Consider the following 142824-nt stretch of genomic DNA (forward strand, 5'->3'; position numbering starts at 1 on the left):
TATGGTGGCACGCACTTACGATCCCAGTACTTAGAAGGCTGAGACAGGAGGATTTCAGGTTCAAGGTCAGCCTCAGCAATTTAATGAGACCCTGCTTCAAAAGTAAATTTTAAAGGGCTGGAGGGTGTAGCTGGAGGTAGAACGCTCCTGGGTTCAATCCCCAGTGTTTAAAAAAAAAAAAAAAAAAAGGAGGAAGCCTAAGTTCCTACAAAGGCAGAAACTTTATATTTACAAGAACTCCTCTGGGAGACTATAAGTTTGTAATCATGGGCTAAAACAAATTTCATGTGCTTATGAAGGAGAGATTTAAGCAGTTTTGATATGGCAAGGCGTGCAGAACTTGGGAAGGGGGAGAAGTGTGCACGGGAGGGGCCGCAGTGTTACTAATAAATGTGGCCACCTTCCAGTATCGGCAATTTCTACCCATAACTTGCCAACCAGGCTGACGTCACCGAGAGTCAGAACGGTGTTAGAGCATCACTTTATTTTCTAAGTGGTGATGTTTAGAGTGAAAGTTAATGTCTGCAATAAGTCCTGTGTTCCCGGCTCCTCCATCTGTGTTGCTCTAGGCTACAACCCTGTTATCTTTCCTAAGTAAACAACCCACAGGATTGTTGTGAGGGTCCAGTGAATTAGTGAGTGCACAATGGCTTAAACTTTCTCTTACACGGGGGCCTGAGTCAGTTTAGAGACAGGGCAGCTGGCAGTAAAGTGGTGGATTGGAGGGAGCTGGCAGAAACCACAGTAAACTGAATGTTTAGGAAAGGAGGTATCCGTACTGCCTAGAGGGGAGAAATGGAGGATAAAGGGCTGCTGAGCTCTACAGCTTTGTAACAAACATGCAGGGAAGGCCCTGTTCATTGGACTGATGTGTGCAGTGTCTATACTGCAAACAAGCTCAGAAGTTAATCTGCCCAAGATCGCCAGGCATCAGGCATCCAGGCCGGGACTATCAGACCTGCCCATGTTCCCTGGGAAGGAGGAGGGGAGGCTGATTAAAACAAACAAACAAACAAACAAACAAACAAACAAACAAAAAAGGGTTAATTTAAGGAGAGTCCTGCTAGATGAAGCTAGACATGACGTCTGAGAGTCAGGGATTTAAGTAACTTAGCAGGGACATTGGGGCCATAGGTTGTTGAGTCCTAGGTATATTTAAGACCTTAGCCAAGGAGCACTAAATACTGGTTGCCTGTGGGAGGATGTTTTCTGGTGCATTGCTGCTGCAGCCCTGGGTAGGCAGAACTGCTTGCCTGATGCGCTTTCATCAGGGTTCTCAGCCTAAGTTCTAACAGGGAAGTCATCTCAGGAACTATGGCAGTCTGCCAACTCTCTGAGCGCCAGGAGCACTGAATCTTTAGGACTGTGTCTTATACTGGACCCAGTTTGCCATAAACCTTGTTCTACACGTGAGAAATGGCAAGGCCAAGGTCACCACTGGGCTCTTAGAAATTAGAGTGAGGAGGGCTGTGTGCAGGCACCTGCATGCAATGCAACGGAAGATCAAGCATGCAATTTTTTGTGAAGATCTCAATCCTTGTACCATGGGCTCAGTTCCCTGAGCTGTTGGACGCTGTTCCCGAGGGAACATGCAATAAGAGACCGGGCACAGAGGTGCACCCAGCTCCTGGTGGGAGGCAAAGATGTTCTGGGTCTCCTTTCTAGCTCTCCCACTTTGGCTAACTGGTACGGGGAAAACCCCGTGGCAAGATAAGACCAGTGTCAACTCTCAGCCTTCAGCGGCGCAGCCTGGATCCTGGACCTGTCGCAAGAGCAGCCCCCTCACCAGCTGGATGGGCCAGAACACCACCCTGCGCTCCTGGGGCGGCCGCGAGCTGCAGGGGAAAGGCCAGTATGCTCCATCTCCCCCCATGGGTTGTCGGGCAGGGATTGTGCATGTCAAGAGAACTAAGGCATAGGGGCCTGCCTGCAGAGATTTATGTGCTCTTGTTTCTTGGCAAAACCATGCTAAGAAGGTTTCAGGAGGCCTTGGCATGGCCCATTTCTGGGACTTCAGGAAGTGGAGCCTCACGGAAGGGCAGGCAAGCGCTGCGTCAGGAAGGGCTTGGGGAAGCGCACATTCTGAACAGGGAGATCGCACTTCCTGGTTCGGAGCCCCCTTGGATGCACGTCTCCCAACAGAGATCAGGTGTAACCAGGCTGCCCCCAACAACCCTGTAGTCACCAGCCATAGCAAGACAGAATTCTGTGAGGAAATCTCACCCAGGCTACAACCACCAGGCAATCAAGATCCCTCACTCCTGGTTCACTGGCAAACCCACCATGCACGACTTGCTTCCTGAGTGAGGATGGCACTGAAAACCTAGAAGCTCCAGGACCACACAGGCTGAATCTTGAGGGGCTGCAGGAGATGGACAAGAGTATACGGGGGCGGGAGACAAGCGAGGGGGAAGGAAGAGAAGGAGGAGCCACCGAAAGCACATGCAGCCTCCACCCAGAGCTTCCAAGCAGGACTGAGCCCTCTCCTGCGCATGGTACAGCTCCCTCTGAAAGCTCCTAGCACATCAGGGCCCAGCAACATGGATGTTACTCCTTAGTTAGCAACTGATGTCAGCCGGACTCAGGTCGGGCTCACGCATGGCAGCGGAGCGGCGAGCCACCTAATAAACCAGGGAGAAAACTCAGAGTATTTTATGGTGGAGATCACAGAAGTCACATGAGTTCACTTCTTCCTTCATGAAAACCCACGGAACCAAGAGGGATGCGAGCCGCACATCATGAAGATAAAGGGGTGGAGAGGAGGCAGCCGCAGCAGGAGCAAAGCCAACGGAGAACTGAGCAGGGCAGGGCGACACTGTGGGACCTGCAGAGGGGAGGGCACCGAGACCCCCAGGCTGGGGCCTGGGAAAGATGGGGGGAGACACAGAGGCATCCATTGACTCTCAGTCCACCTGCTCCTCCCATGAAGCCCGATGGCCACTCTGCCCTGGCTCCGTGGAGAGATGCGAGAAGCTCCAACCCAGGGGTGCCACGCACAGCAGAGACAGGAGCAAGCCAGCAAGAGACTGGATGCTGGCGGGGATGAGACCCCGCCCCGCAGTCAGGACTCAGGCAGGCGCTAGGGTATGGGGTCGGGCCCATAGTTTGTGCTCTGCACAAAGGCACCCCGCCACAGGGACAGTGGGCGTGAAAGCCCAGCTTTGCTCTGTTCCTGAAGCTTTGCTCCACCTGTCCAGAGAAATGGCAGAAGGTATCCTCTGCTAGCAAAGCCAAGTGCTCAAGGGGGGGCTCTGCCCAGTGGGGACATAATTTTTGAAATGGCACTCGGGCACGACACAGGCTAATAGTAGCAGCTTCCTGGGCCAAGGGGTGACAGGAAGCTTTCTAAAGACACGGACTGGCTCCAGAGAACAGATGTGCAAATACTGATATGTAGTGTTCTCCAGAGGCAAGTCTCCTCACCTGGTGATCCTACAGAAACCCCCCCAGTTGACACATGGAACTTCCACAGCTTTCTTGTACATGGTTTTTAAACGTGGACAGATCCACAGCATCTCCAGATATTGGAGGAAAGCTTATTAACATGAAAGGTGGAGACCAACTAAGAGAAAGGAAGTGAGAGGAAACCAGAGTAATACGGGAGGCAGAAAAGAACCTCCCAGCAGACACTATCATTACATCTGTAGGGATGTAATGATTACATTGCCCTCAATATGGGAAAAAAAGAACAAAAAATTAGAAATGAAAAATGTAACAATACATTAATATTGGGATGATAAAATGGAATACATTTTCCTGAAAGTAGATAAAAATAGAGAAATTTTTTTAAAAGACAAAATTATTAGAGGATGAGCCAGGGAGGTCCAACATCGTAACTACAGGTGGTCCAAAAAAAAAAAAAAGAATATAAATAACTACAGGAAAATTTAAGAAATGTCCTGTGAGGACTCAGAACAAAGAAGAGTAACAAGGATACATCACCATGACGGTTTGGAACAAGAAGAAAGACCTTGTACGTGTTTCTAGGGAGGGGGAAACCTAAGTCACATATCAAATCATGGGACTCAGAATGTACCAGAAACGTCCACGGCTGCAGCTGGGAGGCAGTGGGGAAGGGGGCTAGTTTCCACCTGCAACACTATGCTCAGCCACATTTGGGTAAGGGCGAAATAAAGACATCTTAAGTCATGCAAAAATCTAAACATATTTGCAACAAAATTCATGGCCCTTGTTCCCTTTCTTTGGCTACAGGAGAGAGAATCAAATGAAAGGGGAAATTTGACAAGAAAGGCCACAGTACACCACTCAGCGCAGGAGTAAACAGTCCTGAGATGCTCCTGAGATGCTCGAGGCAGTGTCAACACTGAATAGTGTATCGTGTGGCTCAACTCTGCTGAAAACCCAAAGCAGGCTATGGGCCAGACTGAAACCTTTGTCTGCGGTATCAGCAAGTCAGTAGATGTTGCTAAAATGAATTAGAAAACAAAGGGTAAGTGTAGAAATGCAAACACAAATAGTAGAAGAAACAGCTAAAAGTGCTGAAAGTGGTTACTTCTAGGGAGAAAGACTCGGTACTTCTAGTTTTCATTAAAAAGTTTATAGCCTTTTATTAAAAAAAAAGACAAGTGTTAGGGTGATTTGTCCAGCAGCCTTCTATATCTAGCTTCTTCCACATAAGCCTATACTCAAATGAGATTTTTTTTCTTTTAAAAAATCAGTTTACTGCCAACTTGAACCAAGTGATTTTTAGGCATCTCGCCAGTAGATGTTTTAAAGAATATTACAAGTTGTAATAGGTGAGAGAAGAAGCCTGCAGAGATTTTTCTGAACAAGGTCTAGACCCGTAAAATGAAATGATTCACACTTGGGTCAGCTGTTCTTTGGCATCTAATTTGGGCGAGAGCTGCACAGTGCCCAGGGTTATAAAACCTCATACACATAATCTATATCATCTAGACATCTGAGCTTTGGGGGATGCCAGGGATCTCATTAATTAGCTCCTTTTCTATAGAGCTCCTGGCCTTCAAGATGGAATGGCTCCAAGCTCCCCCAATAGCTGTTGCCTTGAAAGACAGATCTTTGGGGGAGGGGAGGCAGACTCATTAGAATGGTTTAGAGGCCAGGTTTTGTCTGTCAATGACACAAATGTGCTATGTGAATTCTTCTGGCCATGCTGAAACTCTGGGAGCCGGAATCCCGCTGCTTGAAATAAGCAAGTCCTTAGCTTGCTAGGAAGGAATGTGATTCCTGGAAGAATGGTGCTAGGATGTCAAGTGTAGAGAATGAACAGGAAATTAAATAAAACTTCCTTGTGGAAAAGATTCAAGCACAACGGTTGACAGTTGGCCTAAAAATTGATTGTATTTGAATGAGAATGTTTTATCTGGGCACAGTAGAAGTTTCCTGCAAAAAAGGTACCATTCTAGGCTGGCCATCAGGCGGCCTGGGTGCTCCTGGCAAGTCTATCCCTGGTAGTCCACCTGCTCCACCTCTCAGTTTGGCTGGACAAGATGACCTAGAGGGCTCTCCTGACTACAGTTTGTGGTTTTATAATGGTTGCATGGCACTTGCCTTTTGAGGGGCAGACAGAGAAGAAGAAGCAATAGACAGTCTTAGCTAAGTCCCAGCAGGGAAAGGAGAGCAGAGGGAAGCCTGGGCTGTGGAGGATGAGTGAGCGGGAGAAATGGCCTTCTCTCCTTGCATGAGCTGTCTGCTCGGGTTGCCTCCCGTGTGCTTCCCAGAAAACCTTTTCAAGAATAGGGCTGAGGGCCAAGGATGCCAGAGCCCAGACATGCATTCTGGCGGGTTCGCCCAAAAGCTCTCCAGAGCACCAACTTGTGGGAACCTTCTAGCCCCAGCACCAGCAGGATCTCATTCTTAGCCTGGCCACTTCTGAGCTCCTCAGGGTCTTGTATCTGCTCTGCAGGCGCCTCGAGGGTCCCACAGAAGCTTAGCAAAGTGGGAGGAGGGCTAAGCTGAGCAGAGTTGGCTGGAGCTCTGCTTTTAATGTGTCATGTAGGCTGCTTCTCTTGGGTTTCATTAAGAATCATAGCTCTACTTTGGTCCAATTGATGAAAAAGTGAATTAAAAATACATCTCATTACCCCAGCATCCTCCATCCCCCCAAAAAACTAGGGGGGGGGAAAGACTGTACCATGGTTGACAATAAAACTGACAAAACTGTTGCCTTCTTCCCTGGATTCTGTCATTCCCTGAATATGTTTGCTGGGAGCCGGGAGCCTGTGACTGCAAACAGTTGCCAGACTGCAACAGGTGCACAGGCCCCCAGCATCTTTACCTAAACACCATGCTTATAGGAAAATGTAGTGCCCTGCTTCCTGGGGGCCTCGTCACTTGCTCATCAGTAGAACCTCCTCAGGGAGGCCAGTAAATCAAGTTCATCCAGGATCTTTAAAACCTGCCTGTGATGAGCAGAGAGATACAGGTTCGGGCTTCACACAGGTAGCGAAGCTTACCCTCGGTCCCAGCAAGGCACACAAGGTCCAAACTCACCTAAGGATGCAGCCGCAAGCCTGAGTTCTGAGAGCACAGCCACAGGGTGGAAGTGTGTCCTCAGGCCATACAGAAGAAAAACGAAACATGAATAAGCAAGCAGAAAACTACAGGGGAGTCAGGGCCCCAACTTTCCTCGGAGGCCTTTGACTGTCTGCAGAAGTGGCTGGACCCTGAACAAAAAATAAAATGAAGCAAAAAGACCCCACCCCTTGTCAGGGTCCTGTCTTTTTTATTCTCCAGACACACACATCAGAGCCTGTTGACATCCAGCTGCGGGAAGAGCAGGAGGCAGTACACCAGGAGCCAGAGGAAGAGGATAAAATACATCACATCCGGCTGCTGTACAAACTGTGTCAGGGAGTCGCTCTGTGGGCTCTGGCTGCCCAGGGACATGGCTTCTCCAGAACTGTTGGCCTTCCTGCAGAAGGAAAGACAGAGGACAGCAGTTACTAGCAGGCTGGTGGATCACACCGGTGCCGTAGAAAGACGCACCCCTCCTCCATCCTCACCACCGGCCTGGACAGCTGAGGTCCGGTGAGGCCCGGCATCGTGTGCAGACCCAAGGAAGGGGGTCTCTCCCACGTACCCCGTCCACCTCCACCACATCGAGCAGGGGGAGCGGTCAGCCCCACTTCACAGATGGGCAACCGAGACTCATAGGGTGCAGTAGTTTGCCCTAGGTCTCCCAGGACACCTCCTTTATACTACTACACTCACGGAGAGCTTGCTGTAAGGAGTCAGGTACTGACGGCCCTCAGCCATTTATTAGTCACAAAAGAGACTCTGTAAGTCATCCAAAAGCTTGGGGAGTGCCCCAATGGCAGATCATTTCAAAATGGCTGTCAGAAACCCATAAACAGGTCTGGCATGGTGGTGCACACCTGGAATCGCACTACTTGGGAACCTGACACAGGAGGATATCAGATTCAAAACCAGCCTCAGCAATTAAGTGAGACTGTTTCAAAACAGAAAGGGCTAGGGTAGAACTTGAGAGCTAGAATGTCCCTGAATTCAATCCCCAAACAAACACACAAAATATGATACCCCCCCTTCCAAGTTTGATTTTGGCCAGATGGACCTTCCTTTGACTTTCCAGGAGGCAGTGTTTTAAATGGCATTGAGTTTTGGCCTGGGAGCTAATAGGGTGCTGGCAGAGGGTTCAGGGTGGTGGTGGAAACCAACCTGAGACCCAAATGTTTGAGGACATTTTCCATAGAGGAAAGGCTGAGGGCTGAGCTGACTTCTGGGGCCAGGGGCGACCCTCAAGCCTGGAGCAGAAGAGCTTTAGGGCCACTTCTCAGCTGGGGATGGAGGTTATGAGGAGCTAAACCACATTATCCCCCAGGCCCAGCACTGGGGTGCACGCCTGTAATCCCAGCTCCTGGGGAGGCCGAGGCAGGAGGATCCTAACTTGGAGACCAGCCTGGACAATTTAGTAAGACCCTGTTTCAAAATAAACAAAAAGGGCTGGGGATGCGGCTTTGTGGTAGGGTGCTTGCCTAGCATGTAGGAGGCTCTGGGTTCAGTCCTCAGCACTACAAAATTTTTTAAAAATTAATTTACTGAGTGATTCATACTCAGTAACTGGCAACAGACAGAATCTCTCTTTCTTAAGTCATCTATAAAAATGTAAGCTATATTCGTGTTTTATTTCCAAGGTGATGAATGTTCTGTGTAGAAGACGTGGACCACACACCTCTATCTGTCAACTCTGCAGGTTCTGTTTTCAATGTCTCTGTCTCATGACAGCTAAAAGCTTTGTTTTCCTATAAGCATGTTCAGCCTCCTCGTTGAAAACTTGAATTAGCATTTCCATTTTAGGCTGGGGAGGGAAGCTGGTTTTGTTTCTTTTTTAGGAGGCGGAGGGGTGGAGTCCTACGGCCCACACTCTGGGGTGTTGGGTAATATTCAGACAGAAGCCCCCCATTCGAGTAATCTAAATCCTTCTGGGCCAGTTTCCAATCCGTGGCAAAAACAGAGAATAAAAAAAAGAGAATAAAATGAAGTGGTTCCGTGATGGTCACCAGGCTGGGCTCCTCTCAGCCTCTGAGGGAGTTTTCCAGTTTCCTATGTTCTAAGAGGGCTGCCTTACGGCACCATTAGACTAGACTGTCTAGTGCTCCGACAGGAAGAAATACTTTCATGGGCATCCTGGCATGTTTGCATTCCCTCTTCATGTCTGCTCTGATGCCATAAAACTGTAAAATCAGCTCAGTGAGCTTCTGGGTATTGTACCTGCAGTGGCGACAGAAGGCACACAGTTGTCAGGGCTATAGCTTTCCGGGACACCAGTGCTATCAAGGTGGCTGCCTGGCCTTCTGCCTGCTCTGACAACTCCCCCCGCCACTGGGTTAAAGGCAGCAGGAGGCTCATAGCCCAGGCCCCTCTTTACACAGACTCGCTTTCTGAACCACACTCTCTGCCCGTCTATGTTAATTAACATCCATTCTCTCTCTCTCTCTCTCTCTCTCTCTCTCTCTCTCTCTCTCTCTCTCTCCTCCCACTCCTATAGACTTCCTATTCCTTTTTCTCTGGAACAGGTATTTCCCTGCATTCTCTCGAATTATTAATACTGTGATCACAAAGCTCAGTGGAAAAAAATATATACCTCCCCTGCCCCGATATTTCTTCAACCCCATAAAGCTTGAAGTGCAACGGAGATGCCCACCTGGCTAACGTTCGGTTTCTTCTGTCGTCCAGATCTGCGGCATTTCTCAATTGAACATAGCTAAGATGATCCTACAGTGAAATTTATAAACAAAACCCCCGCAACCCAATTAGTAAAGATGAAATCTCTGAAATAGAAAACAAGATGATTTTAAACACACAAAGCCGAGCATGCCTTTCTCCACACTGCAGACCTCTAGTTCTAAAAGCAAACTGCCAAACAAGAGACGTTCCTCCTCCCCTCCCCTAACCCCCGGTGACCGGGAGCAGCCCTCCCTCCACCCCTAACCCAATGCGGGGCGCAGGGATGCTGTGGGTCTCGGCACATCTGGGGCTAAGCACTGCAGAGGTCAAGACTCCTCTACTTAGATGGAGCCCCTGTCTTTGAACGGGGTCTCTCAGGTGTGTGCGGGGCCGAGGGAGGAATCTTGGATGCGTTTTGATAACAAAGAGGCCTTTGGGCTTCAAAATATCACTTTATTTACACCGCTTATTGCCCAAACTGGACATCCGGTTGGACTGTGCTTAACAACAAGGTTTCACTGTTTGTCTTCTATCCAAAAGCATAGCTGTTGCACATCAAAGCTCTAGGCTGGGGAGGAGGAAGGAAGATGGAAAGGAACTGATTATCAGGGCCGTAGGAGAGAAGAAATTCACATACTAACCGACTCCAGAGACCTATTAGTATGTCGTCGAATGTAAATGCTCGAGTCACTGTGACTAGTCCTGAAAAACAAAGACACGTTTTGAATGGGTACCACCTGGCTCCCCTGTGGCCCAGCCCTAGGGTCACCCCCATCCTGAGTCTTCAGAGTGTGGAGTTATGTATGGTAAGACTTCAGACCCACGGACAAAAATGAGAACCTTCACCCAACATGTCCGCAGTAAGATGGATACGGAGACACACTGGGCCCTCGTCCACAAGGAGACACAGAGTTGGGATTTTTAATGGAAGAAGGCCACATATTCTTCAAAATTCTGGGATTTGCGGCAAGAAGGGACCTCTTTGTCCAAGCACCCTGAGGGCTTGGGACATGCCAGAGGTCTTCTGAAAGTTTAAGTGAGACCTGGATTCTGGACTCCCCCTCCAGTGCTCCTTCCTATTTGTGATGCGGCTTCTGCTCGTCCAGCCCTAGAGTATACCTTTCTCCCTTTCATATGTGAGTGGGCTAATTTTCCAACAAAATCTTTGAGGCCAACGTGGAAGGTGCCTCTGTTCTTAGAACACAGCTGGCTTTCCCAGGGCGGAGACCAGAGGCCTGGGCTGTCCTTGGCGATGCCGGCCAAGTACTTTTCCTCTCCTGGAAGATGGGTCATCATTCCCACCTCCCTACTTTGCTGTGTTAATGGTGCTGGTGGGGACCACAGTATACCAGATGTTTCACTATTCAACAGGAAAAGTAGGTGTCTGTTGGGTACTGTGCCCCCAGTGTAGTAGTCTCAGTTTCTTGGAGGTAAGCCCCCTCTGTGGTCCCTGAGGGTATGGGAAAAGGCATTTGACCCCAAGTTTATTCTTCAGACAGCGCATCATCTGACAGCCTTGTATCGCTGCCCACCGCTCTTCTGAAAAGCCTTGCCAACTCTTCCTGGGCATCAGGCCATTTCTAGCTAGTAGTTACTGAACACCTACTATGTCCCAGGGGCTGTGCGAGGCTCAGGGAAAGCTCCCTCCAAAAAAAAAAAAAAACCCCGCCCCAAAACTGCTAACTTTTTCTGGCTGGTGTCGCAGCACAGAAACCAAGCAAAATGGACCTAAGGAAGGTAAAAGAGACCCTAGTGCCTGGAACCCAGGAGAGCCTGAGGAGGCGCCCCGAGGCACAGAGGCAGCCTTCCTGCTCTGGGTTAAAGAGCACCCTTCCTGCTCTGGGTTAAAGAGCACCTCCCCGCTGTGGGGGAGCTCTGGCTCTCCTCCCCTTCTGCAGCAATCTTGGATTGAGGTGGCATTCATGTTACACTATAATCCACAGGAGATAGGCACTGAGTTTCAATCCGGATCTTCATTCTTTCAGCGAGCATTTGTCAAGAGCTTTTTGAGTGTCAGGGAACTGGCTAGGTGCTCAGGCCCAGTCTCCTGCCCTCTGGGAGCCAAACACCAAGAAGGAACATCCATTTCTTCATTGTCTATGCAAAGAACTTGTACTGAACGTCAGCTGCAGGCCAGGGGCTGTGCTAGCTGCTTCGGTCAGCGGCTCAGCTCTCCGTCTGGCCTCTGCCTTCAAGGATCGGCCGTACGGTCTGGGGAGTGGGGATAACAAATACATTCTTGCACAAACGATTCTAGAAATGACAGTTGCGATAGGTACTGTGAGAAAATGAGCAGAGTCTCAAAGACAGTATAGAGAAGGATCAAATATAGCCAGGGTGGGGAAACAGCAAGGCTAGCTAAGGCTGCCAGGCTGAGATGGTGTGTGCCAGGCCGGGCGGGGGCCAGGGCTGCAGAGAGGGAAAGGGTGCGATTTAAAGGGCCTGGAGCAGGGTGTGAGGCAGCCTCAGCCAGGAAACTCCACCATGACCAGGTGCCCGGTGCAGACGTGGGTGAAGCGAGGCCAGAGAGACCGCCTGGACGTGGCTTCCACCCGGACCGACGTGCTTTTGTAAGCACTGTGCTGAGCCACAGCGATGCCTGTGCTGGGCAGAAAACGCTGCTGCTGTCTGCAGGCGGAGCACAGCAAGCCTGCGCACAGCCTGGGCAACCACGCCTCACGCCCAGGGCCGTGGGCACAACGGCTCCCTCCTCCCTGTCCGTCCCTCCTGGGCGCATCGTCCCCGCGTGTGCTTTACTGGTACTCTCCATCCACAAATCCTGGATGTAGGTTCTCCCTGCGCCCCCTGGTTTCCCCTCCCACCTCTTGTTTTGTTCATCTGGATGCCTGCCCTCCTCCTCCCAACTCTCTCTCTCGGGCGACTGCCCTGGGCTACTGCCCGTAAGTGCCCATTGGCACTCATGGCAAGGACGGGCTGTGTGCTGAGAACAGGGTGGTCTGTACACAGTCCCATCCAGGGACAGGGATGGGGACTCTGGGAGTCGTGGGCAGAGTTGGCAGCAGACTTCTGCAGTGCCCTGCATTGCTCACCCCTGCCTCTGTCCCCACTGTCCAGACACAGAACCTAAGCAGAGCAGACAGGAAAACTGGCCAGCTCTTTCTCTGCCCTCTCTGCATCAGCTTCTCGCTCACTCCCCTAGCGCAGCAAGACCGAGCCCGAGACCCTGCTCGCTCTACCACTTCCAAGGCTGGGGGCCCTCGGCAGTTTATGCCGCCCCGACCTTCCTGGTCTGCACTGTGGTAGAACAGTGGCCTTCCTGCATATGTATCGCCTGCCTGCAGAACAAGTATTCACAAGATTTGACCATCTGAGGGCTAGTCATTTTGAAGATGTGACGGGACGCTCATCTAACCCGTTATGGGTGCCTGAGATCGCTTGCAGGGGTTAAGCATGCCACTTCTGTAAGCCGCCTGCCTATTTCCACCCTTTGTTCTATAAAATGAGAGCTCACGTGGCACTACGCTCGGGGCAGGAGGATTTCAGGAGCTAGCCTAACTTTGGCCAGCTGGTATAAAAAACTTCCTTTCTTTCACCCTGACTGGTGTTGGGTCAGTTATTCCAAGAATTTCTGCAACACCATCACGAGGCACAGTCCCACCTCCATGTCTCTGTGCGAAGCACCTGAACCCAGTGGGCTTGGTAAACGGTGACTACCGAGATGACAAGTGTACTGGGAAGGGACCCGGTCTCCCGACAGCCAGCAGTTGTGTATTTCCCGGCTACAAATCTGGCTCATCTGTGGCCTTGGGGTGACAGAGCAGGTGTGTGCGGAAAGCTTTCTGGAGACTGTTTAAAGCTTGTCTCTCTCCCTGTTCCCTCCTTATATTCTCCCCAAGAAAAGTCAAACGCCCCTATCTCCTTGGAACCAAATTTGGGAGAGAAGCCAGAATGGCCAAGTTCATGTCCCACTTTCTTGTGACAGGGACAGGTGCCGCAGGCTCAGCATCAGCAGGATGCTTATAAACCGCAGTTTGGCTCCACCTGGCCCAACCCAGAACTACCTGGGGCCACCCAGCACTGTGCCCACCAGCACACACCCGGCTTCAGCCCCTGAGGTGCTGAGTGCCAGCTCCAGCTCCCACCGCCGAGGCAGGCAGGGCAAGGAGGAAGGCAAGCGCCACATCCTTCCACCTCTGCTCCTTATGAGCAGCCCCGTGGCTGCCAGGTCAGGCTGGGGAAGCCCATGTGCAGAGAACAAGGATTTTGTATGAGTCTGCATTGTTCAATCCGCCCCTGCCCCTACCCCATCATTATCACAAAGTGGAAATGGACAGAGCCCAGAGTAACTCCCTGGCTCCATCTCTAGGGTGAAGAGCTATTAGTGAAATACCTGGAAGGGACTCTGTGGTCGCCAGTGTCTTCCTCTAGGTCATCTGAGGACCGAACGGCTCCCGGCGCTATAAATAATGAACTTTCTACATGGTCCACGTGCTTTCTCTTTTCCTTCTTTTTACTGCTGATTGATTCTTCTACCTTTTCTTCTACTGGGCTGGCTATGTTTTCTGGCTTTGGGGATTCCTGGGACTGAAAGACAAAAGAGCCGAATGCACATTGAATTTCCTGCAGGAGAGGGAGACATCTCTCAGCAGCGTTCCAGGGCAGCCTGCTCAAGGATTCCTTCCAGCACAGCCTGCTCAAGAAAGAAGCCTGCCCCAACTACCCCCTCCCTACCTGCACATTCAAAGGCTACAAATCCCTGGGGTGAAAACATAGCAGGTCTTCTGGCCCAGACGCTCTGGTTTCAAGTCCCGGCTGAGTCAGACATTTGACCTTGAGCGACCAACGTTTTCTCTTTGAGCCTTATTTCCCTTGGCTGCTAAATGGAGATGACAATTGTCTGCCTTTTCCCACAGTACCACGAGGTTTCCTAAAGATGTTTCTCACAGGCCCATCAGCCGCCTAAGCAAAGGAAGGGATCCCAGATGCCAGGCGAGCCGTGGTGCGCAGGGGGCCTGTGAACTTGGAAAGGGACACGCAGGCACACGTGTGTGGTTTCTGGGCTGACACCCCATGGTCCCTTTGGCTAAAGGGGATGGGAGTGTCACACCTCTAGCACTTGGTTGGCAAGGCTGGCTGTCACACCAGCTCCCTGAAACCCATCAGCCATGGTCCCCGTGAAATCCATACGCATGGGAAATGCAGAGCACCTCCCAAGAATCCCTTTGGGGCTGGAGAACCTGTTCTACAGGTGTCAGGAAACAAGGCCTAGAGCAGCCAGGCCAGGGACCCTGGGAGAACAAAGCCCTGTGCTGGATAAAAGTGCCTCAGCTATTCAAGACACAGCCCCCTTCCATCAGCGCCTGCCAAGTGCTGCCTTTGCCAAGGGGGAGATGAGGGCAGGACTTTTTAAAGACCAGAAGAAGAGCCAGGCATGGTGGCGCACACTTGTAATCCTAGTACTTGGGAGGCTGAGACAGGAGGATCTGGGTTTGAGGACAGCCTCAGCGACTTAGTGAAGCCCTCTGCAACTCAGTTAGACTTTGTTTCAAAATAAAGAATAAAAAATAGGGCTGGGGGTGTAGCTCAGAGGTAGAATGCCCCTGGGTTCCATTCCCAGTACCGCAAAAAATACCAGAAGAAGAAAAACTTGCCATGTCCTAGTCCCTTGGCTAGGAACACATCTTCTTCTCTTTTTAAAGGAGGGCCAGGTGTCCAAGAAATGACCCAGCCCATGTCTCCTTGGCTGTGAGGACTCAGGACTCGTGGATCCTACCTTTCCTGCCCAGCTCCCACCCGGTGAGCTCACCCCCAGGGACTGAGTCAGCGGCTGTGCAGGGAGCCAGGTGCAACGAGGGCCAGTGGGGCTGGGGCTTCCGCCTCAACAGGGCCGCAGTGGATTTCTTATGCACAGTGCATCTGCAGCAAACCCACCCCATCCCCAACTCTCTCCTCCCCTCTCCCTCCCCCAGGTGTCAGGCCAGAGCCTCAGGCCTGTCCCTGTGCCCGATGAAGTGGGGACACAAGAGGGGGACAAGTGTGTGTCCAGCTGCTCGGGCAGGGGGTGCGGTCCCTCCTTTCCCTTTACACAGCCCATTTCAATCAACAGGAACCAAAGATCAGGGCAGAGCATGCTAGAGGCCTTTAGAATCGAGACCGGAGTCCAGCGTGTGGTCCATCCTCGTCTGCCCCATCACCAGAAACGTGCTAGTGTTGGCTATGATCATGTCTTTAAAAGGATGTCTGCTCCTACCCAGCTGGGCCCTCACGTGTGGTCATGCATGTTCTTAGCAGGCCTGCAAGTACAACCAGGACCAGGGAAAGGCTACTAACGTGCCTTGAGCCCCCTCTCGGGGGCTAATCCAGCACTAGCCAAGACTCAGAAAAGTGCTGTCGCTTGGAATTTAGTGCCCTGGGGTACTCCAGAGGGAACCTCTCACCCATGTAATGGAGCTTCCGAGAAGGCCAGAATTTCCCAGGCAGCAGCCAGGGCTCCCCGACCCTACAACTTGATCAGTACCTGACGGCTCTCCACGGGGTCACTCTCTTTGGTCATGCTTAACTGGTGGTCCTCGTCAGGGGGTACAAGAGCAGGCTCTGGGGCTGGGGTGGCCTCCGTAGCACCCCTGCTGAGACAGGGCGCCTGGTTGCTGGCGCTGGCGGGGCCCTCGCCGGGCACCGAGAAGCCGCAGCTGCTGTGGGAGCTGTCGGCCTCGTCCTCCTCCCTGGCATCCAGCTGGTGCAGATGACCCTCGGGCTCTTCAAGATCCACCTCCTCGCTTTTCATATCCTCCGTGCCTTCCGCGTACGCCTCCAAAACTGCGGCCAGGGGCACCTCGTAATGCGGGTAGTAGAAGAGGTCGTGGGGAATGACGGAAATCTTCGACAGGGGTGGAGAGGGCTTGAAATCCAGCCCTTCCTCGCTGCGGCTTCTCAGGGTCTCCAGGCTGACGCTGCTGCTCGGGGGGTTGGAAGGGAATTCTCCGCCGAGCCCCACGAGGTAGTCAGCGTCTCCCTCTTCTTCCTCCCTGCGACACCGGGGGGACTTCCTCTTGGCCTTCTCATACACCTCTGGCTTTTCATCTGCAGGTGTCTCTTCCGGGATTGAAGAGTCGCTTTGGGCTTCTTGTCCAGAGTACCAGGGAGATTCCTGTGCATCAGACCTAACCGGGGGCTCGGGCGACTCTTTCTTGGTGTGGGCAGATTTAGCTTTCCTTTTACCTGGCTTTTCCTGGCTCCCAGGAACTACCTCCTGGGCAGGTGTCTTCTCCTGAGGCAAAGGGACCTCAGAGAAATCCTGGCTGGTAGAAGCGAAATCTACTAGGTCGCTGTTGAATTTCGAGGCTTTCAGCGGGATGGCTTCAAAGCAGTCCTCTTTGTCCATAGCTTCCATGGTGAGCAGCGGGACCCTGATCTCTAGGGAATCGGCCATGACTGTGTTTTCTCCAAGGGGTGACAGAGCACGGTCTTCCTCGCCGGGGCCAGCTGGGCTCTCCACCGCACCGTTGCAGGAGGATGTATCCTGGGTGGGCTGAGCCTGATAGATTGCACTACGTGCCCCAGAAATATCCCCGGGGACCTGATTGGAAGCTGCTTCCGGGCCCAGGGAGGCTTCTGGTTTGGGTTTCTTTTCCTCGGCAACCTCGACCAAGGAGACGTGTCCATCTTGCTTAAGCAGCTCCTTCGTGGCTCTTGGGCTCCCTTCAAAGCGAAAGTCTGGATTGTAGAAAGGGTCCTTGCTGCAGGAGGCATCCTTGTAGGTGTCGGCCTCAAAGTGGACAGTCTTCTTGACGGGCAAGGAGTTGGACCTCCGGCTGTCCTTTCTGGTGGACAAGATGGACGCCTCTGGAGTGGGCTCACTGGTGGCGCTGGTCTTCTCCTGGCTCCCCTGCAGGACCTGGTCGATGATCTGGTGCATGAACTCAGTGGAGCTGTCGGACAGGGTGCGGCTGGACACGCTACCCAGGCAGAATCCCTGCGGGCTCTCGGGCTGGTCACAGACGAAGACCTTGGCGGGCGGCGGGTGGCTGGTTTCGTGGTTGACGGTGTAGGTACGCTCCCCGTTTTCAGACAGGAGGAGGATTTTGCTCTCCTGCTCGGAAGGGGTTTCTTTGATGCGGACAAAGGTGGACTCGATAGGGACTTCTTTATCTGGATCCATGAAATCTTCCTGCAGGGAATCATAGGAAAATAAGGAAAAAGTTCAGCCTTTCGGTTTAAGCACAACCTATCTCTCCAAATGCCAACAAAACCAGAAAAAGGCGCTTTTAACACTGTGTTGCAATTAAGATGCAAATGGTTACAAAAGATTTCTGCTCTTGCCAAATGTGGAAATACAAGATAAATAAAAATACTAAGTAAATATAAAATACGGGTTAAAAAAAAAAAAGCTAAAGGTACAAAGACATCTCAATGCATTGAACTGTGGAGAAGGCCTAGCCCTTAGGTGTGTGTGTGTGGGGGGTCTCAGTTACTTCATGCCTGGACCACTGCCAGCCTGGCTATGGATTAGTGGGGCAGCTAACCCGGCTGCAGAAGGCAAGATGGGCCAGGTCTGTACTGACTGTGTGGGCTGGCAGGAGAGGCTGCATCTGGAAGGGTTGCAAATGCAAAATCAATTCTTGTCATATGTTAATGGGATTTTTGCTGTCTAGGAGCCAGCAAGGGCCAGAGCTGAATGGATCTTGATGATGCTGCGGGTGTGGCTTCAGTGCACTGGCAGAGAGAGTGCACTGACCTCATCCTCAGAATATGAAACCAGGGAGCTGAACCAAAATAAAACAGTAACACAGCTCCTATCGATTCTCAATACAGTCGAAACCATCGGCTTCCTGTCTTGGGTGTGTAAAGGGTTACATTCCCTCCTCTGGTCTGGATGTGATTCATACCCTAAAGAGTCATGGGTTAAAAGCACGGAACCCAGTGTGGTGGTGTGGTGGGACCTTGAAGAGGTATAAGGTGACCGAGTCACAGGAGTGCCATTCTCGGAAGGAATCGATACATTTTCCATGGGACCCCAGTTGGTGCCCAAGAGTTGCTTTAAAAGAGCGAGTCTGACCCCTGAATTACTCTCTGGCTTCTTGTCCCAGGATGTGGTCTCTTGCTTGCATATGCCCCCCACCCCGATGCCATCTGTCAAGTGGTCCTCACTAGAGCCAACATGGTGGCACACCCTTGAACCTCCAAAATGGTGAGTTAAACCAAACCTCTTTTCTTCATATATTTCCAAGCCTTGGGTATTTTATTATAGAGACAGAAAACCGGCTAGTACAAAAAAAAAGTCATCTACTTCAATCTCTACTGTTCTTTCATGTATTAGGTATGGCATAAAACTTAAAAAACAAAGTTGGTACATGGAGAAGCCTGAGAATAAACCCTATAATTAAAAGGAGAAATAGTCACTAGATATAGAATAGAAGAATAGTCACTAAAAACACCCCCACAATCCAGGTTAAAATTAACAAAAAAAAGACTTAAAGAAAAAAATTAAAACTAAAATAACTATTTAATCTATGCTCCAAGAAATATAAAGGGATTTCTTCAGGCTGAGGGGAAATGATCATAGATGGAGGCCTGGATCTGGAGCAGGGGACGAACAGTGTCTGAAATGGTAAACATACGGTCGCTAACCCTTTTTTTTTTGTTCTGAAATCCCACTTTAAAGTAAACAATAAAGCACTGAGCACTAAGACATGTGAAAAGGTAAAGAACAATAATAGTATAAAGTAATGGAGAGGGGGTGAGTGGAATTACATTGTTACATAAATAAAAACATAAACTACAAAGGCACAACCCTGAACATGGCCCATCTCGACTTCTTCTTCACCTTGTCCTGAAATGCAGGTAACCTCTCCACTCTCCTGATGGCATTTCATACAGATGTCAGAGAAGCTAAGCCACCAGACTGAGGTCACACAGGTCTGAGAGGCCAAACTGGCATTCCCCCCCAGGAATTCCTGCTTCCAAAGCACACTTGGAAATGTTCCATTTGCAGGGAGAGATGGGACATACAGCACAGCTCAAGGCAAGAGGGAAAGCCATAGACCGGAGGATCTCTGAGGATTTTTTGTAGAAAATAAGGTCCTGGCTTCAGCTGTATGAGTAAGGGGCCTAAGAGAGCTAAGAAGACTGGGGTCAAAACCCAGCTCTGTTCCTGGTAGCAGTGTGACCCTGGAGAGGTCTTTAAGCATCTTTGAGTGTCCACAGTCTGGTCTATAAGAAGAAAATGATATTGAGCCATGCTGGATTGCAGGAATGGCAGTCAGCCAGCAGATACAGGGCCGGCGTTACCTGGCCCACCGCAGCTGAAAGGACATCTGTGAGGGCTGACTGGGAAGTCACGCCAGAGGAGGACCGAGAGCAGAGGAACAAAGAGAGAGAGGTTCCGGACCACTGCCCTGTGCCGAGATAAGCTGGCCACTAGCACACCAACATGTGGCTTGTACAGCTGCTCCTGCAACCCACCCTCCCCCACTTTTTTGCCCCATAAAAAGCCCCCAGTCTGTAAGGAGGTGGGCTTCCTGATGTTGTGGGCTCTCTCCCGGGTCAGATGCCTCCTTCCAGGTTTTATTCCTAAATAAAGCCTATTCCCTGCCGTTGAGCTGTGTTTTCTTTGACCAACACCCCCCACCCCCACCTCAAACAAGCATACTTTAACTCCTTATGCCTCAGTTTCTCCTGTCTAGTTCTTATACCTGAATGCTGACCTGTCAACTCTTCTCCTTATTAAATAAGGCCAGGTCACGGGACTCATCTGCCCAATATGTTCAGTTATTTACCAGTGCTGGGGATTGAACCCAGGGTTCTGTGCACCTAGGCAAGCGCTCGACCAATGAGCTAAATTTGCAGCCTAAGTCTCCTGAGCCAGCGCTAGGTGTTCAGTAAGAGATGGATGATTTCTACAAATGCTGTCCGGTGGCTGCTGTCACGTTAGCATCTCAGGCGTATGTGTGGTGTAGGAAGGAGTTCAGTGAGGACGTGGCAACGTCCAAAAGGCCTCATTCTGCTCTTCCAATAAATAAATAAGTAGGTAAATAAGTAAAAAATAATCTATCCTGACTCAAAATTAAATAAAAAATCAGAAAGGCTCATTCAGCTCTAAAGCAAAAAATAAAATTAAAAGAATAAAAAGGTCTCATTCTGCTCCAAAAATCTACCCTGACTCAAGGTAAAAACGTAAATAAGATAATAAAATATCCTAACTTAAAATAAAAAGCATGTTTTTGAGCAGTGACTATATTTTGTCATTTTTAACAGTATAAAACCTGATAAGATTGCTGAGATGTCCCATGTACCATCTGAAGAATCCAGTAGCTAATCCATTTTATAAGTGAACACCTTTTGTGACCTTAATAAAGTGTGGTACGGGAAGAAGTTTGCAGGAGTCGTGATTGTTTAACTTTACGTTCCCGTTTTTGGCTTGAGACACGTTATGTGTAATTTATTTTTTATTTTTTATTTTATTATTATTATTATTTTTTTTTTTTGGTGGTACTAGAGGTGGAACCCAGAGGATTTCTACCTCCGGGCTATACTCCCAGACCCATTTTTTATTTTATTTGGAAACAGGGTCTCACTTAAGTTGCTGAGAGCCTCACTAAGTAGCCGAGGCTGGCTTCGAACCTGCGTGATCCTCCTGTCTCAGCCTCCCAAGCGCGGGGATTACAAACGTGCGCCACCACGCCCTGAGTACGTTATGTGTAATTTAGATGTCTTTACTTCTAAATTTAGAAGTCTTTACTTCTAAATTACACATAACGAGGGCGAGGGACCCGAGAGCCGCTTATGGTCATCACTACTCATCTCGGAGAATGACGGCCCAACCCCAGCCCCGTCTGACGGCCAGCCAGCGGAAATGTAGCTTCTGAATTAAAGGTAAAGAACACAAACATACGGCTTCCAACTCTGGAAAACGTTCTAGGAACTGTGCCACGTAGGTCACGATAGACTGCTCGTCCGGTGTGTCAACCATGATGTCTGTTGAGAGAGACACAGGAGTCAGCAGGACACACAGTTTTTCAGTAGGATCACGGAGTGCTTGATGGGGATGGAGCCCACGGACCCTGGGGGTCTTTTCTTTTCTTTTCTTTCTTCTTCTTCTTCTTTTTTTTTTTTTTGTCCACTTAAGAAAATTTAAGCTCAGAGAGGGTGAGTCATTTGGCTCAAGTCTCAGAGCCGAGGAACTAGGACGGAGAGCCCAGGCTCCCTACTCCCACAGTTCGGTCCATCCTCCCCTCCACTGTATCTTTTTCCTCCATTGGGAGCAGCAAGCCCAGGGAAGCAGGTGTCCCGCATGCTGGCTCAGGGTATCCTTAGTTAGCCAAACCCACATGGAGGGACAGCTGAGTCCCTTAAGAAGATGTGTTCTGAGCTGGATGTGGTGGCGCACGCTTGTAATCCCAGCATTCGGGAGGCTGAGACCGGAGGATCGTGGTTGGCGGACAGCCTAAGCTACTTAGTGAGGCCCTCTGCAACTCAGTGAGACCCTGTTTCAAAATAAAGAATAAAAAAATAGGGCAGGAGGTGTAGCTCAAAGGCCAAATGCCCCTGGGTTCCATCCCCAGACCCACAAAAAAAAAAAAAAAAAAAAGATATGTTCTCTCCCGTCCGTCATTCTGCAGATGGTGAGACCTGGTCCTAGAGGGTCTGGGCTGCCTGCTGAGGCTTTTGCAGTAAGATGTCCACTGCTGGGCCCTATGTAAAAGTGGTCATTTCTGAAACAACCCCATGGCCACCAGCACAGAAGAGCTAAGTAACGTTTAGTATGCCGACTGGATAGACTAGCAGGCACCAACAAAAACATACGAGAGCATCATAGCAATACGTAAAACACTTATTTTATATGTTAAGTTAAAAGAGTAAGAAACAAAACCACATAAACTGAGTGATACCTGCTATGTAAATATAACTACACACACACACACACACACACAAAAAAAACATTAGAATATCCTAGACAGAAAAATCTCTCGTTAGATTTTTTTTTTTTTTTGATGGTACTGGGGTTCCTGGAAGCCTTTCTACTTCTGGGCTACACTCCCAGACCTATTTTTATATTTTATTTGGCAACAGGGTCTCTTAAACCAGCTGGCTTCGAACCTGAGTGATCCTCCTGTCTCCACCCCCCAAGTGCGGGGATTACAAGTGTGCGCCACCACGCCCGGAATTAGATTTTTTTTTTCAAATTATCTCCCTGGCACGGCAGGTAGAATATTTGTAATAAAAGTCATTAGAAAGAGAGAGTGTGCTGCTACCTTCGGGCTCCAGGAGCCTGGGGATGTGCAGGGCATCCTGAGCGATGCTGAATGCCTTCTCTAGATTTTCCCGCGTGGAGTCTTCCAGCGCCTGCTTCATGTCCACCAGGCTGGGGTCGATGGCCTTGATGACAGCCAGGAAGGCCAGCCCACTCCTCCAGCTGCCTGCAAAGTCCTGCACCGCCACGCCATACCTGCAGGGAAACAGCAGCGGAGGGAGGTGTGTGCCGTGCAACAGAAACGCAGCCAGAGAGACCGGGTTCGCACCTCGGCAGCCCCTCGATGCCTCTGGTGCTGTGGCCGGCGCGAGCCACATGCTCTTTCTGGACCTCAAAGCCCTCAGCTGTCACGCGGGGCTTGTCACCTGGTGACCCCGTGGAGCTGCAGTGGAGAAGGGCGAGCTGGCCCTGCAGGAAGGCTCCTGTGTTAAGGCCAATCTCTGGGCAGCACACAGCAGCCACCTACCAAATGGCAGAAACTATCAACATTCTGGGGGGAGGGTCCTGGGGATTGAGCCCACCCAGGGCAGTCTCCTTCTGAGATACAGATACACCCCTAGCCCTATTTTTATTTTTTATTTTGAGGCAGGGTCTCACTCGGTTTCTGAGGGTCTTGCTAAGTGGCTGAGGCTGGCCTCAAACCTGCAATCACCCTTTTTAATTTCCCAAGTACTAGAATTACAGGCACACACCACCATGCGCAGCTGACTATCAGTACTGATATACATAAAATAATTTTAGAAGTGGGGGACAAAGAGAGAGAATCCTGCCAGGTACTAATTCCCTTCAGGATCCATCCTCTAGGGTAGGACCAACCACAGGCACTGAAGTCTTTAAAACAACAACAAACAGCCGGGCGTGGTGGCGCACGCTTGTAATCCCAGCATTCAGGAGGCTGAGACCGGAGGATCGCGGTTCGAGGCCAGCCTCAGCTACTTAGTGAGGCCCTCTGCAACTCAGTGAGACCCGGTTTCAAAATAAAGAATAAAAATAGGGCAGGGGGTGTAGCTCGGAGGTCGAATGCCCCTGGGTTCCATCTCCAAACCCACACAAAACCAAAAACAAAACAAAACGATAACAAACAAAAGCCGGGCGTGGTGGTGCACGCTTATAATCCCCGCATTTGGGAGGCGGAGACAGGAGGATCGCGCAGGTTCGAAGCCAGCCGCGCTGGCTTAAGAGACCCTGTTTCCAAATTTAAAAATTATATAAAATAGGTCTGGGAGTGTAGCTTGGAAGTAGAAGGGTTTCCAGGAACTCCAGTACCAACAAAAAATAAATATATAAATAACAACAACAACAACAACAAACAGAAAACTCCAACATCTTTTTCTTTGGAAATAATTTCAGCATCACAAGAAGTTTCTAATGCTATACACAGGGTCCCTGCCTACCCTTCCTGGTTCCTCCAGTGACAGCATCTTACTTTACCAGAGGACATTATCAAAACCAAGACACTGACTGTGGTGGACAACCATTATCCTCCTGAGGGTGGTGAGCAGTCCTGAGCCCTTTGGTCACAGATTCAGAGTCATGTGATCACCACAGGACGTAGAACTCTCCCATCCCCCCCAGGTACCTCTTGCCTTTACTGCAGGCACACCTGCCTTCACTAACTCTGGCTGTGAACTTTTATTTTATTTTATTTTATTTTGGTACTGGGGATGAAATCCAGGGCTATTCTAGCTCTGAACTATGCCTGTAGCCCTATTTTTTTTGTTTTTTTATTTTGAAACAGGGTCTCACTGAGTTGCAGAGGGCCTCACTAAGTAGCTGAGGCTGGCCATGAACAGTGATCTTCCTGTCTCAGCCTCCCAAACGCTGGGATTACAAGCGTGCGCCACCACACCCAGCTTTTTTTCCCCCTGTAGTACTGAGGATTGAACCCAGGTGCATTCTACCTCTGAGATACACCCCTAGTACTTTTTATTTGTTTGTCTGTTTGCTTTAAAACAGGTTTTTGATAGGTTGCTGAGAATCTCATTAAAAGTTGCTGGTGCTGGCTTTGATCCTGAGACCCTCCTGTCTAAGCCTCCCAAGTACCAGAATTACAGACAAGTACCACCAGGCCTGGCTGGATTGAGTGACTGATCAATCGATCTATTCATGTATGTATGTATGTATGTGTGTGTGTGTGTATGTATGTATGTATGTGTTTTGTGGTACTGAGGATTGAACCTAGGAGCATTCGACCTCTGAGCCACACCCCTAGCCCTATTTTATTTTTATTTTGAAACAGGGTCTTGCTAGGTTGATCAGAATCTCACTACTTAGCTGGGCGTGGTGGCGCATGCTTGTAATCCCACCATTAGGGAGGCTGAGACCTGGAGGATCATGGTTCGCGGACAGCCTCAGCTACTTAGTGAGGCCCTCTGCAACTCAGTGAGACCTGGTTTCAAAATAAAGAATAAAAAATAGGGCAGGGGTGTAGCTCGGAGGTCAAATGCCCCTGGGTTCCATCCCCAGACCCGCAAAAAAAAAAAAAAAAAAAAAAAAAAAAAAAAAAAAAAGAATCTCACTACTTGCTGAGGCTGTCCTCAAACCTACAATCCTCCTGTCTCAGCCTCCTGAGTACTGGAATCACAGGCCTGCACCACCGTGCCCAGCTGACTGATTTATTTTTAAGCAACATTTCGTCGTGGTTCACGTTAGTTAACTCTAATCTTTCACACTGGACCCCATAATCAAAACCCCAAAGGTCCAACCTCTCTTCTGTATTTTCTTTCTAGACCCTGGGGAGATGAGGGCCAGTCCTTGATAAGGGATTACTATGAGCTGGCATGGGTGCAAACGGCTTCCACGGATTTCATTTGCTTTTGCCGCAGCTGTCCTGCAAGGCGGAAAATGCTAAGCCCCCATCCTGCAGCGAGGGGCCAGCGGTTCTGCGGCCCTACCCCAGTCTGCGCACTGTGGCGCAGGGGTGGCCCCCACACCGGCCGGGCACCTTTGCTCCTGGCCCCAGGGGCTACTAGAACAAGACATCCTGAGGCTTAGTAATAAATACGCGTGTTACCAGAATCCGAGCCCGTGTGGGGAGTCAACATGACAGCTATCTGCAAACCAAACGTCCCGCAGAGCACATTTTTCACGTGTGCAAAAGTTGTCCGATGCCCGGTGTTCTCTGCTCTGCCCACCTGCGCATGCGTGACTGGCACCTCCATAGATGGAATTCCCTTCTCCTTCGCCCACCCCGGGTCCAAGCCACTCTCATCCAAGCTCGGCTCCCTCACGGGGTGCCCATGCCCAGGGCGGGCTGCAGGCTTACTTTCTCGTTTTCCTCTGCACCCACGCCAGCAGGGTCTTGATGGCCTTCCGCTGGTCTTTCACCGTGATGGCCACGCTCCTCTCTGTGGTGGGTGTGGGTGGGTAGGAGGAGTCGGAATCTGTGCCCCCGGAGCCAGGCGACAGGCTGGAGGATGGAGAGTTCCTGCTGAGGTTGCCGGTGAGCTCCTTAATCTACAAAGAGAGCAGCACTTCAGATCCCAGTGGCAGACGGAGGTGCCCAGCGGGCGATCCCTTGTCTGATGGTGGCCTTGGGGACCCTGGCTGGAGCAACCAGTTCCTGCAGAACCAGTTTTCTGAACAGGGAGAAAGCTGTCTGATGGCAAGTCCTTCCTCCGGAGTCTGCAGCTCTGGCCAGCTGGGCCCCAGAGGCCTACGTGGCCCAATCCACCCACCTCTTCTCTTCCTTGTCTCATTCCCAGAATGCATCGCACTCCTTCAGCCCTGCTGCTCCTATTTATCTGGGTTCTGCAGCCTGGATGTCCTTTTCTTTCAGCACTGGGCTCCTAGCGCTTGTGCCCGGGCCTACCTAGGAGAGCAGAGTCTGCGTGGCAACCTGTCTGGAGGTGATTCACACACCCAGGAGGTTTGGGAAGCACTGGGCTGGTGCACTTGTATTCATCCTTCAATACCTCCTCTCTTCTATCTGAGGTCGTCACCCCTGCCCGGAGCTCTTATGACCCCATGCTCATCCCGAGACCCTGGCCTGCTCCCCTACGTTCTATCACATGAGATGGACTTCTCTGTGGTCCCAGAGGGCAAGAGGCCAGGGCCTCATCCAGCGCCTGCCACACTGGAAAAACTCAATAGATATTTACCAGTTGTATGAATGAGGTTCTGGGGTGGATTTAAGGGCTTGAGTTTTTGTTTGGGTTTAGATAAAAAATGTCCCCCAGAGGGACCTGGAGGCGGGACCTGGTTGCTGGGGAGGAGTCCCTGGGGACACGGCCAGATACGGTGTGTTTGTCCCCAGCTCCTGCCCCGCTGCGGCCTGTCTCTCTGACCCCTTTGCTCTCTCCGTTTCCTGCCATGATGCCCAGCAGATGTGTGGTCACAGCTCCTGCTTGGAAGTGGCCCCAAAGTGGACTACGACCTCTGAAATCTCCAAGTCTGTGAGCAAATCACCAAACCTCCTTTCTGTAAGTTGTGTGTGGCAGGTGTTTGGGCCACAGCAGCGAAATGGCTTGTCCGAACTACTTTGAACATGTTTCTGCATCTTTCCAGCGCCTCTTGAGAAGTTCGATAACACATCGGTAACTATAATTAAACAGTATGTTGTGGACAAAGAGCCATTACACGTGTCTTTTCTTGCTGCTCACTACATCTTATGACCATAGCCCCCATTTCGCAGATGTGGGAGCTGAGGTCAGAGACAGCCTTCAAGGCTCACATAGAATGGGATCCGTGTCCCTAACCCTCGTCTGTGCTCTCGCCTCCCTAAAATGCAAACCTTGAGCCCAAAGTCCCAGTAAGTCATGTCTACTGTTTCAAAGGCAATTAAATCATGAACCACAATTTCCTATTTCCCAGTTCTTTTTCAGTGATTAGAAAAGTCAATATCTGCAGGAGCCAAGCCTGGCTGTCTCCCTGGGTCTGGACCCAAGTTCTTCTGTTGGTGCTAAGTGGACTCAAGACTGTTACTCTTATGGTACAGAAAGGAAATTCTTTTACCTGGAAGAAGAGGATTATGTTCCATATCAGCCCAAGAACCAAAGAGGGGTTGCCATCCGCTATTTCTGCTGCATCGATGCTAACCAGCTTTACCTGGGGAGAAGCCGTTTATGAGCTTTAGTAAAGCAGGGTTTCCAAGGAGCTTAGAGGTGTTATTTTCTGTTGTCCTCACCAACCTGTCTCTCTCGTTCACTCTGTGCCATCTGATCTGGCCAAGGCCACCTCTCAGGGACACCCATATGCAGAAGCACATTTAATAAACACATACTCGGAGCTTGCCTTGTGCAGATACTATCCTAGACTCTTATGAGGGTTAAGTCAACTTATCTTCACAAAAACCCTATAAAGGAGATCCTCCTATCATCCCTACAGTTCAGGAGGGCATTTCAGAGAAGTTAAATATAACATGCCCAGGGCAAAACAGTTCACAGTGTTCATCATTCTCTTTCAAGAGAGACTGTGAATGCCCAGGGGAGTTGTCTGTAGGCTGTGCTTAGGCCATCGCACCTCCAGACTGGAGAATCACGGCGCCAACACCAGCCATCGGGGACGATAGCTGGGCAAGTCCACTGCCGATTAGAAATGGTAAGCTGGTTGATCCCCAGAGATTCTGCACCATAGCAAAATGTTCCACTGACTGGTTAAAATGCATCTCCTGTAGAAACTCCTCTGGAATTATCTACATATTTAACTCTTCTGACCACATAATGATGCCCAGGGCTGAGTGTGACCCCTGGACCAGTAGCATCATCACCGAGAAACTTGATAGAAACGCAAATCATCCCGCACACCGACCACCTGTACTTTAACAAGCAGGGTGGTTCTGACCCAACTCAAGGCAGAGGATTGCTGCCCCAGCATCAGAAAACCCAAGCGCCTGGCCAGGGCTCTGCAGACCTCTCTGGGAAGGGCCAGGGAGTAAGTATGGCTTGGCAAGCCCAAGCCCTATGGGTCTGTTGTGTTTTCTTCTACTTGCAGAAGGGACCCATTCTGGGGGGGGGGGGCAGAGAGAAGAAACATAAGGTAAGTCAGATGAGACTCTGCAACCCACACTGCAAAGTTCTGCCTGGGACACGTGGGGGAGGAAAAATGAAGAGGGCCACGCATACAAACATTTCCTTTCTCCACGTGTCTCCTCTCTCCCTTTCCATCACGGATCTCTAAACCGTCTGACTCTGCTCTCTGATCCCATCGGGTTGTTGATGTTTCTGACGCCACCCATCAGTAAGGCCTGGGCTCCCCTAATCAGGGGAGGTTCTGAGTATCCTTGGCTGAAGTCTGTTCTGCGGGCTGATGCCAAGAATTTAATTCAGACAACACAGGCTCATCGCTGGCAGCCTGGAGGCCCGGAAGGAAGTTGTCAATATTGTGAGAAATGCAGCCAATCAAATTCAGGTCCAATACTTGGTCCACGTCCATCACAAATGCACGACCCACACAATCAAATCCGGGCCCGGAACCTGGTCCACATCCATCACGAGCGCGTCTCCTGTGACGAATCACTTGCGAGACCTGCCTGCCGGTCTCCAGCTCCCACCCCACCCCCGCCTCTGGCAGCTCCGTTTTTGTGGTTTGCAAAGCACCTTCCAGCCCAGGGAAATCAAAGTGGCGAGTCAGCCTGGTCATCCTCCTCCCCACTCCTGCTGGGAGGAAGCCCAAGTGACAAATGACAGCTGCGGCCCTGGGAGCTGAGGTTCCAGAGCGAGCAGGAGTCAGAACGTCCTGTAGAGATGCCATGGATTTAACAGGGATGGACGGGGCAGAGCTGGGAGCTGCTGGCCTCTGGGAAGGTCCTTCGGAGAATACAGCACAGTCCTGGGGTCCCGCAGGAAGGTGGTAACTTCAGGTGGTCCCAGGCCCCAAGGAACATATATACCCCCAGGATTTGGCCTGGGCTGCCTGACCAAGCTTTTTTGGTAAAGAAGCAATGTAACTGTAAGGCTTCAGTCAAGAGCTCCAGGGACATGTTTTCTTCCTCTTCCTCCTAACTCAGCTGGTTTTGCCCGTCTGAAAATGAAGGGTGGCCCACCTAGAGGGACGGCTCATGGCTTCCCTTATGAAGGATGGGCCACTTCCCGGTGGTGTCCACAGGTCAGCTCCTTTAGTGCTCAAGATGTACCCATTTCCTAGGTGAGGAACCAAGGCTCAAACTGCATGGCTTGCTGGAGACCGTGGGGCCGGCCCTGTGGGCTCGAGTCAACCTGGCACTCTGTGACATGCAGTTGCAGGGAGAGAAGGAAGCACCCCAGAGGCCCCCACCTAGCAGCATCTGCGCCCTGGATCAAGCTGTACCTGGCTGATAACCACACTCACCACTCAGTTCTGGTCACTGCTGTGGCTCAGCAGAGCCACTGACGCCTGTCCTTCCCAGAGCCAGGACAGCGGGACAGGAAGGAGCCACAAGGGCCCCTGAATATCCCTGGGAATGGGACAGAAATTGCATCCGGAAGGTCTCCTTTACCTGGCTGCACCTCCCGCTGGGCCATTCCCTTGCCCCGCCTGCCTAGGAATGGGGCCAAATGAGGCACAGTGCTGGTGTGCACCCACATTTTATACAGGAGAGGGGGAGCTAGAGCTTTAACATCCCATGGTACTGTAAAGTAGCTACTGCGGACAGCTTGGGGAAGATTTTAGCAGGGGCTCTAGAAGGCCAGGCCATCCGTCCCCGGCTTAGCTACGCTCTTGCAGCTCACTAGCACGTCACTAGCGCGTGCACAGTGGTTCCAGCCCGGCACACCCTCCGTGGGTGCCCCAGGCTCTGCTGCACGTCTCCGCCCCCACAGGCCACCGCGCCTCTTCCTGCCCCAGTGACAGGCAGCGTTTGTCCCAGAGGTCTCTTCCTCCCGGCTTGCAGCATCTCAGGCGCAGGTGCATTTCCAATGCTGTTGCGCACAGCCCCCGGGGACACCTGGTAATGTGACCCGGATGAGCGCTGGAAGCAAGCAAGCCCACACACGGCCCACCTGGGTAACGTGTCACACGCCGCGCAGCAGCGTTTGCCCACATGACAGCACACTCATCAGTGTGGGCAGTCAACAGGGTCAACAGAGTCCAGCGGAGGCAGGAGGAGCCGCGATGGGTACCCGAGCCAGTTTCAGGGAGGTCCCATGGTGTCCAGAAACAGCGGTCCTTTAGAATTCAGGGCAAAGCCAGAGATGGCGGCTCGTGCTTGTAATCTCAGCGTTTGGGAGGCTGAGACAGGAGGATGATGGTTCAAGGACAGCCTCAGCTACCTAATGAGGTCCTTTGCAAATCAATGAGACCCTGTTTCAAAATAAAGAATATAAAATAGGGCTGGGGGTGTTGCTCGGAGGTAGAATGTGCCTGGGTTCTATTCCCAGTATTGAAAAAAAAATCAAGGCAATCACTGCTCCGAAGATAAGGCTCACTCCGACCACTCCGAGACGGTGCTGACTTAAGTCCAGTCAAGGGGAAGGGGGTAGGAGCTCTGGGTCCTCACTTTGGATAGCACACAGCTCAGGCCGGCACACTGCATCTATGACGGCTCCCGGACGTGGGGTTTTTGCTATCGCCTCTGTTTACGTAAGTTTCTAATTCTCCTGCGGTATTTGGAATTGATCAGGGAAGCCAGGATTGGAAACTGAGGCTGCAAGTGCTGCAGGGCAGGCTGTTCCATGTCCCCACGGAGGCTGACGGCGTAACTAACCCTACAGGAAGGGAACCTTTAATGAATATGGGATGTGCTTTCCTTTAAATAGCTTCATTGAGATATAACTCGCATTCTGTTCCATTTGCTCATTTATACAATTCAGCAGGTTTTTTTTTTGTTGTGTTGTTTTGTTTTGTTTTGTCTTTGTAGTACTAGGGATTGAATCCAGGGATGCTCTCCATTAAGCTGCACCTCCAGCCCTTTTTATTTTTTGTTTTGGAACAGGGTGTTGCTAAGTTGCCAAGGCTGGCCTCCAATCTGCGATCTTCCTGTTTCAGCCTCTCAAATAGTAGGATTACGGTCATGTACCACCACCCATGATTAATTCAGTGGTTATTAGTGTATTCACAGATGTGTGCAAGTATCAATGCAGCCAATTTCAAAAAATTTTCATCAAGACGGGCGTGGTTAACACCAGCATTCGGGAGGCTGAGACAGAAGGATCGCGGTCCACGAACAGCCTCAGCTCCTTAGTGAGGCTCCTGACAACTCAGTAAGACCCTGTTTCAAAATCAAGAACAAAAAATAGAGCTGGAGGTATAGCTTGGAGGTAGAGTGTCCCTGGGTTCCATGTCCCGAAAAAAAAAAAAAAAAAAAAAAACCTAAAACACCTTCATCACTTCTAAAAGAAGCCTGTAACCCTCACCCTTTATCCCTGTGCCAGCACTAATCTACTTTCTGTCTCTAGAAACATCCTACGCTGGGCATTTTCACACGAATGGCATCTCAGAATCAGTGGGTCTTGGTGTGTGCCTGCTCTCACTCAGCTGAGTGTTTTTAAGGTTTTTCCCCATTATAACATGCCTCAGTGCCTCACTCTTTTTATGCTGAATAATATTCCACAGTGTGGAGGGACCACATTTTGTTGATACCTCTGTTGGTTGAGGGTCTTTGGGAATGTTTTTTCTTTGGGACTATGGTAAACAGTACTTCTGTGGACTTTGAGTTGCTTATAGTCCACGCCGCCTGAACCTCCGCGTGCCCAGGGCTTTCTGCTCTGTGTGGCCATTGGAAGGCAGAGTCCACTTCCTCTTCAGAAGGCCGAAGCGCTTTCCATCCTCCTTGCGGATGTGAGCAAAGGCCCAGGCTTGGCAGCCATACTTCCTGCCTGGGACCACCATGGCAAGGTCCTTTGCCAGGCTAGTGGCGGCTGCCCAGAGGCAGCAGGGCAGGGAAGCGGGATCCAGGAGGCTGCTGATGACCCTGGCACCTGGCGTCTCCGGGTACCATCCCCGATTCTCCAGGCTTTCAGGGGACGTAGCACCCTCTCAGCAAATCAGCGAAGGCCAGCTGCTTATTCACCACACGGAGCCCAGGCACGCCCAAGCTTTCGGCACTGCACGCGCTGGCGCCTGGGGAAAGCCAAAGACTCTCCTACCAGATTTATCACGGCAACCTCGTGCAAGGGGGATCTAGGGACTTCATCCCTCTTGGGCCACCCCTTCCCACATGAGAAGGACCTGAAGCCGAGTTCCAGACACAGAAAACACGTGCCAAAGTCCAGAAAGCCAAATCAAAGAAGGGAGAACGCTGTCCCACCCCACCCCACCCCCCCGGCACATTTAAGCCCCGCTTCCCCTTTCTTTCTCTTGGAAGTTCCAAGAGAACGTTTTACACTCTGGTGTGCTCTTTCCCCTCTTAGTCAATGGAAGGAAAAGAAAATGCCAACTAAATCTCAAAGATCTGAGAGCCAGCCAGCTGCCTGCCCTGTCCAGGATGGCCATCGCCCAGTGCTCGCTGACGGACGCAGGGTGGGGCGGGCAGGGAGGCAGGGCCCATGACCCCAGCGCACACCGTCAGTGTGACTGCCGTTTAAGCGGAGGCAAGTGTGACCGTTCTAGCCGGTGCCCTCGTCCTGTTTCCCTCACGATCCACACTGAACTCCAGGTTAGATCTTTTGGCCGCAGGGCGAGCTTGCGCGAACACAACGGGCTTCAAACACTTACGTTGCTATCTTCCAAAAACTTAAGTGCTTTCGCTATGTTGTTCAACCGAAAAATACGATGGGATGAGGACTTGTATTCATGCAGCTGTAAAGCATAACAGAGGGAAAGCAGCCGTCAGGCCACGCAGGCACTTGGGACAGCCCCAGGGCGGCGCGGGCTGTTACAGTCTTTTTTCTTTACTTTTTTCTAATTTTTTTTTTTTTTATGGAGATTTCTGCAGAAGGCTATGGGCTTGTGGCTAAAACCCACATGGCCTGCATCCAGGCGCAGGTCCGTGCATCTCGGGCTGTGCTGAAACCATAGCATGGGGCCCCGGGAGCCGGCCTTCTGTAGTACCTGGGACTTCACTCACCGTGGATGGCGGAGGGGGAACCTGAGCAGGTTAGCAAGGGACACATCTGCCCCATCTCTCTGTCCGCCCCAGCTCCTGGCTTGCTAGACTCTCCCTTCCCCAGAGACCCGCCGCGGCGCACTCCTTTCCCGCTCTGAGGCTTGTGTCAGGACACCGAGCCTCAGTGTCTGCGGCTCCACTCAGCTGCTAAATCATGCAGCCGGCCTCTCCCTGGCGGCAGCAGATGTTTCTGGGTTTGGGCCAAGAACTGCGTGGGCAGTTCTCAGGCTGAGAGGGAGAGAGAGAGAGAGGCCTGCGGGAGCTAATATTCAGACAAGGCTGTGTATACATCCTGGGAGCGCCCCAAAGTAAACTCCCCTTGCCTGGAACCTCGGCCGCGCTTCCCTGGGAAGGGGTGTAGGTGTCAGCGCCCCAAGAATGGCTGCCAGGCCATGTTCGGGGCGGGGGGTGTGGAGGCCTATCCTTGGCTGAGACTTCTGATGAAGCCCCCTCAAGGCCAGCGGGGCTCTTGCCTAGTGCTCTAGCAACAAAGAGGGGGGCCTGTATCGTCCTGGGAGCACAGAGAAGGGTGTATCAGAAGGCCTGCTGGGGCATATGCTCCTGGCGCATTCAACCTGCCAAGAAACCCAGTGCTAGCCGGGCGTGGCGGCGCACGCTTGTAATCCCAGCATTTGGGAATGAGACAGAAGGATCATGGTTCGCATACAGCCTCAGCTACTTAGTGAGATCCTGTTTCAACATAAAGAATAAAAAATAGGGGGCTGGGGGCATAGCTCGGAGGTAGAAAGCCCCTGGGTTCCATCCCCAGTACCACAAAATAAATAAACAAACAAACAAATAAATAAAATGCAATGAATGGCCCTATCAGCTGGTGTGATTCAACTTAGTGATACTTCGAAGAATGTTCCAGAAGCCAGCAGTTCCATGGCCAGCCTCAGGATGGTAGCAGAATGTGGCTGGTAAAAAAACCTTTCAATCTTTCAGATCCATAGCTATCATTCTAGTTAATATAATGACCTGCTAGCTAAATTTTAATTTTCTAGTTCCTATTTTTACCCATCAAGGGGGCATAGAAAACACTGGATGTTTATTGACTCACTGATATATACTTGCTTTTTAAAAAAGACATTGCTTAGTTACACTGTTTTTCCTTTCCTTTCTTTGTGGTACTAGAAATTCAAGCCAGTCCATTTTATTTTTTTATTTCGAAGCAGGTTCTCACTGGGTTGTTGAGTGGTTGCCGAGTCTAAGTTGCTTAGGCTGGCCTCAAACTCACGATCCTCCAGTCTCAGCCTCTCAAGTACTAGGATTATAGATGTGTGCCACTGTGCCTTGCCCAGTTACACATATTTTCTTATTGCTCTTAGTCACCGAAGAAGAAATGTCACCCTTCAGTGTGTCTTGTAAGATGTGTGCACGGACCTGTCGTTAGCGTTTGATCTAGACTGTTTCCCTAAGGCTCATACAGCAGAGGCCTGGTGCCAGGCTGCAGTCCCATTGGGAGGCAGTGGGGTCTTTAGGAGGTGGGGCCAGTTGGAAGGAAGCTAGGTCACTGGGGGCATGTCCTTGAAGGGGAGCTGGATGGGGACCCCTGGCCTCTTCCTGTCGCCCTCTCTCTGCTTCTTGGCTGCCCTGAGGTGAGCAGCGGTAATGTCCCAGCCTTCCCGGGTTCTGCCTCCCCGCAGGCCCCAAGCCACAGGGCCATGTGACCACGGCCTGAAACCATGCGCCCAAACAGAGCTTTCCTCCCGTAAGCCGCTCATCTCCCGTAGCTTGTGCCAGTGCTGGGAGGCTAACGCCCTGCTCTGAGAAGAGGCCATGCTTTCCTGCAAGCATTTCATTCCTTCCAGACCTTTCTGTAACATACGTACCAGATTCCGCCCAGACAGGACTTCTAACAAAGCCATCAGGATTTTGCCATCTTGTATATCGACGAATAGGTCTGTAACTTCTAGAGGTGGGTCGCACTGGGGAGGGAAGGAGAGAAAGTGGCTAATTAGTGACCTGTGTAATCCACAACACTGTTTCAGAGAGGCAGGCTTCAGCGCAAGAGAAAACTTCCAGACATCCAGGTGTGTGGAAAGCCCGTCCCCGGGAGCAGGAGGCTGGTCCCAGGAGAGGTGTCACCTGGGCAGCAGGTGCACAGCCACTTGGCAGGAGACCTGCACAGGAGATTCAGCAACAGGAGGCTGATCAAACAAGTGGCCCTGGGGCCCTCCTGCCCTGAGATCTCAGACTCCACGATTAGGTCACTTCCATGTTTCTGTTGAAGGGCAGAAAGAAACACCATGTCCTGATAGCCTTCTGCAGAGTAAAACAGTTCTATGGGGGTCGACAGGACATTTCCCAGTGCAAGCCCTTCGCTTTGGATTCGGGGACACTGAGCTCAAGGATGCTGGTGATGGTTCCATTATTTAATCAACCAGCTCTTTGGTATGGTCCTGTTTCCTGCATCCGGTCACAGTGCACCCAGCTCTGCACTGCCGGGGCATGAGCCTGCGCTGGCTGCACCCTGGACCTCTCTTGGGGTGTTGCCAGGGTTCCCCAAACTTCAACACTGCCCCAGTCTCCAAATGTGTATCACCTGGAGTTCTGTTGACTAAAATTGTGTGTGTGTGTGTGTGTGTGTGTGTGTGTGTGTGTGTGTGTATGTTTTACTGGGGATTGAATCCAGGGGCATTCTACCTCCAAGCCACACCCGCGGCCCTTTTTATTTTTGGTTTTGAAATGGGTTCTTGCTAGGTTGCTTAGTGCCTCGCTGCATTGCTGATGCTGTCTGCAAACCTGCCATCCCCTGTTTGAGCTTTCCAAGTACTAGGATTACAGGTGTATGCCCCCAGTGTGACTGCATTCTTGATGAGCCAGGCATGAATTCCCTCTTCAACTTTTGGGCCTGGGGCTTTGGCAGGTGAGAACTGTTAGTCTGGGTGTCCTCTCTATTCCCGGGGACAAAGGAAGCCTGGGCTCTCGCACAGGAGACTGATGGACAAGATACAGCGGCCCCAGGGAGGTGGTAGCTCTAACCTGTTAGCCATCCAGGGGTAAGGAAAATCTTGGAAACTTAGCCTTCCCAAGGCCAGCCGCCCTTCTCTTCTGGGAAAGTCTCCTTCCTTTCCACGGCAGCCTTGGAGGGCTGGATTTTTTTTTTTTTTTATTAAGGAAGGTGGCATTTCCTTACCCTTTATATGAGTCCCCGTGCCCCCAGTTAGTCAAAATACAGGGCGAGTCCACCCACAGGTGCACAGAAAAGGGCTGTGCTTCAAGGGCAACAGTGACTTTGAACCAAGAGGCAAATTATTTTTTTTTTGCAAACCCCCGCAGCTCCCAGGGTACATTCCACGCCAGGCGCGACAGCATCGGGTTACTGCGGCTCTTACGGAAATGTTATTCCTGTTAATGCGAGGCAGAAATCGAGAGACCCCGACAAAACATCCCCTGATAAATGGACTAACAAAATTCCCAGTTCCCTGCCCCTGCCGTGGCTGTGCCTGACGCTGGAACTCAAGGAATCATTTTTGCTGGCAGTTCCTGTAAGTGCCCCCACTGCAGCACCGAACGGGGCCTTGGCCGGGGCCCGTCCCCAGGGATGGCAGGGGGAGACATTGAACCGGCTCCAGCGAAAACACTGGTGGCCAGCGTTCCCCCGGCTTCAGGAGATTGGTATGGCCCCGTCCACAGCGCCTCAGGGCTTTCTGCATGATCTAACTCCTTGGGTAAATTGGGGAATTTTTCCAGAAGCCAGAGACTCTGTAAATATTCCTGACAGCCTTCAAATTGCAGCTAAGCCCAATTCACCAAGGAGTTCCTAGGTTTCCTTCCCATGAAAGGCCGCTCTTGAAAGTCTCGGGGTTGGAAACATGGCTGTTAATTTTCCCTCTTTATTACGCATCAGTTTCGGGTGCTATCTGATTTATCCTCAGCACTGGTGCTACCCACCTGCCCCCCAAAAGAGGGGCAGAGAGTTGGCAAAGGAGAGAGTCCTGGAAATGATACATGGAACAGGGTTCGCTCTGGGCGGTGAGGGAATGTGGGGGTATTTGCTATATGACCCTCTGTTCTTTTCTGTGTTTATTTTTTCAATTAAAAAAAAAAGCAAGAAAAAGACTCTATGGCTCTGCTCAGTCCCCCTGACACACATCAGGCATTAGTTCTGGAGTTTAGTGAACTCAGGTTTGGGGACCAGTTTATCTTTTTTTTTCCCCCCAAAAAATAATACTTCAATTAATGAACAATGCCAAAAGTACGTCAATGGTAAAAAATGGCAAAGGATTTATAATGCTCCATGCAGGGTGCATTCTTTAGCCTCAGGTATTCAGGGTCCTTGTGGGTTGACAGCCCTGGATCACCCATTCTGCAGGGGGGACAGAGGTGAGGTGCTCATGTGCCTGCCTGGGAAATATTCTAGCCTAAAGGTGAATTCATTGTGATCTAAATTTCGGTTAAGAGTCCACTTCCCAAAAATTCACATTTATTGCCTCTGTGTTCTAGTCTTTTCGAAAATTTCTCCTAAAGGCAAACAAGTTACTCTTGTGCCTTTCAAGAGAAGAGGAGAGAAGACAATAGATAACTTGAATCCCTTTAAAGTAAGGTACAACCAGCTTCCAAAAGAAAGGAGATGCTAGTTGGGTACTGAACCAGATGATTAAAATGGAAGAGGTAAAGTTGTTAGAGTAAATCCTGCCAGATCAGCTGTCTTAAAAGAGAAAATCCTGCAGCCCTAGACAACTCAGGACAGAGTCCTGTGGGGCAGCCTCCTCAGGGAGGGGCTGGGTTTCTGCTCGCTCGCCCCCTGTCTCCTCACTTAAACCAGGTTCTCCTCTCCGCCCATCTGGAGCTGGCTCGCCGCTCTGGTGTGGTGCACCCGTGAGCAGCTTGCAGACAAAATGTGCCTCAAAACGCCCTGGCCAGAGAACATAAAACAGAAACAAGTGGGGAAGAGAAAGGCCACGAGGTTGAATGCCCAGGAGAAGCCACAGAAGGAGCGCAGCAAAACCAGGCCAGGAAACGTCTGGACACCTCTGTCTCCCTGTCCTAACCTGCGGGAGGTAATTTGGGCTGTCGTGAGGAGCAGGAGGCCTGGTGCAGAGTGGAGCAGGTCAAAGTGGCAGGTACTATTACCCATCAATAGCAACGTTATGTGATTAGCATGGGGGTCTGGTTTTAATAAAAAAGTAACCTGACCGGAACTCTTGCATACAACAGTCCCGATGCCTAGAGATGATTCGTGTGTGTGCGTGTGTGTGTGTGTGTTTGTGTGTGTTACTGGGATTGAACCCAGGGGCATTCTACCTCTGAGATACATCCCCAGCCCTGTTTTTTATTCTTTATTTTGAAACAGGGTCTCAAAAGTTGCAGAGGTAGCCAGGCATGGTGGCGCACGCTTGTAATCCCCGCGCTTGGGAGGCAGAGACAGGAGGATCACGCAGGTTCAAAGCCAGCCGCGCATGCTGGCTTAGGAGACCCTGTTTCCAAAAAAAAAAAAAAGTAAAAATAGGTCTGAGAGTGTAGCCCAGAGGTAGAAGGGCTTTCAGGAACCCCAGTATCACCAAAAAAAAAAAAAAAAAAAAAAAAAGTTGCAGAGGGCCTCGCTAAGTAGCATAGGCTGGCCGTGAACCTATGATCCTCCTGTCTCAGCTTCTCAAGTACTAGGATTATAAGTATGCGCCACCACCAGCTCTAAAGATGACGCATAACAGAGCCCCACAGTGACATCAGGGTGCTCCTGAGCCTTGGAGGCACGGGGTGGCATCTCTCTTCAAAGGAAGCACGGGGGCTGTGCTGGCTCAGTCATCTTCCTGCATTTGATCTTGGATCCCCACTTAAAGATAAGCCTCCCTTTCCCCAACTAGACTGATAATCCCGGAAGGCCAGGCCGTGCCTTATCTCTGCATTCCCAACATTGAGTGTGGGACCAGAGGTTGAGAAGCCCCTCATACACGTTTAATGAGTGATCAGAGAACACATAGCCGCCAGCCTCCTCCTCCTCCTCCTCCTCCTCCTCCTCCTCCTCCTCCTCCTCCTCCTCCTCCTCCTCCTCCTCCTTCTCCTCCTCCTTCTCCTCCTCATTCTCCTCCTCCTTCTCCTCCTCCTCCTCATTCCCCCCCTCCTCCTCATTTCCTCCTCCTCCTCCTCATCCTCCTCCTCCTCCTCCTCATTCTCCTCCTCCTCTTCATTCTCCTCCTCCTCCTCATTCCCCCCCTCCTCCTCATTCTCCTCCTCCTCCTCCTCCTCCTCCTCATTCTCCTCCTCCTCCTCATTCTCCTCCTCCTCATTCTCCTCCTCATTCTTCTCCTCCTCCTCCTCATTCTCCCCCCCCCTCCTCCTCCTCGCCACTCTACCGGACTTAGGCTCAGTTATAGATGAATCTATCACTTCACCCATCCCCGTGGGCCCCACTGACCTTTTCCAGATGTAGATTTATCCATCGAGTAAAAGTCCTCTTCTGCACATTTTCCCTCTCAACTGAAAACAGAGAAACACCATTAGCAGGAGGGTAGGAAGTGTGTGGTGTGGTGTGTGTGCACACGTGTGTGCATGCATGTACGTGCACAGTCCTGCCCTGCCCTTCACAGGGGACATTCCATACCGATGGCAGACTGAGTCCTGAAGGGCTCCAGGCAAGAACAGAGCCTTTCCTAGGAAGATTGGCAAGGTCTTTTGGTGGCACCCCAAACTAATTTCCCCCAGCCCAAACCCTGAGTGTCTGTATAACCCATGAGGTGAGGCATAGAACAAAATCGTCTACACACCCTGCAGTGAGCATTTGGACATTTGCCTCTGCAGGTTAAGAGGCACTGGTGGCAAATAAAAAGAAAGCCCACAAGACATGGGTGCCGCCTTGCTGCCTAGTGGTAAGATGGGTCTGAGGAGCTGGGATAGAGGAGCCAGTGCTGCAGGATCCTTAACCAGGAGTTAGGATGGGGGCTTTGGAATGTGCCAGAAAGAATCTGACAGCGTGGGTCAGACTTAGCCCTGTCATCTCCCAGCTCTGGTGCATGGGACAGTCGCCTACCCGCAAGTCCCATACCCTGAAGGTGAGAAGTTCCCTCCCAAGGCTGCCAGAAGGATACTTGGGACCCTAGATACCACATGCAGCAGGGTCCTTGGCACAACTGCTGCTGATTTTTTCCTTGATAGCTATTATTTTTAGAACCAGAAAAGACTTTGCACCCTTCAGGAAGCAGAATGCTTGTTGGTCCGTGGTGACGCCTCTGTCTGCTTTGCTCAGGGGACAGTGCTTCCTAGATGGGCTTTGTAGCAAAGAGTTTTCTCTGCGAAGGACACTGCTGTCCATAGACTAGATTCTAGGCAGTTTGCTTCTATTAATCTGTAAACCTTATGATGCCCATGCTGAGTAGAAAATATTATTCTACAGATTCACAAAATGGGGTCCAGAGAGGGTGCGGTGGGGGGAGTGGCACAGAATACCAACAGGTCTGTCTCCCCATATCAGCAGGTGCCCAGGAAATGGAAGTCCTGGGTTTGAATTCCAGCTCTCCCAATCCAGCCAAGGTGCCTGCAGTAGTAATAAGAGTGATTTGAAAATAAAATCTACTGAGCATTTGCTATGTGGCAAGACAGCCAGTCCTGGCATGTGCATCAATTAATTTAATCTGTACTAAACCCTCAAGGCCGACGCCACCTTGACCTTCGGACAGGAAACCCGAGGGCAGGTAGATGTGGGGTTTGCCCCAGGTCGCACCTGTAAGGCTAACCCGTCTACACAGACACGGCAACTGAGAGGCCAATAGCTAATACGCAGCCGAGCTAGGACTCTGGATCCTGAGATCCTTCTTCCCCCTCCCCAAGTTCAGGGGCCTTGGCTATCTGAGGCCACCGAGGACCTGGACAGCCTTCCCACGGAGGATCGCCATGCCAACACCTGCATCTTGGCCCACGGTGGCCTGACGCAGCTGCCCCGGCACCTTCAGCTGCTACACCTCTCGGGAAGCTTCCCTGAAACGTCCCAGCCAGACGACTCTAAATTACCACACTCTGGATTTCAACATGCTAGAAGAACATATCACAGATGCCTAAAACCATTTCACACGTCTATAGCCATGAGAAAAGGAGAGCCAATTTATCTCCTGGAGGAGAAAAAAAGGCTCCAGTTTTCTGTAATGACTATGCTGTGTTCTTTTCTTTTTTCTTTCTTGGCGTTATTACTAGATAGATAGGGATGCCCGTAAATCAAATTTTAATATTGTGCCCTTCGTTCTTTTTAATTGAAGAGCCAGCAGACAGTAATTATGCACAGGACTGTTTTTCTCTTATTTTCTGCCTTTTCTGAGAGCAAAGGTCACCGGCAAGTAGACCTAGTGGTTAGCGATCTGATTCCAGTAAACTGCCCTGTGCATAGAAGGGAAAAGAAGTTCATAGGAATGGGAGGTCGGGACAGGGGCATTTGCTGAGACTCGTGAAGCAGCGTCGCACAGACTTCCGGAAGCGTGGAGCGTCTCCTGTCCCAAGCCCCAGCTGAGACCTTCCGGTCCCTGTGCAGGTCTACATTATTGTTTTGGATGGATGGCCACAGTGTTTCCCGCGGTCCGGGTGTCTCCCAGGTCACTGTCCACTTCCCATTCGATGGACGTGAAGGCTACCTCTGCTTTTTCACTGTTACAAGCAATACAGCAACAACCATTCTCGCACAAGCATCCCTGGCACATGGTACTTTGTGCACAAACGCCTGCGTGTATTAACAGCTGAAGTGGAGCTGCTGGGTCTCTGTGGCAGGCGCATTTAAAGTTTTAATAGCTACTTCCAAATTGCCCTCCCCAAAGGCTGCCCCAGTTTATACTCCCCCCTCCCACCTGCCTTTAAACAACTTTATGGGGACTGTAAAGTGTTTACACACACATTCGAACATGCAGGCTGGTTTCTCCATCTGGCCCGAAGGGGAGCGAAGTGTGTCCTCTGAAACAGAAGTACATTTAGTAGAAGCCTGTGAGAAGCTGGGTCAGATGGCTAGTTTAACTACACGGGAGGGTGTAAACGCGGAGGTGGGTGTCTGCTGGTCTACACACCCATCCATCCATCCATCCATCCATCCATTCATCACCCACCTGCCCATCATCCATCCATCCATCCGTCTGTCCATCTGTCCGTCTGTCCGCGCTTCCTTCCGTTCACCCACCTACCCTCCAGCTGGTATGTAGGCAGTGATTACTATATGCTTGGAGCCATGCCAGGCTCCGTGGGCAAAGTCAGCAACAAAGAATGAAGCATTCATGGAATCTGCACTCCAAGAATTCACAGCCGAGTAGGAGACAGAAAACACAGCGATGTTCCTTCCACAAGGCACATTTTGCAAGGAGAAGTGAATTGGAAATGCCGAGGGTGGCCGGGATGGGGGGGACTTCACAGCCCAGGAGAACCCCTCTGGGCCCTGAGAGGACCCACAGGAGAAGCGGGGTCCCGAGGGCCTCCTGCAGGCCAGGACCACGTGTTCTGGCGCTGCCCTGATTCAGCGCCAACCTCCCGGATGGCTGTGCTTCCATCCCAGCTCAGACCAGTGGGGAAATGGAGCACAGATGAGCCCGGGTAGAACAAGGGACACACAGGAGGGACAAGGTGACGATGACTGTAAGACCAAGACAGAAATAGCAGACAGGTCCCCAGCCGAAACAGGGTTTGCACACCATATTTTGAGGACCTAAAACTGGGACGCATCGCTCAGGACACAGGAGCGAGAGACTTGCGAGAACTTGAGCCTGTCCCAGAACATCCGTTGCAGGGTCACCCTCTGCGACCTTGGCTACCTCACAACTCTCAGGATACCTTCGCCTCGGTTTCCCTCCACAGAATGAGGGCAGCTCTGACCCCACCTCCAGGCACGCTGGGGACGGCACGAGATCACCCCAAAACACATTCCTGCAGCAGCTCCCTCCAGGCGAGCCTCCCAGCGCCCGGGAGACGCAGCACAGCGTGGACCTGGGGACTCTGTCTGGTGTCTCGACACCCAGGGCTGCTGCTCTCACGTGGCCTTCTGTTTCGAAACGCCCACCCCCATCCTGCAGTCTGGCCTGCCAAGACTCCATAAACTTTATTTAGTTTCCATAAATCCAACGGGCCCTTTTTCCTATCACATTGTAAAGGTGTAGGAAGCCATGGCTGGGGAAGGATCTGGCTTTGCACAGAGTGTTTGTGGGGCCTGGTGTGGGTTTACTGGGCAACAATAGAGTATTAACAGTGCTGTAAAATGCCATCCCACCCGGCCTCACTGGCTGGGGTGCCGGAGGAGAGCCAGGCAGGGGGTGGAGGGCGGCTCACCAGACCCAAGACCCCGGGGGCCGAGGCAGAAAGGCGGGCTCAGTGCCACCAGCCCAAACTCCCGGCCACGGCTTTAGAACTGGCTTCACCAAGAACAGACCGTGGGAGAAGGGGAGGGAGGACATTCCGGTGAGAGTGAAGAGCCACAGACTGGCTCTGGGAGATCATGCAAATTCTTTTACATTGTGGCATCTTGTCCCATGGTCCAGATTCCCCCAAACCTATTTTCTATGTAGTATTTCCTGCATCATGTTTCTGCTCTTCCTCATCCCAGACAAAGGTTGGAAGATGTTACTTGCTTATAACAAATTATATGTTCCCGCTGGGTGTGGTGGCACACACTTAATAAGCCCAGTACTTGGGAGGCTGAGACAAGAGGATTGCAAGTTTGTGGCCAGCCTCAGCTACTTAGTGAGGCCCTCTGCAACTTGTTGAGACCCTGTTTCTAAATAAGGACTAAAAATATCATGCTGAGGGTATAGCTTGGAGGTAGAATGCCCCTGGATTCAATCACACAGACGCACATACACACATAGCTAACACACAAAGGTGATCGTACACACACAATCTTAATATAGTCAGTGATGACTCATTTTCTCATTGTGGCCCAGGGGTCACTAACGTCAAGAGCCTCTGGCATGGTAATTAAATGCTAATTCCTGGGCTCCATCCAAGACCCACTGCTCCACTCTTCAGGGGCAGGAGCCTGGGAAACTGCATTGAACCAGCTTGGCTGTTGAAGCAGCTTGAGAACCCAGATCTTGCCAGGAGACAATTAGCACAATTTCCTGGTTATCTTTGGACAGAGCAGGGAATACCCACGGGCATGGCAGTTTGGCGTGGGAGAAAGACCGGGCTGTCTGGAGCTCCACCATAGCCCATAAGGTGGAGATAAGGTTCTCGGGCTTAATCGGTACTTGAAATGATTTGGTGAGATATCACTGGAGAAACGCGTTGGGGCAGCAGGCGCAGAAACGGTCACTTCCTGTCCTGCGGGGCTCTTCCTGCTAATGGGCACCTCCAGTGACTCGAGTCACTGAATTGCTATGACCAAGAGGAGTATGATTCTTCTAAGAGGGGTTTTAACCTAGAAGGCCCCAGACCTGGCTGATGGACCTGGGGGTGCTGAACTGGGTTGGTGCAGGCGCCAGGGTGAGATGCAGCATCCCTTAGGGGCAAAATGCCCACTTTCCCTCTGCCACTAACGCTACTATATAAGAGGAAAGCTGCAAATTAGCGAGCCTGTTCCATCAACTACTGCTGGGCAGGCTTAAAAGAGGCAGCTGGGGCCGCCTCAGAGGCCACCGCTTCTGTGAAAGCTCTCTTCTGTAGGCTTAAAACATCCCCATAAAGCCAGTCTGGTACCACCCCATTTCACAGACAAGTAGCCCAAGGCTTGGGAGTTTAAGAACAGGCCACTCGGTGGAACGCTAGGACGCGGCTGCTCCCCTGTGCCGCCCATGGAGGGAGTCCTCTGGTGTGTCCTCCGACTCCTGGGGACGTCTGCTCCTCAGGCAGCCTGGTGGTCTCATGCCCCAATCCCCCTCCAGGAAGCTCTCCATCCTGCTGGCTCCCCACCCATGCCCCATGCTGGGAACACTGGGGTCCCTCCAGCTCATCCTTTGGCTACTGCTAACAGGGGCCATGTGGCCATCTCTAGAGATGTTTTAAACCTCACAGCTGAGGGTGTGCGCCTGCATCTTGCAGGGAGGGGTGAGGGCTGCTGCCAAGGACAACTCCCCAGGACACAGGAGCATCTGGCCTGCGGGGAGACCCCTCCGGAGCTCATGTGGCTGACCAACTGGAGTGATCGCCCACCTGACTTCCTCCCGTGGGACAGAGAAGAGTTGCAGCAAATGGGAAAGTTCTGTCAACAATGCCCGTGAGTGGCCTCGGATGAGGTCAGTTCTGCTCTCGGGGCCTCGGTTTCCCCATCTGTGCAGTGGAGATCACCGTCGCTATTTCTTGGAGGTGGGAGGACCGACTGTTTAGCACTGTCCTTACCAGAGTACGTAATGGCTTCGTCATGGCGTAGGGAATGACGGCTGTGGTCCTTCAGGGCAACAGACGGTTAAAGAGTGTGGGCAGGTGACAGAGAGAAAGAGGGGAAGGGACAGGACTGCTGAGGTGTGCCTGGGAATGTGCCTGGGCATCCGAGGGCCTTAGCATGGAGCTGGGCGCGTCACAGATGCTCAGTAGACACAGCTGTTGCCATTACTGTTCATTTAGGATACATACAAGAACTTTCCAGAGGCTGGCTGTCGCTCCTATAAATTAGACAAAGCTCTCCTCTGGGGCTGCTGAGGGATGATGAGACCTGTGCGTGTTGGACACATAAAATTGCTCAATGGCCACTCTTGCAGCATCTCAGGACGCACTCACGGGCCCCGCTCAGAGTCGGCCATCCTTCGGCAATCTGTACAGAGCCTAACTTCTCTTTACAGGTTGACCTGGCAGCCGGGGAGGCTGGAAGCCAATCAGCTCCTCAGAGCCAGTCACAGCTTGGGAAAGCGGGGAAGGTAGGATCCACCTCTACCCCAGATGTGGGGGGGGGCACAAACCCTGGACTGAGCCAGTATGATCATCTGGCAGAGAGAGAGAGAGAGAGAGAGAGAGAGAGCCAGAGAGAGAGAGAGGCTTCCCTGTGAGGGCCAGTGGAGGGCGAGCCCCCGCCCCACCTGCTTTGTCTGGAATGGTGGCAGAGGCTCTGCCCTTTGCAACCTGCTCAGTGCTCAGACCAAGAATGGCAAAGCGCACGGAAGAGTTCTCCAGTGGTCACTAATACAGTTAGTGGAAGCCTCGGGGGTTTCTCAGACACTCCCAGGTCCAGAAACCTCTTGCCTGAGCTTATCCACAGCCAGCCCTCTGTATCTTTATTTTTTTTTTTCAACTGGGTAAAATATATTCAGAAAAAAATCGCATCTGCACTGGACATGCACAGACTTTTTTCTTATTTAAACAATATAGTAGAGCAGCTATTTACCTAGCATTTGCATTGCATTAGGTGTTAAAGTTGTCTAGAGATGACACGTATACAGGAGGCTGTGTAGGTTCTCTGAATATTATTTGCTATAAGGGGCTCAAGTGTCCACGAATTTCGGTGTCCACGGGGCTCCCAGAACCGACCCCATGGATCGCGAGCTGAACTGGCTTTTCCCACTGACTAGAGAACTCATTCTCCTCCCTGGTCAAATGCCTGCCTCGCTCAGCACCCCTCAGGGCTCCCTGCACCTACTCAGCCTCCTTCCCCCTGCCCCGCCTGGCTTCTCTCGTGGGTCACAGTGAGGAGGCCTGGCTTGCTGGACTGCCACCAGATGATATGATGGCACCTCCTGCCCCACACCCAAAGCAGGAGAAGCCATCCCTGGAGCAGCCGCCCGCCCTTCTCGGCACCCGGCGGGCGGGCACAGGGGCCAGCGTCCTGCTCCCCAACCGCCCGCTCCACGGTTTTACTTCTCTCTCCATCTTTCAACACCTCCCAGAAACACAGCCTCATTACATGGCCCCATGCTGCTTCACTTGAGAAATAAAACTCAGAAACAAATTAAATGGCAATTTCTTTTTAAACGGGCGAGGGGCCAGGCTGCAGGAATACCAGGCCAAGCTCCTTCGGTTCCGACTCCTGGGGGCCGCTTCCCCCATTGGCCCTGGTGGTATTAAAGCCAAGACCTCCGTGTGCGTGTCTCCAGCAGCGAGCGTGCATTTCATTTCCTTTGTTTTTCCTCCCAGAATGCTTGCTCTGACCCAAGTCCCTTTTATCGAGACTTTGGTAATAAAATGCAAACCCCTCCTTGGGACCACAGGCCGAGCAGCATGTGAGGACCACAGATCAGGGTGTGGGGCAGCAGGCCAGCCCAGCCGGGTGGCTTGCACCCTCTGCCCTCTGTCCCTCCTGCAGGCTGGGTCTGTGTCCACCGGCATCAAGGTGAGAGCGAGTAACCTGCTCCAGCCGATGAAAACCAGTGGTCTCCCCCACCCATGTCTGCAGAGACTCAAATAAAACTGCTGAGCTCCTTCTAACTGGGGACTTAGATCCAGCTCAGTCACAGGTCCCAGAGGCCACCAATTAACATACCACGTCCTGCCCCGCCGCGGCCCTGCCTCTCGGCTGCTCCAAAACACATAACCCAGGGCTCCCAAGACCTAGTCCCAATTACACACCAAATTAAGTTTTAAGCTATATATATGTAGGGCTGGTGCCTGTAACGAAAATAAAAAAATAAACCCGCTCTAGTTTTTCCGGAGAGTGATTCTGTCTAACCTCAGTGCTAAACCTCAGCCCACCTTGATTTACGACAGATGACGCCAGCCTGCCATAAAAACCCAAGCTGAGGAACAGAGACTTTAACATCCACCCAGACAGCTAGGCCGAAACGACAGGCCCAAGTCCAGGCAGGCTGCCCCAGCACGGCCAGCGCGGCGGAGATGGGGAGGTAGCGCTACCATTCCAATCATCCCCACTCCCGTCTAGTCAGCAGGCATCGATAAGCACACACAACCATACCTAGCAAGGCACGGACCTCATCCTCATGGGCTTCCTTTGCCAGTTTGAAAAGAAAGGATGGATGGATGGAGGAGAGAGGGAGATGGAAAAAAGGGAAGAAATAAAGGGAGGGAGGGAATTTCCTTTTCACATCCCCCAGGGCGCCCCTCTGAGCCTCTGAAGCCATGATCCTTGGAGGAATAAAACTCTCCATTGTGAACCCCAGGCTTTGGTGATTTTTTTTTTTTTTTCATGTCCATATTTTCTTGCAAGTCCTCTGGCATCTGAATACTAACTTGAGTAACTTCTAAAGCAATGTTTTCTGAACCATATTCTGCAGCGTACCAGTTCTAAAACTTCTGTCTATCAAGGGGGCTACGAATCAGTTTGAGATGTATGGAATACTCTGCCCCCTCTCATGTGTATTTACTCTCAGTATGTTTAAGGCCCTGATAAACACTGCAATAAAGATATTGCCTTAACTTCACTTGAACTAAACTCGCTTGAAGCCAGACTCCCTTTCTCCACAAAACAAACCGCAATGTCCTTATGGAGTCCTGGTATGGAAATTCATTGACTGAGCGGGAGAGGATATGAAATTGGATCCTCGTGGACGGTAAATTAGGCAGCTGCACTTCCTGTAGCAGAGTCTACCATGTGTCTGCCAGTTCCTATGACCTTTTACCCTTGGGCACAGGACTGAACTACATTTCCCAGCTTGCCCTGCAGGTGGGCGGGGCTGCATGGACTGCTGGTGCCCTGGGGTGTGACCTGTGCAGGTTAGTCTCCGTGCCTTGTGACCGCGATCCAGAAGCGACTGGGAGGATCTAGAGGACGGGAACATGGAAGGATCCCAAGTCTCTCCTGGACGAGGGTCGCCGTAGAGGAAGGCCATCGAGACGGTTGAGTGAGAAGCAGACAGTCATTGAGTTCAGCCCCTGTCACTTAGGGCTTGTGGGGGCAGAGGTGTCCACCTTGGTACCACACATCTGGAGTGGCAATTAGGCCCCAGTGCAAGGAGGAGAGCAGCAAAGGAGGGAGCCAGCATTTATTTATGAGGCCTGGTAATTGTCCCAATAGCCCCAGAGAGGCAGGTGATGGTGCCTCCTTGTATGGACGGAACCCCAGGTCTCAGAGCTGGGGCACGGATCCCGGCAGATGGCGGGACAGCCAGAGAGCATGGCCCCACCAGCCACGTAGAGCGGGGTCTCCCCAGGCCACCCCGTAGGGCTGCTGGACCCTTCAAAGCAAACTCAGTGCAGGCCCTCCTGCAGCCGCATGTTAGCTCAACTGCAGAACAAAGGCCGACCTGGTGGGCTGTCCCGGGAACAGCTTGACAGGCCCAGCCTGAAGGATTAGCCCGACCTCCTGCATTCAGCTATTTTTAAAACGGAGATTAAACACACACAACCTCTCACACATGACCTTGATTTGCATTTTCGGGCACATCTGTCTTTAATAAAACCCACACTCCCTTCAAACACCAGTGTTTCTAGGTGCACGCAAAAGCGAGTCAGCTGCCCGCTCACCAGCATGAGGGTGGCAGCTGTCCCTGCGCGCCCAGGACCAGGGGACTCCAGTAGGGCACGCAGTGCCAAGACTGGGGAAGACCGAGGCACAGGGGATGGAATGGAGGAGGGGAGGTGGGGGAACAGGAGGAATCCACGCCAGAGACAGAGACAAGAGAGGCAAGCGGTTCGACACACGAAAGGAGTGGAACAGACCCTGGAAGGAATGCCCACTTACAACCTCACCCTGCCAACAAAGAGTGACACTGGGTGTGAATTTAAATCCCTGCCCAGAGCTGGGCAGGTTAAGGCTGCGAACTGGGACAGGGAAAGCCAGACGGGTCACAGTCCCCCCTGGCTAAGTGTCACCCCCATCTCAAGTCTCAGATCCCAGATGCTAGTGGCAAATCCAGCTCTCATGTGAGTGACAGCCCCAAGCCAGACGCCCAGGGCTGAGGAGAGCCTGGGGTGGGGCCCAGTGGGGAAGGGTCCCTGGATGCACAATCATTAAACCATACCAGTGGGGTCTGACCTGGGATCAAAGCACCCCAGGGTGCTGCTCAGATGCTGGATCCTGGGAGGGGATTTTTTTCCAGCCAACATTCTCAGGGACCAAGAAGACAGGCCTGGCCGTGTTCCCCACCCCACCCCGCCCCAGGGCACACAGTAGGTGGAGCCAAGCGCTGCACCTGGGCCAGCCTCTGGCATCCTGGCACTGGGCTTAACTGAATGAGTGTCCCCAAAGAGGAGGGCTGCCATGTCCTCTGGCACCTGTGGGCCGAGTGGTCTCCCTGGCTCCAGAGGGGTTCTTGGGAGCGCGTTCTGTGCACGGTGCAGCCTTTCCTCCAACCCAGCCACCCCAGGAGACAGTTTTCATCACTGTGGTGTGAACCCCCTGGCTGCTGGCCCATGTGGGAAGTGCAGCCGTCCCAGAAACCCAGGGCAGGGGTCACGTGGTTGATCAAGGCCCAGCCTGAGGGCCCTCGGGAGTTGGAATGGGTGTGTGATTCCAGCGGCATCTACCTGGCCGGCCCCTTGGATGGAGGGGTGCTATGGATGGACTGACGGACAAAGGACCAGTGAAAGGGGGAGAGAGGACAGGACGATGCGAAGGGTGAAGATGCGAAGAGAGACCACGCCCTAGCCTGTTCCTGAGCAGACCCCGCCATTAGGTTTGTTAAGACCCCAGTACTCTAGGTGAACCCAACTTTTCAATTGAATCATGCTCTCAAAGCACTCTGGCTAATCCCATCAGCAAGCAAACTGCAGGCAAAAAGAGGGGAGCACTAGGCGTGTTGGCACACGCCTGGAACCCCAGTACTTGGAAGGCTGAGGCAGGAGGATCACAGGTTAGAGGGCAGCCTCAGCAACTTAGTGAGACCCTCAACAACCTAGCAAGACCCTGTTTCAAAAATTAAAGGACTAAAACAAAATAGGGCTGGAGGTGTAGCTCGGAGGTAGAGTGCCCCTAGGTTCCATCCCCAGTACTGCAAAATAAATACATAAATAAGCCAGGTGTGGTGGGGCACGCTTGTAATCCCCATGCTTGGGAGGCAGAGACAGGAGGATCACGTAGGTTCAAAGACAGCCTCTCTGGCTTAAGAGACCCTGTTTCCAAATAAAAATATAAATAGGTGTCTAGGAGTGGAGCCTGGAGGTAGAAGGGTTTCCAGGAACCCCAGTATCACCAATACATACATACATACATACATACCAGCTAGGGGTATAGCTCAGAGGTAATGCCCCTGAGTTCAATCCCCAGCAATAACACACACACACACACACACACACACACACACACACACACACACGACAGTGAAGCTGGATATGATGGCCCACACATATAATGTCAGTACTTGGGAGGCTGAGACAGGAGAATCATAGGTTGAGGCCAGCCTCAGCAACTCAGCTAGACCTTTAGCAACTTAGTAGAACCCAAATAAAATCAGGCTGCGGTTGTTGCTCAGAGGTAGAATGTCCCAAGTCCAGTCCCCAATACCACATATATACACAGGCTAAACAAAACAAAAGAAAACAAACAAACAAAAAACCCCAGCAAAGTGTCTTTGACCTGAACATTTCAGATCCCATTTGACAGATGTGTTAACCAAAGCAGAGAGAAATTTAGTCACTCAGCTAGCAAGCGACAGAAACTAGGTTTCAAGACCAGCTGGGCCCCAAAGCTCACGTCCCTAACCACTACACAGCACTGCCCACTGGCCTTACCCTTGCTCGGAACACCAGATGTTGGTCACTCACAGTTTCACTCGCAGACTTTCCCGCAAACCAGGGCTGAAACTGTGCACGGCCGGGCGTGGCGGCGCACGCTTGTGATCCTAGCATTCCGGAGGCTGAGACAGGAGGATCGCGGTTCGCGGCCAGCCTCAGCTACTTAGTGAGGCCCTTTGCAACTCAGTGAGACCCGGTTTCAAAATAAAGAATCAAAAATAGGGCTGGGGGTGCAGCTCGGAGGAAGAATCCCCCTGGGTTCCATCCCCAGTACCACAAACAAAAACAAAACAAAACTGCCGATCACTATTCTAAGTCTTTCCAAAGGAGATTCCGGCTCCGGGCAGTGCCATCTGCCGCCTTGGAGGTCCTCTTGAGATGGAAACACACTCCCAGGGGTTGTGTGTCTAGCAGTTTCAAACATCTCCGACAGTTCTTTCCCTCTGCCCACAAGGGAAGAAGCCTGTCTTCAAAGTCAAGACGCTGTGAAGGGGTTTCCCTGGGTGAGCAAGCAGCCGAGGGCCTCAGGACACCCAGCACGGGCAATGGCTTTATGACTAGCTCACCCGAGCATTTCATTTTAATCATGTGCACTTATTGAGCTTATTTTTTTTTCAGGGCGTCTTTTTTGGTCTTTTTGGAATTGGGAATCAAACCCAAACTGGGAGCTTTGCCACTGAGCTACATCCCAGCCCCCATGTGCACACATCTGACCGGAACCTAAAGTTGTATTAAAAAGTAATTACTTTGCATCCCACCCTGTGAGTGGTATAATTTCTTTTGTCCTCAATGCCATCTGAAAATACTTACATACATAATTTTTACATATTATATCGCATATTATTTACATAAATAATATTTATATACCTAATATCTGATAGAAGTTCCTTTTTCTGGGGGTTGGTACTGGAGATGGAACCCAGGGGTGTTCCCTCTCTGAGCTATACCCTCAGCCCTTTTTACTTTTTTATTTTGAAACTGGTCTTGCTAAGTTGCCGAGGCTGGCTTTGAACCTGTGGTCCTCCCGTCTCAGCCTCCCAAGTACTGGAACTACAGGCGCGTGCCACCATGTCTTGATAGGAATTATCTTTTTATAAAATTGTTAGATGGCTACAAGAGAAATAAGAAAGGAAAATACAAAGGAGAAAGTCACATGCACTAAATTATCTTCGAAGGACTTAATTCCTTCCACTTTTCCTTTTTTGTTTGTTTTTCGCGATGCTTGCTTTTGAGATGTAATTTTGTGTTTGCAGCGTGTTGTCCCGTGTGGCGGGTTCTGCTGCCTGCCTACCCGATCCCTCTTCTCTCCTGTCCTGAATGGTGGTGGTTGTGGGTTTAATCTCTCTCTCCTTCTTCATCGCTGTGTATTATTGGCTGGGCTGAAACTTGTCCTTGAGTTTGTAGAGCACAAGGAACTGCTTCTTGGTCTTTTGATTCAGCCCTAGTATATAAACACGAGGAACCAGCCGTACTCCGACCTGGTGGTGAACCTGGCTCGGTCTCTCATGAGATCCTGGACCCAGGCCTTTGCTGTGGTGGCAGAATGGAACTTCGTGGTCCCCTCCCTCAGGAAGAAGGTGATCAAGGCCGGTGCCTGGGATCAGGATTTGTAGGTGAAGGGATGATGGGGAGTGAAGGGGGAGGACTGTGGCACACACTGCTGGCTGCCTCCCAACATCGATCTCTCCTTTCTGACTAGCCCCGTTTTGAGTCAGCAACCTTCCTAGTTTACGAATAAGCATCTCCCAGCCTCCCTGGCCATTAGGAGTAGCCTTGTGATACAGTTTGGCCAATGAAGTATAAGCGGAAATCAGTGGATGAGGCTTCCAAGACATGTTGTTTAAAAGAAGAGAGAAGACTTCGGCCCTCTGCCTTCCTGGAATAGAGCTATGCACAGGGCTGGAAATCGCAGCAGCCACTGCTGACGTGAGCAGCGAGTCCGGGAGCTGTGTCCTCCGTGACCCCTCTGGGCTCCCGAGTTGGCCCAGGCTGCCTATCTCTGGGCTTCTATTGTGAACGCTAAACAAATCCTCTTTGAAGAAGTCACTTTAAGTAGGGTTTTTGTTACTCACAGTCAAACGCAACCCTAACTAATACAATAGATGTCCTCTTGTTCTTGCAAACCCATCGTTTGTGCTGGTGAACATTACCAGCCATACCCCGGTGCTGGATACTTAGACCAGTTCCATGTGTTTATTTTTGTTTATTTTTTTATTTTTGTGCTTTTATTTATTTTTAAAAATTTTTATTGGTGCATTATATTCATATATCATATTGGGGTAAAAAACTTGTGTGTACAGACATGTACACATCACTGATTTAACCCCTACCCGATTCCCACCCCATTCCCTCTCCGTCCCTCCCTCCCCTGCTCGGCTCAGTAGTTGACTTCAATATGTTTAAGTACATTGTGTGTTTTAGAGATTTTCCTCTTCCCCCTCCTTTCTCCTCCTTTAGGTTGTCTTGTTTGCTCCTTATTACTACAAATACTGCAGAAATAAGCATTTCCACACATAAACACCCATGGCCCTTGCATTTGTGTACCATCTTGCCATCTATACAGCTCTTTCACAAAGCCAGAAGAAAAGAACTCAAAACCGATGCTTTGGCAGCCCCGTTACAGACACCGGCTGCCGCTGATGTCGTCTCTTTCTTCTGTCCCCGGCATCCAAGTTCTGCTCCAAAAGCCAAGCAACTTCAGTAAATACGGGCGCAGAGTTGAAAGCCAGAAACAGAAACAGTGACTTATCCTGGGGAGCAAGGAGCGAGTCTTCCAGAACCAGCGGCTCGCAGATTAATGCCACTGGGGACCGCCCGTTAAGCCAGGGAGCCTGTCTCCAACCTCAGGGTGCAAAGAATGAATGAATGCCGGGGATTAGGGCGCAAGCAAGGTCTTGTAAATACTGAATATTGCCCAGAGCCTCGGAAACCCGGCGGGGATTGGACAGAAGTCTCCTATGATGGGCCAAATGTTTGTGCACAGGGGTGGGGGGAGTGGGATAGAAAAGTCAGGCACCAGGAAAGGTGGCGATGACCAAGGGATCTTGAAAAGGCATTAGGAGAGGGCTGGTCCTTAATGACAGACAGAACAGGAAATCTGTTCCAGGGACCGCAGGGAGCCAAGCGCCACGCCCTCTAGCCCCGAGATTTCCTGAGTGCGCTGGGTGTTCCCCACGGTGAGGTGCCTGCCTTTGGCATCTGCTCTCTCTGCTCCCGCGTGGGGTGGGGGGAGCGGTGGCGAAGGGCCAAGGACGAGGTCCATCTTCTTAGTACTTAGATGTGGGTGGAGAACTGCCGCCGCCATGCTGCGTTCTGAAAAGCTGTGTGCCGCTGCGTTTGACCTTTGTGTTGTGGATGGAGTCCAATCATCCTGGCTGCGGCAGGAATCCATCCCGTAGTCTCACCATCGGCCCCATAAAATCAGAGCTGTAGTAAAAGCGACTCATCTCCTAGTCAAGTGGTCTTTGCACTCTTTAAAACACATTCCTCACGACCTGCTCCCTTCTGGATGTCTCCAATGGCATAAACAGAATCCACGCGTTACAGAGCAAAGAGCACCCAAAACCAAAGGTCGTCTAAGCCCCCTGCGCATGGAAACCAGGAGCTTATATTAAGTTTGTGCTCTGCGCTAGGCCCTTGTGAGTTGGATATTATCATCTCTATTTTCTTTTCCTTTCATTTTTTTCTTTGTTTTATGGTACTGGGGATTAAATTCAGGGGCATTCTACCTCTGAGCTATACCTCCAGTCCTTTTTATCTTTTTGTTTCGAAACAGGGTCTTACTAGGTTGTTGAAAGTTGCGCTACATTGCTGGGGCTGGCCTCAAACCTATAATCCTTCCGTCTCAGCCTCCAAATACTAGGATTGCAGGTGTACTCTCCTACTCAACCATCATCTCTATTTCACAGGTGAGGAAACTGAGGCCGGGAGACAGAGGAGGCTTAGTGCTCAGGATCTCACAGGCCATCGAGGCTTTCTAAGTCACTGGTAGAGCGACCCACATTCTGAGAACAATATCATCTCGCAGAGGATGGTGGTCTTTGCAGGTGAATGGCCACCCTTTAGCAGGGTGGGACTCTGGGGCTTGGCGTTTGCTGAGATACATCCCTTCCCTGGGCTTAGTCTCAGCCGCAGGCCCAGGTCCTCAGCTCAGGTCCAAGGGCCAGAGCCAGGCCTCAGCCGTCTTCACGCTGAGCTGAGTTTTCTGCTCTCGGCCCCTGCAGAGGAGAAGGATTAGCGAAGCAAAGCCTCACTTGATTGAAAAATAACTTCCCTCCAGGCTGTGATCTGGCTGTGTGCCTCTTCCTTACAGTTCTGCCTGAATCAACTCCAAGACCCAGGGACACGGGGGTGGTCCTTCCTCTCCAAGGGGCCGGAAATTACCAGAAGCACCCCGGGGGTGCTGAGCAGGCTGTCTGAACTAGGGCAGGCACTAATGAATGTTTTCTAAGGAGTTAAAACCAAAGCGGCCAAGTGCGCGGAAGGGGTCGGGGCAGGCGCTCCGGAGGTGGGCGAGGGGCTTCCCCTGGTGGTCCTCCTCTGCAGAGCACGGGCAACAGCAGCCCAGGCCATCGCGAGGTTGGCACGAGGACACACAAGAGCTGCTGCTGGGAACTGGACGGCAGCAGCGCATGGAGGCAGAGCCCCAGCCTGGCACCTGGACCTCCATCACTGACAGCCATCAGGGCGCCATGACAGGGTCCACCACCCCTTCTGAGCAATAGAGAAGCAGGCCTCGCCCAAAAGGAGGCCCGGCCGTCACCCTGGGCTTCTGGGAAGCTTCCCTGTCACACCTGATCAGAGGTCTCTGTTTAGGTTGGAGGACCAGCCCCGATGGAAGCTGGCCATGCGGGAAAGACCAACCCTGCGACCGAGGAGGGAAGCGTTGGGTCGCAGGGCACCAGTCAGCCTAGGCTGAGTTCAGCACGTGGGCACTCAACCAATCATGCTTTGGTAATGAGCCCCAGGAGACGCTCACATGAGCTTCCTGGCTGGCAGTACCTGGGGCCCACTGTCTCACACCGACAGCAGGAGGAGGGTCGCCATACTGACTCTGCAGAGAAGAGACCAGGGGAGTCTGCTGTTCGGAATCCTCCCGGTTTCTTCCCTAGGTGCCTTTTTGTTTGGGCTGATTTTAATTACATCCTTCCGGTGTCATCAACCACAATTGTCCAAGCCGGGCGTGGTGGCACACGCCTGTAACCCCAGCATTTGGGAGGCTGAGACAGGAGGGTCACGGTTCGAAGACAGTCTCAGCTACTCAGTGAGGTCCTCTGCAACTCAGTGGGACTCTGTTTTAAAATAAAGAATAAAAAATAGGACTGGGGGCCGGGCGTGGTGGCGCACGCTTGTAATCCCTGCGCTTGGGAGGCAGAGACAGGAGGATCACGCAGGTTCGAAGCTAGCCGCGCGCGCTGGCTTAGGAGACCCTGTTTCCAAATAAAAATGTAAAAATAGGTCTGGGAGTGTAGCCCGGAGATAGAAGGGCTTCCAGGAACCCCAGTACCACCAAAAAAAAAAAAAAAAATAGGACTGGGGGTATAGCTCAGAGGTAGTGCCCCTGGGTTCCATCCCCGGTACCACAAAAATAAATAAATAAATAAATAAATAAACCATAACTGTGAGCACAAGAGTATCCATTAGTTCTATGAGCGCTTCTACCGGGGTCACTAGGCCTGGGGGGTGATTTAGGACTCCCCCCACCCCAAGCTTGCTGTCAGTGTTGGAAATGAGGGTGTCCTGTGTCAAGACTGTTAAGTGACAGGACATTAAAAAATATGCCTACCGCCATCCATACAAGTGGGCAGAACCTTATTTGAGCTGGGTTTTTACCAGTGGCTATGCAGCGGTTCTATGGGCATCTACACAGGAAGCGACGCCGAGCACTCTCCTCCTACACCCAAGTCGCTGCCACCCCTGCCTCAGCACCCAGTTAGGAAGGGCTTCAGAGCGCTCCTGGTGTCATGTGAACCCAACTCTGGTCAGGCAAGAGCACGCCCTGACCAGGCCTCGCGATGCTTTATGGGGGGGGGGGGTGTCTCCTTGTCAACGACAGTCCTCTGGGGGAGGACCTTCCAACCCGCAGCTCTGTGGCTCAACATTTAACTGCAGCACTTTACACTTAAGGTCACGCTCGCTCAACACCTTCTCCAGGAGCACAGCGCCCGCTGCTCCCCCCACCCCCCAGAGCATCCCACCCGCTGCAGCCCGGGCCAGCCCTGCCACAGGCTAGCTGCTGGCGGAGGACCCCCTCCTCCCGGCTCTTCATGTCGGCCCTATCCACTCCATCAGAACGGTGCAAGACATGTACATAACCACAGCGACCACCAGATGTCCCTGCCGCAGGGTCCTTAACGTATTCATTGAACAGCCAAGCTGAACAAGGAAAGGGGCACATGGCAGACACAGGGCCAGGGGCCAGGTCTACAAGCTGAACAAGGCAAGGGGCAGACACAGGGCCAGGGGCCAGGTCTACACTCGGCAAGGAAGGTAGACAGGGGCCACGCGGACAGTGGGGGTGACAGGAGGAGGCCTCATGAATGTACTGCGCCCACGTGAGCCTCAGGTGCTTCCTGGGTGGTGGGCCAGGAGCTTGCTGCCCAGTGGGCGTCACAGGCAGTGGGTGTCTCCGTGACTGCGTTCTCCTTCGGGAGCAGCAGGAGGGTGTCCTGAGACATGTTCTGCGCTCGCTTCTTGGGACAGAGGGTGCTCCAGTAGGAGCCCTGAAGTCATCTAATGGGTGTCTTAAGTTAGGTTGGAACGCGTGCTTTTTTGTGTGTGTGCGATACTGGGGATGGAACCCAGGGACATTCTACCTCCGTGCTCTACCCCCAGCCCTATTTTTTAATCTTTATTTTGAAACAGGGTCTCACTGAGTTGCAAAAGACCTCACTAAGTAGCTGAGGCTGTCCATGAACTGTGATTCTCTGGTCTCAGCCTCCCAAACGTGCACCACCACGTCCGGCTGGAACATGTCCTTTTTTTTTTTTTTTTTTGGTGGTACTGGGGTTCCTGGAAACACTTCTACCTCCAGGCTACACTCCCAGATCTATTTTATATTTTTATTTAGAAACAGGGTCTCTTAAGCCAGCACGGCTGGCTTCGAACCTGCGCGATCCTCCTGTCTCCACCTCCCAAGAGCGGGGATTACAAGCGTGCGCCACCACGCCCAGCTGGAACGTGTGCTTTTTAACCTGGGACAAAGCCTTCACAAAGGTCAGGCAAGGGGGAAAGCGCTGCTTTACACTTTCCTCCGCCAACAAGACAACTGCCGTGTCCCTGCCCCGCGGAGGAGCTACCCATGTCTGCCTTTACTCTCTTTCTCCTCTACAGAGGACAGATTTTCCGTTGCCCTCTCAGAGGTGAAGGTCTCCGGCTGTAAATGACGTACTCTCTTCTTTGACACGGACACAGAGGGTGTCGTGTGATAGGTTTTGTTCAGAGAATAATTATCTGCTTAAGTGTTCGGCATACATATGTTAACTGGACCTCACTAATTCAAATTAATCTTCCCTTTTAATAACTTGCATTACTTAAGGAGAGGTGGGTGGGCGGGAGAAAAGAGCTGACATTTCTGCAGCTAGGGCAGTTGGCTATCATGCTCCTGGGTATCATCCCAGGTCCGGAGCTGATGCCGTGTTCAACCCTCTTTATTTATTTATTTATTTATTTATTTATTTATTTATTTATTTATTTATTTTTGGTACTGGAGATAAACCCAGGGGCATTCTACCTCCGAGCTACACCCCCCAGCCCTATTTTTTATCTTTTATTTTGAAACAGGGTCTCACAGAGTTGCAGAGGGCCTCACTAAGTAGCTGAGGCTGTCCGCGAACCACAATCCTCCTGTCTCAACCTCCCAAATGCTGGGATTACAAGTGTGCGCCACCACGCCTGGCTCTTCACACCTCTCCAGGAGGCTGCCTCCTTGCTCCCTCGGTCCAGCCACAGGACTTCCAGGGGTGCTGAGCTATCACGTTCCAATACAACTCCACATTCCAGGCCACACCCTCCCTGCGGTCACGGTTAGCCTGGCTCCGGAGACAATGAACCCTGGCATTTTCCCTGAGAGTTTTGGACTCAGGAGTCTCTCCCAAGACCATCTATAAAAAAGAAAGATTTAGACACAGCTGGGTGTGAAGGCGCAGGCTTGTAATCCCATACTTGAGAGGCTGAGACAGGAGGATTGCAGGTTCATGGCCAGCCTCAGCTACTTAGTGAGGCCCTCGTCACTTAGTGAGACCCTGTTTCAAAATAAAAGAATAGCCGGGCATGGTGGCGCACGCTTGTAATCCCCGTGCTTGGGAGGTGGAGACAGGAGGATCGAGCAGGTTCGAAGCCAACCGCAGTGGCTTAAGAGACCCTGTTTCCAAATAAAAATATAAGAATATAGGTCTGGGAGTGTAGCCTGGATAACCCCAGTACCACCAAAATAATAATAATAATAATAATAATAATAATAATAATAATAATAATATAAAAGAATTAAAAAATAGGGCTGGAGGTGTAACTCGGAGGTAGAATGCCCCTGGGTTCCATTCCCAGGAGTGGGGGAGAATGGGGAGAGAGAGAGAGAGAAGAGAAGAGAAAAGAAGAGAAGAGAAGGAGAGGGAGGGGAGGGGGAGATATTCAGACACAATGCAGAGAGGGGGGAAGGAGCTGGCGCCGCTCAAGTCCCTACTGTCCCTTCTCTTGGTGCCCGGCTGCAACCCACCCACCGGCGGCTGGCCCAGCTCTCTGCCTTCAAGCCCACCGCAGGTGACTTCCCTGGGCTTGTGCCACCCTCAGGAGCTGCAGCTGGGCTTGGGTGATGTGCCACCGCATGTCCTGACACGCAGGCACTGTTCCCACCTTACCAGCAAAAGCAGTGAAGCTGGGGGGGGGGGGTGCCCAGGTCCACTGTGCTAGAAAGTTCCAGAGCTGGAACTTGGCCCCCAAACCTCTCTTCTCTTCCACACGACCCTCTGCACATGTGCAGTAGGAAACAGCCTCACGGGCACTGTCTTCCCTTGGGGCCAGGGCACGTGGTTTGGGGCACAGTCACCAGCAGGAATGGGAAGGCCCCATCCCAATGTCCCTTTTCTCAAGTGTCTTCTGCCCTAGTCACCCAAAGGGTGGAGTGCCCAGGAGCTGGCCCCTATGGGACGGCCGTACACCCTCTGGAGTTGCCAGAGGGGCGATGGTGTGAGGGCGCCACAGTCAGCAGGTGGCATCTCTGAGCCAAGGAGAGGGGCTGGGAATGCTCCTGGCCTCGGGGGAAGCCAGCCTTGCTGCCCTGTCTTGACCTCAGGCTCCAGCTCCAGGGCTGCGAGCAGATGACCTGCTGCTCAGCCACCAGGCCCGACAGTCTACCAGCCCTCTGAGACGCGCTCTAGAGCAGCACCTGCGGCCATTAAGGAAGAACCCAGAGAACCGGGGCTGGTGTTTGAGGAGCCACGCTGCCCGGGAGCCTTGGGGCTCACTGCTCCTTGCTCCTCCTTCCAGAAGCCACTGTCTCCTTGACAACACAGCCGTGGACGGAGCCGAGGTGCCCGCCCTTCCTTAGCGGACGGTCCTGTGCAGGGCTGGGAGCAGCCGCCGTGCCTGCACACGGTGGGGCCAAGAGGCACTGGGGATCGGCTCCCCAGGAGATGTACAAGAGAGGTACGGACAGCTCACTGGACGCCCCAAGAGCCCGCTGTGGAGGGAGGTGCCGCCTCTGACTCGGGCAGCCTGCGGCCCGACCTCGCAGGTCCTGGAGCAGAGAGGGCGCAGAGCCCTGTGGAAGACGTCCAGGGACCTGCACAGAGGGCTGGCGTGCAGACCAGGAAGAGGCCATCCCCACTGTGCGCGCGCACGTGTGTGCGGTGCACCTATAAACATGGGGGAGGGTGTACGGGTGTTTGTGTGGACTGTGTGTGTGGGTACACAGGTGGTACTTGTATTTGTGTGTGTGCTGTGTGATACATGGTGGGCTATAACGTGTGGGGGCATGTGTATAGCATGTGTGTAGTATGTGTGTTTACACACAATATGTGATGGTGTCTGTGATGTGTGTGCCACGTGTATATATGTTGTGCTGTGTTTGGTATGTGTGTGTATGCAGGTATGGTAAAATGAGTTTCTGTGTATGTGTGTGTTGTGTGGGGTGCCTGTGTGTATCTATATATTTAAGTAAGCTGTGTCTGTATGTATGTGTGTGCTGTGTACACATGGTAATTATGTAAATGTGCTCATGTGTATGTGTGTTATCTGAGGTGCATGTGTGTGCTGTGTATGTGCATGTGGTATATGTATGCATGTATGGTAAGGTATGTTTGTGTGCCTGTGTATTTTTACATATGTGTGGTGAGTGTATGTATGGTAAGGTGTGTTTGTGTGTGCTGATGTATAGTGAGATGTTTGTGTGTGTGTATGTGTATGTATGTTAAGGTGTGTCTGCATGTGTGTATGGGACTTCAAGAAACACAAGGAAGGAAACGCGCAGGCTGTGCTTCCCAGGAGCTGCTGGGCCCCAGAGGAGGCGCTGTGTCGGCCCCGCCCCCGCCTGGGCTGCCGGCTCCCTGGAGTCCTGCTATCCAGTATCAGCTGGCCGGATACCTGCTCCCACTAAGCACATCGGCTGTTGAGTTCATTAAACACCAAGTGTCTGCCCAGAGGCCCTCGCAGCTCACGACTCTCAAAATGCAAACACTCGTCCCCGGGGCCTGGCCCACCCGCTGTCCAGCTGCAGCTTCCGTCCTCTGCACGCCCGCCCGGGGCTGCTCTCCCCTCCGCTGCACACTCTGTGGCTCCCTGTCGTGCCTGCTTGCCTATTTGTGCTGCCTGGTGGCCCTTCTACGCTCCTCCACCAACTGTCACATGTTCCTGGATGTGTGCCCCGTTCTGCCCGGGGTCACAACATTACAGCCTCCCCGCCTGCCCTGGGTGTCTAGCACACAGCACACCCAGCCAGCAGGCCATTCATTCATTCACTCACTCATTTCTTGGCTGCATCAATTTAATCACTAAAAGAAAGAATCCACTGGGCGTGGTGGTGCATGCATATAATCCCAGTGCTTGGGAGGCTGACACAGGAGGATCACAGATTCGAGGCCAGCCTCAGCAACATAGCGAAACACTCACCAACTCAGTGCAACTCTGTTCCAAAATAAAGAATAAAAAGAGATGGGGACATAGCTCCAAGGTAGAACGCCCCTGGGATCAATCCCCAGTATGCATGTACATGTGCACATATCTATGCTAAGATATACTTTTATGTATATGAGTGCTGTGTATATATGTGTCAAGTTTGGGGAGTCAGATAAGAAAGAAAAAAATCAGCAAATGAATGAATCACATATCTGTTGAAAGAACCAAACACTATTTTATGACCTACCCTGAACAGAGACATCATCACAAACACATTCCAGCCCTGCAGGAGCGCACACCATGGCCGCGCAGTAAGAAAAACATATGGGGAAAGTGTGGCGTACCGGGCCTTGCTACGAGGTGTCAAATCGGTGGTGAACACAGTCCATTTTCTAGAGCCAGGCAGGCTGGGGGCAAGATCCCTGGAGCTGGCGTGACTGCGGGAGGCTTCCTGGAAGAGGCAACTATGAACCCTAACGCATCCCGGCAATGCAGTCAATTCCCGTCTCCGCAGTGCTTATGTGCTATGACGCCGTCCTGGATGCCGAGTTAGTGAATACGGAACCACCGGTCCCAGGGCAAACACACAGTTCAGTTCCTGTAAACTCCTGCTTGTACTTGCGTTACCTCGATTAATGCAAACCCTGTTTTATGTGTGTCTTGGTCAAAAGGCCTCATTTAATACGTGCTGCTGATTTCTTAACTTTGACCTCATCCTAACGGAACCCGACCGCGCAGCGAAGTTGAGCGAATCTCGCCCAACACGCCATCTTTTCTCTGAGATCCGCCGCAGCCTGCTGGGGCCTGTGCGCCGTGGGTGGCAGCCCTTTGAAATGACAAAATCCCCCAGGAAGAGGTAGAAAGTGTGAAACACGGGCCCTCACTAGATCTGGAAAGGCCTCTGGCTTGCAGCCCGTGCGCTGAAGCAAGAAGGCGGAGCCCTGACCACCTCCCCTGACTTTAGCTGGAAACGTGCGCGTCAGAACTCGGTATCCTGCGCGTGTCCACAGATCGCCGCCGAAGAACCCAAAGTGTTGACTTTGCAGTTACTGACAAACGTTAGCGAGTTGGAGACCTCATAAGTGTAGAATCCTGCAGTAACAAAGATCTACCGTGACTGACAGCATCCCGTTTCAGACTCAGGGGTCGGAGGGTCACCAAGGGGGGCTGGGGGCTGTGCCGTAGCCATTCTAAGTGGCCGCAGGTGTCTGGCTCTCCCATCTGCCGCCGGACAGCCTGCTCCCACGCCGCAAGAACCTGGAAGCCATCACCGGCTTGCTGGTGCCCTGGTTCGTGAGCATCCATCAACTTCACTCCGAGAAGGAATGAGTCCTGACAACCTGCAAGCAGCTGCTTCTCCCAGATGCCTTTCATGGGATTTCTCCTGCAAGCCGCGGCTTGGCTCCCGGCTCAGGAAAACCCGGCATCAAAGGCCCGGATGACAGGCACTGGGGCCGGGCCAGCTTCCGCGCCTGTGTTCCCAAGCGCTCCCAAATGTCCTGGCGAATCACCCTGAACTCTCCACGTGTCTCCCACAGTGCCCAGGGAGCCAGCAACCAAATGTCATCGCCTGTTCAAAAGCATTAGAGCCCTTCTCAGAGCCGGGCTCCGGAGACTCTTCTAGGCGGGTTTCTCAGATCCAATACCTGCCCTGTGGTTAACCCAGTTATGGGCCTGGCTACCGAAAACCACTTTCCCCAGCTGTGCTGCTCAACAGATGACCAACCCCAGCCTCCACAGAAGGCAGCGTAAGCACATCTGTGGTGATTGGGGACAGCTCGGCAAGGACAATCAGTCTAGAACAAGCAGGGAGTCAGCCCAGAGGGTCCCCTTGGTGTTTATTAAATGCCTACCGAAAATAGATGCTATTGCTGGAGGCTTGTTCCGTGCCAGGCAGGCCCAGTGCTCAGGGCTTTGGAGAAAGTATCCTAACCAATCTCAGTAAGGCGAGCAGGTCGGGTGCGGGGAGTCAGGTAGTGTATACAGGGTCGCCCAGCTTGTCCTTCTTGGATGCGGAAGCAAACCCAGGGCTGGGCCTCAGCATCCAACATGTAACCGCTGTGCGGTGACCACCACTGCTGGCCGCCCAGCCCACTGCCCCAGCCACCAAGGGTGGCCACCTCACAGCCCCTGGCAACCCAGGGGCAAATAAGAACACCCCGTCCATGCAGAAGAGCCCGGAAAAGGAGAGGGAGGGGCCAGCCCCTTCCCCCAGTGCTAAATAACTTCAGCAATGAAGCCCTAGGGGGACTTGGAGCACGAGCGCACGTTCAGAATAACTGCAAGCTGGATGGGAGCGGGAGGCTCTGCAGAGGCAGGGAGGCCGGGGCCAGCGAGGCCGCCTGGGGCATGTCCTGGGAGGTGTGCCTCAGTTTCCAGGCAGGCGGGGGCAACAGTAGCACCCCTCTTCTACGTTTCAACGAGTGAGTGCCTGAGAAGAGCTTAGACAATCACCCACAAAGCGTTGGCTGTCAGTGCCACGATCACCAGCGACATCGGGCCCTGAGTCCAGGTTAAACACCAGCATTCCCAACCAAATACTTAACACACCAGCACCTTGTATTACTAGTCCTTACTCCAGCTGTGACCTCGGGGACCAGACATGGCTTCAGGGACCCACTTGGCCTCTGAGCAGTAGTAGTACAACTACTTAGGCCCTTAGAATATCCTGGATATTTTTCTATTTTAGAAAAAAATATTAAGAAAGAGGGACTTCAGTCAAATTAGTAAACAGTAAAATAGTGGAAAGGGATTGGGGAAAGGGAGGAGGGGAAAAACAAGTATTGAGGAAGGGAATCGTTAAATAAGGGTGCATCCAAACAAGAAGGTCTTATTACCAACCTCACTAACACGTATGGGGAGGGAGGAAGAGGGGCGGGTATATGGAGGGAACTGCACCAGGTGATGAGTGCACGTACGTGCGTGCAAGTCCGTATCACGTTGAATCTCACTGTGATGTCGAATTACACTGCACCAATAAAAGTATAAAAAAGATGAGCAGTAGAAATAAGAGCTATATGAGAATTTGTTAATATGTGTTCAGTGTTTCTCAAACACCTATTATGTGTTGAGCATTGTCTTGGCACTAAGAATATAACGATAAAATCAAAATAACCAAAAAATGCCGGGCGTGGTGGCGCACGCCTGTAATCCCCACGCTTGGGAGGCAGAGACAGGAGGATCGCGCAGGTTCGAAGCCAGCCGCGCGCGCTGGCTTAGGAGACCCTGTTTCCAAATAAAAATGTTAAGATAGGTCTGGGAGTGTAGCCCGGAGGTAGAAGGGCTTCCAGGAACCCCAGTACCACCAAAATAAATAAATAAATAAAAATAACCAAAAAACATGTCTGCAATTTAAGCTCAGAGAGAATCACAAATCTGCCGGGCTCAGGACCAAGATGGAGCTCGGCAAAGAGAACGTTTTTGCAAGGCTGCAGAGGCTTGCAAGAGGCCAAGGGCCCTTCTCCAGGAAATGCAGGATGGAGGGTCCCATCCAGCCTCTCAGGGTCCACACACTGCACAGGACAGTCTCCAGGGCTGTGAGCGCCCTTGAAATACACACTGTGTGATGGTTAATGTCCTGGGTTAACCTGACCCAGAGAGTCAGTCAGACATTATTCTAGTTGTTTCTGTGAAGGTGTTTTTGAGATGGGGTTAGCATTCCTATCAGTAGTCTTTGACATGGGTGGGCCTCATCTAATCAGCGGAAGACCTTCAGAGAAAGACCAGCCTGCCTGTGAGCAAGAAGGAATTCTGCTAGCAGGGGGCCTTCGGGCTTGCACTGAACTCTTCCTTGGGTCTGGGTTCACCCAGCCTCCACAGTTGCATAATTCCTTTAAATAAATCTGTGTGTAGCTGGGCGTGGTGGCACACGCTTGTTATCCCAGCATTTGGGAGGCTGAGACTGGAAGATCATAGTTCAAGGACAGCCTCAGCTACTTAGTGAGGCCCTTCGCAACTCAGTCAGACCCTGTTTCAAAATAAAGAATAAAAAATAGGGCAGGGGGTGTAGCTCGGAGGTCAAATACCCCTGGGTTCCATCCCGACTTGCAATAAATAAATAAATACATAAGTAAATCTGTGTGTGTGCTATGTGTATGTCGGTTGTTTCTGCAGAGGAGCTGACTCCCAGGTGCAGGAAGGACCGTGGCACTCATCAGGGGAGGGGAGGCCCCGACTCCACCTGTGAACCACACCTTCCGTCTGCAGTTAGTAGCAGTGGCCCTGACAGAATCAATTTCTCGTCTTCGCTTCCTGGTGAGTCATATTCCGGGCAGCTGGCTGGGAGCAGAAGGAACAAGGACTCTTTTCAGGCTCAGACAGAGCTCTGGTGAACATTCACCTTCCACCAGCCTCAAGCAGGCAGAAGGAAGAAGGGCCCCGTGACATTCTCCAGCCTTGAGGAGAGACGGGCTGGTCCAATGCGCTCCCGTCTGAATGTAATCAGATTTGCTCTGTAGCAACAGCTCCCGGCATAGCGCTCGCCGTCACCGGCGCCTTCCGGTGAAAGCGGACATCTCACCGAACTCAGGCCACTGGAGAAGCTGCAGGTGACATGCAGGCAGCGCAGGGCCTGCAGGAGACAGCCATGCCTGGTCCTCAGGCAGTGCCGTCGCCCCGAGATTTGATCGTCGGTAGCTGTGTGAAAACAGCTCCTTCTTTCACTGTGAAATCCACTGGACAGTAGTCAGATGGCTGGCCAAGTCACAGCCGAAAGATTCTACCCCGACGCATGGCTCGGACAGGGGTCACGGCCCTTGGTGTTTGTATCTTGCCTTTCAAGTCTTCAAAAGGCTTCTCCTCACTGTCACACTGGATAATGCGGCCCCTTGACTGCAGACCACAGGCCGGGCCTGCCCCAGGCCTGCCAGGCTCCCCACTGTGTCCCCACGCCCCAGAAGTCTGTCTCCTCAAGGGCCAAGCTCCCCAAGGTTAGACTTTTCTGGAGGAGGCTGCAGTTCCCGCCCCGGCCTCTAGGTGGGATCGTGTGACAGTGCTCTGGCCTGTGTGGAAGGTGGCCTGGCCTGCCCACCCTCCTGCAAGCTGAGCTCCTTCCCTGTCTACTGGCTGAGGGTGGACGCCTGTCCCTGCAGGCCCCAGCAGTGGACTTTGCATAAGGAATTAACGTCTACCCCGTCACACCCTCGGGACTTAGAGACTCACCTGTTACAGCAGCTGGCACTTCCTTTACTCACCTCTCTACTTCATGACTAAGAAAATAGAACCCAAAGAGGCAGGATGACTTGGCCAAGGTCAACGGGCGAGCGGGGCGGGAAGAGCCCAGCCCCAGCCCCAGCCCCAGCCACGTGGTAGTGCTCTCCCCCCAAGAGGTGCCCAGCTCCGTGCCAAGCCATGGTGGGGGGCTTCGTGCTGTCCTTCCTCACCATCTGCCCATCACCACCACCTAATTCACTGTCTTTAAGGTAATTCAATGAAAAATAAGTTGTTTCTCATTTTATCTGTTAAGTGCCTCGTTCACTTTTTTTGAGATATAACTCACACGTCCTATGATGCACCTACATAGTTTGGTGGGTTCTAGTATATAACCAATACCACAATCTAATTTTAAAACACTCTCACTAACAAATGCTATATACCCATTAGCAGTCATCCTCTGCCCCCAGCAACCCTTCCCGGCCCCAGGCCAACACCAGAGTACTTCTGTCTCTGCAGATTGAGGCACTTCCTATTAATGGGATCATGCAATAGGTAGCCTTTCATGACTGGCTTCCTTTGCTTTGCAGAATGTTTTCAAGATTCATCAATGCTGGACCAGGTACCAGTACTTCGTTCCTTTTTATTGCTGAATACTATTCCACAGTACAGCCACACCATTTTACATCCCCCCCATCAGCAGTGTATTAGGTCCTAATTTTTCCCACAACCTTATCAAGACTTTTAATTTCCCATTTTCTAATTTTAGTCATTCTCATAGGTGTGAAGCAATACATCACTGTGGTTTCTATTTCACTCCCTACTAACAATGTTGACAGTATTTTCATGTGCTTACTGGCCATTTGTGTGTCTTGTATGAAGAACTGTCTACTCAAGTCATTTGCCAATTCTTAAATTGGGTTTTCTTTTCCCTATTGAATTATGAGAGTTCTGGATATATATTCTGGGTGCGAGTTCTTTATTAGATATATGTTTTGCAAATATTTTCTCCTATCCTGTAAATGATTGTTTTCACTTTGTGTGTGTGTGTTGTGGTGATGGGGATTGAACCCAGGGACACTTTACCACTGAGATATACCCCCAGCCCTTTTTAAATTTTTTATTTTGACACAGGGTTATGCACAGGCCTGGAACCTGTGATCATCTTGTCTCAGCCTCCCAGGTACTGAGCTCCAAGGGGTGCACCACCACGCCCTGCTTCCTTTCACTTTCTTGGTGATATCGTTTGAAGTAAAAGAATTTTCTTTTTTGTGTGTGTGTGGTACTGGGGGTAGAACCCAGAGGCTTTCTACCTTCGGGTTATACTCCCAGCCCTATTTTATATTTTATTTGGAAACAGGGTCTCACTGAGTTGCTGAGAGCCTCACTAAGTAGCTGAGGCTGGCTGCGAACCTGCGCGATCCTCCTGTCTCAGCCTCCCAAGCGCGGGGATTACAAGCATGCACCACCACGCCCGGCTAGAATTTTCAATTTTAGTGAAATGTGACTTGTTTTTTAAATTACTCCGGATAAGCCAAATTCTTCTGAACAATTCAGGCACAGAGCAACGGCAATGCTCTCGCCACCTGTCTGCAGAGACCACCTTCCTGCATGCCAAAGATCCCGGGTTCCCCTCTCTTCTCAGTCAGCTTTTTCCTGGGTGTGAATCAAATACCTGACGAGTGCAACTTAGAGGGAAAAAAATTTACTGGGGACTCGTGGTTTTGGAGGTCAGTCCATGAGCAGCTGGCCCCTAGGAAGAACTGTGGCTCTGGGGTCCCGCAGTGTAGAGGAGGAGGAGAAGCCACCTCGCCTGAGGCTGGAGGGGAGCCAGGTGTGATTCCTCCTGAGGGGGCTCGCCGACTGCTGCGCTCTCACCTCAGGACACGGAGCCCACTCCTCACTCTCCCAACACGGCGCTCATCAAGGACTCTCCAGGGAGTTTCCAGACCTTTCCATCCTGGGCTGGGGCTGCATCGTTGGTCTCTCGTGGTCTGAGGCTCCGGCCTCTTGGACTGAGCAGCGGCTGGTCCCTCCGGCTCTCCTGGTACCGGCGGCCACTTTGGGAGTACACGGCTTCTGAGGGTGCGGCAGCCTGATTAATTCGCTTTTACAATACACAAGTCCTGTGGAGAACCTCGACTGAGAACACCCTCTATCCTCTTTCATGGTTTCAGAACGATTTCCTATGGGGGAAGAAAGGTGCTCTGGAGACGCCAAGGACATCTGCGTAATGAGATGCTAGGGGGCTGCTAAAGTTGTCCAGCAAATCTCTCTAAGGCGTCACGTTTCAATCAAGCAAAGGTTTCAGGGACCAGAGCAGCACACAGTTCAAAGCTGGCCTTTTAAATTTCTCCCAGTTGAGGCTTAAGTTAATACAGTAATACGTGTTAACAGTCAAATGTGCAGCTCAGTGAACCTATCCCTACATCTCCACTACCCAGACCAAGAATAAAAATACTGACGTCACCCTAAATATGATGGGGTGACATGTCTCTCTCCCCCTTCCAGACCACATCCGCCCCCCACCCCTGCCAAATTATGCACTATTTTGACTTCTATCACCACAGGTTAAATCTGCCTCTTCTTGAACTTTATATATGTGGAATCGCACAGTACGTAGTCCTCCAGAAGGTCTCTTTGTGGTTTCCTGAATGTACATTTGAAATTCATTCATGTCCTTGTGTAAATCAATTGAGCCTGGTCCTTTTCATTGCCATGTATTATTCCACTGTGTGACTATTACCCAACTTATCTACCCCTCCTGTTAACGGACCTCCATCTTGGATTAGAGAAAAATACAAATATCTAAATGGAGAAAAGTGCGTAACAAAAACTGGAACCACGTCAGAATGTCCCACAGACATGGTTTCTGGGTAGAGAAACTTCTCCGTCAGTCTGCTAGTAGCAAAACAGGGGAAGAAAGAGTGGAAGGCTGGCTCAGCCTTTGAAGAAGAGAGACTGAGCCGGAGTTGCCAGGAGGATGTGGCTGAGAAGAGGGAGAAGAGATGGGTAGGAGGGTGTTCCAGGGAGAGGACGAGGAGAGTATCAGAGCAATGCAAGCTGCTGTAACAGATAAGCCCCAGACCTCAGCGGGGCCTGGGGACAGAATGAGGCGAAGATCTTCAGAATGCATGGAGATGGAGTCAGCCACATATCCGCGCACTCAACAGAGCTCTCCTGCACACCTACTATGCGCCAGGCCCTGTGGTGGGGCAAAGACACTGTGCAACTGTGACATCTGGGGCGATGTTCAGACTTGGATTCTGGCAGGTGCGGGCTCATGTTCAGTACAACGTACACCAGCCACGTGTCCTGCGTTTGTTCTTTCTTTACTCACCAAATTGTCAAGTCTGGCTGTGTGACATACCGAACAGCAAGACAGACGTGGCCCTCACTGCAAAGAGTTCAGAGTCTAGAAGATAAGGGCTCGAGCTGCCCGGCAAAGGAATCGAGTCTTGTTGGTGGACGCTCCCGGAGGACACCGGGGCAGAGGTACTGACCATCCTCCCTCGTCTCCGTCTGCAGGTTGTTTTTTAATAAACACTCACGTGGTTCAGAATTCAGACGGCATAATCCAAGTGGACGCGGAGACGTCTCTCTAATCCCTCTCTCCAGACAGCCTGGGTCTTTACCGCGGAGCAAGCAAGGTAGTGGCGGTTGTGTTTGCTTAAGGGACACTTTAGACATCTGCAAATGGGTACACACACTCCCATCCTCCCCTACACACAGTTTAGCTCCTCTAAGGACTCAGCCCTGAGGCTCTGCCTTTCAAAGTGTGGTGAGAAGAACACTCTAGAAAGAAGGATAAAAAGCATAAGAGGTGGTTGGAAGGCCCGGGGTGGCAGGAAGGCCAGCTGGGACTCTGGCCCTGAGGTCCCTGCCACAGAGGCAGGCCAGGGGGGTCAACAGACCTGCGACCTCGCACCCTGCCGCGCCGGCGCCGCACACCTGAGCTCGCTGGCTGGTCCCCTGTCCTGGGGTCGGGCCACGCGCTCCTTAGGGAAAAAGAGGCAGCACTTCTGAAACTGCAGGCCACGTGGCTGCTTCCGCCACCCGACAAGCTGCCCCAGATCCAAAGAGGGCTCACACCTCAAACAACACCGCTCCAAACTGGGCATGGTGGTGCATGCTCGTAATCCCAGTACGAGAGGCTGAGACAGGAGGACCGTAGTTCATGGCCAGCCTCAGCTACTTAGCGAGGCCCTCTGCAACTCAGTGAGACCCCGCTTCAAAATAAAGAATAAAAAATAAGGCTGGAGTGTAGATGGAAGCTAGAATGCCCCTGGGTTCCATCCCCAGACCCACAAAAACAAAAACAAAACCAAAAAAAACCCCAACACTGCTCAGGGCAAGAGCCACTTTCAGGAAGGGCTCATGACCCCTGTCCCTGCAGCACGTCGGCCTGAGTATCCTGCCCGCCATTAGGAGCTGTGGAGGAAGGGCAGGTAATTGTGGGTGTAGGTTTGATCCCCGAGCCTATAAATACCGCCCTCTGCCTTCACCTGCCCACAGTGTCTGCTCTGACACACACCTTCAGTCAATAGTGGGAGAGACGGCCACAGTCCCCGCCTCGCTGTTTGCCAGAGCCCGGGGCCCCTCCAGACACCTCGGGGGCCCTCCCCCTCAGTCCGCTGCCCAGCTGCGGGTGCGGGGTGAGGAGGGGCTGGCCTCCGTCTTCTCCAGCTCTCCCATCAGGGCGCGCCTCCCTTTCTGCCAGTGTCTGCGCCCCACCATTACAGCTCTTCCTCGCAGGCTTGCAGCCATGCCCCTCCCCTAGTTCCCTTTGCCCCCGCTCCACTTTCTATCAGAAATGTTTATCAAGCCCCACACACCCTAGTCCTCTGCTCCTCTTTCTCTTTCCATTTCTCAGCCTGGAAATGCTTGTCGTTTTTCTCCTTCTCCCCCATGGAATCCTGTATCACAGGAGCCACACCTCACCCACTGCCCCTGGCTACAGGGCACCCTGTAAGTATGGTAAATCCAGTTGGTATTTTTATTGCCACCCCTGCCTGAGCAGAGCAGCCGAAGGCCTGTGATTAGCTGTCATCATGTAATCTTGTTTCAAGCAGCAAACACACCCCTTGGAGCTGGGCCCCTGCTCTGCTGAGCCAGCCGTACCAGGTGTCATGTCCCATCCAGCTTCTGAGCCCCGGGCCCTGGCTGCTGGATAGGAGGGGAGCATCCCCCTCCACTGGAGCTCCAGGAGCTGGTCACTCCCAGCAGGCTACCTTCTAAGAACTCTCAATAAACCCTTAAGCCTTGTGCAGCTCCTTAGAGGGGAGACCCTGAACCCCTCCTTATCCCATAGGTGTCCTTGCAGGACTTGATGAGACCATCACTTATTCCTTCAACAAAGATCTGCTGAGCCCAGCCAGGCATCAGTCAGTCCATGGCCTAGGCCCGGGGGAAAGCAATGGCGAGTTTCTTATAGAGGAAGCCGATAAAAGTCTGGAATGAAGAAGCCAAGAACCACTGCACGATATGTAAGACGCATGGGCCATTATCTGGAGATGGAGCTGGGAATAAAGAAAGCAGGAAATGGGGTGGGGAGAGTGTGTGGGTGGTGGGCGGGAAGGGGTGGCCACAATGAAAATGGGCACTTCTCAACCTGGGATGCTGTCTCCCGGGGCATCTGGCAATTCCTGGACACATTTTTGGTTGTTACGATGGGGACCAGAAGAGTGGGTGCTAATGGCATCCAGGCCTTAGCGGCCAGGCAGGCTGTAAACCATCTACGACACACAGGACAGACCTCACCACAGAATTATCCTGTCCCAAATACCCACGGTGCTGGGGTTAAGAATCCCTGATTTAAATGTCACCTCGTGAAAAGGTGACATCTGAGTCTAGACCCAGGGCATCCAGGGACGACAGATGGATTTTCTCCCTCCCTCTCCCTCCCCCATGCACGCGTACACACATGTGAATGCAGACTCTGACAAATGTCAGGCACTTCCCATACTGACTGATCCAACTTAGGATGGTCCAATATTCAGTTTTTTTCAACTTTATGAATTTAGCAGAAAGCACACTTGAAATTTTAAATTTGGGTTTTGCCCCCAGGCGTTAGCAATATATAACCTGGCCCTCTCTCCCAACATTGACCGGCCACACCCCCCAGGCAGCCCCTGGAGGGACACTGATTACACTGCTGGTAAATATCATATGTTAGTAAATCCCCGGACAAGGAGCGCACAGCTCAACAGCAGGGACAGATTTATTTGGGGATAAATCTGGGAGGAGGAATCTGACCAGGAGAGAATCCACGAGAGTCAGGGGCCCCTGATTGGAAGGGAGAGATGTCATACTCAAGCAATGGAATATTATTTAGCCACGAAGAGAAAGGATGTCCCGACACATTATAACATGGATAAACCTCGAAAACAAATGTTTTCAAACTAGAGCAAAATAATGTTTGTATTTCTGCTGGACTGAATGGCACATCCTAAACGGTTAACTTTATGTTATACAAATTTCAGCTGAGCTAAAAATATAATGTTTTTCTCCAAAATAAAAATGTTGCTTTGCCAAATTAAATTAAACTAATGGGAATTAAACGCATGAAGACAGCCAGTCTGGAGCCAAAGAACTCCTCTTCCGCTAGTCAGAGAGAAGCACAAGTTCCAAGGCCCCAAAGAGGGGACACGTGTCTCTCCCCAGGTCAGCATGGGATCAGGCGGCTCTAACTCGTCACCTGGCTGCCCCCCACATGCCTCCACAGGACAGCTGCACACGGCTTTCCAGACAGACGCTCACTGGGAAAACTGGCAACTATGATTTGGAAGGGAGAATAAATAACTAAAAAAAAAAACAAGGACCAGAGGCCACAAGTAACCATTCCCAGGCCAGGTCACCCCACCCCAGGCCCCATCCCAGGCTCTGTGATCCTTTCAGGAGCTCTTGGGTGCCTTTCCTCCTGAATCTGCAGAGAACAGGAGGGGCAATTCTGCTGGGCTCACTGCTGACCAGGGAAATCCCATCGACTTGAGTATCATGACTTAGGTCTATTTGGTTATACAGAATCTTCTTGGCGGAGGAGTAGCTCAGGGGTATGTGTTCGCCCAGCATGCGAGGCCTTGGGTTCCATCCCCAGTGCCAGGAGCGGAGGGGACACAGCCCTCCCCCCACACCAGATGCTCACTGTGCAAAACCCTCTGCCACGTAGGAAGAGGCCCCGGCTTCAGCCTCTTTGGCCAAGTATATTGCACAACCAAAGAGCCAGGTGTGCTGGGCCTGCCTCAGCCCGCATGCCCGTGTTAGCACGTGGGCAGCCTGGGCATAGCTGGGGTGCCAGATATGTTGGCAGGGAGCAGCTGGATCCACATTTGTCATTTGTCACTGGATCAGAGAAGGACCAAAGCGGGTCTCGGAGTCTCCTCCTGCGACGTAGTGTAAGTTAGTGCGCACGGCAGCATAACCCAGGGGCTTGTCAGCACCCAGGTTTCTGCCGTGATGGTGTGAATGGGACCTGAGAATCTGAATTTCCAACAAGTGCTCTGCTTGGTGCTGCTGCTACCGGGCTGGAGCCGCAGTCTGAGAACCAGTGTCAGTGTTTTAGCATCCTGAGACTCGCACGCAGCTCCAGGGCCCCTGAAGGCCGGGAGGGGGAATTCTGGGAGCCTGGGTCTGTCTTGGGACGCTGCAGCTCGAGGCTCTCATTCTAGCTGTACCCTGGGGCCTCACCCAGCAGTTTGCAAAGTGCTTCCTGACTACTAGTGTGGGGAGCCATTAAGGCTTTCCCGTAAAAGAATATTTCTGACTCAGCTGACTGTCCTTCACCCAGAGTCAACAAGGTTTGGGGTCATGGAAAGTTCAGAGTAAAAGGTCTGGGAGAAGATCAGATGGTGATGGCACGAGGGTACTGATTAACCTACCTGTAATGTATGTGCTTTGGGTTGGTCTTTATTGTATTCTGGTGGTGATAGCACAAGGATATTGATTGACCTGTAACTGAATAAATACCTCTGGAAAAACAAACCCAGCGGTGGCACAAGAGAGAATACTGACCCAGAAGTAGTGGTCGGTGCAATAGAAAATACTGATCCAGAGTAGTCGTCGACCGGTAGAGATATTGACCCAGGAGCAGGGGTCGGCCAGTAGCGATAGTAGGCTGACGGCCCCCTACACACATTAGAATAAATTAAATATTCTGAGAATCAAATTCTTAGAGTTGAATTCTTCATCCTCACGCCTCTCTTCGGAACCCGTACTTTTGCCGGCTGGCTCTGGCACACTAGTTTCTGTGACCCTCCAACGAAAGCGACTGAGCGCACGCTTGATGCTCATTTTGCAGTAGAGAAAGCAGGCTCGGGAAAGTCAAGTGAAGGGGTCCCCCTGTCCTCCCACACCAAGCCCCCAGCCCACCTAATGCGGCCCACTTCCTCTACCTTCCTAGCCCTCTGAGAGGCTCCTCTCCTGTCCCTTCCTGTTAAGACCCACCTGTGCTGGGCCCATGCCCGTCCTCTCACTCAGAGGACACGAGACCATGAGCCGGTCCACCCCGGGCAGCATCCTTACACATTTACAGGCACTGCAGGCATGAAACGCAACTCCTGGTAAATATAAACTTTCAAGGCAACCTTTCATCTTAGGGAACGTCTTACAGGATTATGCCTTCAAAATAATGCATGCTTCCAAAAAGAAAAGCTCCTTAATCCTCGCAGTAAAGACAAACTGCTTTCAGTGCAAGGCTGTTTCTTCTGTGGCACCTGTGGGGCTCTTCACAGTTTCCCCAGTCTCTCCGGTGTGTAACATCAGAGGCTTAACACACACCCCTCACGGTGCCCCTGGTCAGCTCTTGGCTGACAGCGCTTTGTGACCCCGCCAGAGTCTGCAGCCTCCCTAAAGACCCAGATTCTGTGAATGTCACCTTTATGCAGAAGAAAAGGACTTTGCAGATGATTATGTTAAGGCTCTTGAGATAGGAGTGATTTTCCTGGGTTCTTGGGGGCGAGCTTTGAGTGTAACCACAGGGGAGAGGGTGATGTGACCCAGAACAGAAAAGAAGCAGATCACTGGTCAAGCAGAGCCAGAGACAGAAAATGAGACGCTGCTGTCTGTGGAGGGCGGGAAGGGGGCTACAGCTTAGGAATGCATGTAGGTCCCAGAAGTTAGGAGGGCAGGAGCTGAGTTTCTCCTGCAGCTTCAAAAAGAACAGCTCAGTTGGCACCTTGATTCTAACCTGTAGAGACTGCATCAGATTTCCCACCTTCAGAACTGTCAGAGAATGCGTCTGCTGCTTTAAAGCATGAACTTTGTGGTAATTTTTTATAGCAGCCACAGGAAACTCATACACCTTCTTACAGTGAACGTCAGAAGGACCTGCCACCCTACCCGAGTGTGTTCTGAACGTTGTAGGTGCTCGGTTGATTCTGGTTATACAGTAAGCAGCAGCACAGGGATAAGGATGCAGAGAAACTAGGAGAACTAAGGCCAGGTAGCTCACATGGTTACAGTCAGGCTTGGGTATGGTGTAGCACTCTGAAATATTAGCTTTTGAGACTGTTATTGACACTATTTATACCTTCCAGCCCAATCAAGCTCTCCTACCAAATCTTAACTTCTTCCAAAAGATGAGAACAAGTAGGAAAGAAATCGACTTGGAATAGGCCTTATCGAGCCGAGAACGGGGACTGCACAGTGTCCTGGCCACCGGAGACTGTGTTCACCTGGGTTGAGCACTGGAGATGCTTCCGGTGTGCCTGGGGCTTGACCCGACACCCAGGAAACCACCTGTTGCAGGCTTCTGTTGAACGGGAGCCAAATGCTTGTGATGGCTCCATCAACAGATTCCACCACCCACGCGGCTCTGCCTCCTGACACTCCTGGCCTGCTTAGAGCTGACTAATAACTGCAACTGCATGCTCCCTGGGAGAGGGAGAGGGAGAGGAAGAGGGATAGGGGGAGGGGGAGGGAGAGGGGGAGGGAAGGGAGAGGGAGAGGGAGAGGGAGAGGGAGAGGAGGAATATGAATGAACCCAAGCACCCGCATCCTCTCTGGAAACATTACTAGCCAGAGCAGCTGTCTCTCCTTCCCAGAGACTCCTGGCTGCAGGCATGACTAGGGATTATCACTTCTGCAAATAAACATCAACTGGACCAGAAGGCTGGCGGAGGGCGTGGCCACCTGGCCCTGGCCAACCCAGCTGGGGAATGCAAAGCCGCATTGCCCCCTACAAAGCCATCTGGCTGCTATCCAGAGTCCCAGAAACGAATTCCCACAGCCTGTGACCCAGTATCTCTCCACGAAGGCACGTGTCCAGAAAGATCACCAGAAATGGGGACGAGGAAAGTGTGCAAAGGGGATGAGCATGGAGGAAGGGACCAGAAAGGCTGGGGGAGACCCGAGTGGCCAGCAGCGGCCAAACCCATCACAGGGAGGAAGCTCACGCGGCCGATGAGAGAACTCGCATTCTGCACCAACACGGAAGATTCTGAGGTGTAACACATAGTGAAACCATAAAGTGGCATCTCAAATCACAGAGATGATGGGGATTGCCCCAGGAAAGGATGAGCCCTTATTGAATGGCTACTGGGTTCCTGGTGTGGTGCCGGGGCTTGACATGTACGCAAGGACCTCGCTGAGGCTCGCTGCGAGCCACATTTAGAAGACCAGGGCTCCCAAGAACTGGGAGCCCGACAGGCACAGAGCGTCTTCCCTGCACAGAGCCATGGTATCTCGGGTACACTGAGGCCCCGGCATTCCCTGGCCACGTGATCTTGGCAGTTCCCCTGTCCTTGGTGCTACAGGGTCCCTCTGCCCAGCATGGCAAACGGCAGCATGGGTTGGACACAGACAGGCTCTGGGCTCAGAGCCCATGGAGGGAGCTGGGGCCCCGGTACGTTGGCAGCCCTGTACCGCGGGCCTGGCACAGAACTCTGTATGGCAACAGGGGTGATGGTGGATCTGGGGGACCTGCTCAGCTGGGATGTTAATAGTCAGAGGCTATTATAAAAACAACACAAAGGATGTTCATAAAAGCAGTTACCAGCCAGGCGCAGTGGGGTGTGCCTAGAATCCCAGTACTTGGGAGGCTGAGACAGGAAGATCATAGGTTCAAGATTGGCCTCTGCATCTTAGCAAGACCATGTTTCAAAACAGAAGAGAAAACTGGGCGGGGGGTGCAGCTTACGTGGAGTGCCCTTGGGCTGCCAACACAGACGTGCACGTTGGGTTCTCCGTAAGTCACAGCCAAGCTCTACAGAGACCAGCCCTGAGTCGCTGACCCGGGGCCCTGCTCTTACGCCTCATCTTCCACCAGCACAAAGGAGAAGACATACTCCCTTGGCAGTGGAGAGGGCCAAGGAGTGCCATGGCGAGCTCCAGGGCAGCTGGGGAGAAAGGAATGCCCGCGGACTCCTGCCCACATAGGTCTCATTTTTTACTAGACTCGAAAGGACGCTGTAAAGTCTCGTTTACAAGGTAAATCTATGCCGGGGGCTCACTGGGCTTCCTGTGATGTTTATGAGAAAGGATTTTCAAAGATCAGCTCCAAAAGTGCCTACTTATGACTCCACTGGTCACAGAGCCAAAGAGAACGGCCTCTCTGGTCTCGTCTCCACCCCTGGACACACCACCAGTGCAAGGAGCCAGAAGTTATCCAAGGGGCCACAGTGCCACCAGTCTGGGGACCCCAGAATGGGGGGGGGCGAGTCATGAAAGAAGTGGTAACCTCAGTAACAGAAATGTGACCCCCCCACCACACACACTTGTGACAAACCCAACATACAGTGGCGCCTTGCACGCAGGTTAAGCAAATCTTGTGCCTGACCCCTGGCCCCAGCGTCAACCGGGAAGACTGCAAGAGGGGAGCGTGCACTCCTTTTGCAAGGACAGGTGTGGCCGTGCCCATGCCCGTGCCTGTGCTTGTAAAGGGGGCGTGGCCGGAGGCCAGTGCAGGAAGGAGATAAGTATGCCGAACGTGAGCCGGGGCTCACCCATCATCCCCACTTCACAGAGGAGGGAAGGAAGCTCCGGCCACACAGCCCGAGTGGCTCTCTGTGACGTCACAAGGCATCTTGGAAGGAAACATCTTAAGAGCGGCTACATGACCGCCGGGCTGTATTATCTGGACACTCACAGAGGGCCACCAGCGCCTTCCTGCATCAGCGTTCACTCCCTGTGCGTGGAGAGCCCGCTCGGCGGGGCCCTGCTCCACACACAGGGCAGGTCACCAAAAGAAACAGCAAGAAGGCCCGCCCCATGGCCCGGGGTCTAGGGCAGCGAGTGCTGGAGGGTGCGACGAGGGAACCTGTGCTGCCAGAGTCCTCCGCGGCTCGCCGGGCCCTTTCCCAGTCCAAAGAGGCTCGCCCAAGTCAGGAAGGGGCGGGTGTGGAGACACAGTCCAGAGAGAACATTCCAGGCTCCTGTCACCCAGTCCCTCACCACATTCACATCAGAAGGGAGAGGTTCTGGAAGCAGGAGCAGGAACACTCCCGAGGGCTGGGCTCCACAGTCCTCCTGCCTCTGCACCCCGCATGCCTCCCGCGTCCCAGGCTCCAGCCGCAGCACCTGCTGCGGATATTGGCACACAAGACCACAGCATTAGGACTCCCCCCCTAAGGGGACAGCAAACTACCAACACCCAGTAGGGTGCTGGAAGCAGGGTGGGTCATCAGGGAAGGTTGCCTGGAGGTGGTGAATGGACAGGCAGACAGCTGGGTGATAACTTCCCCTCTGTCTAGCAGCAAATCCCTTGGGTGAAGTTCCAGAAACAACCCGGGTTTGCCACATGAACGCCGCCACCCAACCCCAGGGTCAGCCATCCATGTGCTAGGGTCCCCTTCTCTCCTTCACCAGGAGTTCCTCAGAGCTCAGCTCCCACAGAGGCTCCTGCAGACACAAAGGCCCTGGAGATCGCACCACAAGTGCCCCAGGAAGGAGACATCTCAGAGATGGCCAATGGCCCCGTGCCCCATACCCAAGGCCTGAGCTGCTGCCCCACCGCTTTCAGGAGACCAGCCTCTGCCCGTACCCTCCTGACCCCCGTGCCTCTCCTTTCCCAGGCCTGAAGCCAAAGCCTGGGGACCCTCTCTCTCTGCCCCTCCCTCCCTGAACCTGATACAGCTGGGACTGAGAACAGGCGCCGGGAGGAACAGGCTGATCTCACCCCCAGCTGCTGCCCTGGAGGCCACAGCTGGGCCTGGCGGGCTGTCCCAGGGGATAGCACAGCTCTCTGTCCAGAGAGGATGCTTCCAGGCACTCAGTGAGAATCATATTCTTTGAGTCTTGGTTTTTCCATGTGGGAAATAGGAGCGACAGTAAGTGCATCCCGCCCCTAAGTTAGCCATCAAATGCAGACGGGCCCTTCCCACAATGCCGGGCACCTGTCTCAGGAAGCTGGTCATGTGGCTTCCCCCAGCAGGCCCTCTGGGCTCCTCTGCATCTTAGACACCATAAGATGGTCCTGGGACCTGAGCCAGCTGGGGAGAGGGGCTGAGAGAGGCCCAGGCTCCGGTCCCTGTCCCACCCTATTCTTGATCTTTACTCCTGTCACGGGGGATGGCTTTATAAATTTTCTTGTGTGTGTGGAACTGGGGATAGAACCCAGGGGAATTCTACCTCCAAGCTACCGCAGCCCGATTTTTATTCTTTATTTTGAAACAAGGTCATGCTAAGTTGCAGAAGGCTTTGCTAAGTAGCTGAAGCTGTCTGCGAACCATGATCCTCCTGTCTCAGCCTCCCAAATGCTGGGATTTCAAGCGTGGGCCAACACGCCCACACATACTCTTAATGCAGCACGCTGCTTTCCAACACTGCTGACAAGACCAGGCCCGGGGAGGACAGGGACTGGCCCCAAGGCCACCAGGCTTTGCCCTCAGCCACCATTCTTACTCTTTAACCCCAAGGTTTTTGGACCTAAGTCCACTTGAGGCCCCAGATGGCGCAGGGCTGTCAGTGACCACCGAAAGGCAGATTCTAGCATCCTTGACTCACTTCCATGGGCTTCTGATTTCCCCGTACCAGGTGTGCAAAGTGAAATCCAGTTGTCAGGCCCACAGTCTTCCAAGTACTAGGATTACCGGCATGGGCCATCACACCCGGCTTGGACATCCTTTCACCTTAAAACCCCACAAGAAGGGTGACATGCACCTCACTTTATACATGGGGCATTTCAGGCTTAGAGACATGAAGTGCTTCTCTCAGCCCCTCTCCCCAGCTGGCTCAGGTCCCAGGACCATCTTATGGTGTCTAAGATGCAGAGGAGCCCAGAGGGCCTGCTGGGGGAAGCCACAGGTGCCCAGCATTGTGGGAAGGGCCCCGTCTGCATTTGATGGAAGCCAAAGAAAGAGCAGGTGGGCTTCTTCCTTCTGCTGGAATTGGGGGTCACGCTGGGGTCAAGGGCAGGGGTCACTCTGGAGAGCGTCCGTATAAATATGGGCAAGTAATGGGGGCAGGGAGGCTCAAAACACTGCGGTGAAGAGAGAGGGAAATGGCGCTGCGGTCAAAGAATGAAAGCTTTAATGTCCTTAGACATTACAGCTGGCCTCCACGTTCTCAAAGTATCGGGGGGGGGAGGGGGGAATTCACATCTATAGCAAACATGCATAAACTTTCTTGTCATTATGACCTAAATAATACATTATTACAACCATTGACATAACATTTACAATTTACATCGAATTAGGTACCATAAACAATCTAAAGTCGGGCGTGGTGGCGCACGCTTATAATCCCAGCATTTGGGAGGCTGAGACAGGAGGATCGCGGTTCGCGGACAGCCTCAGCTGCTCTTAATGAGGTCCTTTGCAACTCTGTGAGACCCTGTTTCAATATAAAGGATAAAAAAATAGGGCTGGGGGTGTTGCTCGGAGATAGAATGCCCTAGGTTCCATTCCCAGTACTGGAAAAAATAAACAAACAAATAAATAAGCAATCTAGAGAAGACATAAAGTATACGGAGCAATAGTAGAGATTCTATGCAAACATCACCCCATTGGGTATAAGGGACTTGAGTATCTGAGGATTTGGGTATCAAAGAGGGTCCTGGAACCTACCCCCTCACAACCTGAGGGACGCCTGTGTAGGCCCACCGAGTCCTGCTCCATCATAACAGAGTAGCAAAAGCCACATTTTTGGTACATTTTCTAGTAGCCAAATTATTAGACATCAAAAGACACAGGTGAAATGAATTTTCATGATCTTATTTAACCTATCATAGCCAAAGCACTATTTAATAGTATTATTTAAAAGTGATTAATGAGATATTTACATTCTTTTATTTTCCTCTTAAGTCCTCAGACTCTGAGCCTGGTTTATTCTCAGAGCGCGTCTCAGTCTGGACTGGACAGTCCTCTCAGCCGCACCACAGAGGTGCCCAATGTAATGGGCAGTGTAGGTCTCACCCCTCAGTCTACAGGATGACATTGAGGGCAAAAGGTGGCTAAATAAGGCCAGAGCCACGCGTGTGTCCTTCACAGAGCCACACCCAATCTCAGTCGGATCGGTGGGATGTCACAGAAAGGACACAGGTTTCTGAAAAAGACCCAGAGTCTAAATCTGACCCCGCCACTAACCAGCTGCAACACTGGTCCTTGGACCTGACTCCTGAAGCCTCAATTCCCCATCAGAGAGATGCAGATAATTCCCCAACTCAGATGATTGTTGGGAGAACTAAGTATAAAATGCCCAATGGGCTTCTCAGAACATAGTAGGTGTTCCATACATGGGGACACGGTGATGATATGGGTGGTAGATAAACTGCCACTCTATATTTTAATCAACCCCAAACCAGAAAAACGATGCCTGGGTGAGTGGGCCTCTGTCTAGAAGGGTTGGGACAGGAACAAGAACGTGGTGGAGAGGACACGGCCGCAGGGCAGAGCCACGGTGCCCTGCTGCACCCCGGAGCCCTCAGGTGAGTAAACAAAAGCCACCCCAACTCCGAGGGCGGCGCCAGCACCACCCGTGTTCTACCTGTCAGCCATGGAGTGCTCCTCCCCTGTGCTGAGCCTATTTCAAAGGAAGACCACAGACCTTCTGGTTCCTGATAACAGCCAGAGCCCGGTCCATTGCTTCAATGATGGGAGAAATCCAGCCCCTGCCTCCAGCTCCCAGGATGTGGTCCTCCTCCCCAAAGCGCACACATGGCTCTGGAACTCCACAGGGAACACCTCACCTCACGCAGCCCCCTGCTCCGGTGGCCCAAGTTCAGAGAGCCTTGTCCTTGAGCCTCACTCTTGCCAACTTTATCGCTAGTACCAGTTGTCCCCTCTGCACAGAATGTTCCTCTCTTCTTTCCCCCTAAATTCATCCATTTTTCCCATTTCAACTTAAAATAGAGTCTTCACTGAATGGCTCTGACCGGACCCAACACAAGATACTCAATGGTGATCTGTAATCACCGTTGTCATTCAATGGGACCCTGGAGACTGATTCCCTGTCATGGGGCAGAGACCAGGTCTGTCTTGCTCCCATCCCTCTCCCTGGAGCCTGGGAGGAGCCTGGGACCCAGCAAATATCAACAAATATTTGTGGACGTAGCTGCTGCATGAAGTATACTCAGGAGCCACAAGGACTCTGGCCATTTTGGCTCTGAGACAGGCAACCTTTTGGAAAACAGGAATACAGGTTGTGGCGGCCACACCTGACGCACGCAGTATTTTCCAGGGAGTCATGGGAAGGGTCATGAGTTATCACGTCACTCTCTTGGATTCTTCCCCCAGCTAGAGAGCATTCGGCTATAATGGACACAATTCACAGAGCAGCTATTACATCAACTATTGACTTTCCGAGAGCCTCAAAGATGCAGCTTCAGATCAAAGAGCCTTTTGAGTGAGGGGCCCGAGTAGTCAACGCAGCCCTGGGTGAGTGAGCGGAGACAGCCCTTCCCCCTTCGTTTCTGGTTCTCAAATGGGTTATGCCACACCCGGGTAGAAATGGTGGCTGAGATTTTGATTGTCCTGTGATCCGCATTCTGGGCTCACTCAAGGATGTTAATGCTCCTGCCACATGTGGACCACACCACACACAGAAGACCATTCTGCTCTGAAACCTAGAGTTCCCTGATCCAGCCCTGGGGTGTTGAGAAATGCAGGCCTCAAAGCCAGGCAAAATGGCTGGGAGAGGAAAATGAGCCCAAAGGGTCACCTCATTATCAATGAGGACCTCTTGCACCCATCCCAGGCCCTCTGCAAGCCGGACTGGTCACCCTCCTGAACTCCAGCACACTGTAGACTTTTATCTGGCTCACAGCAACTCCTCCCTCACTAGAGCCTCCCCTCCATCAGTCCCCACCCAGACCAGGTCCTGCTGTAGACCACCTTCCTGATGGCGCACGTCTAGCAGCAGGTCCCAGTTCTGCAGGATTCGAGGCCACCAATCAGGACACTCGCTCACTATTTGCCCACCACTGCTGTGTACCGACCCGTGGGTGCAGACACCAAATCTGACACGACACAATGCAGTCCCCAAACTCTAAGTGACCACCTCATTTGGTGAGCTGTTACCAAATGTTAGCCATCATACCCCCCAATTCTCTTTTCCTTTGAATATAGGAAAAAACCAAGCATTGAATTCATAAAGGTTCTTACTACACTGGACATTTTTAATCTTCACAACTTCGCTGAGTCCTGCAAACAACGTTGGCGGGCGTTACCGTGATGAAAGTCATCTTCTAGGTAGAAGAGACCAGCACGCCAGGACATATGATTTGGGTACAGTTCCACCACCACCAAGGGAAGGGGCTAAAGCCAGAATCCAGGCCTGGCTGCAAACCCCTTCTCCTTCCGAGATGCTAGGCAGGCAGGCTGTCCATTCTCAAGTTTTGTTTCTATTGCTCAAATGTGCTTACTCCATAGGGCTGCAAAATGAAAAGGCATCGTTTGGGCGGTGCTGGAGGGTCCCGTATCGATTTGTTCTTACTGGAACCTCCAGAGGCCGTTTCCACAGTACCCTTCTTCTGGGTAATAAGACAGACCTTCTGGAAAATCTAGACAATCAGGCAAGGTCAGCCTGGCAGTATCTGATGGGGCTTGGGCAGGATAACCTTTCATCTTGCTTGACTTTAAAAGCTTGGCACCAGCTGGGTCTCCCCCGGCAGCCTGTGGCTTTGGGCTTGGGCGGGTTTATGCAACCAGGCAGGGCTCCCACACCAAACAACACAGAAAGCAAACAAGCCGTTCCCTGGGTGCCCGGCCCCCCTTGCCTGAGGTGCCACACACCCCTGGTGCAACACAGGCTGCACTTTAAACAACAGCAACCACAGTGTGAGCAGGCCCAGGGTGTGGAATTAAAAGCCCGCCTGCCACGCTGGGAGGGTTTTCAGCAGCTGGTGATCCAAGGCCTGGGGAGGACCTGGGTGTGAGTTCGTTGGAGAAAGTCCCTGGATCTGCAGCGGCACCCTGCCTGTGGCCCCAGGACACCAGCCACGGGAGAAACCAAAGTGTGCTGTGAGCAGCCCCTGCTGCGGTTCCCTGGCATCCCCTGGTACCCAATGCTCAGCTGCAGCCTACAACTGGTTAGAATGGAACACTGCCGACAGGCAATGTCAGGCTGGCTGGTGACAGGCATCCACCTGCTGGATTCCCACCCAGCCTTTCTGAGGCTGGGAAGGGAGGGGGCTTCGCAGGAGAGAGCGCGCATGCTCAGCCTGTGCCCCTCATCTCTGTCCAGCTCTGGACTCACTGGAGCCTGGAGGAGCGGGGTGTTTTGGCTGTGTGTATTATATTTAGAAAACAATTAGGGGGAGAATTGAAGGAGGGAAGAGGGTTTTAGAGGTGAGAAGACAGGCCAGTGGGAACTGATTGCGCACACTTGAGATCTCTGTATCCTCAGTGACAGGAGAAAAGACGGCAGCCAACCAATTTGCAGCCCCAAGTCCCAGAGGCTCGGTGGCAGGTCTCACTGGGAAGGGGTCGAGGTGCAAGGGGTAATACAGATTAGATGCAAGAACCGAAATCAGTGTACTGCCTCCCCCAGCCTCCCCGCTTAGTAACTGTCCCTCCCCATCATGCACAGGACTCAAAGTTTATTCCCTAAACAGGGTACAACAGAAGGGCTTGGTGCAAACTGTTCTGAAAGAAAGCAGATTCAGTGATTATTTCTGCATTTGGAATGCAAAGGGTACCCCTAAACCACTTCCTTCTTTCAGCTGCCAGATCCTCCTCTCCCCACCAACAGCAGTCTGGTCATGACCATCCCGGCAGGAAATGGAGAGACCTTTCCAGGGGAAGTCTGACCAGCCCAGAGGACCCGCAGACACTCCCCTTGCAGTTTCCATGAAACAACCCGGCAGGGCATCTGTAAGAGAAGCTTCCAGAAAGGGAGCCCCCACCCCATGTGCTCAGAACTTGCAGTATACTTTTTAGTCCCTGACTCTTGAGAAGACAGCCAAGGACGGTGTGACAGCTAAAGAAAGAAATCTCTAACACCAAAGACCCAAAGCAAATAAAGGAGAGAGGTGCCTGTGCAGAGAGGGGGAGGAGGCCTCGCCTCCTCCACACCCAGCGTGTGCCGCCTGGCCCTACACCCTCCAGAACCCATGCGCTCATCCCAGCTTTGAGGCCGGTATCAGTATTATGCTTCCCATTTAATAAATGAGGGGCATAAAGAATAAAAAGGCTACATGAGTTGCCCGAAGCCAGTGTGCATGGCAGAGCTCGGGGTCGGACCCGGCTCCGTGCTCCGAGCGCTGTGCTCTCTCCCACCCCATGGGCTGCCGCTCGGAGGTGCAGCTGTCAGTACCCAGCCTAAGTCTCGGCGTGGAAGAGGAGGGCCTCCACGAAGAGCTCCCACAGTTAAAAATGTGATAGATTAAAATATGGAATACGAGGTTGATAAAATCTCCCGAGAAAGCAGAGCAACGGCAAAGGGGACAGAAAACAGAAAAGATAAGAAAATTAGAGGTTCAGTGCAAAAGGACTGATAACCACAGAGAAGGCATTCTAGAAGGTCAGAGAAAACCAAGGGACAGAAGCCGTAATGGGAGAATCCAAGACAGCGTCCAAGGACTGAAGGGCGGACTCCAGGCGGAGAGGTCTCACTGAGTGTTCAACATAAGGCACAGAGAGAGCCCAGCACCCAGCAGGTCTGCCATAAGGCTCAGGACCCTGGGGACAAAGAGCATCCTGCGGGCCTCCAGAGAGAACAGAGCTGGCCACACACAGGGCCTGGAATGGCTGGCTGCACACCCTTGCATGCAGCCCTAGAAGCTAAAGACAATGGAGCCAGGCCTTCAAAACAACTCTGATCCCAGTACTTGGGAGGCTGAGACAGGAAGATCGCAGGTTTGAGGACAGCCTCGGCAACATAGTGATGGTGTCAGCAACTTAGCAAGACCCTATTTCCAAATTAAAATATATTTATATTGGGCTGGGGGTACTGCTCAGGGGTAGAATGACTCCTGAGTTCAACCTCCTAGCAGCACAAACAACAACAACAAAAGCCCTGAAATAATTTTCAACTTGATGCTCAGCTAATAGAGCCATCAAGAAGTAGGGGAGAAGAAATTCATTTTCTCAGTTTCAAGTTCTCAGAAAACTTACTACCCAGGCACTCTTTCTTAGGAAGGACAGGCTCCTGTGTTCAGGGATGAAGGCAGGGAGGAAGACAAGAAGCAGGCGAGCTGCTCTAAGAGAGAAGCGAGGGGGGGAGCACAGATGGCCACACTTGCCCAAAAAGAGAGTACTGAGTTCACCCGGTGCCAAGGAGGACTTCTGTGATAATAAGACTCGAGGGGTGATTCCTAAGCATGTGCACAAACAAAAAAGCAAAAGAAAGGCTTAACTGTAAGGGAAACAGAAAGCTGAGCAAGAAGGGAAGCCTTAACTACACAAAGACGATGCCTCACTATACAAGGCTAAGCAGGGACCCAGGAAAAGAGCATAGACCCCGTGACCCATCTAAGCAAAATTACAATGAAATATATTGGGAAGTTGGGGCCAGGAGTAGAAGAGATTTGAGGTTAAGAGAAGTAAAGAAGAAACTAAGCCAGGTGTGGTGTTGCACTCCTATAATCCCAATATTTGGGAGGCTGAGACAATAGGATTGCAGGTTAGAGGACAGCCTCAGTAACTTAAAGCCAAGGCCCTTTGCAATTTAAGTCAGACTCTCAAAATAAAAGAAAAGGGTGGGCATGGTGGCACACACTTATAATTCCAGCTCTTGGGAGAATCGCACAGGTTCAAAGCCAGCCTCAGCTACTTAGTGAGGTTCTCAACAACTTAGTGAGACTCTATTTCTAAATAAAGTATAAAATAGGTCTGGGAGTATAGCCCAGAGGTAGAAAAGCCCCCGGGTTCCACCCCCAGTAGAGCACAAAAATAAATAAATAAATAAATAAATAAATAAATAAATAAATATGGCTGAGAGTGAAACTCAGAGATATAATGCCCTGTTTAATTCCCAGCACAACCAAAAAAAAAAAAAAAAAGAAAAAGAAGAAGAAGAAGAAGAAGAAGAAGAAGAAGAAGAAGAAGAAGAAGAAGAAGAAGAAATCCATATCCTTACCTTCCATAGTAAGAACTCAGAAAAACTTGGAACCAAAAAATTCAACATGAAGCCATACATGTGGTTAGAGGCAGGGAGAAAATTACTAAAATCATCAGCTGAAAATTTTGCAAGGGGTGGCCTGCAGGGAAAGGGACAGTGGGAGGGGACCAGTTTTTCATATGCAACTTAGATAAAGGAAGGGGATGGAGAAACAGATGTGGATGAAGACATGGAACCTCACCAGATGTTCTCAAACCAAGAAAGGTTGGGATTATTCTCCATTTTCACCAAGAAGTCAACAACAGACTCAGTTATTCACCACCGTTCAAGACCAAAAAGAGGCTCAAATCTAGTTCTTCCAGACTCCAGGGGCCACTCTCTCCCTTTGATTACACATTCCTTCCTTCAATAAATATGACCTGAGTGCACAGAGTCTAGGACACAGTGTCCCTGGTGCCTGGCCCAACGGGACTTCTGGTCTACCCAGGCAATCCAATTGTAAACAGGCACTACTTGGGACAGACCCCTTGCCAACCCCAGGATGCCCCAACCTGTGACCCTGAAGCCTGTCGATTCCTGCTGTCCCTCCCCAACCCCCACTCTGTCCCTGTCCAACATCTCTGGCAATTACCCACGGTGCTCCCGAGAATCCTGCAGGCCCTCATCCAGGGCGACAACGTGCTCTTGGTGCCCAGGGCCCTCAGCTCTGATTTGGAAAGTATCAGGTTTTATTTTAGATAAGAACCAAGTTCAAAGCCCAGACAGGCTATCGCCTCTGGGCCTCAGTGTCTGTAGCTGAGCCGTGCAGACATGACACCACCTCAGAGGGTTACGTTACAATTAGGTGACAGAGTAAAGACAGGGATGCTTTCTAATCTGTCGTCTCCAGAGAATAGCAGGATGGCCCCCGCGCCTGCCTCTGCTCACTGCTGCCATAATTCAAGGTCATGGGAACTCCACCTTCAGCCTCTTAAAAGGGGATCCTGGTCCCCTCATCTCAGATCTGCCCCTGGCAATTACCGGGCAGGAATCCTCAGGGGAGAATTCAGGCCTTCCTTTTTGTCATGGTTCAAAGCACTCAGTATGTAAGTGGCTATGAACAGAATCGGATATGTCACAGATCTACCCTAATAAGGCCCAACTTCTTGACCCGTGTCCCTGGCCTATCTGAGTTTCTTTCTGGGCTCCAAGTCAACTGACATCTATAGCTGCTCCCTGACCTAGTGTTGGCCAAGCGTCTCCCTTACTCCTCCAAGTTCAAGTCCCCATCAGTCTCCCTCTTCCTGCCTGGGCCCCAGCAGCATCTTCCCAGACTTGGTCTGAATCCTGGTTCTACCATTCAGTGGCTCAGTGACCTGGCACCTTGACGGCCTCACTCTGCCTTTGACCTTGGGTGTAGATATAACACCCACCACCGGATGGTTTTGAAGACATAGCACCCTGCACTGTCACCGCCCTGCCCCCAGTCCCCCAAATCATGACATCATGGCACTATAGGCAATAAAGATAGTCCCTGACCTAATGGACTTGTATACAGCCAGTGCAGTGCATTATACATATGACAATGAAACCCCAAATTATCTCCTGCGACTCTGGCAGATGACCTTGAATCAGCCTGACAACGAAGGGCCAACGCTGAAGTGCGGGGGCTCTTCAGCTACAAGGCCGCCCCGATGTGTACTGGGATACTGCTGAGCGCTGGCTGCACGGAGCCCTTGTCTTAGTAGAATAAGGAGAAACAGAGGTAAAATGGAAGTGCAGCTACCAGTGACTACTGCCTTCTCAGAATGTAGCACAGAGACGGTGAAAAAATGAGAACAATGTGGGTCATGGGGTTGGCTTTGGGCTCTGCTGAGAAAGGTGAGGGAGGTTTTGGAGAGACAGAGAGATGCCTAGGAACCCTTCTGATGGCATTCAACACGGTGAGGCAGGATTAGGATTTCCCCCGTCTCTGGGAACAGAGGTCCCACATAATTTGTCTAGTCTTGAACTTTTGTCAGTTGACATTATGTAACCAAAAGATGGCCAATGTCTGTGACCCAATGTCCTAATGTTTTCTAAACCTTAGGACATTTGATATCTCACATAGATTACACAGACTCTCAAAGTCAGGGGTACCGTCCCTCCTGGATGGATCCAGAGGCAAGAGGGGCGTTGAATAAAAATGAGGGATGGTAGAACCAGCCTGAGAAGCGCTGAGTAATTTATCTTTTTTTCTGAAAAGGGAGTGGTAAGCAGCAACTCTGGGAATCTATCATTAGTAGATTATTTACCCACAACAAGCCAGGGCTTTACTTGCTCCAGATTAACAGCATTTCGGAGTTCATGTTCTTAACTCCAAAAGAACACAAGGATCAGAACAGAGGCGTGACTGCTGCCAGAGCATGTGATGCCAGAGGCCACACAGCAGGGAACGCGCCCGGTGGACGCCGTGACATCACCACTTCCAGCCAGGGCCACGGAGCACAGAACGGGACCACCGTGACCCCGTCCACTGCCTTTGGATTTCTGAGAGGACTCGCTGTTGCCCTATGGAGCCTCCTCCCCAGGCTCCTGGTGACCAGAGCCCAGACCTCTGCACTATCAGCTCTCCACTGGGCTCTGGGTCTGCACCGAGCTCACCTGCAAACCTAAGGGTCTGTAGACTCGGCGTGCAATGTCCCTCAGGTGTGTCTCCTCTAGGGAACAGGATGCTTGGGAGCAGGTTATCCAATCATGAACGAATGCCCTGTTGCTGCTGTGTGGTACATTACGGTACAGCTCTGAAAGGCAGAGTCGAACCTGGGTTTTGAGTCCCTTCTTCTCCTGCACACTGTGGCTCATGGCCCCTCAGCAATGGCACTTCTCTAACTCTCCTCTCTCCCTCTGATCCTCCTGCCTCCCTCTTTTAAGTTGTGACCAGCTCGGCCTGCTGGGATGACCCAGCATCATCCCCCCACCTTAAGATCCTTTACATCATTGCTTTGGCCAGGGCCCTTGTGCAAGTAAGGGGACATGTCCACAGGCTTGGGGATTAGGGCATGGACATCTTGGGGGGGGCAATTCACTGCTCAGCCTACGATGATGTACAAACAGTGCTGGGGCCCTCTGTGTTAGGGAACAAAAATGCAAAATGCACGCACTCCACATCTTGGCAGACATGAGCTCAGGGGACATCTGGGAGCCCAGAGGTGGGGCTGTTGCTTCTACCCAGGAGAAAGTGGACAGGGTTCAAGGAGGCTAATCTGGGCAGGGTCCTGGCCATTCCCTGCAGGAAGGACCTTGTGGACATAAGTGCTGAGATGGGTAAGGACATGGAGTGGACACGAATACGACTGTAGCTGAGTCCAGTTTCTTCAAGGAAGGGCAGGAGAGGTGCCCCGTCCCCTGAGCCTCCAACATGGAGCCACACAAAGGCTGAAAGCAGAGAGACACTTCAGCGGTAGGGCTGCTGGGATGGAAGGGGAGGAGAGGAGTGGACAGGGCCATCTGAGGTGTCAGGTCCTCCCACCACGAACCCGGGCAGGTCGCCTCCGAGCCCCTTGCCACCTGCCGTCCCAGTTCTCAGCTAGAAGGGCTCAGAACTCTGCTTTTTAAGTGTGTCATAGCATAGAAGATTAAAAATAGTCTAAAAGAGGAGAGGGATATAAATATCACAAAGGTTCCCGGCTGCCTGGAGAACCCCCCAGGAGAGGGTGTGACGTCCTCAGAGCCCTCGAGGTCCTCGCAGTTGGACCCCAGTTCCGCAGGAGCTGAAGCTGGCACTGATCGACCCAGGGCTTCGATAAATTCTCCAAGTCTTCCTTGGGGCTTTTCTTCATCCTTGAGGACTCTGGACATGAATCCCCAGGAAACACTGGATCCCAGTGCTCAAGAAAGGCAAAAACTCCAGGGGAATGTTAGCTGCGTGGGCTCCCCAGGGGACCCATCCCTGTACCCCGTCTTTCAAGAATAGACCTTAACTAGGCTTCCAGCAGGTGAACCCAATTCTAAGACACAGAATGTCTCCAGGCACAGTCAGCCCTTTGGGGATAAGGCCAGGAGTCCCTCACCCAGCAAGCACCTACTGCTGTTGCCATGAGCACCTCCTACTTGACCCATGCTGAGTCGGGATTAGCACATACTGGCCCAGCCACCCTATATGGACTCTTTCAGATCGCCACTTTCAGAATAGGTGGCCTTCAGCGCTTACTGATGCTGGAACATAGGCATGCCATTCCTACTCCACAAGGAAACTGGCTGGCTGGGCTCAACTGATCCCAGCCTCCTGGACCCACCTGAGCTGCAGTCCTGCTATGGAAAGAAAGGGGCATGCCTGACCCCCAGGTGCTGGGATGATAAGGGCGCGCACAGGCTTTCTTCTGGACAGAACCGGACCCACACCAGCAGTGAGGGGCAGGTGTGGCTTGCCAGGGGCAGCAGTTCAAAGCCAGACCTGGGGCTTCTTGGTGGCTCCACCCTGGGCCTCTTCCAAGACAGAGCAACTGACCTGGCAACAAAATGTATCTAACAAATGGATGGGGATGGCTCCCAAATCTCTCTCTCTCTCTCTCACACACACACACACACACACACACACACACACACACACGCACACACACAACCCTTTCCTTTTGCTGAGAGCATTTTACTAAGTTTCTTCATTTCTCCATCTTTCCTCTCTTTTTGCACAAGGCCAAGTATTTGGGGGCTTGTGGGTACTTCTCTGTCCTAGTTCAAAAGTAGCCTGGGACAATATGGAAATGGGTGTGGCTGTGTTCCAATAAAACTTTATTTACACAAACAGGCAGTGGGCCAGACTTAGCTGTGGAGTAAAGGTTGCGGATGCCTATTCTATTAGAAAAAGAAAAAAGAAAAAAAAGGAGATACATCAGCAAGATCGGAAAAGTTGCCAAAGATTCTTTGAAGTCACTTTATGACTTTGTATCAGCTGCCTCTGATTCCTTCTGCGACTGACACAATCTACCCCTATTTAAAAAAATAAAAGAAAAAAAACAGGCGTGAAGAAACGAGAAAGGGTTTCTATGGGAACAGAGCAGGGAGTTCATTTTTTAGTGGTTCACTCACTGAGGAGACAATCTTTATTTTTCTCTCTTTGCCTCAGATGCAGGGCAGGCGTGACTTGTGGCTTATTGGGCAGGAGGACTTTGCCCAAATCCTCTGCCGTTCCGGTCAAAAATTAAATGCCAAAGTGTTGCACGGGTCAGGGAGGGCGTTCAGGAAAGCTGGGCTTCTCGGGCAAAGGGCCGCTGCCCAGAGCCAGCCGCAGGTCTGGTTGGATATTCTGCTGCCCCAGGAGGCTGCGCAGCCGGCGGGTAGCTGGTGGCTGCTCTCTGGCACCAAGGCCACCATGAGCTGGAGCACAATTGTGGCACAACCTCTCCCCAGCTCGGCAGCCATTTGGACTCAGGGCTTCCCTCAGGCTATGACAAGCCATCCCTGAGATGATACGGGGTAGTGGGCAGCTGCAGGAGAGGCAGCGGGCATGGCAGCTCCCCCGACAGACCACCGGTGGCCTCAAAGGCTCAAATGCTGGGCCGAGGCAGCCCCAGCTCTTCCTATGACAGTGTTCCTAGACCATGATGCTATTCGTCCTAGGGTGAACCAAAGAGTCGCCGGGGCCCCCAGTCTTGCGCCTAGCCCTCAGCTGCGCAGCTCTCCTGTACCGCGAGCGCACGTGGGTAGCTGAGTGGCGAGTGGGTTGGGGAGGTGAAGGCGGCCCAGGGCCTGCAGAAGGCCCTGTGGGGTCTAAGCAAGCATGAAGAGGCCCTGAGGCCTGGCCCCAGCCAGCGCAGAGGCAGCAGAAGCAGGAACTGGCAAGGGCTGGTCCTTCCTGAACAGCCGGCGCTGTGCTGCCCAGGCGCCTGCCTTCAGGCTAAAGCAGCAATCTTTCTCCTCTGTCAAACCCAGCAGTCAAATCCGAGGCCAGCCTTCAAAGTCTGGATTCGGTGATCCCTTTCTTGGAAGCCTTTGCGACTTCCAGGCACGAGGTTGATACCTTCTACCTATGAGACTCACAGGATGTCTTTGGAGAGCCTTGCCTGGGTTCAAATCCCAGCTCCACTTATAAGACACATGACGGAGGGAAAATTCTGACCCAGGGTGGGAATGCTGCTTAGGGAGGAGCAGCCAGCAGGCCCCAGACAGCAGGACAGACAGACGGAGGGATGCTCCCCAGGTTGAAGGGAATAGCCTCATGTCGTCCGCTCAGCCCTGCCCGGTCTAACCCACCTCCCACATGCCAGGTCCAAGTTGAGCCACTCTGGAACAAGGAAGTCAAGAATTTCAGGAGCAGGCCAGGTGTGGTAGTGCACACTTGTAATCCCAGCATTCGGGAAGCGGAGACTGGAGGATCACAGTTCGCGGACAGCCTCAGCCTACTTAGCGAGGTCCTTCGCAACTCAGTGAGACCCTATTGCAAAATAAATAAAAGACTAAAAAAAAAAAAAAAATAGGGCTGGGAATATAGCCTGGAGGTAGAATGCTCCTGGGTTCCACTCCCAGTACCGCAAAAATAAAGAATTACAGCAGCAAAACCCTAAAGCACTAGAACATCAGGAGAGACCCCGAAATGGAACTGACTTCTGCACTGCTAGAATCAGAAAATGTGAGTCCCAGGCTGGCCAGGCGGCTATGACAGCTTCGCGCGCCCTCCTTAAAGGTGGAGGCTAGAACCAGTTTTGCATTCTCCAGCATCTGCAAGATGTGATGGCTTGGCACATGTTTGCTAAGCTACACAGAGCAGGGCTCTGGGTGTGTGGGCCGGCTCCTGCATGAACAGAAACATCATTTTTTTTTTTTTTTTGCAGTACTGGGGATGGAACCCAGGGGCATTCTACCTCCAAGCTACCCCCCAGCTCTAGTTTTTATTCTTTATTTTGAAACAGGGTCTCTCTGAGTTGCAAAGGGCCCCACTAAGTAGTAGCTGAGGCTGTCCTTGAAATGCGATCCTCCTGTCTCAGCCTCCCAAATGCGGAGATTACAAGTATGTGCCATCACTCCTGGCCAGGAACATCTAACTCCTGCCCTGACACCCCTTTCTGCCTAGTAGTAGGTGATCCCAGCATGGGTACAGTGCTTGGCTGGACCCCAGACAAGGAGGAAGAGGGGCAGCCAATGTCGCCTTGGGCTCAGGAGGACACCATGGCCCTCCTGGTCTATGGCACACAGAGAACTAGGGCACGGGTCCATTAACCAGCTGCCTCTAACTTCAGCTCCATCCCACGTGGCCCCAGGAAGCGGGGGCCACCAGGAGGAGGCTGAGACATCCTGCCGCTCCATTTTCTCTTCTCCAAAAAGGTCAACAGCTTGGGCCACCTCCGTTTTCTTGCAAGGGACCCTGTGAGGGTGGCATCGGCAATCTTTGCCCAGACGGACATGAGGCTCTGCCAAAGAGCCCTTGCTCACAAACATCTTTGAGCCGACCCTATGAACTGCATGGATGAACACTTCACCTGCGGTGTGTCCCATCCCGGGGATGGAGAGACAGGCCTCCGGGGAGAGGCTGAAGAGACAGGCCAGAGCTGTCTTCTTTCCAGTGTTCCTCGGGAGATGGTCTGCATCATAATTATGGCTTCTTGGATTCCAGAATCCCACAGGTCAGGGAGACAGATAAAGGCCTTGGGTGAGCCAGGGAACAGAGGCCAGCGCACAGATAGGAAGATATAGGTCTACTGCTAAACGTTCTTCCTTAAAGTAGAACATCCCAGAGGCTTTAAGCTCAGGGCTGTGTCTTATTACTGACCCCAGAACCAGGAGAGAGTCCAAGCTTCCTGAAAAGAATCAGTGTTGCCTGATCCTGACAATCTGTCCCTATGATTACTGATTCCTGAATCCCCGCTGCACCACCACACAACTGTGACTGTCATGCTGAGAGTGACCACAAAGCTTATAAAATGACCCCTTGTCCCAGCTCTGCCTGACAGCTCTTGACCACCACCCACCCTCTCAGCCCAGCCAGGCCCCTGCTGGCACCCCCATCTGCTTGTCCAGGCACGTCGAGTGGGCTGGCACCCACCAGCTGGCTTTGCAGATCCTCTGAGTTCTAGCCTTCGGGACTTGAACCCCTAGCTGAGACTTCTGAGTACCACAGCAGCAAGGAGAGAAACTGTTAAGTGCCCATTTAATAGGGAAACCAAGGGGAAAACAGAGAGGACAGAGCACCCCCAACTCCAGTCCCAGTGTCCTCGCAATGCAGCTGAACCCAATCCTGCAACTCTGCGGAGCTAATGCTGCCCAAAGATACAGCCACAGGGTAGCAGAGCCGCACGGTGGAACAGTACCCAGCTATAAAAAGAGGGTAGTGATGCAGGCAGGAGCGTAGACAGATCACACTAACATAGCGCTGCTCACAAAGGGCAGGACCAACAGAAACCATACTGCACAGCTGTGTGTGTGTGTGTGTGTGTGTGTGTGTGTGTGTAACTGGGGACTGAATCCAGAGGCATTTTACCACGGAACTATACTCCCATCCTTTTTTACTTTGAGACAGGGTCTTGCTAAGTTGCTGTGGCTAGTCTTAAATTTGCAATCTTCCTCATGCCTCAGGCTCCTGGGATTACAGGTGTGCACCACCATGCCCAGCTCTGCACAATTTAATTTTATATCAAGTTCTAGAGGCAAAAATAATCTTCAGGGAAAAAAAAAATCAGGATAATGATTCCCTTGGTGGGGAATGTTACTGGGAAGGAAGGCCAGGCAACCACTTAGGGTACCAGAAATCTCCATCTTTCTCTGGTGGGGGATACATGGGTGTGCTTAAGATTTGAGCCTACCCATAAGTCTACAGTATACATGTGTGCAATACAAAAGTAACATGTATAATACATATATGTAATTTACTTATTTATTTATTTTTTGGTGGTACTGGGGTTCCTGGAAGCCCTTCTATCTCCGGGATACACTCCCAGACCTATTTTTACATTTTTATTTGGAAACAGGGTTTAGAAACTCGTTTTTATATAACAAAATCTATTGGTGCTCAAATTGTAACTGTTTTGCCTAAAAGTGAGGTTACCTAAGAGCTGGGCAGGGACAGCCCATTCATAAACTCCTCCGAACCCTCAGGACCCAGGCAAACTGTTCCTATTCTGTGTGACCTCCTGTGGTTCTGTGTTGGACCAAAAGTCCATGTTGCTGAGGGTCCCTTCACAACTGATGTCTAAACTGGGAACTGATGCCAGAGGAACGCAGGAACTTGTTGCACCAAGCTCTACTTAGAATGTGCTTATTAAACATCCAGGGATTTCTTAAGACCAAGGAACACAAACACACACACACACACACACACACACACAAACTTCCCGACAGCCCACACTAAATGCCATCTCAGCAGAAGATGCTGATGAGCACCTCCAAATAGAATGTGACTCTCCTCCGGCCACAGGACCTGGGCGCTCTGCTCATTATCAAAAGGGGTCATTTTCCAGAAGTCTGGTCCAACCTGCCCGCTCTGATGTACTTCACAGCCAGGGGAGAGCAGAGGAGCCCAGAGCAATCTCCGTCCCCAGGGCCCACCCCAGGAGGCTCCCAGAGCTTTTTCGGGTCACCTCTGCCTGCACCGCCCTTGCCCGGCCTCCGGGGGGAGCAGGTCCACGTGAGCTCCCAGGAAACATTCTATTAGGTGTATTAGGTGTAATCTCACTCTCCCCACCCCTCAGCCTGCAGGCTGCCTGGGTCCCTCAGCCTCCAGCAGCAAACTCACTACACCTGCTGGGGGGAGGGGCAGCCACAGCCCCACCACCTCCTTCCAGGCCTTCTCAGCCTCCCCAGCCTTGGACTCTCTGGATCCTCAGTTCTGCTGGGGAAGGGGTTAAAGGGACTTCACCTGCACAGGCCACCTGGGTAAAAAGGCCGGAAGTGGGGCTCTGTCCAGCTCTGCAGCGCCCGCGCAGATGGGAAGACAGGGCTGGAAACGCCTTTCACCGGGGGCAGCTCTCCCTGGGCTCGGTGGGTGGGTGGGTGAGTGATAACTGTGTGTGTGTGTGTTTATTTTCCTTCAAATATCTTTATGCTTTTAAAGTCCCCACGGCGAATACATTCTTTCAAAAGATAAACAGAAAGATAAACAGACTCCATCTGCGGCGGGGCGGAGCAGAGCCACCCGGGCCCTGGCCGCCCCCGGGGAGTCTCTCTGTCACCTCTGCCCAGGTCCCTTCGGGTACAGGCTTTGGTCCCTAGCGGGGGTGGGAGGTTGGGAGCCTGGTGCGGAGGGAGACTCTCTCCCTCTGGATGGAGCCCCAGCTCCAGGAGAATATGGCCAGCCTGGGTGGACCCCACCGCCCCGGGCCCCTCCGCTCCAGCGCCCCCCTGCGGCGCCCCCGCGAGGTCCCGAGCCTCCAAGACACAAGAACTCCCAGACCCGGGCCACCGCCCCCCTGTGCCCACGTCCAAACTTCTCCAAACTCCAAACTCGCGGCGGCGGCTGGAGGGAGGTGGTGACGTCCCCCTCGTGCAGAGGAGCCCTGCACACACGCACGCACACACACACACTCATGCACACGCACACGTGCGCCGCCCCACCTCCTGGGCGATGCACCTCGGCTCCGGCCGGGCAGCCCCGCGTCGGGGGGCGGCCGTGCCCGCCCCAGCCCCCACCCGAGCCCGGCGGCGGGAGGAGGGGGGCGCGGGGAGGGGGCAGCGGCCGGCGGCCGCGTACCTTGCAGGTTCTGGACTCGGATGTCGCTGATCTGTCCGATGAGCTCCTCGCGCTGGAACCAGTCCCATTCCTGCGCAGCCATGAAGCGCGGCGGGCGGGGGCCGGGCCGGGGGCGGCGGGGGCCCCCGGCGCGGAGCCGGGCTGGCGGGCGGCGCTGGCGGCGGTGCGGGCGCCGGCTCGCGCTCACTGCCCCGTGCGGGGGCGGGGGCCCCGGGCCGCGGGGAGGGCGGGGCGGGAGGAGGCGGCCTCGGGCCGGGTGCTTTTTTTTTTCTCCCCGGGGTGCGTGTGGGTTGGATTGTTTGGTTGCAAACGGTGATGAGGCGCGGGGTCCCGGCCCCAGATTGTGATGTCTCCTGGCGGGGGTGGGCCGGTGACGCAACCCGGGGGTGCGCCCGCGCGGGGCCCCCGTACCCCGTCCCGGGAGGCCTGGCCCACCCTCCGGCGGTGACTCCCCGCGCCGCCCGCGGACCCCTGCCTGCCCCTCTGGAAAGGCGACTCTGTCCCAGGGACCAGGCCCTCGTCCTGCTCCTCCCTGGGGCCTGGGAGAGTGGCAGAGGCCTGGGTGGGGGAGAACTAGTGTGGAGATGGGAGTTGGGGGGTCCCCAAAGTGGGGGCCGTGGGGAGAAGGGCTTCTTTCCTTGGCTTAGATATTGGGGTCATTTCCTTTCACTTCCGGGAGGAGGGAGGAACAGCCCAACCCCCAGGAGCTGGGGTGCCCCTGGGACCCTGGCCACAGGGGGTCAGTAAGTCAACAAGTGACCCTCTGGGGCTTCCCTGCAAAGGCCAGGACCGGCCTTCCTGGGGCCCCGCCCCCGGTTTCGGTTAACTCTTGAGAATTCCTGGATCTTATCTCTCTCGTTTGGGGCCAGGACTCCTGCCTACCTCTAGCAGAGAGCTCCTTATTGGTTTGACAGGGGAAACAGAGATTAAGACACCCCGGAGTCATGGAATTCTTTCACAGCTGAGGAAGGACGGGCAAGAGACGCCCCGGACCCTACAGAAAATGGCTTTCAATATGGAGAATTAGGGGGAAAAAGGAAAGAAAAGAATGTGGGCAGGGCTCCCTGAAGTTTCAGACACACAGATCTGGGTTCTTCCCCTGAGCCCACACAGTTCTGACCGTGCAGCTCCCCAACTAATTAATAGGCAATGAGAAGGTCCCACTGATGGCACAGTGAGACACCCTCAGGTCACCTCTGGGAGGAGAGGACCAATAAACCAGAAAATTACAGAATTACAGATCCAGGTGAGCTCCAGAAAGGAGCAAATCCACACGGGGTGAGGAATGGGGTGAAGGTGGAGGTCTGCAAGGAGATGAGGCCTGGCCTTGAAGCCGAGCCTGGAGGAGTCTCCTGGGACCCCACCCCAGGGTCTTGCCAGGGGCTCAGGGGCACCTGAGCTCAACGCCCCTTCCCCAGGGGTGACCCTGCCTTCATTCCCAATCGCATGGCCATTTCCCACTCCATGGAGCAGGTCTGTTTCTGCCTCTGCAGAGCCAGAGTAGTAGGAGCCAGGCCTCACCGAATTTTGTAGCTATCTCCTTGTTTTCGACTTCAATTTATTTTCCATAACTGCCAGGAACCAAGATTGCACTGAAAAACCATTCCCTTCACAAAGGAAACAGCTGAGTTGAGCGGGCTTCCTCCCCATCGGGAGGTAGGTGGCAGAGAACCTGGCTTTAAACAGTCACCGCCACAGGCTGCATCTCTCCTGGGAGGGGCACACCACGAGGGGGGCACTGCCCTGGCAGCAACAGCTCCAGGCAGGGAGAGGCCAAACTTATGAGCAAACTGGGCACCAGATGCTGGACCCTCAGCCTGAAAAACTGCTTTTCTTTGTATAAAGTGGAAGGAATTTGGGTGGAAGGAATGTCGGAGCTGGCACTGGTCAAGAGGCTGGCTTTGGCCCCTAAAAATTGCTTACCTATCGGCCCTCTCCCCTTCAGTGTCTGGGTGCTTAGAAGCACACGAGGTTATTGTTACGGATTGGGAGAGTGTGGTTTTGGGGAAACTGTTCCCGGGGAGCCCTGTTAGGGACCCAGACACACTTTCCCTCAAACCACAACAAACCCCAAAATGACCAAAATCAGAAAAAAAACCGCGGGTTCTTGTTCTGAGCTAAGTATAAATATACATTAGCCCAAAACTCTTGCTGAAGATTTAAAGAAGTTTATTAGGAAGATAGAAATACAGGAGATAGTTACAGCCCTACGCCCGAGAGTGGCACAAGGGGACAATTCGAATGAACTCACCAAAGAACCCCAGTATGCTGAGTGTTCTTATCCTGACCAAGTCTGCGGCAGGTCCTTTGATCTGGAGATATGCTGACCAGTCTCTTAGCCCAATTTTCTGCTGTCTCCATCTCCGATCACAGACCTCTACACCTTTTGCTACCCTCCCAAGATGTGTTAAACTGCTTCTCCTGGACCTGGGATGTTCTCCCATCCTCTAGGCAGTATGTATCTCTTTAGAAATGTAGAGAGACCCCTTCCCTGGCTCCTGCTTTCTTTCCTTCTCTTTAGAAATGTAAATTACAAGTCCCTTCTTCCTGACAGTCCTGGCTTTCTTTAGTACAAACGATATATTTTCAAAATTGGAAATCTTTCCCAATACTGGTACATTAATACATTTTAAAACCTCTTCCCAATACTAGTACAGTTATCTATGATAGGCCCCTGTGCCATGTCCCCAACCATCAATCCTGGTTTTTTTACCTTCCTCCCTCCCACCCTCCCTTTCTTCCTTCCTCCCTTCCTCTCTTTTTCGGATTGAATTCAGACACGTTCTTCCATTCCCCAGCCCTATTTTATTTTGAAATATGATCTCATAGGGTTGTTGGGGGGTCTCTCTAAACTACTGAGGCTGGCCTGGAACCTGCGACCCTCCTATCTCAGCCTCCCAAGCACTGGGATTACAGGTGCTGGCCACTATGCTTGGCGGCTTTCCACTTTTTGATGCAGCAAAGCTGAGCTGCTGCTAGTCCTGGCCCTGCCTGACGCTGTGGCTTGGGTGTGGCTTGTCTCCCATGGGCTCATGTGTTAGAAGCGTCGTCTCCCACATGACCATGCAAAAGGCGTGGGACCCTTGAGAGGCAGGGCCAATGGGAGGCTTCAGGTCTTGTGGGATGGTCTCTCAGGAGAGATGTGGGTAGTTCTTGTGAGACCCTGGTTGTCCTTGCAAGAGTGAACTGCTATAGAAAGAACCAAAATGGCTTCTTCCCCTCTGGCTCCCTGGCTCACACATGATCGCCCCCCATGGTTGTGCTCTTGCTCTGATGCCACCCATCATGAGATTAGCCAGGGGGCTCTCACCAGAGCTGGTGCCATGCTGTTTGGACTTTAAGGTCCCCAAACTGTGAGCTAAATAAACCTTTTTTCTTTATAAGCTACGAGCCTCCAGTATTTAGTTACAGTAACAGAAAACAGACTAATATACCCAATTACCTGGAGATCTTTGCTTCCTGTGTTCCCTTTGAATAGCTGTGTCCTGCTCCCTCCCCTTTACCTAGCTCATTCCTCCATCATATCCACCCCTAAAGACTCCAGAGAGCAGCTTCTCCTGCTTTAGCTTCTCCCTGGCCCAGCTGGGTACCCATCTGTTACCATTCCCATAACTTTTGGTACAGTCTTATGATATGCACAAACCCTGTTGCCCTGTGTCCACATTACATCACACTTATGGCTTCTTACTGGGTATTTTTTCCCCCGATACATTGTGAATTCCCGAGAATGAGACCTTGTCACACACACATTCCATCTGAGCACTTAGCACGGTGCCTGGTGCAGAGAGAGGTCTCGAGATCGAAATGGTTGAATGAATGGCTTACTGTAGGCCTGATCTTAGAAAGTCGGAGACACAAATGGCCGACAATTGACCCTCATGTCCCGGCCCAAGTAAATGAAGGAGGTGTTCAAAATGTCTGCATAAGCCAGGTGTGGCATGCACACTTGTAATCCCAGTGTGCACGCTTGTAATTCCGGTACTTTGGAGGCTGAGACAGGAGAATCTAAAGTTACTTATTGAGGCCCTCCACAACTTAGTGAGACCCTTGGCCTGAAGAACTGCTTTTCTTTGTATAAAATGGAAGGAATTTGGGGTGGTTTTCCAAATGGGTTAGGTGCTGGTACAAAATAGTAAAAAAAAAAAAAAAAAAAAAAATAGGTAGAATGCCCCTGGGTTCCATCCCCAGTACTGCAAAGAAAAAAAAAGAAAGAAAGAAAGAAAAGAAAGTTTGCATATCTGTGGCAGGGGAAGCAATGCTGGGGGCTTCAGGCAGACACCAAACAAGACATGTAGGCTCCTCCCAGAGCATGTGCAGCCCCGCAGCAGGGCTGTGAGGCTTCTAAAAGGGAACTGGCCATTTGGATCTTACATGAGTTAACAGGACTCTTTCTTTTATTCTTTTTTTTGGAGGGGGGGAGGAGGGGAGGAAAAGTACTTTGCCTGAAGGCTTAGCTTCCTGGGAGTTTCCAGAAACTGATTTTTACAGACGCTGCCCAGTTCTAGAATGCTTGTCCTTGTTTAAAACCGACCTCTGCCAAGGGAAAGACTCGGAGGCCGATAATCCCTGGACTGAATCTCAGAGGTCACTGAGTCCAGCAGCCCTCCCCATATATGGACTTGGAAAGCACCTAGCCCTGTGCTGTTTCTGCCTCCCCTTGACAGGTGGACTCAAGGCAGGAACCCCAGACGGGTTCACTTCTCTGCATCTCAGGCCTACTTTGAGAAATAGTAGGGACGAGGAAGAGAGTCCCAGTGTTCCTGCCCAGCCGGAGGGATGCTGCCTTCTCTGGATGCAGCCACAACCCCTGCAGGTGCACAGTCCTTCAGCGTCTGGGCAGTCCTTCCTTGACTGGTGTCCACCTGGCCTTCAACAGTGAGATCCTGAGGTCAAAAAGGAAGGGTCACTGTTAGACAGGCTGAACATCTGCTAAGTGATCTGCCCCAGGTCACAGAGAAGGCTGAACCGGTGTCTGCCCCACGGCCCTCTCTGCCCGCCCACAGTTCTCCCAAATGTGAGGACCAGACGGACGCTGGGCACGGTGGCTTTAGTCATATGCATTTGGCATGTTTATGTGATATTATTAGAAATTCTTATCTCCACTGAAATCATACTGCTCATCAGCATATAAAAACCTTTAGAAATTCCAAATGGTGTCCAATTAAGAGCTCAGAAGAGAGGCTAGCTAGATTGGTGATTATTCTTCAACAGACCAGGAGAGGGGGGTCTCCTGGTAAGGGTCTGCATTATGATGTCAGCAGGCTGCACCATGGCATAAAGACTCCAGGCTTGTTTATGCATTCAACAAACAATTGGGTAGCCATACGTGGGTCTGTGCTCAGACCTGACCATGAGCCAGCTCTGGAGGATGGCCCAGCTCCTGAGTTTGGGCCTTGTCCTAGAACATGAAGAGCCTTTGAGGACTTAAACAGGGCTCAGATTGTCCCTTCAGTGGTATAGGAAAGGTATCAGACAGAGGTGTGGGGCAGAACCCTGGAAAGCCTGTGGGTCTCAGCGATTCAGGTGTGACATGGTGGTCTACACCGAGCAGCGGCTATGCAGTCGGTTCTTGAGCTGCTCAGACAGTGGTGTTGACGGTGCCAGGTGGCCCGCTAAGGAACTCACAGCACCCTGTCTATACCTCCATTTCCAACATCTCCGAGTATCTATCATACCCACTATGTCAATCACTTTTCTGTTCCTATAACAAATACCCGAGACAGTCAATTGATAAAGAGCAAAGTTTTCTTCTGGCTCAGGGTTTCAGAGGTCCCCGCCCATGCTTGGTTGGCCCTGTTGCTTTGGACATAGCCAACATGGAGGCTTGGGAGCAGAACAGGGCAGAGCAAACCTGTTCATCCCATGGCCAAGAAGTGAAAGAGGAAAGAAGGAGCCTGGGTCCCAGAGTCCACTTTGAGGTCATGCCCCAAAGTGACCCAAAGAACTCCCATCAGCCCCAGGTTTTAAGGTTCCAAAGCGCCAGGCTGGAGTCCAAGACTTAGCCTTAGGGACCTTTGGCGGAAACTTAAGCTCCAACTCTAGCACCCACTTTACCCCAAACTCCTAGAGAATGCCTTAAAAGTAGGGCTGTCTGCTTCCTCTTGCATTCCAAGAGCCCGATCTACACTGGAACATGGCAGGTGCTTAACAAATGTTAGTTGCATCCATGAATAAACAAATTATATTGAAGATTTCCCAAGTAGGAACTTCTGGTCCTCACTGACCTTGCTTCTAAAGAGAGCCAAGGTCTTCTCTCTGCCTCAAAAACCTCAAGCGTCAGTCGGGTGTGGTGATACACACTTGTAATCTCAGCATTTGGGAGGCTGAGACAGGAGGATCGTGGTTATGGCCAGCCTCAGCTACTTAGTGAAGCCCTTTACAGCTCAGTGAGACCCTGTTTCAAAATAAAGAATTAAAAAAAAAAACTAGGGCTGGGGGTGTGGCTTGGAGGTAGAATGCCCCTGGATTCCATACCCAGTACTCCTGGTCCTCACTGACCCTGCTTCTAAAGAGAGCCAGGGTCTTCTCTGTGCCTCAAAAAACTCAAGCGTTAGCCATCATCCTGCTTCAATTTCCCTACAGCTGCCACCAGGAGCCTTCGGCAATTCTGTGGTCTGGCCACAGAAAGATGTGCTGAGACAGATGAAGAATCCAGAAGAAAGCGAGAGGGTAGCGGACGTGTGGTGTGGTGCTCAGGGGACTGGAGCAGAGGGTCTGGTTCTGCTGGGGCTATTTAGGAGCTGTGTGACTCAGGCAAGTGCTACGCCCACCTGCCTCTTTGTGGTCTTGACAGTAAACTGGGGCCCCTTGCAGTCCCGACCTGGCAGGACTGTGTGAGATCAGAGATGTGCAGTGAGGAGACAGGACACGCTTCAGTAAGACACTCAATGTGCCTCACAGCACAGAATGAACCACACTCAGAAGAAAAACTGCCCCCGAACCTGGGAGGTTACCTATAATGCAAAAGAGTAATGTATTCTCTGAGGTTTTATTAATTTGTGTGGTGTGCGGAGGTGTTTGTTGGTGGGTGGTTTAAGAAAAAAATGCTGCTTCCCTAAGAAGACAGCACCGGATGCCCCAATTTCCACAAATAAAACCCTTCATTTCTCCCAGGTTTGAATAGTCAAAGGCTGCTACCCTGGAGACAGCTCCGCTAATTTTTTTGGTAGACATTAGAACTCTATTTAAGGAGTGTACCTTTTCCAAGGAAGCAAATGATAGTTATTTCCCCCCACCCATCCCATAAAGAGTTAGATATCGGCCATGTAGAGATACCAGGAGAGAGGAGACTGTGCAAAGGAGAAACACATATATGTGGTATTTGCGACAACATCGCAGGGAATATATAGTTGTTGTTTTTTTTTAACACTTTGAAACCAAAGACAAACTTTGTAGCTGAAAATCCCAAAAAAGATGGTTTTAAAGTCAGAGCATGGTGCCAGTTGGATCCCTGGGCCTGTCTCTCAAGCTGGCAAGACCTACACAGGCAACTCGATTTCAACAACCTTATTGTGCAACTATTTTTACTGTGCGGCCTACATCCAGAGCCCACCGTGTCCAAAGGACATTGTCGAGGGCTTTTACCGAAGGCCTCGTTTAATCCCCCCAACAACCCTGCGAAGGAGGCACCATCACTGTCTTGATTTTATTGATGAGGAAACGAAGGACCGAAAAGCTCAGCACATCCCCAAAGTCACTTAAGTCGTCCTTTAGCCAAGAAGGGCCTGGAGCCCAGCTGTTTTACACAAGCCAGGCTGGGCTTTGGGCTCCACATCAACAGCCTTTGGTACTTTTGAACTGGTGCTGGTTACTAAGTTGGGCTGTTCAAAGTCCAAACTCACTGGAAAGCCAGGCATGGTAGCACACGGCTGTTATGCTTGTACTTGCTGAGACAGGAGGATCACAGGTTAGAGGACAGCCTCAAGAATGTAGGGAGACCCTCAACAACTTAGTGACATCCTGTTTCAAAAGGAAAATAAAAATTGCTGGAGGTGTCCGTGAGGCAAGGCTGGTGCTGGGACCTCCGAAGCCAGGATCAGAGCCTGCCGAGGGGTGAGGCCAGTGCCAGGACCAGTGAGGTCAGGATTGTAGCCTGCTATGAGACTCTGGTGCTAGGGCCAGCGAGGTCAGAATCAGAGCCTGTCATGAGGCAAGGCCGGTGCAGGGGCCTCCGAGGCTGGGCTCAGAGCCTGCCGAGGGGTTAGGCCAGTGCCAGGACCAGTGAGGCCGGGATCGGAGCCTGCCGTGAGGCAAGGCCAGTGCTGGGACCTCCGAGGCCAGGTTTGGAGCCTTCTGAGGGGTGAGGCCAGTGCTGGGGCCAGTGAGGCTGGGTTCTGATCCTGCCGTGAGGCAAGGCTGGTGCTGGGGCCTCCAAGGCCAGGATTGGAGCCTGCCAAGGGGTTAGGTTGGTACCAGGGCCAGCGAGGTCGGGATCAAAGCCTGCTGTGAGGCAAGGCCAGTTCTGGGGCCTCCGAGGCTGGGATCGGAGCCTGCCGAGGGGTGAGGCCTGTCCCGGAGCCAGTGAGGCCGGGATCAGGGCCTGCCATGAGGCAAGGCTGGTGCTGGAGCCAGTGAGGCCGGGATCAGAGTCTGCAGGGTGGCCAGGCCAGTGCCGAGGCCTTCATGAGTGGGATCGGAACTTGCAATGCGGTATACACAGAGAAATATCACAGAAAATAAAAAACCAGATGCTTTCCCTAATATGCAAAAACCAGGAAGAAATAGGTAATAGGAGGAGATCTAGTTGAAGAAAGGGCCCTATAGAAGAGCAATTAAGGTGACCAATCAGAGGGGATGGGATGGGGGCAGATGGAATCTCTTTAAAACTCATGATGTATATAAACAAATATATCATAGTTAATTACCAAATAAAGCATGGGATTGAAGGAGGGGGAGGGAATGGGATGGGGGTTGGATAAAGGCTAATTGGATGACATGTGATTGTATATCCTCAGAATTTTTATATTCCATTGTGATGTATGACTACAATGCACCAATATATATATATATATATATATATATATATATAATATATATAAATAAATAAAAAACTTAAAAACTTAAAAAAACTGCTGGAGGTGTAGCTCAGAGGAAGAATGCCCTTGGGCTTAATCCTCGGTACCAAAAAAAAAAAAAAAAAAAAACCAAAAACGATTTAGGAAATGCTTTGGGCTAGTCATTGGCTCTAGGTAAACAAGACTGTGGGTGCCAGTTACCCTACCAGCAAAGAGACTCTTCATACGTGGCCCTCGGTAGAGAGGCCTTTACTTCTGATCCCTGAGAATCCCACCAGGCAGTACACCTTTTTATATTTTTATTTTTTGTATTGGGAATTGAACCCAGGGACATTCTACCTCCAAGCTATACCCACAACCCTATTTATTTATTTATTTATTTATTTATTTATTTATTTATTTTATTTATTTTGGTGGTGCTGGGGTTCCTGGAAACCCTTCTCCGGGCTACACTCCCAGACCTATTTTACATTTTTATTTGGAAACAGGGTCTCTTAAGCCAGCAAGGCTGGCATTGAACCAGCATGATCCTCCTGTCTCCATCTCCCAAGCATGGGGAGTACAAGCGTGCGCCACCACGCCCGGCTTGCTTTTTTTTTTTTATTTTGAAATAGGTTCTTACTAAGTCGATGAGGCTGGCCTCAAACCTGTGATCCTCCTGTCCAAGTAGTGGGATATAAGTGGGATGTCTCTGCCCCAGGAGATGCCTCAGCTTCTGCTCTTGGGGTCATGGTGGGCTTAAATGAGGTGACGGTCAGCATGTGGAGATGCTCCTGGCACAGAGGAGGCATGCAGAGGAACCACTCGCTGTCCTTGGGCCTCTGGCCATCCCTGCAGGTCAATGTCACTTGGAGGCAAGCACAAGGCAGGACCCAGTGGGGAAGGGTCCCCAGCGCTCAGGAGAACTTGTCAGCGCAGCTGTGATCCTGGAGCTCCTCGCGAGGTGGAGGCCGCCGGGCTCGTGGGCCTCGGAGCTTGCTTCACGCAGGGAGGAAGGGCCAGCGTGGCCTCAGTTGCTAACTGCGTTTTGGGGGTACTGCTTATTTTACCAGTGAACAAATGCTTGTGACTCCTTTGCCAGCCCCTCGGAGATCAATTTAGCAAAGCCATCTTTGAGCCCCATGGTTCTGTGGCACATGATTCCTGGTGATGTTGCTTACATGGCACCCTAAGGTGTGGGTCAGGTTTCACCAGCATACCCGAGCACGCTCCACAGTTTAGACCCAAGTGTGGCTCTAAAGAGCTGGAGGGGGACAAAGGACCTGGCGTCCTGCCTGCTCCTCTGCCTCCCCACCCCTGCTGGGGCTGGGTTTGGGACTGGCCCTCTCACTAGCCAGTCTACTCCCTGGGGTTGGTCACAAGCCCTAGATGGAAACTGGAAAAGAAGGTGGAAAGGAGGGAGGGCTGACAGCAGGGCCCGGCCCTACCTAATTTGCTGTGCAACTTTGGAATTCCCTTCCCTCTTGATAACAGGGCTCCTCTCTTTTCTAAACAAGACATTCCTTGGGAGACATGGCCACTCTTTGCCTGTAGGAGCATTGCCTTTCCTGGAACCCAATCATTTCAGAAAGCTGTCCGCCACACAGGAGGCTCCTCATGGATCCTGTTGACCTCCTCTGCCTGCTATTGAAGGGCCAAGTTGGCCCCCAGCGCGGCATCCACGGGGGATTGTTCGTGCCCCAACCCTCCTGGTGACAGGGCCCCTTTCAGCCCCTCTGGCCCCCAAGAGGGAGAATAGAGACTCCCCCTTCAGGACACGTGATCTCCCTGCCGCCATGGCGGGTTTGGGGAGCCTTGGATCAGGTTGACCTGCGCCTAGTGCCAGCTCTACCCGGATGTTCCCATCGTCTTCATCTAAACATCTTTCCAGGACTTCTCTACCCCCCCCCCAACACACACATCTACCACCCCTTCTTTTCTTCTTTCCTTCTCTTCTCCCTACTTTCTTCACCAATATTCAATTGTACCAGCCACTGTGCTGGGCATGGATGACACACACCAGTTCAGGCGGGGGGGGGGGGGGGGGGTCAAAGAGATGATGGACAGTTCAGTTAACCAATAGCTGCAGTCGGCTGAGCACCCTAGACAGAACGTTGTGGGAGGGGCGAGAGCATCCCTGGAGGACGCGTTCTCTGTGCGGTGGGGAGAGCAAGGGCTGGGAAGTTGCTTGGGAGACACAGCCATGAGCCCTCCTCTCATCTGGACATGGAGTTTATCCCTTCACTTCCTGACCCGAGCTCAGTCAGGGGACATTAGCGCGCAGAGGCTTCCTGACTTTTGTCATCTTTAGTGGCACTGGGGACCCCGAGATGGTGATGGGAAGAACCCAGGAGCTGCTCGAGAGGTCACTCGAGGTGCCCCGGCAGCGGTGTGCTGCTGCCACACGTGTGCGGCCCGCGAGGGTGGCTGCTGGAGCCCACATCCTCCTCCCACCAGCATCGGCAGTGAATCTTTGGTATAGAGGATGGGCAGACACCTGGCACCCCGGAAAACCAGGCCTGCATTCAGACACCCTGTTTATTTGCTTTTACAACTTGCAATTTGCAAAGGTATCCAAGTCTGCTCAGTTGCTGAAAACACTCACAGCTGTGAACTGGCACTGTGGGTACAGCCCAGGAGGGACGGTCATCTTTTCCCAGAGTTTTTAGTTGTTAGGGTCCGGTTCCAGAAAGACCTGTAGCCTCTTTTCTGACCCAGGACTCCATATTTACGAAGGGGCCCTGCCCGGGCTCTGTGGGTGAGGGAAGTTACCGCCGCGTGGTGAAGGCTGGCTCTCTCCCATCCGCCTGGATCTCATTTAGGGGAGAAAGGAATGCAGATACCCGGAGAAAGGGTGACCTTTTCCAGCTAGGTCATGACACCAAACATTGACAGCACCCCTCCTTTAAAATTGATGCTCCTCCTAATCAATGATGAGGGAATTGTTTCTTAAATGCCGCTAAATACAACCACGGGTCTCAGATGAGGCAGCTGGGGTCTTGCGAATTCTCCTCCTCCGCGTTCGGTGGCCCTGACCTGTGAGGAGGGCCGCTTAGTTTCTCGAGGTTGGCTGACAAGCATATGGGAACTAGGAGTTCTCTGCACGTTGCTTGTAATTTCCCTTTGATTTTATGAATTCCCCAGAACCATCATATTTAAAGAAAAGCAAAACAGAGATACCCCGCGAGCAGCAGGAGGAGGGTCACGTCCCAGCATCTGGAGCCTTGTCCTCCCCCCAAATGACTTCAGGGGAGTCTATGACAGACTCTTGCAAAGGCACAGCAGAACATGGGCCCTGGGGGCAAAAAGCGCCTGAGGAACTCCACAGGGGTGCGCCTGGAGGGGCTGCTCGCTAGGAACACAGCTAGGCTTCCCAACTGTGACTGCCACCCTGACTTCCAGGCCACCCAGACCTGAGTTGGATCTGCAGAGTCCACGGCTAGAGAGCAACTTAGCTTAGCCTCTCCGAGGCACAGCTCCTGCGCAGAGAATGGGGCCGCTGACCAGTGTGAGAGTGGATGCCTGCAGCCCCCCCTTGCTCCCAGAAGCAAACACCTCTGGGAGCACAAGGACCAACATCTGGTCCTTGTTCAGCTCCAAGTGCAGAACCAGCCCTGGCTTGGGGGCAGGATCTGGCTGCACAGCGTGACATCGGTGGACTGGACCGGACTATCAGGCCCAGCTGCTTCTCCCCGATGCCAGGCACACAGGTGCACAGGGTCCGCGTCATGGTCCCATGAAATGACATCATCGCCTCCACATCGCAGAGGAGCAAACTGAGCCTTCAGGGGTGGGTGCGGATGAGTGTAGGAGCCATGTTGAGCTTCCCTGCCCAACACTGATTCCCTCTCTTCCTGATATGAGGTATGAGGACCTACCCAACTTTTTTTTTTTTTTTTTCAATACTGTGGATGGAACCTAGGGGCATTCTACCTCTGAGCTACATCCCCAGTCTTATTTTTTATTCTTTATTTTGAAACAGGGTCTCAATGAGTTGCAAAGGGCCTCACTAAGCAGCTGAGGCTGTCCATGAACCGCGATCCTCCTGTCTCAGCCTCCTAAATTCTGAGTTTAAAAGTGTGTGCCACCATGCCCAGACCTACTCAACTTCTACTGGGGGGATTACCTCTTCTTTTGGTCAACAACTGGTAGAATTGTCAATCAAGGGGCCCACCTCCTCTAATCAAGACCACCCTCAATGGGTGGTCTCAGTCCCCAGAGTTTCCATCTCCAGCAGAGAAACAGAAACCCTAAGAATGGTGTGTGTGGGGGGGGATTAGCTCGAGGAGAGGGTTCTGTTCTCTTTCTTTCCAATTTCAAGACCCCCGTGGGCCTTCCCTTTCCCACATAAGTTAGCCAGGCTGGTTTCTGTAACCTGCATCCTCCAAACTCTGACTGGCACCGGAAGCAATTCCTCAGGGTCATCCAGCTGATGAGTGACAGTCGAGAGAAGCACCCACATCCCAGACCCGGGCTCAGTGCTCCTCCCACCATGGTGCGCGGCTGGCCTGGGGGTGACCCTGCCACAGGGAAGCCTGTTAAGTGGGTGCCGGCATCAACAAGGCCTGGCAATGGGCACATACTCGGTCACAGAACCGGTGTGAAGTCCCACATGCTGGAGCCCAGCTTCGAAGGCATCTGGGGAGATAGAACACAGAAGCCTGAAGGCCAAGGCTGCCCACACGCCTTCTTTGGATGAATTAATGGGATCACTTTATGTTGCTGTCACTGAACAACTTTGCTTCTCAAGCCCTCAATGCATGGTGTATTTTTTTTTTAAAGCAAAAAGTAGAGATCTTCCTGCAATAAGTTTCCTCATTTACCTAATAATAGTGCCTTACGTGGGCATGGTGGCACACACCTGTAATTCTAGTACTTAGGAGGCTAAGACAGGAGGATTACTAGTTCAAAGTCAGCCTGGGCAACTTGTGAGACTTTGTTTATTTATTTATTATTTATTTATTTATTTATTTATTTATTTATTTATTGTGGTACTGGGGATGGAACGCAGGGGCATTCTACCTCCAAGCTACACCACCAGCTCAATATTCTTTATTTTTTAATTTATTTTTATTTTTTTATTTTTTGTGGGTCTGGGGATGGAACCCAGGGGATGGAACCCAGGGGATGGAACCTCCGAGCTACACCCCCTGGCCTATTTTTTATTTTGAAACCGGTCTCACTGAGTTGCAGAGGGCCTCACTAAGTAGCTGAGGATGTCCGCGAACCGCGATCCTCCGGGTCTCAGCCTCCCAAATGCTGGGATTACAAACGTGCGCCACCATGCCCGGTTCTATATTCTTTATTTTGAAACAGGGTCTCACTGAGTTACAAAGGGCCTCATTAAGTAGCTGAGGCTATCTTCAAACTGAGATCCTCCTGTCTCAGCCTCCCAAATGCTGGGATTACAAGCGTGTGCCACCATGCCCAGCATGAGACCCTATTTAAAAGCTAAATAAAATAAAATGCTGGGCAGAGTGGCTTATACTTTTAATCCCCGTACTTCGGAGGCCGAGACAGAAATTTTGCGGCCAGCCTCAGCTACTTAGTGAGGCTCTCTGCAATTTAGTGAGACCCAGTTTCAAAATAAAGAATAAAAAATAGAGCTGGGAGTGTAACTGGGAAGTAGAATGTCCCTGGGTTCAATCCCCAGTACTGCAAAATAAATAAATTAATTAAATAGTATAAAATTGGGGGTAGCCCAGAGCGTGGGCCTTGGGTTTAATCCCCAGTACCACACACAAACACACAATAAAAGCATCATATGGACTGAACCTGACATTCGGTGAGGGAAAAATTCCCCCATACCATCCTTCAAGGAGCTGAGGGCAGTACCGAGGAGAAAGAGCGCTGACTGACTGGGAGTCCCGGTGCCTGCTGGGAGCCTCAGAGCAGCCTGTGCTGCTCCGGGGGTCGCTTTCTGGAAACTTCTCTGCCAGGACAAGGCCAGAAGTGGGTCCAGCCTTGAGCTATACCCCCAATCCAGTTTTATTTGGAAACTACATTGCTGAGGCTGGCCTCAACCTGCAGTCCTCCTGCCTCAGCCTTCTAAGTATTGGCATTATCAGCATGCACAGGACAATTACCTTCTTGGCACCGGGCCCTGCTTTGGCTTTATTCTCATGCCCACAGCGGGGACCTCCTACTAGCTCAGTGATTAGAGCTTCCGTCAGGTCCAGGGCAGAGGGCTGACTCACACCTCTGCCTGCCGCTGCTGCAGCCAGCCTGGACAGAGCCCACGAGCCCAGTTATGTTCCCTGCTGGTCTAGAGCCCACGTTCTTTCCCCTCTTTTTCAAGGACCTCTGCTTGCTATTTGCCCAGGCACCATTCTTGGACTCCCTTTCGCTGGTCTCTGGGGCAGTAATCTGTACTGACCTGTGAGTTCCGGCAGGTGATAGCCCTGGGAATTCTCTGTGGCCCCCCAGCTGGTCCCTCTCTGTCTACTGTCAGACATGCCCTCTCAGTAGCCAGGGGTGGGGGAGCTGGGCAGCCCCTGATGGTAATAGCCATAACTGCAGCCAATTTTCAGTAATTGGTGGCATTTGCCAGGGAATTCTCCCCTGTCACAGCCGCTCCCGCGTGCAGCCTTTGATCTCCCTAGCCTTCCGGGGACACAAAATACTGTTGTCATCTTCGATTATTCCAAGGGACAGAGTGACCTTGACCTTGATGCCAGCTGGCTGGAGCCCACAGAAGCAGTAGCAGCCGTGGGGGAGACCAGGCCCTGGACAAGGGGCGTCCCCAGGCCCTTTCCCGGGGCCGGGCTTCTAGAAACCCAGCTGCCACCATGGCAAGGGCGGACTCCAGAGCTGAGGGGGGAGGAGGCATGTGCTGGCAAATAAGGGTCTCCGCGCCCCCTTGTGCCAAGCTCTAATCCTTCAGCAACTCCTCTCCTGGGATGCAGAGTCGTCTCCATTTCATGAAGAGGAAACTGAGGCCCCGAGATAGCCTCAGTTATCAGAAGGCATAGTCGGGGGCGCTGGGGCAGAGGCTGGGGCCCGGGTTCGCCTGCCTCAGATTCACAGTTGTCTCTGTTTTGCCCAGCTGCCTGCATCTGTGCGTGAGAGGCGAGCCCTCCTTCCCTCCAGTTCCCGGAGGACAGGAAGGTGAGATCCTTCAAACCCGCCCTGCCCGCCCTAGCAGGATCTGGGTCAGTTCCCCCCTCTCCTCGCTGCTCCTTGCTCCTCGGTCGTGGCACCCAAGCTCGGCCTCTTATCTGCCCATGACGCACTGGCCACCCCGCATCGGTCCCTCGGGGGCCAACTCTCTGCTTGATGTCTACAGCCAGACCTCACACCCAGCCCCCTCCGGTCTCCTGGTGGTAAACTGGGTATGCTGTCCTGGCAGGAACTCTGTCCTAAACCCTTGGGGCCACTCTCCCCTCCCTCCACTTTCCTCCCATCCACCCTCACCATGCCAGTGCATCCTGGCAGGATAACAACAAGCCAAACTCCAAGCATTTCTTCCCACCTTCGCTCCCTGCCCCGCCCTGGGTCACTGCCATCGCTTCTCAGCCGTATCCCTCTCTCTGTCATCACTGTACCTATCGCTGTTCCCGGCCGCAGTAGGCTGCGCCTAGCGGCTGGATGGGTCCAGTCCACAATCCGGACACTGCCGCTCTTGCGCTCCGCCCTCAGCGCAGAGGGCTGCACCATCTCTCCCGTGGGGAGTCCGTGAGGTCATTGCCATCGTTCCTGTTGTCCATAGAGGCGGATGCGATGGTCCATGGGATGGTAAAGCCCTGGCTTGGCCGTGGAAGCACGGAGCAGAGGACCCACTCTAGTTGGGGGATGGGAAGGCCTGCCAGGAAGGTGTGTCCCGGGTGCAAAGCGTTGAGCCCTGAGCATCTCTTGTGTTGTCTTGAGACGTATAGATGGGCCCCGCGCTTCTGCAGGCTGGGAGGGTGCCACCAAGGGCTGGCCCACATATGCTCAGGGCACACATATGCTCAGGTCCTCAGATCTTTCCTGCACCCCATGTGTGAGCACGGGGCAGGTTCCCAGGATTCAGCTGGGATTTGGCATCCTCATTTCCCGCCATTATGAAGCACTGATCAGTGGGGCAGCTAGTGAGCAGCAGGGCAAATGAGAAGGGTCCTGGGAGCAGCACGGGACTGTGGTCATTTACTACTATTAACAGCAAGTGCCTGGACCAGCTCCTTCTCCATCCATCCGTGCAAGCTCCAAAGATGCAGGTCCTTTCAAATACCAGCCTGTATTAAGGAAGGTCCCTGTCCCATCAGCTCCCCCAACCCCCTTTCTGGGGTCTGAGTCTCACATGTATACCTGGATGACCTCACTTCCTGCTCACCTGGCCTTGCAGGTGTGCATGACTGTCCCGCTTCACAGACCCAGGGCACGGAAGCCACCTGCTCACAGGGCCGCAGCCAGCCAAGGGTGGAGCTGAGACTGGAACCAGGTCTGTCTGTCACCACAGTGTTCTGCTGTTAGCTACTGGTTGGCCCCCAGCCCAGGGGACTTGCAGAGCCCTGGGGAGGGAGGGCCACAGGTAGATTTCCTTCTTTCTGGGCTGGTCTGTGACCTTGCACTCAGATCCCAGGCTGATGAGTGCTGGGAGGTGTCCTGGGTTTGCCCTGACCCTCCCCCACTGCGCCGTCCTACGCGCGCGCTCTGAGACCTTTGCGCCACAAAAAGTCATTTGACAAGAAACTTTCCTTGCACCTGCTTTGTCCTGTTGCCAGAGGCATCTGTCTACATAACTGCAAACTGCCGCGCTGTTTCCTGGTAGAAGCCAAGGCGGTTATTTTTCCCTCTCTCTCCTGTCAATTCTCTCTAAGTGCTTCTATGACCGAAGTTCCCTCTTTAAAAACCATAACTGTTTATAACTCTGTCTACACCTATATTTATAGATTACGTAGGTATCATCCTCCCTCTCCTGCTTAAGCATTTCAGGAAGGTGAGATCAGAAGCCACAGGACAAGAACTGTCTTATTTCTCCACGGAAAATCTGGAAAATAACTCATAGCAAGCAGATCAGTTTTCATATGAAACTTCCACAAAACCAGATTCCAGATCTGAGCCCGTCATGGCAGTGTCCGCCTGAAATCTCAGTACTTGGGAGTCTGAGACAGGAGAATCACAAGTTCAATTACAACTTCAATGACTTGGTGAGACCCCTCAGCAACTTGGTGAGGTTTTATTAAAAAAAAAATGGCTGGGGTTGCGGCTTGGAGGTAGAATGCTCCTGGGTTCAGTGCCCAGCACTAAAAAATAAAAATAAAAATTCCAGACCCAGGAGCCTGTGGGGAAATCAAAGCGGTTTGGGGCTCACCAGCTCTGTGCAGCTCCCACAGCCGTGAGGGGCACTGTGAGATGGGATGGTCCTCAGGATCACTGGGACAGAAAAAGATTCAAATTACAGCCCCGCCAGGCACTCAGGCAGGCTCCTAGTCACGTTTTCTTCCGTAGTAAATAACAATACCCGTGTTTACCTGGCCAGCTCTTGGAAGGGCTGAAGTCATAAAGCCCACAAAGGGCTCAGCACGGAGGTGGACATGCAATTAGAGCCTGTGTGGGCAGGGGTGGTCAGACTCTGGTAAGATCTGGCGCGTGGGTGGTGCTAAGCCAACCGCAGGCACCACATCGACCGGCTCTGATTCCTGCCTGAGGCGTGTTCCCTTGCTGCTAACGCCTGGTGAGACCTCCAGGGAGGGACACAGAGAAAAAACAGCCCAGCCAGCAAAACCCCCGTCATCGTTACTCTGGCCCAGCTTTCCATGGGGGGCTGTGTGACAGCCCATGGAGTTTTAGTTTCTTTGCTTTAGTCTTTTGTTTTTTCTTTTACCAATGTACTAGCTGAGCCCTTTGCATGTCTGTGCCAGCCCCACCTTGGTAAGCAGAGAAAAGGACATGACCTTGAGGACAGGTTCTCCATGTGCAGAAAAGAGTGTGGGTGGGGCGGAGAGAGAGGGCATGCATGGGTTTGTTCAAGCAACTATTTATCGAGTTCTCCAAAAGTGCCAGGCATGGTACTAGACGTGGGGCAAATGAATCAATAAGATGAAGTCCCTGCCCTTGTGGGCCTGTATTCTCTTATGGAAGGCTGAATAAACAACAACAAAAAATTAATGAATACTGCTGTGTAGCAGTAAATGCTATGAAGAAATATAAATTGGGCCGTAGATGTGGAGCTATTTTAGATAAGATGGTTGAAGAAGGGCTCTTTGTGAAGGGGACATTTGAACAAAGTCTTGAATGAAGATATGGACCATGTGAGTATTTGGGGAAAAAGCTTTTCCAGTATAAGGAACCGCAAATGTAAAGATCACAAGATGGTGTATTAGTCAGCTAGTGCCACAATGATGCCGCATAACAAACACCCTGAAACGCAGTGGCTTAGGACCATTATTTGTTCTCGGATGCCTCTGCAGATCAGCTAGTGTTCGGCTGATGTAGGGTGGGCTCAGCTAGGTTGGCTTCAAGTCGCACATCTCTATGTCTTGTCCTCTTTGGACCTGCAGGCTAGGGAGGGCATGTTCTCAGGTTGGAGGCAGGAGAGTGATGCGTCACTTAGGGCCCAGCCTGGGACTGGCATACCATACTTCTATCCATATTCTATACACCCAAACAAATCACACAGTTCAGCTTAACAGTAGCGGGGAGAACTATCCTTTGCCTTGGTGGCAGGAGGGGTGAAGAACTGGGAACATCAGTGTTCTCTTGCATGGTGTGTTGAAGCTTCCAACAAGGTCAGGATGGCTGGGTGGGGCGAGGTGGAGCTGGGCGGCAGGTGAGGTCAAGGACTTGGGCAGGACCGCACCAAGGATGTCTTCTATGAAATCCTGGACTTATTCTGAGTGTGATGAGAAGCCCCTGGAGGCAATCTTTCTTTTTTGGTTTTTAATTTTTAGTTGAAGTATAGCATGCATTATGAAGTATGTAAATCTCAAATGTATAGATGTCCCCTAATTGCCATAGTTTGACTCATGATTTTTCAATTTTCCAATAGTGGGAAAACAATTTGCCGTTGTTAGGAGCCATCTTTAAATTTCAAATGTTGATCTTTTCCTAGACTAGCAATAGATATGCCGTCTGAGCCGTTCTCTGGACACTGGACAGGCAGGAGCCACAGCTCCCAGACAGTCCTGTGACCACAAGAGGAAACCACTGCACTCTACAATCTGACGTTGCCGCGCTGTAACGCACAGCACTTTAGGTGCATGGAATGCCCTTTTAATGTGTGTGTGGTACTGGTGATGGAACCCTTCTACTTCTGGGCTACACTCCCAGACCTATTTTGTATTTTTATTTGGAAACAGGGTCTCTTAAGCCAGCGAGGCTGGCACTGAACTAGTGCAATCCTCCTGTTTCCGCCTCCCAACTGCGGGGATTACAAGCGTGTGCCACCACGCCCGGCTGAAATGCCCTTTTGACTCAATATATTTCCAACTTACAATGAGTTTATTGGGATGTAACTCCATCGTAAGTTGAGGAGCCTCGGTGTAGCTCAATGATTAGGTTTTGCAAAAAGAAAAGTACATTTATTTATTTTTGAATTTCATAGTGGAATTAAGCAATTCCAGTTCCTTTGTGCCTGTTTTCTTTTGATTAGCTTTATGTCTGTGAGATTCATCCATGTCCTTATGATAGTTATGGCCCTGTTCCATGAGGGTATAGATTCTATTATATAACTACATCTCAGTTTACTTATCTGTTCCATTGTTTGAATGTGTGTGTGTGTGTGTGTGTGTGTGTGTGTGTGTGTGTGTGTCTGTGTGTGTGTGATGCTGGGAATTTAATTGGGGCATTCTCCTCCCAAGCTACACCCCCAGCCCTATTTTATTTTTTTATTTTGAAACAGGGTCTCACTAAGATGCCAAGGCTGGCTTTGAATTGCAATCTTCCAGTCTCAGCCTCTCAAGTACCAAGACTATAGTCCTGCAACAGCATGCCTGGCTACGTATTGTCTCGTTGATGGATATGGGGTAATTGATTGACCCACTGATGCACCCACTCATTATTGATTCACTCACAACTCGTGCATTTAGTAACTCTGAGTATAGGCACCCGAGGGCTATGTCAGTGCATAAGCCATAGTTACATAGTGCATAAGTCATACATACATGCTTGCCTAAATGCACACATGTATGCGTGTAAATGTGAGGGGCATGGTAACAAAGCAAGGGTGCGAGCCCTAGGATGGGGGCTGGGAGATGGGGAGTGGGATGGGAGTGGCTCAGGGCAGATGGGAAGGCAGGCATCTAAAGCTCTGGGAAAGCTCTGAGAAGCATGAACAGAAAGGCCTGCCAGAACGGAGCCTGCGCGGGCAACATGGGAACTGTTAACAGTGATGATCCTGCTGGCCAACATTTATTTACTTGGTTGAATAATGGCATTTATTGAGTGCTCGCTGTGGGCTTGGTCCTTGAAGTGGACAGAACACTTTATCTTGTGGTGTTTAAGTGTAGCTGTTTTATTCGCTGGCTGACCAAGGTCCTGAGATGACGGCTCACATATGATTAGACTCCCAGGTCTGAAGCGGGTGCCAGGCCACCTGCGTGGGACTTGCAAAGTACAGGGCTGAAAATTGGATTCATGACCTTTGCCTTCTCATCTCGGCAGACCACAAATGATAGGCCAGAGACAGGAGGATCCCAGATGGCGTGGTTCCTGTGGCCTGAGCGAGCCCCTTTCCTACTCCCCAGCCCCCCAGCTCCAGGCTACAGTGGGCTCACCCTTCGTACAGTCTCAAGGGCTGTACGAAGCTGCTGGAAAGGTTTTGCCACTAGACAAGGGAGAGGGTTACTGCGTTCCTGTGACTTTGGGACGAAAGACACAGAAGAGTTCCCAGGACCAAGAGGCTGCTGCGCCCTTTGCTCCAGCCATGAAGGAGTTTTAGCCGGGTGTGGTGGCGCACACTTGTAATCCCAGCATTCGGGAGGCTGAGACCTGGAGGATCGAGGTTTGTGGACAGCCTCAGCTACTTAGTAAGGCCCTCTGCAACTCAGTGAGACCCGGTTTCAAAATAAAGAATAAAAAAATAGGGCAGGGGGTGTAGCTCAGAGGTCAATTGCCCATGGGTTCCATCCCCAGACCCACAATAAATAAATAAATAAATAAATAAGGAGTTTTGATTATTAATTGAGCAGACATCATATTCACTAGAACGAAACCAGAGGACCACTGTGGCATAGCATTAATAGTAGTAGAAGTATCTAAGAGTGAGCAGATAAGGCATGAGGCCTGCCCAAGATTTCTTCACAGGGCAGGATGGTCCCCAAGAGCAGATTGAGTGAGCCATAGGGTGGGGGATGTGTGGATGTCGGGGTGGGGGCTGCTTGGTGGCTAGGCCCTATGAGTCCCGCTCATGTGACCCAGTTACAAGCCTCCCAAGTCCTCTAAGACTCTCCTAATGTTCTCCTGTCTCACAGAGGAGGCAGGTGGGTACGGAGAGGGCTTGTGGCAGCTCCTGTCTCCATGGAGACAGATCCCTCTGAGAGAGATGGGGCTGAAGGTCCCTTTTCCTCCTGTTCTGCAGTCTTTGAGGAGCACCTGGGGAGGAGAGGCTGGCTGGGGTGGGAGAGAGGCGGTGAGGTCCTAGCCCAGCTGGTGCTGGTGGCAGGGGAGAAGAGATGATTCCTCAAAGGGTCTGGAGGAATTCCGAATGGGGGTCAAGGGAGAGCTCTACGTAGGACCTGTGGGGTTCTTGGCATACAGGACAGAAATAAAGTTTCAGCACAGGCCAGGCAGAGACAGGGCTTTTTTTTTGTTCTTCTTTTTCTTTTAGGAAAGAAGGAACTACACATTCAAGGGAGAATGCAGGCCAGCTCTGGCATGAGAGACGCATTTGGAGGGTTCGTGCTTTTTTTTTTTAAAAGGAAACTTGGTGAGGGCGGCCCTGGGGTGGTGAGCACAGGGAGCTTATGATGATCTGTTCACTTCCTGGGTCCTGAGGCTGAGCATGGGTTCTGGAATCCAATCATCAGAGGGTGCTGGAAAGTCCCCTGAATTAGAGGTTTCTCAAGATATTGTATCTAAGCCGGGCGTGGTGGCGCACGCTTGTAATCCCAGGATTTGGGAGGCTGAGACAGGAGGATCCGGGTTCACGGCCAGCCTCAGCTACTTACTTAGTGAGGCCCTCCGCAACTTAGTGAGACCCTATTTCAAAATAAAGAATAAAAAATAGGGCTGGGATGTCACTCAAAGGTAGAATGTCCCTGGGTTCCATCACCAGTACTGAAGAAAAAAAAAAAAAAGACATCGCATCTGTCTCACTTAAACTGTTTATTGGGGGTTAATTAGCAGTATGCAGGGTAATTACAGTTTTTGTTAACTTTAAGATTCACATATAGATTTTCCAGGAATCTGAGTAGACAGGAACTGGCCCAGGTAGCTGAGGTATGAGGAACTTTAGTCCCAGTCTTTTATACTAATGTTGTATTTTACTTCTTGCTTTCGGTTTCCTTTCTACTCGTTTCTTTTATTTCTTCGATCCTGTCTCATTTGGGTGAAACCTGAAGCAGAGAGACCCTTCAATCAGCACTTACAAGAGTCCCCAGATGGGTCAGTACTGAGACCCTGTGCTGGGGAGGGAGGTGCCGGACGAACTCAGAGAGATGCAAAAGGCCAGGAATTGACCCCAGGTGCGGGTCAGAAGAAGAGAGACTGCAGGAAGACGTCGTTTCTGCTTCAAAACAAAGCAGGTGGGGAAAGAAAGCCCACCTGCTTTGTCTGAGACAGCTCAGAGGAACGGAGGGGGAAGGAGATGTCTAGGGGAGACGTCCCTGGGAAATGAGACCAGGGGAGGGTTGCTGGGGAGCAGCTCTGGAGGAGGGGGGCAGCACAGCAGGGAACCTTGGCCAAGGATGGCCGGCTCCTTAGGACCCGTCCCAAAGGCCAGGGGGTGCATGCTGGGTCAGTCTCACCCAAGGGGCCTTTCAGCTCCTCTGCTGTCCAGCTGTGACACCCAGGGAATCACTGTGCCAGCCATGGGACGTCCTTCCAGATGTTGACAAAGGCCCACCCCTGAGAACTCACCAGTCTCCAAGGGCTGCACTGGGCTTTTTACAGCAGAAGGGGGCACCCCACCCCCCAGGCCTGCTGGCCTTGACTCCAGGAAATGGCCTACAGATTCCAAGAGATAGCTCTTATTTGTTTAATATTTTACTGGCCTCACCTGGCTCTGCGATATTTACAAGTTTCAATTCTAGGGGGGAAAAAAAGTCCCTAGGAAAGCTCCCAGCATTCACAGCAAACGTTCACCTCCATTTTCCCACAGGAAGGGAACAACTGAATCTGTGCAGGCCGGTCAGAGGAGAACAAAGGTTTGGGGAGGACTGATTACTGCGGGCCCTTGGCAAGTCAGTATTTCCCTCTGATGGACCTTTTCCCTTCTGTCACATGGGTGTATGGTCCTTACCCTGAGGTCTCAGAAGGTGTCAATGACAATCTCTTGAGACAAGGGGTAGGGTTTGCAAGGGTGGAACGCATGCAGAGGGAAACGTAGTTGGAGCTTCTGGGGTTGATGGGATGGGTTCTGCCCTGGACATGGGAGCCATGTGCCAGCAGACAGGTGCCCTTGGGCCCCTGGAGGCTGGCCAGGTGTTTAGTTAATGCAGCTCCCTGATCCCTGGGGTCCAGATAAGAGAAGACAGCTGGGTCAGTGTTAGTCACATGCTGGGCAGGTCTGACTGCAGAGGCTCATGGAGCCCCTGTGCCAAGTACCCCCTCCTTCCCTCCCCAAACACCCTGGGAGGTGGATGTTCCAGGTTTTAAGCAGAGCTAGGATTTTTGTTTTTCTTTTCTTTTTTTATTGGGGATTGAACCCAAGGGCATTTTTCTTTTTTGGAAGTACTAGGGATTGAGCCCAGAGGCATTCTACCTGTGAGCTACACCCCAGCCCTATTTTTTATTCTTTATTTTCAAACAAGGTCTCACTAAGTTGCAGAGGGCCTCACTCAGTAGCTGAGGCTGTCCACAAAAACCTCCATCCTCCTGTCTCAGCCTCCCAAGTACTGGGATTACAGGCTTGTGCCATTATGCAGGGCTTTTTTTTTAAATTTTGAAACAAGTATTATTAATGTGCTTAGGGCCTTGCTAAGTTGTTGAGGCTGGCATTGAATCTGTGATCATCCTGTGTCAACCTCTAAGCACTAGGATTGCAGGCATGCACCACCATGCCAGTCTTTTTGATGAAAAAACTTTCTAAATCGTATCATACATGATCCTACCTCCTCCACAGAATGCAAGCAACTCCCAAGTTTATACACTAAACTTGATTTCTAGTGTAAAGATATTATATTGCAATAATGACAAAAATGTGATTTCTCCATAGAAACAAAGTCATAATGATGAGGCATTTTTCTCACCAAGGATCCAAAACGCAAGTGTTACAGATTTTAATTAATTATTAATTACGGAAGTAGCTGTCATAACCCTCATACCTAGCATAACTCTTGAAACCCAGTAGATGCTCAGTAGACCTCTGTGGCTTGGTGGAAGAATAAAGATATTCTAGAGCGTTTAAAGCTATAAAATAGAGCCAGGCGTGGTGGCGCACGCTTGTAATCCCCGTGCTTGGGAGGCGGAGACAGGAGATCAGCGCAGGTTCGAAGCCAGCCGCGCTGGCTTAAGAGACCCTGTTTCCAAAGAAAAATATAAAATAGGTCTGGGAGTGAAGCCCAGAGGTAGAAGGGTTTCCAGGAACCCAAGTACCACCCCCACAAAAAAAAAAGCTATAAATAGAACAAGTTCTAGCAATCGGTTGCAACCTTTATTAAAAGACATTTATGGGAGAGGGGCAGGAAAACTAATTTCGGGTATTTTCTTTTTTTGGTGAGTCTTATTTATTTATTTATTTATTTATTTATTTATTTATTTATTTATTTATTTTGCGGGTCTGGGGATGGAACCCAGGGGCATTCTACCTCCGAGCTACACCCCCTGCCCTATTTTTTATTCTTTATTTTGAAACAGGGTCTCACTGAGTTCCAGAGGGCCTCACTAAGTAGTAGCTGAGGCTGGTGGCACACCGCGATCCTCCGGTCTCAGCCTCCCGAATTCTGGGATTACAAGCGTGCGCCACTGTGCCCGGCTCGTGACTCATCTTTAATAGGTTCACTTTTCAAGTAATTTATCCACTACAACTAAGTTGTCAAATTTATCACATAAAGTTATCCATGGACGTTTGCAACACCCGTGGGACGTGCCCTCTTGGTTCCTGTATTGGTAAACGCTGCTTTTTTTTTTTTTCTCTCTTTAGTGACTCAATTGAACTGGGCATTTATGTGTTTTATCAATCTTTTCAAAGAGGCAACTTCTGACCTTGTTGACTTTCACTATCATTTTCTTTCTAGCCAATTGATTTTCTCTCATGTTTATAATTAACTTTTAACTGACATTTAATTAGGCCTTTTCCCCTAGTTTTTAATGTGAATGCTTATATCACTGATTGAAAACTTTATTCTATTCTTTTTAGAATATAAGCATCTAAAGATATACATCTCCCCCTAAGAAGTGTTTTAGCTGCTCCCACATTATTTTAGATTTCATTTTTATTTTGGGGGAGAGGAGGAATAGGGATTAAAATCAGCATCCCATAAAATTCTTTTTTAAATTTTTTTGTAGTACCGGGGGCATTCTACCTCCAAACTATACCCCACCAGCCCTTTCTTTCTTTCTTTCTTTCTTTCTTTCTTTCTTTCTTTCTTTCTTTCTTTCTTTTTGTGGTACTGGGGTTCCTGGATACCCTTCTACCTCTGGGCTACATGCCCAGACCTATTTTATATTTTTATTTGGAAACAGGGTCTCTTAAGCTAGCGCGGCTGGCTTTGAACCTGCGCGATCTTCCTGTGTCCGCCTACCAAGCGCGGGGATTATAAGCCTGCGCCACCACGCCTGGTTTTATTCTTTATTTTGAAACAGGGTCTCACTGAATTGCAAAGGGCCTCACTAAGTAGCTGAGGCTGTCCTCGAACCACGATCCTCCTGTCACAGCCTCCCAAATGCTGGAATTACAAGTGTGAGCCACCACATAATTCTAATGCTTTAAAATTCAGTGTAAGCTATTTTCTGGTTCCCTTTATGCTTTCCCCTTTGACTCATAGATAATTTAGAAGAATCTTAAATAAAGAAGAGTTGGTAATGATACTGGGCTGGTTGACACAGTAGGCTGAGGCCAAGGAAACTTCAGGGATACTGATCCTGTCTTTATTTAAATTGGAGAGTTTTGTTCATCAGGGAATTTTTTTTTGCATTAGTTTTGTTTTTATTTAAGTATTACAGATCTCTCCTGCAGGCTTGCTCGTGTGCCCTTCAATCCTGTGCCCCAGGCGAGCTCCTCCCTCGTCCCCTGGCCTGGCACAGTCACCCAGTGAGTGTTGAAGCCCCTGTGGTTACGTAAGACTGGGGGTTGAAGTCCCTGGGATGAGAGTGGGGGCCTGGCTGCTTCTGGGTTTCATCCTGTCCAGGCCGCTTCACCTGTTTTGAAGCTCTGCTACGCATACACACGCATTTAGGTGATGAGGTGTGAGGCCAGCCTCAGCAACTTAGGGAGGCCCCAAAATAAAAAATAAACAGGGGGCTAGGAGGTATAGTGTGGAGGCAGAATGCCTTGGGTTCAAGCCCTAGTACAGCAACATATATCATAATAATGTTATGTAATAACATTATTATGTAATAACATATTATCATAATATGTAATAACATATTATCATAATAATGATAATAATAACGTGATTATTTATGTGGTTGGAGGTAAGTATCAATTTTCCACTAGTATTCTTTTTACTCTTCTTTGAGTTTTTTTGTTTATTTGTTTTTATTCTGTTTAGGCTTTCTTTGGAATAATTAAATATTTTTTCAATTATTTCTCTCTCAGCATTTTAGCTGTATTTATTTGCATTTTTAGTGATTAGGTATTATTACTAGTGTATGTGTGTGTGTGTGTGTGTGTGTGTGTGTGTGTCTGTGTGTGTGTGTCTGTGTGTGTGTGTGTGTGTGTGTGTGTGTGTGTCTGTGTGTGTGTGTGTGTGAGATGCTGGGGATTGAACCAAGGAGCATTCTACCTCCAAGCTACACCCCTAGCCCTTTTCATTTTATTTTATTTTATTTTATTTTTTGAAACAGGGTCTTGCTAGGTTGCTGAGAGTCTCAGTAAGTTGCTGAGGATGTCCTTGAACCTGTGATCCTCCTCTCTCAGCCTCCCCAGCACTGAGGTTACAAGGCAGGTGCCACCGCGCCTGGCTACTTTAGGTATTACGGTATGCAGCCTTAACTTACTTCGGTTTACCTTGAATTCGTATTACACCGTCTCATGTAAAACAGAAGCAATACGCTGACATCCATCCACTCATCCCTATCTTGTTCTTTGGGCTTTTCTTGCCTTGTATTTTATTTCTGCATAATCTATGAAGCCTACACTGTTTTAAAATACTCCACGCCAAGCACTTGTCTTTTAAAGGAATTAAGAAAAACCTGTCATCTGTATTCCCTAGTAATGTTCCCAGGCCTCTTCTTCCCTCCCTTGGCCTGCATTTCCGTCCCCAGAATTTCTCTCAGCCTGTGGAATTTCTTTTAACATAATTTGACTGGCGATACAATTCTGGGTTCATAGTTTTTTCTTCCATTACTTTTTTTTTTTTTTTTGCGGGTCTGGGGATGGAACCCAGGGGCATTCGACCTCCAAGCTACACCCTCTGCCCTATTTATTTTTTATTCTTTATTTTGAAACAGAGTCTCACTAAGTTACAGAGGGCCTCAGTAAGTAGCCGAGGCTGTCCGCGAACCATGATCCTCCGGTCTCAGCCTCCCGAATGCTGGCATTACAAGCGTGCGCCACCACGCCCGGCTAATTTCTTCATATTTTAATTCCTTTGAGTTTGAGATTTGAGGGCCTATAGTTTACTGGAAATTTGAAAAAAACAGTGGCCATCATTTCTTTCTATATTTTTTCCTTCCCCCATATCTCTCTCCTTTGGGCACTCTGGTTGAATATACATTAGCCTGTTGAATACTGTCCCATTGGTTCCTGAGGCTTTCTTCAACACTTTTTCAATATTATTTTCTCAGTTTGAAGGTATCTTTTTTATTTATTTATTTATTTATTTATTTATTTATTTATTTATTTCTGTGGCACTGGAGATTGAACCCGGGGACATTCTACCTCTGAGCTATACCCCAGCCCTATTTTTTATTCTTTATTTTGAAACAAGAGCTCATTACGTTGCAGAGGGCCTCACTAAGTGGCTGAGGCTGGCCACAAGCCTGTGATCCTCCTGTCTCAGCCTCCCAAGTACTGGGATTACAAGGGTGCATCACCACACTGGCTTCTTCTTTATTTTTTTTCTTTTACTTTTGTGTGTGTGTGTGTGTGTGTGTGTGTGTGTGTGTGTGTGTGTGTTTCTAGGAATTTTACAGAGGTGCATTCTACCTCTGAGCTATACCCCTAGCTCTTTCTTTTTCTTCTCCTTCTCGCCGCCTCCTCCTCCTCCTCCTCCTCCTCCTCCTCCTCCTCCTCCTCCTCCTCCTCCACACAGCTCTGCTAAGATACTGCATAGTGGCCTTGAACCTTCCAACCTCCTGTGTCAGCCTCCTGAATACTAGCCACCACCAGGTTTTTTGTGTGTTTGTTGCAGTACTGGGGATTGAACCTAGGGCCTCGCACAGGCTAGACAAGTAAGTACCCTACCACCGAGGTATATCTCCAGCCCTTCTTAGAATTTTATCTTGGTAGGGAGTAATTGGGACCCAAGAGGGACGCCAGATAATGGAGGAGAAACCCCCGAGGAGCCAAAGACTGAGGTTCATGGAAATACTACCATTGACTGTGTTTACATTTGTGAATATACCAACGTCAACGCCCACCAAGTGCTGTGTGCATATACGTCACTGTCAACGTGAATTACGTTACGGTGTGAAACTATAATGTATCAATAAAAGCACATTATAATTTTTTTTTTTTATTTTGGGACAGGGTCTCACTAAGTTGTCCAGGCTGGCCTCGAATTTGCCATCCTCCTGCCTCAGACTCCCAGGTAGCTGGGATTACAGGTGTGCACGACTACTCCCAGCTGCTATTATCTTTTCAGGTTTATTGATCACTTTTCCCGCCATTTCCGGTTGATTTTAAATCTAACCCAATACATGTTTACAACTTTATTGATGTATATAATTGACATACAATAAATCATACCCACTGAACGTGTAAGTTTTGAGGAGCCAGGGCCTATGTACGATCACAAAAACATCATCACAACTGAGATAATGACTTGACCCATCTCCCCCAAAGCTTCCTACTACTTTAAAATCCATTCCTCTCACTCACTAGAGAGCAGTTTCCTGTCCCTCCAGGTTCTTTTGTGTTTCCCAGGACTTCACAAGATGGAAGCTGTATCATAACACGCTTTTTTCTGGCTCCTTTCCCTGGTCATTATGCCTTTATCTAAGTTGCAGCGGGCGTCAGCAGCCGGTGCCTTTTCTCTGTGCCGAAGACAACTTCATTACGTGGATGCACCTGTTGGTTTCCCGGTCACCTGTTGATGGGCACTTGGGCGGTTTCCAGCATCTGAACATTACAAAGAAAACTGCTGTGAGTGTTCGTGTATTGATTTTTGTGCAGAAATACGCTTGCATTTCTTTTGTATAAATAGGCGGGAGTGGAATGGCTGGATCGCATGTGGGTATGTGTTCAGCTTTCTAAGAAACCGACAGACTGTTTCCCCAAGTGGCCGCCCCATCCCCACTCCCCTCCGCAGGGTGTGACCTTCCCTCCCTTTACCCTTTCTCTCCTGCTCTGGAAGTCGTCAACTCATGACTTAGTCCAGATCACTGAATTAGGATGTTCTGAGATATTAACATATTTTTATATATTGGGGCCAATTTGCTTCTCAGTTTTTCTTTAGTTGTGTGTATTCTCTCCAATTGCAAAGGCAGCAAAGATTCTATTCAACATTGCAAGGCCTTCCGTAGCAGCTGGTATTGCACGGCCAGGGCGAGTGCCGAGGTGGGCAGGGTTAGTGTAGCCCAGTCGTTCACTCTTGGCGAGCTGTAAGGGGTGAGGAGCTGCGGCCAACTGTCTCCGCTGCGCACCTTTTGCAGATGCGTAGAAGACTCAATCAGTGATGGCAACGGGCCTCCCGCTCTGCCCAGAGCCTGCGCTTCCTCACTTCTGTCCCCTTCAGCATCCCTCCCTGAAGACATCATGGATGAAAACCAAGCAGGGCGAAGCATCCTCTCTCCTGGACCGTTTTCCGGAACAGTCACAATCTCTGTTCAAAGTGTATGATGCCCCGGAGAGGGCTAGGGGTTTAAAGCACTATACCTTCTAGAATCCAGGCTCTAAACCCTCGTAAGGAGAAGAATGGATGGCTGGTGCAGGAGAGTTCAAATGCTGCTCCATCCGGTAGGTGTCTTCCGAGTACAGTCATGTGTTCTTCCATGTGTCCATTCACGCAGTGCATTTATTCATTTAACTGTCTGTTCGTTAAACACATTTTTCCTTCCGTCCTCCCTCCCTCCCTGTGTGATACTGGGCATTGAACCCAGGGGACTTTTACCTCTGAGCTACACCCCAGCCCCTTTTATTTTGAAACTGGGCCTTGCCTACTTGCTGAGTTAGCCCCGAACCTGAGACCCTTCTAATCCTGAGTACGGGGATTACAGGTGTGCATCCAGGACCAGGAGTCATGTCCTGCTCAAGCCCACCTCTTGAAGACCGATGATGTGCCAGACACTGAGCCGGGTGCCAGACTTGCCAAGGCAAACTTTCAGCTTTACCTGCTTAGTGTCACCCCCATTTCTCTGGCGTGCACCCTGGTTTGGGAGCAGCTCCACCCAATGGCAATGGCCCTGGTCCGGCCGCCATCCCAGTGGGCCTGTCCTGTGGGCCGAGGCACGATCAGGGGCTGCCCTCCATGACCGAGTACTGAGCAGAGCGTTATGAAGACGACCCTGGCTGCTGCCCATGATCTCGGGCTGGAGAGCCTCTCCGTGTCCCTGCCACTGGATCCCTGGGACTCCCAGGCTCCTTTCTAAGGCCAGTCTTTGTTTTTTTGTTTTTTTCAATATGTTTGAGCTCTCCAAAATTCTGTCATTTTTGTTTCACTTAAGTAAACTGGAGTTTCTTTTCTGTTGCTAGCAGGCCCAGGACCTTAACATATTGAAGGTCCTGGAGCCTGGCCATGCACGCTCTCTACCTTCCAGGAGCTCACAGCTTAGCGGGAGAAAGTAAACAAATAAATGGGATTCTGGTACTGTGGTCTGGGGTCATCCTATGGGGATTCTGGGGGCCCAGAGCAGGGGCCTTGATTACTTTCTTATCCTTAGTTCTCTTTAGCCAAAGCGCCCCCAAAGTCACCCCATGGGTTCCAGTTACCCATTTGTGTGCAGCCCACCCGTGGCTTTGTGGCTTAGCGGTGCACTACTGTCTCTTCTGTTTGTGACTTGATGCAGCTGGTTAGCTCTTGCTTCAGGTCTCATGCTGTCGACAGTCAAATTCAGCTGGGGTTGGAGTTACCCGAAGGCCTGACCATGCACGCTGTCCAAGATGGCTCATGCACTCAGAGGACTTGCTGGTCTCCGCAGGAGCCCAGCTGAAGCTGTGGGTGGGAGAATTCACAGGTGGTCTCTCTGTGTAGGGCACTGCACGGCACATGGATGGGTTCAGAGAAAGATGGTTCCACTATCAAGCCCTGCGACTACAGTGGACACTGCCAGGCTTCTAATGCCCTGGCCCCAGATGCCCTGGGGTGGCACTGTTGCCACGTGCTGCTGGTCAAGCAAGTCGCTCAGGCAGCCCAGGCTCAAGATGGGTGTGGGTGTGGAATTAGCCTCTGCATCCCATGAGCCCTGAGAGCCTGTTGGATTGGATACACTGTTGTGGCCAGCCTTGGAAATTACAACCTGTATCACTAAGCATCCCTTCTAGAACATTCCTGGGGCCACTAGCATGCCCCAAATAGGTGACAGATGCAATCAGTATTTGATTACAAGTCTTTCCTAGATGTTAGACGTGACTAATACTTCAGAACCACCAGTCCTTAGAGTCTCTGGACATCAACACCAAGGATAGTCAACAGTGTCCGGCCACACCTCCAAGCTTTAGCTTCAAGCTCTGGGTTTTCATCTCAGTTCTAACGCCAAGGTACTGTGTGAGCTTGCTACGTTGTGTCACCTCTCTGAGCCCCAATTTCCTCTTGTTTAAGGAGACTACTAATTATATCTCCCCTGCTGAAATCAAATGAAACACTACAAGTAAAGAAAGAAGCTTTGTGGATTAAAGACCAGGACACATGTATCTCCAATCCAACAGGTTCTTCTCCAACACACCTGGAAAGATGCATGGATCCCTGGTATGTATCTCTGATACACAGCTTCCACGTAGCTCCAATCCAACAGTCGGGTCTGAGTGTGACTTCTCCATTCTCCCATCAGATGCGGATGCTAATTCCACACCCGCACCCATCTTGAGCCTGGGATATTCTGGGGCTCCTGGGGCTGGCTCATCAGAAGCCTGGCAGTGGCCACAGAGTCTCGTGGGTTGATCTTGGTTCCATCTCTCTCTAAGCCCAGCCATGTGCTGGAAGACTGTGGTGCTGACAGCTCCATTTCTGAAGCTTCCTAGGTGCAGGGTGCGTGACGCTCCCGATATCTCTGCAAGGCAGGTAGCACCATGAGGGGGGGTGGAAGCTCAAATAAGTTAAAATTCTTATTCGAGTCACTTGCTACAAGATTTGGCTCCAGGTGGGCTCCAGTTGGACCCGAGTCAGCTTCCCGGGAGGATGCTTTTTTGTTGTTGTTGCTATGGAAACTGGAAGTGGTTGGGGGTGGGTAAGGTTCCACGGATTCTGGATTAGGGCGGGTGCTCCATAGAGATGGGTGGAATGAAAGAAGGATGCATGGAAGAATGAATGAATGAATGAATGATGGATGGTGGATGGATGAATGAGAAATTAATGGACAACCACACACTTGCCAGATTTTTTGTTGTGGTGATGGTGGTGGTACTGGGGGATTGAGCCCAGTGGCATTCTATCTCTTAGCTATACCCCAGATTTATATTATTTGTTAAAGCAGTCTCACTAAGTTGTCAAGGGCCTCGCTGAATTGCTGAGGCTGTCCTGAAACCCAGGTGATCCTCCTGTCTCAGTCTCCCAAGTACTGGACAGCAGGTGTGCGCCACCACGCCGGGCTCCTTCCAAACTTTTGAAAACTCAGTCGTACCTCTTATTATTCTTACATTACTTCATTTTCTTCCACTTAAAAATAGGCAGCTCTGGTAAATGAAATTCAGGTTTGCTCAGATTTTTAAGCCGGGCGTGGTGGCGCATCTTGTAATCAGCATTCGGGAGGCTGAGACGGGAGGACCGCGGGTTTCAGGGCAGCCTCAGCTACTTAGTGAGGCTCTTTCCTTTGTAACTCAGTGAGACCCTGTTTCAAAATAAAGAATAAAAAATAGGGCTGGGGGTGTTGTTCAGAGGTAGAATGCCCTTGGGTTCCATCCCAAGGACCAGAAAAAAAAATTCAGATTTCCAGCATTAGCAGGCCTGGCCTCTGTGTCTCCAGCACCTCACTCCGGGGAGGCGCCCTCTTCTACCTCCTTCCCTCTCTGCAGCGGTTTGCAGGGGCCCCCGTGAGCCAGCGCTGCAAATGCCCCGAGAAGGCAGCTAGGCCCTGTCTCCCGTGCCTCTGGGTCAGGGAGGGGGGCGGACCTCGCTTCTTACTCCCCAGAGTCCTCCTGTCTCGCGCGGCCCAGCCCCAGAGCACAGTGCCGGGCTCCTTAGGTGAATACACAAACGTACAAACGTTCCAAGCGAACGACTTTGGAAAACACTCAAGACCGGTTCCAGTTCAGTGAAAAGCGGGCATTTGGCTCCAGCCAAGGGTTCGTTCCGCCTTGAGCTCCAGGCCATCTCAGTCCAGAGCTCTGTTGAGGAATGCGGGGTTCTGGCTGAGCTGGGGGTGCCTTTAACAGGGGTAGAGAGGCACCAGAGACTTTGCTTTTTGCAAGTCCCCAGGCCCCTGGCCTTGGGACCAGTGTCTGAGGTTGCCCAGGCAGCCGGTGGTACGCCCTTCACTCGCTCCCACCCCAAGGGTGACCTTGCTGGCCGGCCCCTCACTGCTGCTGCAGGGAGCCAGCCCTGGACAATGCACAATGCCCAGCCCGGTCACAACACAAGCTCCGAGTTGAGCCGGGGGGGAGGGGCTCTGAGGCCTCTTTGTTTAGGGGCTCACGTGGGGGCCGTTGCTTAGCGGCCCACACAAGTATGCAAAGACTTCCTTGACCCTGGCTGTGGAAAAAACCTGCTGGGCCACAGAGGAATCCCTGCTGGTGCACACCTGAGCATCAGAAGCTAGAGAGGGGAGAGGGAGGGGGAAGAGGGAGAGAGAAGGGGAGAGGGAGAGGGGCTTGCCCAGACCCAGGTGTTCAAATGATATGCCTGAGAACACCACAGAGATTATAGGAGACTTCTGTTTACTTTGGAAAGCGAGGTCCGCATCCGTATTTACTGGGAATCTGCAGGAGGTGGGCAAGATGAAGGAGAGAATGTGAGGGTTGCACCCCCACAGCCCCAGTCTCAAATTCTGGCTCCCCTCTGGCTGTGTGACCTCAGCCAGCCATCTGACCTCTCTGTGCCGCTGCACACATAGCACCAACTCCACTAGCTTATTGTGAAAAGTACAGTCCACCTGTACCCAGGGTCAGGCCCCTGGGCGGGCTCAGCGGGTGGTGGCTAGTGGCTTTGCCCTCGCTCTTCCCCAGGTCACACCAGGACCCTCCAAGAGGGGCCCTCAGATCAGCGACTTAGGTGGGCTTCCACACAGCCGGGCTGGCATCTCCCACTCTGGCCTTCCAGTTTCCTCTTGGTAAAATGTCAAGGAAAAGAGTTGGGTCTAAAACCTGCGTCTTAGGGAGGCTGACCCCCGCATCCAAGGATGCTGTTGACGGCATGTTGGTTCCCCTATCTAGCCTAGGAAACCCCAGATCCCAGGGACAGGCGGCTGCCTGGAGGAAAGGAGAAACCGAGGCTGTGTGCGCCCTGGACGGAACCGGAACCTCAGACTTGGAAACACCTGGGATTTACAGAAGCCTTATGCGCCAATGTTACTGAGCGTGTGGGCTCTGAGCCCTGCCCTTCCCACCTGTAAGGTGGGATGCTACACCCGGCCCAGACGTGGAGTTTGGGCGAGGCCACACAGTTAAGGCACCTGTCACATGGGAAATGCTCAGTAAACAGCCCAGTAATGATGTTTTTTCCCTAAAGATGCAGGAAGCCACCCAGGCCCTGGCCAAGTAGGTGTGACCAGACAGCCTGCAAATATCCAGGCTCCCTGGGACTGCGGCAGAGGCAGAGAGCGGGCCCCCACTTCCTGGGGAAGGCCTGGGACAGCAGCCGCTTTAAGAGCCCTGCTGGCAAAGCCAGTCAGTGTGGAGGCAACAGCGCCCCCTACCGGAAAGTCCGCAGAGTCCGGGCGGCTGAGCTGCAGGGCCAGCCGGTTTGACAGATCCTTCCAGGCAAGCAGCCGCTCACAAGGACTCTCCCAGAGCTGGCCCCTGTCCCAGGTGAATCCTTCTTTGTTGGCTGGAGGAGCCTCCTCACATCCGGCCAAGGACCGCCTTTCTGGGTTCAGCTGGGGTCAGGCTGCCAGTCTTCTGACTTATCTCTAGCATCTTGGAGGGGAAGAGGAGACAGAAGCAGAAAGAGAGTTCTGCACAGATTAGCTCAGCGCTTATTGGAAACACTCCTACTGCCTTTCTGGCCCTGGAAGAGCAGGAGGGGGCCCTTTGTCCAAGCAGAGCTGTGGTTTCCGTGGTGACCTGGACCCCCGGGGCACACAGAAGGGGTCTGTGCCTGTGAACGTGCTTCTTAGCCAAGCCCTCTCCCAGAAACAGAGAGGGCTCCCCGGCCTCCAAGGTGCCAGGACCTTCCTCACAGGCGATATTTAATAAGTTAGCTTCACAGGAGGTGTCAGGAGCCTGGGGAGGGCTGCTCCTGGGTGGAATCCATTGAGACCCACGCACTATTGAGAATTACACAAGAATCCATGGCTCCATGTCCCCTGGCATTACCATAGAAGGGAAGATAGAAGTAAGGCCACTCTGATGTGGAAGCGGCCAGCCAGGGTAGCTGCCCATCCTCTCTTGCTCTTTAGTAAAACCCGTACATGTCTTACTCTGGGACCTGGGATTTTGTCCCCCCAATAGAATAAAAATACTTAGATGGACTTTTCTGACCTGTGCGTGAGCACTGATTTTCCAGGCTTGGGCAGATCTGAGAGACATTTGCCTTCTCCCTGCAAGAAGCAGAGGGTTGCTGAGGTGGAAAGAAAGAGGGTGGTCACAATCTGCTGGTGACCTCATGGAATTTGTCCCTGCTCAGAGCTTGGGAAGGACGCACTGGTGGTTCCCAGGCCCTCTGGAGCTGGCCCTGCCCGGCTCCCCAGCAAGAGAGGAGCCAGCCAGGCTGCGTACCTGCTGCTCGGCTCCAACCTCTCCCCTCATCCTTGAGAATTAAAGAAGGAGATGGGACATGGGTCCAGGTCCCCACCCCAAGCGGTGCCCTGTAAACGGTTCTCTCTGCATCTCCCTCCCGTTCCGCCCTCTGGTTCTTCCTCTTGGCTTCAGTTGGCCTCAAGAGACAAAGGCAACACGCGAGTTCATTTTTTAGTGCTTTATCAGTCTTCAGGCAAGATATTTGCAGGGGGTAAGAATAATAACTTAGGCCTTTCTCATCCTTTCTCTAAAAAAAATTTTTTATAAAGCAACAAAAACCAGTCCCTCCCTCTTCATATTCGTCTTCCCCAGAGACTAAACACCATACTTATTCCATGAAAAATGGAGGTGGGGGGAGGATGGTGGCTCCCAGGAGACAATTTTGTTCATCATAGCTGGAAGGACAATACTGTCGTCTAGTGAGTGGGGGCGGCCAAGCGAGCGGGTGGCTGAGACCCTTCAAGGCAGGGACGTCCCTCCACGACACAGGGTTCTCGGGTCCTAAGTGCCCACAGTAAGGAGCTCTGCTCCCTCAGCAGACACAGGCTCAGTGAATCTCCAGGGTAGGAGGTGCTGCTACTAAACCACCCAGCTCCAGGCCGAGCCATTTCTAGGACAGTCGGTGAGAAAAATTTATCACAGCAGAGCCTGGGAAACGGATCCATGATGGGAACCACTTCCTTGTTAAACCGAATAATAGTTTTCAAATTCCAGAAGAATGTTTTCTCTAAAAAATTGCTTTTGTACTATTCACAATGGAACAGCTATGAAACCAACACAGTTTAAAAAAATACATATATATATATTTTTTTTCTTTCTTTCTTTCTTCCTTCCTCCTCCTATTTCTTCCTCTACCTCCTCCTTCTCTTTCATTTTTGGTACTGGAGATTGAACTCAGGGTCAGTCTACCTCTAAGCTACAATCTCAGCCCTTTTATGTTTTTTTTTTTTTAATGTGTATGTGTGGTACTGGGGGGTGGAACCCAGGGGCTTTCTACCTCCAGGCTACACTCCCAGACTTTATTTGGAAACAGGGTCCCACCAAGTTGCTGAGAGCCTCACTCAGTAGCTGAGGCTGGCTTCGAACCTGTGCGATCCTCCTGTCTCAGCCTCCCAAGTGCTGGGATTACAAACGTGCGCCACCACGCTGTGAAAGATCTTGAAGTGGGTAAACAAATTCTAGATGTTCTTGTAATGGAGCCCTGTCCCTTCATCCATGATCTCACCCAGGGGATGTATGCTTCTGTCTGTGTATTTTACATCTCTGCAAAGATGTTAATTTATAGAAAATTGATAATGATTTCATGTCAGTTCTATAGCCATGCAAACCATTCTTGTCCAGGGCCACACAGATGGGTGTTGTCAGGTAGGACACCGGAGTCTCTAGAAGACAAATGGGTTTTGTCAGGTAGGACACCCGAGTCTCTAGAAGACGATTTCTCATTGGACCCAGTTGCAGTTTCTTCTTGATTCTTCACTGTTGATGAGTTAGGTAAAACATTTCCCTTGCGTCCTTTGTGTATCTGCTGGTAAGTCACGAAGTCATCTGATTTGGAAAGTGGTCCTCCAACAATACCCATTGTTAACATTTTCTCAAGTCTGGGCAATCCACATGATAAACCAAGCTCTCAACTGTAGAACTTGCCAAGGTTCATGATGCTCGTAAGAGAAAAATATTCTGAGATATCCTAAATTTAATTAAGGGGCTGGCGGATAGAGGGGAGGAGAGATGAGAGAAGCTACTCAGTTAACAGCTATGAGCCAAGCCCACTACAAAACAATTCCACATTCCTGAGTGTGCGTTACACCTGGATTCAAATCCCCAGCTGCCGGACCTCCAGGAACTGTGGCATCCTGCTTGAGGCCCCAAGAACCCAGAAGCAACAAGTACTTCTGCTTATAGGCTCTCCTCCTGTCCTAGAGCGCCCCCACTTTAGCTTACCCTGCCCCTTTATCTGTGGCCATTGTAGGCCCATGTAAATAATTTCTGCTTTCCTGACCCCAGTTTTTATTCTGAAAATGCTCTTGGCCTATTGGCCTGGTAGGTGTATTTCCAGCCAGTCTGGCTGGGCTGCTGGTAGCCATGGGAGCTGCCCTTTTCTGGTTCTAACTAGAGTCAGTGTGGGGCCCAGTCTGGGCTGACACACCTCCTACTCATGCAGGCCTGGGTCTCACCTTCTACTGGGTTCCTGTCTCCTCATGTCCACACTCAAGACCAGACTAAGAGGGGGCTGCATGGAGAGGTGCTATGGTGTGAACGTGTCTCTTCCCAGCCCAAACTCATGCTGAGGCTCCATTCCCCACCGTAATGGTATGGCGAGCTGGGGGAAGTGGAGCCTGGTGTGAGATGATATGCCTCCAGGTGTTCAACCCAGGAAGGGAATAATGCCCATCTTGTGGCGGTACACTGGATTAGCTGCCCAGAGAGCAGGTTGTGAGGCCACCCTATGTTCAGCCTCTTTCAAACGTGCTGTTTGCTGTTCTCACGACCCATCACGAGGCCCTCATTCAACATGGCTGCCCAGCGTTAGGCTTTGTAGCTCCAGGACTGTGATCTAAATGAACCTCGTCTCTTTATACATTTCCGAGCCTCAGATGTTTTGTTACAGTCGCACAAAATGGACTATGACAAGCAGGGCCGCAGTGATGCCATTAATTAAGTTATCCTTGGGTGAACCTCGGTGTTTGGGAGTTTTGCAAGCTCAGACCATTTTCAAAGGGGAAAACATCTCTGTGTCAGATGTTCAGTTCCTTTGGAGTCCAGAGGGTGCAAATTGATTCTTTTCATCTCCTTCAAACGGATATCTGTATCTGTGAGAAGTTGCAAATGAAGGAGCCGGCCTTCATTTCGAGAACATAGGTTAGGGGAAACATCGCATGAGTGTAAGCCCTGGAGAAGTCTGATGGCCAGCGTGTCCCTCTGAGGGTGCCTGGGGTGGAGATGGTGGAGGGGGCACAGATTCCAGGCTCCCAGCCTGGAGGCATGGAGGGAAGGGGGGCTCCCTGGGCAGAGGAGCAGAACTTATAATCACACCATTTACATGCGCTCCTCTCTCTGCAAGTCCTTGTAGAAGAATTTGCGAGTAAAATGAATGGGTTACAATTGCACCCTGGAAGGCAAACTGTGTTCCTGGGAGTAGTCACCTCTTAGAAGAACTTTTGAGGACCATCACAGTGACATATTATAGATGGGTGTGAGGATGCAAAATGTGTGTGCGTGTGCGTGTGGGTGTGCGTGTGCGTGTGTGTGTGTGTATGTGTGTTGCCTCCTATGAGCCTTTCTGTAATCGCAAGTGTCATGTGCCACCCCAAATTTGGACAGTTGTACACACATAGGGTTGCCCAATACAATGTAAATTTAAATTTACATTTCCATTTAAATTTCAGAGCAACAACAAACACTTCTTTTCTTTCAATGAACACTTCTGATCATAAGTATGTCCCATGTAATATTTGGAAATGGTTCTATTAAAATTATTTGCTTTTGTTTAAATTCTAATTCAACTGGACAGCCTGTATTTTGATTTGCTAAACCTGGGAACCCTACACACACACACACACACACACACACACACACACACACACAGAAATACACATGCATCTGTGCTGTGGCTCCACCCACCCGGCCACCCACATACATCCCGTTGTCCCTTGGATCCCAGGAAGGCTGATTCTCTGACAGGCACCGTAGCCGAGGTGTTCAAGTCCCTTATATAAAGTGGCACAGTGTCTGCACAGAACCTACGCACATCTTCCTGTGTACTTTAAATCGTCTCTAGATTGCACGTAACACCTACTTGGGGGGTTATTGATAAGAAAAATATGTATACATGCAGTACAGATGCAACCATTGTTGTACCACCCCCCAAATATTATTGTTCTACAACTGGCTGAATCCACAGGTGTAGAACCCACAGAATACAGAGAGCCGGCCGTATCCGCAAACCTGGGCACCAGCGTGTGTGTGTGTGTGTGTGTGTGTGTGTGTGTGTGTTGCGCTCACAGATTCAGATGCTCACACACACTAGACATCGTCTTCCTCTGTAGCGAGCACAGCTGAGTCCCCACCGTACCCGAGGAGCTGAGTGCACCACCCAGGGTCCACAGTCACTTCCTGAGCCTGGGTCATCCCAGGTTTCTTCAGGAACCAGCAGTTGCTGGGCGGCCATTACTCTTCCCTGAGGTTTCTTGGGTTTAACAACTCTGGGCCTGGTTTTGGAGCAGGGGCTGGGGCAGCTGACTTCCCCTCCCTGGCCAGCCGGCCTCAGTCTCCCCTTCCCTAATGGCGTCTCCATTCCTCTCTGGCCTGTAGGCGGCTGGCGAGTGGGTGTTCTGGGGAGCAGGCCTCTTCCCGCCCAGCTCCCCAGCTGCTCATAGCCCGGTTTACAGCCCTGGGCTGGGCCTACAGGGCAGGGCCTATGGGGCCTGCACACTGGATGTTCTGAGACTTTTATTGGCTTCTCCATTTAGACGAGGGCCGTGGGGGTCCTTCGGGCCTTCCTGAGTCAAGTTATTGGATCTGGCCTTGCAGACGTGGCAGGGAGCAGCCATTTTTGAGGGACTCTGGTTTCTCCGCTGGGCCCACAATCTGTTTCCTGTGTGTGTGTCTTGGCAGCACCGTGGCCTGGCCTGTTTTGATCCTCACCTCCTGTCTGGGCTTTTGTGGCCTGTGGGTGGATGAGGTGGCGCAGGGTAGCCATGTCCCTGCAGCCCAGGGGATACAAACAGAGCTTTGTGTCAGGCAGGGCAGCAGGTGGAAGGGAGCGTGTCCGGGCCCCGCCAGGGCTCTGCGGGAAGGCTCTGGAGTCCAAAGACGTTAAAACACACATAAAAGCCACTCCAAATCGGCACACCTTGGGAAGGCAAAGCGGCCCTTGAGAAGGCTGAAGGGCTGGGTTTCAATTCCTGCCAGCTCCCTAGGGATCCAGAAGAGGAAAGAGCTGGGGCCAGGATTAGTGTTCTGCAAGGGGATTTACATTAAAAAACAAAACAAAACAAAAACCCAGTGGGGTTAAGCTCACAGTCAGCTCTGAGCAACACATGGCCAGAGACTCTTTGGCATCTCAGGTAGTGAAGGGTGCAGGCCTGGGTACAGCAGAGTACCCATCAGGGAGGGTCCCCGAGGGTCCCCCCCGTCTACAGGATGGCAAACAGAGCTCTTTGCCATTTGGTTTCCCCCAAACCAAATGAATAACTAGCCTATCTTAAATAAAAGATTCAAGGTGTGGGCTGAATCGTGCTCCCCCAAATTCATACATTGAAGAGC

General features: G+C 51.6%; 1 protein-coding gene across 2 annotated transcripts; it reads right to left on the minus strand.

Moving 5' to 3' along the window:
• Positions 1 to 6726: 6726 nt before the first annotated feature.
• Positions 6727 to 100198, minus strand: CLMN (calmin; the record flags this gene model as incomplete). Of its 2 annotated transcripts, XM_080706900.1 has the most annotated exons (14): positions 6727 to 6891; positions 8616 to 8712; positions 9146 to 9216; positions 9810 to 9870; positions 13520 to 13713; positions 15647 to 17296; positions 21020 to 21102; positions 22380 to 22573; positions 25644 to 25834; positions 27332 to 27424; positions 32948 to 33031; positions 35171 to 35266; positions 39700 to 39761; positions 100117 to 100198. In XM_080706900.1, the coding sequence occupies 14 exons, from the start codon at positions 100196 to 100198 to the stop codon at positions 6727 to 6729; spliced, it is 3123 nt and encodes a 1040-aa protein (XP_080563026.1). The 2 variants fall into 2 exon arrangements, with proteins under 2 accessions (XP_080563026.1, XP_080563027.1); XM_080706901.1 differs by lacking the exon at positions 8616 to 8712 and having other exon boundaries at positions 6727 to 6895.
• Between the last annotated feature and the right edge of the window lie 42626 nt (positions 100199 to 142824).

This window comes from Muscardinus avellanarius, assembly GCF_963383645.1.
Source record: "Muscardinus avellanarius genome assembly, chromosome: 12".
Lineage (NCBI taxonomy): Eukaryota > Metazoa > Chordata > Mammalia > Rodentia > Gliridae > Muscardinus > Muscardinus avellanarius.